We start from the raw sequence: 144,179 nt of genomic DNA, 5'->3' as shown, positions 1-144,179 counted from the left end.
GTCACAATCACTAGTAGTAATCAATAAATAACTTTACAACATAAAATTAGATGCCGTAGTCAGTGCAAGAGGGAAACAGGGAATTAAGTATTAATAGGAAGCAATTGGTTAAGGGACATAGATTTAGTATAGGTACAGCTTGCAAACCCATGCAAAATGTTCAGTCTACCCGTTTCTGTGCAGGCAGCATACTGTGTAATGGATTTTTTTCTTTCTTACAACCTCTTCTACAAACAGCAAAACAAAATCAAGACCTGCTCATTTGCAGCAAAAACACAATGTCAGTGTTCTATATTGTAGAGTTTGTTGTGTGCTATGCATTTCATTTAAACACCCCAGTCGCCTGGGAGAGAAACCAATAAAAAGTAGCTTTGTTTCCCCCACACAACTTTTTTTATTGTTGTCAATAAAATCCAGAGAAAGCACCTTCTCATTTAAATTGTGTGGTCTAGCATACGCAGTATAAAAGCTGCAGGATGCAACATTTTAGAAAGGAATTCTAATGATTTTTTTTTCTAGCAATGTGAATAATTTTTGGATACTAAATAATATGAATTTATTGTATTGTAAATAGTATGAATCTTCAGGAAGCTTATTTCTACAACAGACAAAAGCAAATATTTTTATCTGCTTTCAGTTGTATTGTGCATTCTGACACCTTATTATAAATTATAAGAAAAAGAAAATGAAACATGTTAAAGTTGTAATATTTATATACAGTGCGATATGTGAAAACAGCTAAAATAAGGCTAGCTCTCTAGCTAGTGAGTTTGCAACCAGCTATTCAGTTATTTTGTTATCCAGATCAAGCTCTATGAGAACCAGTGAAAGCCAAGCATGACAACTGGGTTTAGCCTGCCATATTCAAGGGGCACATTTTTATCCTTTCCAAAGCAGAAAAGGTCTGCTTTTTTGTCATTGGACATGGGAATTGTAATGGCAAACATCTGTGGAATATTTTTGCTAATTCCCCTCATCTCAAGGATATTTTCAGTCTGGGCATGTCAGCTAGCTAGAGGGCCTTAACTAGTCATATTAGCTCATCTCTGGTGTATGTGTATTGCCTCCCCTAGGGCTAGCTGACAGTATGACAGTACACAAAGCCTTGTGCATTTGTTGAAGTGCTGTTTAGTTGCTTGATTAGAGTCCTGTCTCTAAACAGTAGCAATAAATGACAAGAATAAGCAAGACTTTCTCAACTTAAACTTGCCCAGTTGATAACTTAATAGACGTGTACAGCAATCTGAAGCATTAACCATTTCACGCAGGCCACCTAGTGGCCAAGACCCTGGCATCCTGAGATTGCTCAATCAGACATTCAGTGCCCCTGCAACCAGGAGAAACGACAATCTCTGTGTTCTGGCTTTATTAGTAGATGATACACGACAACTACACCAATTATGTAGTTTCCAAGTGCCACAATTGTTGTGCAGTTTGTCCATATTACATTACATTACATTACATTACAGGCATTTGGCAGATACTCTTATCCAGAGCGACGTACAACAAAGTGTATAGCTTTATATAACAAGCGCTCCCCACCCAGTCTCATCTGCAACTAACATGATACATTAGAGCCTATCTGGGAGTTCATAAAAATATTCTTTCACCACCAAACATTGGTATTCCATCCTAGCAAGACGATAAAGCCAACAATAGCCCTAAGGTATGCCAATACAGCATGTACACAGCATTTACATTGCATCCATTTATACAGCTGGCCATATGCTGAAGCAGATTAAGTACCTTGCTCAAGGGAACAACGGCAGTGTCCTACCTGGGAAACAAACCTGTGACCTTTAAGTTACAAGGCCAACTCCTTAACCATTCTATTGCACTGCTGGCCCAGTGACTCGGCATGTTAATGTGCTTACCAGAGATAGAGTCTTGATCTCACGGTCTTGGTCTTGAGGCCAAGAACATGAAATAAAGCCTCCTTATGCATAGATATCCACTTGATTCGTGTAATGTAATCCACTTTGGTTATGTAATTAAATGTTTTACTTTACTTTCCAGATGAACATTTAATTGTGCTCTCGTAATCACCTTCCAACTATAATTATTTGTGTCAATGCTAATGGGGTGCATTAACACACTAAGATAATTATCTCGGTGAAATGTTTGTAAATAGTTAACAAATTATGTTCCCAAACAAAAGTAGAGTCTGATAAATAATACTGTAAAATATTACTTTTTGTCATGGTGCAGAAATAAAGGAATAAAAGTATAGTTTTTCAGTGCTTATGGGATCCATCATGACAGAAAACCATATCAAAAAATAATTAAGTATTCACAGTATATTTTTAATGTCAGCACATCAATTTATTTTATCCGCAGCTCTAGATGTTAGTTAATTAAATGTCACAGATTTTTTCATTAATGATGCAATTTGATTTTCAACAGTGTACTTATTTTGAAATAAAGAACATCAAATTCACTATATATATATATATATATATCCCAGGAAGGCTGTATTGCGAAGATAAGATAATTCAGCCAGCCACAAAGATTCAAATACATCACTTTCATAAAAGCTTGAATAAATCCAGGTCAATATGAACTATTGCAGCTTCAGAAATCCAAAATACATGTCCCGAGAGAACACATTGTGCAGTCAAACTCAGAGCACGTTCATTGATGAGGCCCAGATTTAAACCTAAACTCCCTGCAGAGCCCATTTCATGAGTTTTCCATTTTCAAATTTAGATTAATCTCTAATATTTTGATTGTTTCTCATAGACTGTGCCAATGGCTCTTTCTCGAGTAAGCATCCTAAGCATAGTTCAGCACAAATGGACCAGAACTCTGTATACTGTTTCAAGGGAGCATCTTTATATTACAGTACACACTTACATGTAAATTAATAAATAGTGTGAGATACACATTTAAAATAACTTTAATGTCTGCATAATCCTCTGATATGCCTACCCTTGTTAACCTATTCCGACTGTTATCCATTGTTTGACTGTATAAGACGTATGTAACTTGCACTAATAGTGTGAGCAGTAACACATTTACACAGTCTAGTTTTTTCTGTCCCTCAGTTTGCACCTATGCTACACTTAGGGTGTGGTAGCAGGCATATGTGTGGCCTTATCTCCATCTGCTCCCATCAAACGCAAAACATCCATTATTTGCTTTCTTCCCATGATCAATGCAGTGCATTGAGTTTACTTTCTACCACTGAGTTGATGCTATGACTCTGATAGCGCACTGCACCAAACGTAAGACAAAGCATCACTGTCTAGAATTGCAGACTATATTTAACAGGTGGCTGTACAATATACTGAATCACTGATGTCATCAATGTGATTACTCTATAAGCACGAGATGACAACAAGCACAGTTTTTATTTACAAGAAATAAAGGAGATATTTTGATATGGACTTTACCGGGACAGACTGAAAAGTGTACACAGATAGAGGCATGCTATGTTTTCCAAGTTAGAAGAGCATGCTACTATAAGCCATAGACCATGAAACTATGCTGAATCTTTCATTCTTGACCATCTATTTTTAATCATTCATTTCATGATCCTTTAAAAAAAAACAACAAAAAAAGAACATACTTGAATAATTTTTAAGTGAATTGAAATGCTATTGTATTATAAAACTATACATATTATGCTAATTATATATCACACTCAAAATATTACTTTCAATTAATCAGTTTATACCCTTTAATATATTATGAAATTACAATTACTGTATATTAAAAATTACTTCATTTAAAAAAAAACAAACACGTGCATTTATTCTTTGGGGTATACAGCTTGGAATGTGACAAGCTAAATTGTATGAAGCCCCTAAAAAGACAGTCGGAGAGCCATAGTATTAATAGTTTTTTTAATGATAGAACTGTATTCTGCCATAAACCTTGGCCCATAAAGATGATGTAGAAGGATATTAAAATGCAGTAGCTTAACCATTTTGCTTTGAACATCCTCTAGCAATATTTGGTCTCGTCTGTACTCTGTAGCTAATGTCATCGCTGCTTGCTGACAGTCGCTCAGGGTTTCTAATACTAGCAAGCTGGCCGATGACAGAGGAAATGCAGAAAAATACTATATAAATTTTTTTCTAACCCCCTACCAGGCTGGTTGTAGTAGATACAACCTCTGCGGCAGATAAGAAATATTACTACTTCATTGTGCTTCCTCAGTCATGGCTGATTTGTTCCATTTCCATTAGTGTTGGAAGGTTAGCTCAAGTTCCAGCCTTTGATACATCTATTATTGTTATTTGAAAGTTTAGTGCAGCCACACAGTCAGGTACTTAATCAAATATTGCCTTGGAGGCTGATGCTTTTGAATTTAGGCCATGCATACTCCTATAAACAGTCTGGTAGGTGCTTAGAAAAATAGTCAATCACTATAGACTGTTAATCATCCTGAATTAAAGATGCTAGCAAGCCAGCCAGTTACCTCGCTAGTGTACTTGTTAGCTATTGGGTTGTGTGCTTGGCATCAAAGATAGATAGCCAAGAAATAATCATTGGTGAATAAATGTGGTTGTTCACAAACATGCAAAACAGATTTAAAAGCTAAATTGCCTTTGCAGGGGTGTTACTATGAGCTAGCTGGTTAGAGGTTCACAGACATGCAAACCAGATTTAAATGTAGAATTATCTTTGCCGTGGCAATAGCATGATAGTCAGTTAATTAACAGGGTGACTAAACTCAGTTGCCGAATTTGCGGAATCTTAATAATAATTAGAAGAAGAATAAAAAGAAGAAGAAGATTTGCAGAGAATCAAAACAATAAAAAAAAAAAAAAAATGGAGGCATCAAAGCCCCTTCAGCACCAAAGTCAGGTGGGGATTACAGGAAACATGCATTCGCTAGTTTTAGTTTGTCTTGTTTGGGGACATTTCAGGATTTACAAGGTACTTGTGCTGGTCCTATTTCATGTTTGTAGAAAGAAGAGGAGCAAACCAGCCAAAATCTACTGGTTATCAACAATGATGTGACATCTCCATTTCAATAAATACAAAAAAAAAAACAAAAAAAAAAAAAAAACGCCTCTCTGAAACAGTCCATGTAAATTCCTCTTTAGCAAAGGCTAAAATGTTTTCAGACTGTTCCTCTGTCAGTTTTTATCCTGTTATCATATGGATGACCTGTGTCATTAAAGGTATTTTCCTACCATTTATACAGGAATTTATTAGGTAAACAAAATTAGCATTTAAAATAATTTATGTTGAAATATTTCATTTTCCTTAAACAATTTGTATTTGAGAATGCACATTGTTGTTAGTCATATATTTAAATGTGAATTGTTTTCATTAATTTTCATCCAGTTACAATTAATCATTCACACATAACTCGATTCACATAAGTTCATGAATGACTGTTGAACTTGAAAAGTGAGCTGTTGAAAAATGCAACTTATTTAATGTGAAATTAAGCATGCACACACACACACACACACACACACACACACACACACACAAACTCTCAAACATGCAGGCACACACACGCACACACACACAAAAGAGGATGACAAGACTGGTGAGAGTCAGACATTGACCCTGCCATTCCCTTGCTCCCTTAAGGCAGGTGGGAAAAGTGGAAAAGAAGCCATAACATGTTCCACTGCAATGTGGCCATTGTCGAGAGAAATTATCTCCTTTGCTCTGGTCACTATGACAACATGCCAAGCAATTGAGCAAAGTGTTCAACAGTGGCTGTTGGGGATAATCTTACACACAATGCAGTGTATGACTGCTCCTAGATTGTCCAGAACCCTGTGATACACTGTCAGGAACTGACTGCCCAATTGACATAGAGCAGGAATTACAAGAATGAAAAAGGTAAAGCAGAACCCTCTGTAGTCTGAGCCTCTGACTGTGACTTGAATTCCGGTCTCCAAAGACACTGTATGTCTCAGAAAAAGGTCGAGAAAATGTTTTAAATCATAAATTAGAAACCATTATTTTACCACAAAGTGGTTATTCTTCAGTTATAAATAAAACATTTAATAAATACTATACATATTCATACATACTACTTTCCTCATGAATTAGTATACCAAAAATGTCATTTCTGTGTGATGACTGAGTGCACTTTGTTTAATGTAAATTAATGTACATGATAGTGTAAAACATACTGGAACAAGGATGGTTTAAGGTGCAAATCAGTAGCGGGATATTTTGTTTAGTACACAAAGCAAGATACTTTTTAAAGCTTTGTTTTCACCCAAATCCACATTTAATTACTTCATATCTTACAATAATTAAATGCCAGTGTCTTAAGTCTGATTGTTCCAAGTACTGATAATGCAGGACTTTTTGAAAGATAACAGTTTACAAGCTATCCTTAAAAATCTCATTTTGAGTATGTCTGTCACTGCTCTGTTGAGAAAGATTTCATTATATGCAACCATGTCGTGTGGGGACTTCATTTCCCTGAAGGCATTTCATAGTTTCAGGCACAGCGACCATATGAAAAATGATTATTGTGGTTTTAAAAATGATGTTTTGGAAGCATTCCAGGCCATCTGTCACACCTGTTTTTTTTTTTTTTTTAGATTTTGTACATCACTCAAATTCTCATTTGCCGAAATCTTAGAACTGATGTGCACATTCACCTAAAATAAACTGAGTCACATATGTCACATGTGTGCACCTGCATATATAAACACACACTAGAGAAAATCATTTATGCACTGAAGGGTTGTGCACTTGCAAATGGAATATTGAACACACTGAAATGCTTTTGAATAGATTCACATATCTGCAAGTAGCATTTATGGATGGTATGGCTCACTTAGTATGGAAATATTCTTATGATGTTGCTCCACCCTCTACTTCTGTATTTGAAATGAGATTATATGAGCTGGGGCGGCTCGGTGGTGCAGTGGGTAGCACTGTTGCTTCACAGCAAGAAGGTCGTGGGTCTGAATCTCAGCCTGGGGCCTTTCTGAGTGGAGTTTGCATGTTCTCCCTGTGCCCGCGTGGGTTACCTCCGGGTGGGTTACCGAAACCGGGTACGGTTTCCTTCCACAGTCCAAAAACATGCAGATAGGCCAATGGGAGGCCCTAAATTGCCCATAGTCAATGTGAGTCAATGGTATGTGTGCCCTGCGATAGATTGGCAGCCTGTCCAGGGTGTATTCCTGCCTCTCGCCCAATGCACGCTCGGATAGGCTCCAGCACCCATCGCAACACTGCTCAGGATAAGCGGGTATAGATAAAGGATGGATGGATTATATGAGCTTGCATGAATTGTAATTACCTGAATTTTAGAAATAAATGTTCATACAGCTGTTATTACACAGAGTGATGACAAGGATTTTAACAATTTCACATGGGTTGTCCTGACATTTTTTTTTGTTGTTGTTGCCAACAAGATGCTTTCAAAATGTGAAAATTAGGTACAAGAGTGAAATGACAAAATTATCAATATAATAGAAAAAGGTATTATGCTCAATCAGCAGAAAGTGCTGCTGTGGTACATACCTTTTAACCATTGCACATTACTGCTTATCGTTCCACTGCGATCCTAACCACCCAAGCCAGGGCAGTCCTCACTGTCCTTATGCTCTAGCAAGTGAAACTAACCATAAAATCCAGCTCATTATTGTTATAGGGATGCAGTCATCCCAGATTGCAGGAATGAAATATGCCTCTGAAGAAGTGGATAGAACAGGAAGACTGGAATGCTTATTTTTCAGGGAATGCCTTTTGGTCTTATGAGTTCAACTGCCCCAAATTGATTTTTACAAATTTCATGAAACATTTCGTTTTAAAACAGCAGCACATTTTGCATTTATGTTTTTTTTTTATAAAATGAATTTTTGTAGTATCTCATAGTCCTCCTGCATGTATCATGGAAGATGGTGTCAATATCAAGAATGTAAATCAGACTTGTTTTGGAATAAAGGCAGGTGTGGACCCCAATACTACTTTTTTCACTTTGTTGATCTCAGTGACTAAAATTTTCATACTAGAGGTGATCAGAAGGGCCATCTGTATTTGTTGAGACAGAGAAATTATTTGTATTTGTATTCAGTATTGACATAGCTTTGTTAGAAAAAGCAAAAACTTCGCAATCCTCTTTTTTCCCAGTCATTGGGAGAGCCTGATAATGATTATTTTGCGGAAGATGAAAGCCACCCCATATGTTCTGAGTCTGACAGTGAGGAAGATTCAAAATTGGGCTGGGAGGATATAAATCCTGACATTGGTATGATGGGACAATTTACTGAAAAAAGATGGTTTGATGCATGAAGACAAGAAATGGATCCTTTTTTTGTTCGCCTACTACAGATGTCGTTGAGAGTCCTCCAGACATTATCGATACAAACCATGAGAAAGAATGGGGGGGGGGGGGGGGGGGAAACTACACAATTTTGTCTGGAAAACATACATCCTCCTGCAAAACAAGTATAGCATAATACAAGAAGTTAGCTCATGACTAAACGTCGAACAATACAATGCTAACATTAATGTTTGCTAGTCTCCTCCCGGTCAAACAAGCTAAAACAATCCGCTTATGTTATAGAATAGGTGATTTGACCCAACAAGAAAAGGTAACACAACAACTTAAACTGCCCTCCCCAATTAGTAAGGAGAGCTCTTTCTCGACGGTGACTGCGTGTGTCCAGTGAGCATGTACATTTCTGCATGCACATTTTCCACGTGTGTGCAAGAGTTATCTGCTTTGCTACCTAAAAAAAATGTTTGGAATGTTGCTCAGATTTAATATTGTTGCAGTTGTAGCAGGTAACATTAATACGGACTGCAGGAGGCCTTTGAATGTCTGCACTACCTTATTTTCATATAATAATAAGTCCTGAGAAAGGACCAAGTAAGCACACTCCTACTAGCCTAGGAGACAGTCAGGGCAGCCCCCATCAAAATATTTTCTTTTTTTTCAGACGAAATCGAAAATGGCCAAGTCCATAGAAATTCACTTCTCATACATACTATTGGAGCAGGAGTGCTTGTGTCTGTGAAATAATTGTGCTGTTGAGCGAGGTCAAGCTACAGTGACTCTGAACCAGTCCAAAATGCTATTTCAATCCTCAGATTGACTCATTATTCAATATTCTTGTTCCATCAGCCGTAACTGCACAGGGGATACCTTCTGCTGGAGTTTGGGATGTGTACAGTAGATTGCAAGCCATTAGCACTTATCATAGTGAGCCTGTCTGCTCCCCGGGAAGAACAGAATTTCCCCACATACAATTATATCTCCCGCCGCATGAAACAACAGTTTTAATGGGGTGTCGCAGAAAAATAACCTGACGTGGCTGCTTATCAGCGCACTGTGGATGGTGCGCCCCCTCTTCCACTCCCAGCTGTCCATCTGTCACTTCTGAACTCTCTGCGAATCATAGCTCAGGCTCAGCCACAGTAATCAGTAAATGTTCTCACTAAAATATCCTCCCACACAGGCCTCTGAAGGGACATTATTCCACTGCCTGCCACTCCCCTTCATTCAATGTATCCATTTATAAATGTCAGCCAAAAAAAAAAAAAAAAAATCAGTCCAATGTTTATTTATTTATTTATTTCATTGATCTGATATTCATAGGCCCTTATCTAAAATAGTCCCTATTGAAACAGAACGACAGTGTCTTTGTAACTGCCAGTCAGCAGTTTGAATGGTGCTGTTGTAGAACAAATCAGTATTTAGCCATGTACACTTGAACAAGTTAAGCAAAGAAAATGAAAATGGTCCTCCATACTTCCCTACATTATTTACAGAAAGAATACTAAGTAAATATAAAAGAAAAAGAATACTTAATTTACTGTTGTCTCTGTAACATTTTTACATTTTCCGTTTTTATGTTTTTAAATTAATGATTCCATTAATGAAAAATAATCCTACTAGTCTACATATTATTTGTAAAATTTTGTCCCCAAATTCTGGCTTTTGACATTTAAGTATTTTTATATTCTGTAAAATGAAAGAGAGGGGCAACCCTGATATTGCACTTGCTGGCGATAAAATGATAATTGATAAATAATCGTTTCAATATAGCAAAGGTAAGAGGCTCTGACAGCATATGTGGTCTAAAGAAATATATTATCCACCATGAAAGTCACACTAATGTGGTGAATTACAAAATATATTGATCATCATTTTTTTTTTCCATTCATAAACTTGGTTTCACATACGATGGCTGATGTGACACAAATAGGTAAATTGATGTTATGATGATGTTAACATCAATGGATTGATGTTTGGAACAAAATATGAGGGGACGTAACAAAGAAAATAACCAAGAAAATGTGATGGAAACGAAATGATGAATAATCCTAAGGTAGACAGTTCAACAAGGAAATGGAACCATCTGGCTGATGAATGTGAGAACGTTGGGAGTGTCAGCCTCACCCTAGCGATTATCAATCTATGATGAAACACACAAAGAAAAATGGCTCAATTAAATGAACAGAATTTCTCAGACTGTACTGTATATAATCACAATAACAATGTAATTTTGATTATGCACATGGATGTATATTTTTGAACATAAATTCTCAGTGGATCATCCATTATTCTGGGCTGCGATGTGTCACTGTGTCTTGAGGTCACATAAAAATGATTACGGAACTTCTTATTTTGTGTAGTTGTAAACGCACAAAGATAACATATGCTTAACATAATGCTTTGAAACACTAATCATGAACGTCATGAATGCATATATACATATATACGTGGGGGGCTGGATGCAAGATATTCTGGAACTCGCTCCACGACAGATTCCATCTGGAATGTATGGGGAAATCTCCGGCCCGTGGGCGAAATCATGCAAATGTGCCACGGCAGAAAGGGCAGATAATATGGGACTAAAAATAGGAAGTCACAGTCGTGCCCTGGGGTCATGGCAGTGGAGCTGGGTGGTGGACATCCGCTGCACAGGCGTTAGAGGATTTCCCCGACCCTTCTTCAATGCCAAAACTCCCAATGTCAAACTGATGACGAGCGACCACAATCCCTGACGGTTAGCGCAGTCTTCCCAAGCGCAGCGTATACGCTGTCCATGGCTAATTTCCCCTTACTGCTGTTATTTCATGTGTGGGACTGTTTCAGTTGCACAGCCTGTGCACTACACTTCCTGGAACTTTGAGATTTCTGTATTTACTATCGTATTAGGCAATTATGTCTCATACATTCACATCTTTGTACTTTGCTTCATGTGATTTTGTTTGTGCATACCTAAGGCTGTATTACCATATTATATCAGCTGTCCTAAGCAAGTAAATGCATTTCATTGACTACAATGTAAAAAAAAGCATGATTGATAAATTATTGAGTAAAATTTAATTAAAAAGCTACAAACAACCATTTAATGTCAAATTTCTTTTACATCTTCTTTTAATCCATTTTTCTCATTCCACTGCATTCCACCAGCTGATTTATTTAGCCATTATGCTGGAGTGCAAAGGCAGCTTGCAGGTCATAGTGCTACTGTAAGATGAGACCTTCTGATTGAACCCTTCCGTGCCTTGGTGATGCAATGGCCAGTCATGCACAGCCTTACAGTATTCCCAGCTGCATTTGGAACTGGCATGGTCAGGATTAGTTTCAGAACCATGGCTCGCATCACAGGACCAAGAACCATGCCTGTAAAGCAGTGCTTTAAATGGATATGCTGTTTGCTTTCTGATTATTTAATAGATTGGTAGGCTGTTTGTTTGCCTAAAAGCTTTTTTTTTCTTGTCTCTCCTTAAGGATATTGCATACTTCAGGCATCAAATAAAAAGGATTTGTTACCAAGTACTAAAAACTCCAGTTACTTATGGTCCCCTAAAATGGGGGACAAGATGTATGTTGTAATTCCTACAAAGATCACCCTTATATGGATGTAAATACCCTCAAATTAGAGGTAACAGACTGCACTTAAACCTATATTCATTCAAATCCAATTTCCTGAAGTACAGAGCCGAAACAAGACACATTGTGTCACTGTTCAAATACTTGCGGACTGCACTGTATACTAAAAAAAAAAATTTAAAAATGTGGTTTTGACTAGAATTTCTGATCCTATTTACTGATATATTTCCCATACATCTAAATGCAGATGTCACTTTAGTCACCGTTCCTATTGAAACACTAGCCAGTTGAGTTGTCTTTGTGACTGAAGTTCCTGCCATCCATGCCACAATAAGGAACCCTCTTTCATTTAGATTTTCTACTCATGCCATCTTGATCCAAAATTGAGGTCAACTGCTCAGCGACCTGCTAAGCATTTTCATACATGTCACAGAGTACAATAGGATGTTAATTGCTTAATTGTATCTTGCAGTACTCCGGTATAGAAGCATCTGCATTCGTTCTGTTTCTCCACTCATTTATTCAGATTTTTCCTTTACGTTGTCATCTGTCTACATATACTGTATACATATATATATATATATATATATGGTTTTGTTGAGAACGGTGACTGGCCTTCACAGAGCCCTGACCTCAGCCAAATCCAACACCTTTGGGATTAATTGGAAAGCCAGCTGCGAGCCAGGCCTAATCACCCAATCAGTCCCCACCCCCCTTCCCCCCCACCAAATGCTCTTCTGGCTGAATGGAAGCAAATCCCTGTAGCCATGCCCCAACATCAATAGACTGTGGTATATTTGTAACAACTCTAGCAACATCTAGCCAGTATATTAATTTGACAAACCAAGCAGTTATCATCCCTCTTTTAAAGACTACTCAGTATATAGCTGTCTAATAATATTTTCATAGTTTACATCACAGATCATATTATTATTTTTGGAACACCTACCTGTACAGTCCTGTTCCTATTCTATTTCCCCACCTAATTGATCTAATTCAGTAAAATGAAGGTGCTGTTTGAAGAGTTTACATCCTGTTTCCTAGGGGCATGTAGGCAAGTTCCAAGAAAGTTTTTTGTGCATGGCCTATATATGTGCAGGCTCCAGGCTCACCCAAGTCCTGCTCATGATTCGCAGTGAAGTGGTTAAAGCCTGGCCTCTACAATGACCTCACATATGCTCTACAGCTGTCATTTACAATTGTGCTTCTCCTACTCACATGTCTTTGTGCAATGAGAAATAAAGTAGGCCAGGAATTATTTCTCCCACCATTTTCAGAATCATGAATCATTTTTAATTTCCATCACTGCACCCTTTGCGTTTTTCTCCACCATATTAGCCCATATTTCCTGTGGTACAATAAGAAGCCAAATTATTGTAACAGCCAATTGTAAATGTATCTAAAATAATCCTAATTTTAGAATCTTTTATGTGCACAAGTGCTCTCTGTGCATACTGTATAATGCTGCCAAGTCAATGCTGTGTTACAATTTATCAATGCATTCCAGGACATCCTCTTAAAATATACAATTACTAAATGATTTTTTTTTTTTAACTAGCCAACATGAACAAATGTTTAAATTATGAATAATAAGTTTCATTTTCAACCTGGAATTATATTGAAGTGTTCACATTTAATTATGTCTTTGAAACATATCGCCCCTATTTGATATTTCAATTCATTATCATGATGCCATCATGCTATCATTAATACATGAGCAGCTAAATTTCATTGATTTAAAATGTAAATCATAGATAATTACCAAACATTTATTTCAGTTTGGATTGTGGTATCAGTAAGATGTCAGTCAAGTTCATACAACATGCTTTGATGATGAAAAGAGTGGCAAACACAAATGACTGCCATAAGCGATTTCTTCCTTCTCTGCTTGACTGATCTAATTAAATAATTGGCCTAAATGTGCGCAATTACAGTTCATCAGTATATGAACCACAACTTTCAATTAACCTAACCACGATCTTTGCTGTGGCATTTTCCAAATGCTGGAGATATACAATAATATATATCACAGCATCATATTGATACTAAAACCATACAGTATATTGTTTCTAATGTGACTACACCATACCAAAATCTGAATTCCTATCTACTAACTATCTCTCTGTCTCTCACCAAAGAACACTTGGTATGAATCCCTTTATGTAGGTGTCTCACTCAACTGCATTGTGACCTCCATTCAACCTACCATGTGATTTGTACTTCATTTTGATTGGTTGATTTAAGCAGTTTATTTACTAAAAGTATTTTTTTTTTACTTTGTTTATGTTTGAATCCATTAATCCATAATTGCAAAATTAATATTGTGCAAGAAAATAATAGCCAAATAAATACATGAAGACATAATGCATTATATAACAAAATCCTCAAAATACATAAATACAAGACAAAGCAAACCGCTACAGCAAATAGAGGACGGTTTACTGAAGCCGTTCACTTTTTACTGAACTTAAGTTGTGTGCATGCAGAACACAGGCCAGCTTTTAAATAATTTTTCTTGGGTCTGTGGTTTTTCTGAATTTGTACCTATATGTGCAGATCTGTGCATAATTCTTGCATCTTGGCTGTGCATGTTTATTTTGTATTTTTTTTTTTTAAGAGAAAAAAATGTATTTATATTGAATGCTGAAAGCCATTAATCTGCACAACTGAGAAGCAGTAGCTTGAAGGAAATAATTCAAGTTTAATGTGAAAAACCTGACTCAGCAACAGTTGGAGGGTGACAGAATAAACATGTCACAATTATGGGCCATGGGGATAAAAAAGACAAGTGCATCATGTTTCTTTAATTATAATAATAATAAAAAATTAACATTACATTTTATAATCATAGCTTTATAATCATCTACTATATTTTCGCATATCACTTTCACGTGTGTATGTGTGTGTGTGTGTATGTTTTCTGTGTGTATTTAAATGATACAATTATTATATCAATATAAACTATCAATTGAAAATGCATGTAACTAATGTAAAGAAGAAAAAAGAAAAGAATAGATATAGTGACTGACATTCTTTTGCTGGGAGATATTTCAGCCATATGGCACTGAGGTTCCTTACAGTTAAGTGAAGGATAATGGTTCATTTAATGAATGTGACACAGAGAGAAAATTACTTTGCCCATTTTCCCCTTTAATTGATTTAATCTACAACAGGCCTTTATTCATAGTGATAATATAGATAAAATAAATATGAAAAAGATACAGTAGATATTTTTACAATGAACCCAGCATTAAAATGTTCCTGTATTATTGTTGTTGTTGCTGTTGTTGTTGTTCTTGTTGCTGTTGCTGCTGATGCTGCTTCTGCACCATATATAAAAAACTTGGATGGGAAGCGATTGTACACATTAAAAATTTATATCACAAACTGATATAAAATTGAGTTTTGAGGCATTTGGTTTAATCTGACCAGATATTTTTGTACAATTCAGAATTCATCCTACTGCTGCCATCAGCAGTCACATGATCCACGAAGACAAGTGAACCACTTCCAGCTATGTATGTCCAAACCATAACACTCTCACCACATGCTGCACAAATGGGGGGTGGGGAGGGGATGGGGGGGTGGGGGGTGGGGGGGGGGGGGGGGGTGCTTTGGATCATGAGCAGTTCCTTTATTCCTTTGGTAGTGGTTAATACTCATCCCATCTGTCCAGAATACTTCCAGAACTCTGCAGCTTTTAAAAACGTAGTTTGTAGTAAACTCTAACCTGGCCTTTCTGTTCTTGAGGCTTGTCAGTGGTTTGCATCTTGTGATGATGCATTCTGCACTAACCTGTGACATCTATGCCTTGACAGTTGTGTTCTTGACAGTTGAAAAGGGTTTTTTCCAAGAAACAGCTGAACAGCCAATTGTCCAATTACTTTGGTTCCCCTAACATGGGGGGACTATGTACAAGAATGGCTGTAATTGTGCAAGAGATTCACAGCAAAAGGGTGTTGTTAGGCACACCATGAGTGCCTGCAACCCCTTTAGCTGTGACTAGATTCACAATATAGTATGCCCCTAAGTGCCTTATTGCTTTTATAAAATGGTGGTAATATCATTAACATTATAGCCAAATAAAAAAAGACACCAACGTTCATTACATGTCGTCATTTATTAATAAGAAATACACTAACTATTCTTCTGCCAAGAAATATAGTTCTACAACTTTACTGCATGGTTGCCAAGCAACACAACAGTGCAAGCATTTACTGCCTACACAAGTTAGCGCACATTTGCTGCCTACAACCATGTGTTCCAGTGGGACAGTGATTAGATTAGCTATCTAGCTAACTGTTTAATGGTAAATGTAGGGTATATGGCTGCAGATCACCTGATATTTTAATAAAGATCACTGCAATCAGCATAGCAAGCCAAAATACAGTTTGCCATCTCTCCAGCTAACCAACATCTATGTGGTTTCTCATCATGTCTAGAGCTTTGAATCTTGGAAAGTGGGGGAAATTTTGTCAACACAGCTGTACCCCTGAGCTGAATTTGTGAGTATCATCCTTGTAGGAACTACTGGGACTCTAGCAGTTGTAGAATAAGCATTTTACTATTGTTATTGCTAAATGTGCCATGGTAGATTGAATCAGGCCCTTGTTACAAGTCTATATGATGTTGGTTTTGAAATGATCTCCTCCCATAGTATTTAACATAAATGCACACTCCAGTAATAAAAGAACGGCATTTCAGATCAAAAACATCTTCTGATACTGTTATTTCCAAGCTCTGGCACTTGGAAATAATCTATGCAAAACGTCAACGCAGATGTTACTGACACAAGCTATGCAGCTCTGACTCAAATGATATTGCTGAACACCAGCCTGATGTCAAGGCTACAAAGAGGTCAACATTTGCCTCAGCTGGTTGCACATATCACTTTTAATTACCAGCCATTTCAAACAATCCTGCCTGATTACTCCACAGCTGTTTCATTCCAGGAAATGTACATACAGTCACTGTTGGTCACACAGATGATAATGGTAGTTTTAATGTTACCGTCAAATGATGAAAGAGAACATTTGAGGTGACGTTAAATATTACATTTTAAATACTTTTTGATTTATGTGAATATCCACATAATTTTGTGAGACGGGGGCTGAACAGTGTTGAGCAGCGTTAATCAGTTAATTATTTTCTCTGCCTTGTCTTCCAGAGAATAATCTAAATATGCAAATAATACTTTGTTTCGATCGTGTTATAGCCCTTTCTCTGTCCATAACAATAACAGACCTCATAATAATCAAGATATCATTCTCAAAACTCAGGGTCCTGATAAAATAAGTGATTCATTGGATTTCACCCATGTTCAGGCATATTTAATTAGACAATAAATAATATTTATTCAAAATGACATACCATGTATTTAAAATGTAAACCCTATAGAGGTCAGCTGATATTGATCATAGGCTATAAAACTACAACCAAGTTTAAATACCTTCTCTGGGGAAAAAAACACTGGTTTTGGTAGCAATATTTGATGTTATATTTTATTTGAGTGTTAAATTGACTGAAAATGTCAGAAAATTACATATATTTGTATTATAGCAAATAAATGATGTGAAGTTGACTCTTTTCTTCTTTAAGAGAGTGATTAAAAACAATCAGATCACAGAAGAGAAATATTATTAAAGCTATGCTATGACGTACAAAATTCTTATAATTCAGCCACATAAATCTAATTTAATAACATCTAATGGTAGTCAGAGGGAATTAAGTCAGTGGGAGTTTGTGTAAATAACATAAATATTTTGCAGTGTGTCCAGGAATTGAGTAACAAAATAACAAAAATGAAAATACAAGAAAATAATTGATAATTATTATTATTATTTTTTTAAGATCAGCTAACTGAAACTGTCTTTCTGGCTCTATCCTATTCACCATGTACGACTCCCAGACATAGTCAGCAGTGGCATATTCTGGATTTGATGCAGACCATTACTGCATAAAGAGCAGGTGTAGCTGCATATGCCATCTGGATGTCAAATTGCATACCTGTCTCAAAGTACCAGCCTCCCCAGGACAGATCTAAATATAAAATTTAATCCCAGTAATGGTTCCAGATTTGTTCAGAAATTCAGAATGGGAAATCAGCAACTGATTCAGAAGAATTGAGCGATCTCATATTTCCGCTTGACATAATTAAATGTAACATTAATTATAGCTATGGATAGCTGCTACTTTATGGGAAACGTGCTTCATCTGACCTGCATTTGTATTTGCTCCAGTGACCTTCGATGTGCACTGATTATATGTCGCTCTGGATAAAATCACCTGCCAAATAAAATGTAATGTAATCTAATGTAGCTTAATTAATTATATTGCCCTTTGCGTGCCATCCTATTTGATGCCCAGAACAGCTTTAGTTCATACAGTACTCTGCATTAGCAATGGCAAACTCCTTTTCTCTCTGCCATACACAATGTTGTTTCTGTACATGCCAAAGACATACTAATATTAATATTAATTGAAAAATGTAGTTAATAGGTGCTTCAATCTCCACCTGAGTCCTAATGAGGCAATGGAACCATACCAGCATGGTTTCAGTAAAATTTTCCCAGTCCACATCATTACATGTCCTACTGTATCAAATCCCAGATGAACAGTAGAAACCTCATTTGCATACACTCTCCTTACACTTTACAACCGCCTTTTGTACAAACTGACAGTTGCTAAGCAATTCAAAAGTGCTGACCCTTCTCAGTAAGTGATGTGTCGATGTTCATTGCAGACCTGGCCTTTATTGAGATCTGCTGGTATTGTCAGTCAGAGGTGCTCATAAATCATTTGCTTTAGATGTGCATCATGCAGTTGGTACTGGTCCAGTGCCAACTGCTTTCCCAGCAGATGTGCTCTCAGTGCAGTCCCCACTGAAGGTCCTCACAAAGTAAAAACACTCAATAGTGAACTGATTTGTTATTTAACAAGCCTTTTTAAAAATATTGCCACACAATCCAATCATCTTTAAAAAAATGTAGCAGGAATGCATAATTTCAGTAATGTGTGTGTGTGTGTGCGCGCATGTGTGTGCACATGCATGCGTGTGTGTGTGTGTGTGTGAAATTTACTAACATTATTTGCACACATTTTGTTCAGGTTTCTTATTCATGGACCGTTGTGCAAGGGCCATTTGGCTGAGCTAAATACCATAATCAATACTGGCCTTAATGTAAGGTTGAACTGGGGTCAAATTTAAGCATGTCAGTTCACTGGACCATCTAACATTGGGTTTGATCAAATATATAGAGCTGCACAGTAAGAGTCTCTCCAAATGAAAACCAATTGATCTGAAAATCAGAACAATAATGAAAATTCAGTGGTCTCCTCACTTGAAGGATGTTTTGTGTACATTTATGGTACAAAAGTGTCTGTGATATTTTTTTCACCCAGTTTATTTATTTATTTTGTCTAAATGTAGATTTCAGCAATTTAATTTAATGATTTGGCCCTCTCCACAGCTTTGCAGTTGAGAACTTGCTTCCTCAATTCACAGTTGATGCAATTATAACTCAGGTAATCAAATCCTACCCATCCAAATCCGCATTGATAAGGAACATTGGGTTCCTTCTCATGCCATTTTATGCACTATAATTAGAAAGTTGGAAAAAAATAAATCTTTTAACACCTCACATGAAAAAAGCTGACTTATTCAATATGAATTACTGTCAGTCCGAAAGGATAGGAGACATGTCAATACAAATCAGCAATAAATATAAATGCTAATATAATAACAATTGATTTAATGCAAACAGGCAAAAGAACCAAGAAAATGTCTGAAAGGTGTTAAATATAAGATGTGTTTACATGATAGAACTAGAAGAAAATAATATATTGCAGTCATATTAGAAAGATAAGATATAAAAACCGCCTTAGCATTAAATGTTAATTAAACTAATTAAGAACACCAATACCTGGGTTTTAAGATACATTATGATGTTTTAGCAAAACAAATCACTAAACAAACAAACAAACAAACAAACAAACAAATCAATAAATGTTGAAAGGCATCACCTTGTCTTAATCTCATAATGACCAGGTGGCATATGGTGTGTGGGGACAGGTGCTTGTACTCCAAATATTGCAGGTTGAAATCACAAGTGGGGTTATGTTGTTGCAGAGGATGTCACTTAATCTGAACTGCTTCAATGAATATCCAGTGATACACTTAGGAATAAATAAAATATAATAAGCACTTATTGATGCAAATTTCAGTGGAAAAAATCCTAAATTTGATTAATGTGTGTGTGTGTATGCGCATTTGCAAATGGTGAAGGTGTGTTCTGGCTTGGGCATGTATGGCTGCAACTGGAACTGGATCACTGGCCTTCATTGATGATATGACTACTGACAGGAGCAGCAGGATGAATTCTGAAGTGTACGGAAATATCTTATCTGCTCAGATCAAACCAAATGTCTCAAACCCCATTGGATGGCACTTCATCTTACAGGAGGACAATGCCTCTAAACATACTGCTACCACAGAAGTTTTCACGGCCAAAAAGTGAAATGTTCTTGACTGGCCAAGTCAATCACCTACCCATAATCCAACAGTGCATGTGTTTCACCTGCTGAAGACGCCCCTGAAGCAAACAGGAACTGAAGTTGGCTGCAATGCAGGTCTGGCAGAACATCACCAGGAAACATACACAATGTCTGGCGATTTCTAGGGGTTGCCAACTTTAGGTAGTCAATAAATGCAAAAGATTTGCAGCCAAGTACTAAATATGATGAACTCATCTCAGATTGTGTTAATTTTTACAATTATGTTTTCTCCTCAAAAATGAGGGGACTATGTAAAAAAGGGCTGTAATTCCTACACAGATCATCTGATATGAATGCGAATACCGTCAAATTACAGAGTACAGAGCCAAAACAAGAAAAATAATCTCATTTCTTTTCCACACGACTAATTCTTGCTACTCATTTCTGGGAGAACAAATAGAGAGTTTTCTCTCAAAAGAGCATCAATGAAATTGGACAATTTCTGTAGCCTTCCGTGCATGCTAGTACTCATTAATCTTTCTGAGTTCTGTTGTGCAAGCCCTGTGCCTCAGGCAACAAATGAAAACCTTCAGGCAATACATTACTGTTACTTAATATCACCTTTATTCACTTACTTGGCTAAATGCAATGTTTTCTTTAGCCAGATAGCTGTGTTGATTGTTTACTGTGTGTATTCTTTAATTGTACATCATATTTAGCCAGGAGCCTAAATTATGTGTATAATTTCAGTGAAATGTGACCCAGACCCTAGTTCCACTGAAACAAACATTCATACAGTACGTATCTAACATCACAGTTTCACTCTGTCCTTCAACTTGGATTCAGTATCCAACAAACTGTTGCAATCAATTTTTACTGGAAAATATGTAGAAAAGGTCAATACAGTTTATATAGCATTGCTAATTGTATCTGATAAAAAAAACACATTTTCGATGTACAAAAAAGGAAAGCTACTCACACATACAAAGCAATGTCTATAAGTCATTAATTAAAAATGGCAAAATCCTGGCCTTCCATTAAAAGTATTGATATAAAATATCAAAATTATGCCACGTTACAAGAAGCAATATTGCCTGTCTTAGCTCAAACAAATTAAACAACCTGTACTCAAAGCAATGCTACCCAATGTTTCCTAAATTGTTTCAATTGTTTTTGGTGCTTCATTTTGGAGCCGTCTGTACTAACGCCATACACTCAGTCAGTCGTCTCGTTAGCAAGGCAGCTAACGTTGAAGTCGGCCAAAACGCCGAAAGCGGAACTGTCTAAAGTGTAGATGTATTTTATTTGGATTTAAAAAAAAAAAAAAATTAGTTTCCCGCAAAGATTATACAGATACAAAAGCAATAGTCTTATTTCTAGTTAGCCAGCAAGCCAATCTAATGAGGTGGAGATTTGCTTGAATCCAAGGGGGGATTTAACCCGGGCCTGACACAAACGTACTACCCAGTGAGCTACAAAGTAGATGTCAGGGCCAGCGTTTTGTTATTTTAAATGTGTGCTCTTTTATATATGTCTATTATGTGTGTATATCCAATGTTTTCATTGGCTGATATGGGGAGACACATTCTTTGTAGACCTGAAGTATTTATGATGATGTAATTGGCAGGAAAAAGAAGAAGAAGAAAAAAATGTTCTATTGTGTGGATATGTGAAGTTGTTTGTGAATTCTGTCAGTTGAAATGGGGTCAGTAGGCACAGAAATGAATGTTTTAGGGGCTGAGAATCTGTGGTCATTGTGGTTATTTCTCTAGGGAGCCCTGAAAAGTGCCAAACTCTTCGTGCTGTATAGGTATGGTGCATCCTGCTCTCTACAGTACCTATACATACCTGCCATCCCAATGCCATCCCAACGATCCAACCATTATTTACAACTAAGAATGCAGACAGTAAGCAGTAAAGAGAATGAATAATAACCACTTTATGATGAATTGACCTAAATCATTACAGAATTGTATGTCACCTCAGTGCAGTGTACATGTTTAACAGATTAATGCATTGCACTGACTCTAATTAATCTACTGGACTGCTGTGAAGTGGAAAGGTTGTGACCAGAGAGTACATTAAAACAGTATTATTCAACTTTATCTCAAACTTCAGAGTAATGAGATTCCAATGAGTTATTTTGAGTACCACCTATAGCGTTAATATAATGATGGTGCTGGGAAATGCTGAAACACAAAATACAAGAATTGTGTTTATATAAATTTTGTCAAAAAAGTTCTTACTGCAAATCTGATGTACATTAATTTGTAATATACATGAAACAGTTTAAAAGTTTCATGAGCGGAGAAAAACATTCACCCGCTTTTATATTCTGAGTAATTTATAATGAATGACGTTTCATTACCATTGGCCAGGCAGAAAGAAAATGAGTGAGAAAAATGCTTTGCTTGGTTACTGCCATTAATCAACAAAATCTGCCACTAGTTAAAGGTCAGTTCAGTTATATTTCACTTTCTCTTTCTTCATTTGTTGTGGTGCATAAAATACCCTCATGATACATTGCACTTATTGCCATCCAATACCTTTGCATGCCATTCCCCAGGCAATATTCCATAATGATGCCTATATTCAGCTATTACGCATGTTATTTTGAAATATTTAATGCTGATTTTCATTTGCATAGCCTGTTTTAATTAGAGAAGCCCGAAACAACTCTTATTCTTCCTGGCTTGAAACAATTTGTTAATCTGATGCTGTAATGGTAGAGTATGAGGAAGAGCAGGAAGATAGAGCGACTGTTCCTTGTTGGTAATACATTTAAAAAGCTGTTAGCTGTGTAGACCTGATCGGTGTGAAAAATCCAAACCTCTAGGAGGCAGGTTGGAGGGCACCAATTGGCAGGTAATGACAACAGCCCCACGGTGACAAGCTGGAAATGAGGCTGGTCTAAACTCATTGTGTGGCTAATGGTGGATTGTGCAGTAAGTGGTTCTTGCCAATCAGTAACAGTAATGAAACCTGACTGTTTAAGAAAAAATAACTAAATACAATGGGATACATTTCTAGAAGGAAGAAACTAAGGGCCATATTTACTAAGGATTTGTGAGGCTTTTCATATTTATAGGTTTGCGGTGGTAAAATTTGGCATACCTAAAAAAAATCTGGCATACCTAGAATTTGTGTGTTTGGATTAATGTGTATGTATATTTATTTTAGAGTGTTCTGATTGTAGGCTGCAAAAATCTTTTTACAACACATGACTCCTTCATCTTTAGGAACAGTTGCCAGTTCAGTTGCCTCAGATTCTGGTTACGGTGATTCTGGGGATGTTTGGCTATTGGGTACGGAATGAAACAACTAGAAACATTATCACTGTTCTAAACTTTTTATTAATGAGATTTGTTAACATTTGAAGGTGACAGTACATATCCATTGCATCCATAAATTCTGACACCTATGCAAAAAAAAAGGCTTCCGCAGAGATTGAGCAGTATAACAATGCTTTCCTGCCATGTGCAAGATGCATCTTAAATACCAGCAGTGCATTTAAATCAATGTGCTGCAGCTGTACTAATTTACACAACTAGTCTTAGTAAATACCCAGTTAAATTGAAAACATGTGGCAATGCAGAATTTTGCGGCATGTTTAGTAAATATGGCCCTAAGTGTTTTATATAAAATTTCAGTAATACAGAGTATAAGACATCAATTAAATGAGGATTCAGCCTCCATCAATCACAAAATTGGATACGCTCAACTGTAATCCAGTTAAAAAAAACATATGTGGAACCAATCAGAGCATGCAATTCTCATCAGTGTGACCGAATGCACTGAAGAGGACTGTTATAGGTTTGTGTGCCGTGTTTCTGTGGTGTTCCACTGCCTTTCACATTCAACAGCCTGCATCTCCATTCCATATAGTTGATTTCAACAGGTCAAGCTTTGCCATCTATTCTTTATTGTTTTTGTTTTTTTTATCTGTGCAGGCTATGAAAAAAAATGCAGATCCTATGCAGATACTGGTGTATTAAAAACAATACCATTCAGCCTTACTGGTTTCTTCAGTCAAAACTTTTACTTTTTCATGTCATTCGTTTATGTAGCATTGCTATTTTTCTTTCCAGTCACTGGAAATCTCACAAGGAATTAATTTCATAAGTGCAATTCAGTGGCCAGTCTGAGATTAGGAAATTTGTACATATCTATACAATTAGCCTCAAGCCAAATTTTAGAAATTATCATCCGTCATGACCAGTCCTGCTGACTCAAGGGATGTCTGCAGCTATAGCTGCAGGCAGTGATTAAAGGTCATGCAGAGATATTGGACTCTGATAGTTTTGAGCCGTGTATCGCAACAATTTAAACCAAACTGACAGGGAAAATATGAGCTCGTAATACCTGAGGAAACTTATAATCTCCCTGAACCAAATCCCCGTAGATTCTCCTTAGCAGGATTCTCCCTGCCGTTTATCTCCATTAATGGATTCACACAGTGATGTAAGCCTGAGGTAAAACATGTAATGTTTAGAGGTATAAAAGTAGTTCCCACTTTTTAAAGGTAAAAAGGGGGAGATGAAATACAATGGACAACTGCATCTGTCTTCGAATAAGTAAAATTATTACTTTAGTTTAATACATATACAGTATCTTCTTTTATAAAGAATAGCCTGAGGTTTATTTCCATTAAAATTTTAAACTGTCTTTCTCAGTTTATTTATTATTTTATTATTTTATCTTTTTCAGAGTTTATTTTTGAAAAAAAGAATATCTTGTTGACATTTATGGTTGAGCACCCTCTTTCTCCCTTGAGATCAGAAAGCAGATCCCACATCTTGAGTTAATACAAAAAAGAAAACAACCATTCGATCCTCAAAAGGTGAGAGGCAATTTCATTAATCCCTATTCTGGTGTGTTGCTGTTATGACCTATTCACTTGGATGACTGGTGTACACACCAGGTCCTCAAAAGGCATAAACAATCCAGAACCTGGTTAGTTATTTCCACAAGGCCAAGCCTCACTTACAGATCACATTCCTGCAGAGTACAGTGGTCTGGGTTGTCACTGTGGAAAGAGAACAAGCTGCTTTTTTTGGTTTGGGGCAGGGGTGCCAAACTCAATCATATCGACGGCCATGGAGAGAATTATGAATCAAATCATTCAGACATGTTGCAGTATTGGAATGTGTTCAAATCACAGTTTATTGGGGGGCGTGGGGGAATGCAATCACGTTTGCGGCCACAATGGTTCCGCATCATGTGTGACTCAATAGATTTTTATCACAGAAGCGGTTCCATCCTGTAAGTTAACACATAGCAGCACAGCAACTCAAGTTTCACCAGCTACTACCAACGATTAACAGCACTGACACAAGGCTTCCTGTTCTTGTAGTGTACTATTACACTCAAATGGAAAAACAGTTGTATCTGACAAACCTATTAATATCACGTTTAATATAAATAAATATTGTGCTCTCTGGCGTAAATATTGTATTTATCTATATCTATAAATAGTGTTATCTAGCTAGGCAATCACCTAGCTAGTGATACAGTAGCTAGGTATGTAGCAATTGTGGTTTATATAAGTTAGCTAATGTGAACTAGCAAGATGGTGAAGACACATTACACTCATATTGAATAAATGTGGGATTTAATATTGATGCTAATCGATTGTTTTAAATTTACTGTGACTTGACATTCAGCAGTAACCTAAAAATGTGTCCATATTTTTTGCATACCATTGAGTATAAAAGTTGTATACAATACACAATGCAGTTGCTGAATCTTAATTCATATTTTGGCAGCTCAACCACTCCACTCTGCGACAGCAGGGCTACTTGCACCCCCTGCCATGCGGGTGAATGGTTCTCGCTCTCCCTACTGCGGAGCTTCTCTACCCTAGCTCCCCAGTGGTGGAACAAACTCCCTGTTCTCCACAAACCACTCCCTCATTGCCCACCTACCGCCGTGATCTGAAGACTCATCTCTTCAGACTTTTCCTGGACTAACTAACTATCACCACTCTGCGAAGCACTATCAATCTGGGATAATTTTTATCACTTAAATCCCCCTCTTTCATGCTACACTTGTGCCTCCTGTGCCACTCTCATGTTACATGTAGCTCCATCCAGCACTTCTGTTGTACTTTGTATAATTTTCTTCATGTTGTAGCTTTGTCATGCCTCCTAGTTTGACTTAGCATAGGTTAGGTCGGTGAGTAATGTTTATTGTGTGAACTGGACTTAATGTGTTCATGGCCATGAATAACCGAGTTACAAAATGAGTGGTGCACCTTGTCGGATCTGTGTTTTGTAGTTGTTCCTATGACCTTCGGTATGCACTTATTGTGCGTTGCTTTGGATACATTTGTCTGCCAAATAAATTTAATGTAATGGCTATTTTCATTTGCTATTTGAGCATAACTGTACACTACAAAAACTGGAATATTTACTTTGTGCCATTGTAGCAATTTTTAGTAGTTAAAGTGTTGCTTAGCTACTTTTTGTAAATGTCTGGGTTGGCAGCAGTTGAGAATGGTCTATTTGTTTTACATTGCTTAAAGCCAATGAGAGTAAGGGGGCATGGGGGGGAATAATATTTACGGGGATTGCAGAATTGCAGTTATACTAATCAGCAAATGCTACATAGTGTGACTGCATTGCAAATGAATATTGCCATGAACTTCATTACATCTCCCTGACCAAGTCTATAGTCAATAGAGCCAGTCCTAATGAATTGAAGGGCTGGCTAAATTTCGTCTCCAAATACCATGACGAAAACAGCTGGTATTTTGGTGGCTTATTCTAAATTATAGAGTTAATTCCAGAGCCTTATGTATTCTGTTCGTCCTTTAAATTTTGTCCTGTGTTATAAGCTCACTAATACAAACTCTGGCTTATTATGCACTATCCTTCAGTTTTCATCTAATGATAATTATTTTATTTGTTTTGAGCCTTTCTATTCTTCAATCGTGAAAGGAATTTGTCACTCTCATGAGAAATTAGAAAAGGGCAGACATTCTGTTACTATAGTTGCAGTGCACTAGTGCTGTGAAATTAATATGATTAATTTATTTCTTTTTTAAATTCTAAGGTGGAATTGATGTGACACCTATGTATAATTAGCACCTATGTCCAAATAGCAATCTTAATAATTGTACCCCATCTTGACCTATATTGACCTCATATTGATAATAATGTGATTCTGCATATCTAATATATTACATGTGACAGCTTAGTTCTCAATAGACTGCTAATTGTGACATGAACTACAGAGGCATGTATCAGATTCCTTAATTAATTTTTTGATCCCATGAGACCATATTGTAAATGAGTACTCTTATGAGAAGAAAGGTAGGACTCTTATTGTACATAATTGTCCGCAAATGTCTAAAATTATTATTATCTAATTCAAGAGGACAATTATGGGAATTTTTCAATATATGCATTTATGTGCTCATTTCTCGTGAAAGCCTCTCAGTTGACAGAGCCCTGCGTTTGCATTAAACAGTCTCCCACAGCCAAGTACTATGTGATATTTTGCTTCTGCCAAATGGCACATTTGGTGCTTCCCACCACAGTTGCTACCAAACGGCATTTGGGAAGGCAGCAGATATGAGTCTCGGACGGATTCCTCTATTACGTGCTTTTATGAGACAGATGGGGTTCTTCGGCATGCCGTTTCCCTGCTTTCCTCATTCCGTATCACTTTAGCATCCTGAGGCTAATCAGAAGAGGTGCAATGTGGATGTATCTATGCATTTTTAAAAAGAGGTTCTGTCTCTTGCTGATACTCAGGTGTTCAGATGGTAGACTGGTGGTAGGGAACAAAGTGGATTAGTTTGGGAACAAGAGTGCCTGTCCCTTGCTATTTGATTGTTTTTATATTTTATATGACTGCCATCATTTTTCCTGCTGCTTTCTACAGGGACTTGCATGCCATTTGTTGGTGAATAAATTGTAGAAACTTTACTGTAGAAACTCTTTCCTTGCTTGACACCAATGCATGACAACACATGACTTCTGTGTTGATCTGCTGTACTTGCTTATGATTCACAATTGCATGAAGTAATCTTTCCTGCCTCTTGCCCAATGCACGCTGGGATAGGCTCCAGCACCCGCAGTGACCCTGCCCAGGATAAGCGGGTATAGCTAATGGGTGGATGGATGGATAAAGTAATCTGTATTTACTCAGTATTACCAATATTTCCATTAAATAAAAATAATAAATAGTAATTAGTAATAAATAATAAAAATGCATTTTCACTGTAGAGCAGTATGTTAACCTCTACATAGCCACTCCACAGTGCTAACTGAGTCCTATATTGATTAAATATATACTTTTGAATGTGTATTCTTTTTGTATTTTGTAAAATTATTTTTGTCACCACTTATTTAAAAGGATATAGAAAAGCTGGTACATTAAAAATGTCCTACATTGGTTGATATGTTGTGTGGTAAGTTACCAGGCAATAATGAATATATCATTATTAACCTAGGAAATCAGACAAAAGTAAACATAAACAGAGAATGCAGAGAACAGAAAATTAAATGTTTCAGTTCTACATCCTTACATTTTTAATTAATTGAATTGTTTTGCAGTGCATCCTATCAAAAATAAAAGGGCTATTCAAGTAAGTATAATATATTGTCACCATACTTCCTGTGGAAAAGAATGATTGCACTGCAATGCCCCATTATTGGGCAATACATAGCCAAACTACACTACTGACACCAAAGCTGAGTATGTGAAGAGAGACTGTGGGCATAAAAGATCCAGCCGCTTCAGGAAGCCAATTTACAAGCTCCATCTGCCCCACACTGCAGGGTAGCTGCAAGTAAAACCAGCTGTTCATATCTATGGGCCATTTGAATAAAGAATTATTTGCAGCCTGGCTCTATTAGGATATTATCAAAAATGTATTGTAAGTTAATGGAAGAATGGTTCATTTTATTTGCATGCATTATGATTGTTTCTGAACTTATTTCTGAGTAAGTGTTGTCAACTTTACTACATATTTGTAAGATTGCTAATGGTAGGGATTAAAAAGCTATTAATGCATCCACCTGCTTTGTGGGATGAGACCTCAAAACATTTAAATTCCCAATAGATCATCATTCTTCACATAGCACATAGATTTCACCCAAGTTGTATTTCAACTGAATTATTTTCTTTTCAGGAAAACACAATTCACAAGTCACAAACATGTTTTACTATCCACAAACAAATATCTTTCAACTCGTGTCTTGTAAGTTGTCATTTAAATGAATGTGCACTGATTCGTACAAACGCATACATATTTATGAATATATATTTTCTCTTTCGCGCAAATACTCACACTTCGTATATGAAAACCAAAAATAGTAGGTTTCCAATTTCCGCGTGTATTTTTTGCAACAACACGTTCTTGAATGTAAAATGGGCTTGTGAAGTTTTAAATTGCCAGTTGTGGATCAAGATATATGTGCATTCAGTTTGCGAGTTTCCTTTTTATTTATTTATTTATTTTTCCAGAGACTTTTCTCTCATAGTTTGTGTGCTCCGATCTGCACACATATAGCAACCTCATCCACACACAGCTACCGATTCACATACACATAGCTGACTGTCTTATTCTTCTTCTGTGGTAGGGGTGGTGCTCAACCCAGGAGCCACACATTAAATTTTGGAGGAAATTGTGAGTCTGGATGGAGACTATTTTCAGTTTTCAGAAGCTTATGCCATACCACGTATTTGTATACGTTTGATGCGTGAATGAATAGTCAAGCTGAAAGTGAACTATCACTTCAGAAAATTGTTTTGGTAAAAAGCACAACGGTCTGGTCCATTGTCATTGCCATACTTGCACAAATGAATAAATACACTTTTCACTGGTTCAGTATTATCATTTAAACACTGACCAAAACAGCATACAAATTCAAAGAAACACACTGGACACTGTAACTCTGGAGCTTACTTCATTCCTCCTACTGATAAGTTGAATGACATTTGGCAAAATTAGAAGCATTCATCCAGCAGAGGTAGCTTTGATGACACCACTGTATAACAGATTTTTCTTTGAGAGAACACAGATAAAGAAGTCTCCTACATTTCACTTATCTTTCAAGTGACATTGTACGTGTGACTGCATGTGCCAGAGGAAAGAAAATTAGTTTTTTTAGAGGGGTCATATTTCTGCCGAAGCGTTAGCAGAAAGAGTGACAGCACTTCAGTGTCATTGTGCAGTCACCCTGTCTCCGCGGCAACCATTTTAAAGTTTTGGACCTGCTGTCTGGGACGTGTGATGCGAGACAGGCAAAGGGGTAGAGTCCCCTGGGAGGCCAAGCACATCGGCGGCCTCTGCCTCTACCAAGACAGGCAGAGCACCGAGGCACGCTCATAAGTAGAATAGTATATTTCAGTTCATCATCCACTGTGTCAGGGAAAAATTTCTGGCATGAAACACGTGACCTGTCTTTCACATGTTTAATTAGGAGGACTGGTTTCCTCAGCTGTTTTAAAGGGGGGGGAAGTAAAAGCCCTGAGAGGTTGTGGGATACCTCATCAGTAATGTTTCACAGTTAAAAATATGGTAAATGTTGTAAAGGTGCAGATCATTGCATAAACTAATTATTCTGATAGCATTAGAATGTCTGTCATTTAATAAAACAAGGTCAGCACTTTCTCCCTCTTTTTAAAGAATGCATAATAAGCTGCAGGGAGAAACAACCAACCAGACCTTTTTTTCCTTCAACCTCTTACAACCTCTGTGTGAGATGACTGGTTTATGGCTCCACATGGGACTCAGTTTTTCAGAGTATCCCTAACGTATGGAGTCATCACACAAAAGAAGGGTGGCAACTAAAGCGAAGGAATTAATCATCATCCTAGTTAAAATGCTTGGAGGACTAACATGAGCAGATCAACACAAGTTAGCTAATGTGTGAAGTACATTCAAAGTAGATTTTAAATAATAATAATAAAAATTGGCTCCCAACATACGGCTGTACATATCCATATGCAATCCTATTTTTTAATAATTAAAACATAATTCTACATTTCTAAATAATTAGGAATAATAATAATAATTAAACCACCCCAATTCAAATGCAGCAGCTCTCCTCAATTTTTGCATTTATTTGCTGTGAATTACAATTATCAGGTGTAAAACCGTGGTGTTGGCTTATTAGGGATTCGATGGAATTGCACCTCCTACCTGTCCAGTGGTGCTCTGTAGATGGTATTTCTATGGAAAAAATAAAGTTTTTTCTTCCTGTACTTAAATAAATGAAATGACCTCTTTGATGTTCCATATTTTCCAATACTTAATTTCTCCTTTGAATGGAACAAGATTATTATTTTTTAATCAATAAGGTGAACTTTAGAAGATCAGTTTTGGTAAACAGAAATATGAGACAAGAGCAAATGCGGACACAAGTCACAGCCAACCATGAGACAGTGCCAGGAGGCAAAACAGATTGTTGTTGTTGAGCCAACCCTGAAAGACTTTCATATAACCTCATTCTCATGTTTGTCAGTCAGGAGGCAAAATGCACTCCACTAATTACTGCTAGACAGGCAGTTCACCTGTTACAAGCTTAATTCACTCTCAACACACTGAACAAGCCCTCCTACCAAAACAAAATGGACTAAAAATGATTAGCAGTCATGATGCTAGCAACAATTGGCAAAAAAAAATAATACAAGATCGATATAAATAAGATGAATAGAAGAATACATAAATCAATAGATGCAGAGCCAGGATTCCACAAAATAGCATCTTGAACAGTGAGGATTTTTCACTTTTTTCCAGGCTTCTATCTGTGCTTTGATCCTCTTGCGAAGGGTTGTGCTGTATGACATGGTACCGGCTTTCAAAGACACACGGTGGCTTTTCACATGATAATGCTCCCAGAAGATGTTTTGTGTTATAAGGATAGTTTCCACTGGGGAGGTTTTATCTGAGAGTACATATCATCGCCTGCTGCTACCTCTCTGAATTCTGATGAAACACAGAGATGTATGCTATAAGGGCATACATGTTTTACAGATCAGTTCCAGCGCATTGCTCTGACATGTGCTTCTCCTTCCGCCATGCCAAAGGTGCAATGGAAAATCCATCTTCTGAAAACGTGAGGGAGAAGTGCAATGTAGATAGCTGGCCTGCATTCATTCGCATCGATCTGAGTTGTATTGAGCATTATCCACAGAATAGCCAGGAGGGACCTGACTAAAGGAATTAAATATATTGCTCTGCTTCACTGACTGCGGTGATAAAGGAACATATCGGCATGACCTGATATCCTGCTGCAAAGATGGAATCTACACTGCCTCATCATTTACTTTAATATAAACCAGAGGGGTGCAACAGCATGGGAGGAAATGTAAGCTTACTTCTACGAGTCTCTACTGTGTGACATCGTTGTTATTTCCTCATTCTTGGCAGTGCACAAAATAACACAGATTAACAATCTCATTCCAGGAGGCAGAAGATTTCTCAAGGTACATATTGGCTCATTTTTCAGAAACACATCAAGGCGACGCCTGCATTTCCTGGTTATGTGTTAGCACTCGATCGTGATTAAATATTTTGCAGACAATCATACCTCTGCAGGAGGTGTTGTAGGCAAGGTCATTAGAAATATCATTACATCAGGGGGAAAAAATCTTGATTAACAAGCTATGGGGAATATCCCACGACATCACATACTGTTTTCATGCATATCTGCAGACGGAAACCAAGGCAAGCCTTGAGTAGTGCATCGCTTCCGTCGTGGGTGGATAGGGGTGGTGCCGCTGCTGACCAATCAACAACGGATGCCTTCTCTGGGGTTCATTTTGCCAGCCCTGAGCTCAGCGGGCTGCATTTCCAAGGAGAACTATCCCAGGAAACTCAATCAGTTTCCCTGACAGTGAAAGGCTGCTGAACACAGAAAGCACCTGAGAGGCCATGTGATTTATTGCTGCATTCTGCCAAAGCCGACTCACTCCTTTAATTAGAAAGTACTGAGGAGGCGACTGAATGCGCCAGGAACCCTTAAATCTCCAGCCATTGCCGATGTGCACTGCAGCTTTCCGGCCACCTAACCTTACAACAGTGGAGATATAATGGCATAGATTCCTAAGGCACAACCACCAGGCCCATCCTCCCCTTTTTTAATCTCACCTCCCATGTCGTGTATCCATGGGAATCAAGTGAAATATATACAGATCAATTCAAGGGAAACATGAATTAATTCCAGGCAACCTATATATATATATATATATATATATATATATATATATATATATATATATATATATATATATATATATATATATATATATATATATATATATATAAATTTAAAAAGGTAATGAGCTGTATGTTATGGCTAATATGGAAACAGCATTCATTCCCTGGTAGATATTTTACATCTTTCCTCCAAAAAGAATATGTTCCCTGGGTTTTAATTCGCTGGGTGAAATGGAGGTGAAGAGATGAATGCAGCCTTTTTGAGTGGGGTCTTGGATAATTTTCAGGGCCATACTGCAAAACCGACTAGAATAAATATTGAGTCTGAGCCAGTTATCATTTGTGCTGTCCCTGTCTTCTGAATATCCTCGGTCCTCAGCAATAAAATTACCAATCCAGATGACAATGCATAGAGTTAAGTATGCAATGGTCTCAGTGTTATGTGACCATGGTCACAGTGTTATGTTACTTTGATGGCTTGGCCACGATTGACTCTGCTTCCTAAAGTGAATCCTAATTTTTTTTTTTCTTGCTGACATTAAGAGCAAGATTATTGTCAGTGCAATACGCCCTGTCAAGCATCTCACCTACTGGTGGTGTCATATGAAGTTATCACAATTGATAGCTCAGCTTGATTTGATGACTTCTGTGTAATATCATGCAATGAAGTCCAAATGACAAGCCATGATAAAAATGCAGTGGATTGGTAGAGCCTTATGAGTTCAGAAAATTACCTCTGGAAAACACATAATTCTACTCTGAGGAAAAGCAAGAGAACATGGAGATCACAGAATAAACATCAGCAGGATCAGTCAAAAGATATGAAATTAGAAAACAATTGAGGTCCATATTATGTTTAAATGAACATGTATGTGATGTATCAGTGGACCGTTAATGTGGTACAAATTGGTGTGTTCAAAATGGCAAACACATCAATTTTATATAATACCGTGTTTTGTTTCTCTAAACTAGTTAAATATTGTCAATGGGTTTTGCTCTTGAAACCACGGTCTCTTAATCCACACAAATTTGGGAAATGTTTAAAAAAGGTATAAGAGCTGGTTACACATGAAACACTGACCTAAACTTGTGCTCCACAATTCAATATGTTTACTATCACCTACGAAACAGGTACACTTCCACATGACAGGAACATTCCACATCAGTGCTTTTTGGAAGAGTTGGAGGTTTGGCAAATTTGTGGATGCCTGCTTTGAGCCTTGAAATCCCACGCCCCCCTGGTCCTGTAGAGCTATCCATTGCGATCCATTACATTTAACCATGTTTACCCATGCAGAGCATAAACTTTTATCTGGTACTCACTGCAAATCTGCCTTCTGTCGCACAACACCAAGTGTGAAAAAAAGCTCTTCAGTACTCCAGGCCAGTGAGTCTTTTTTCAGTTGTGCCATAAATAATATCAGATTTGTCAGAAGGTAATAGCAGATGTAAGTTTAAATATTTAGAAAAAAAGTTCCAATAAATAGTTTGTCAATAAAGAAGAGAGATGATTAATAAAAGAGTAGCAGATGTGCATTCATAGCCTGGCTTTTGTTTTACTGAGCGCTGCAAACAAAGCGCTCATTTGGCCCAAAAATATGCCACTAACTTGCAGTATTAATAGCTTAGATTTACATCTGATAATTCACATGCTTGTGAACTGTAAAACACGATCAGAATTCAATTCTAGTTCTTTGATTAATGACATTGCATCTCTGATATTCTGAAACTTTCATGTTTAAAGGATACATCCATCCATCCATTATCTTATTCATGATCAAGGTCACAGGGGATGGGGGACTGGAATCTATCCCAGCATGCACTGGGCAAGAGATACACCCTGGACAGATTGCCAAGCTTTTTCAAAGAATTTGAATCACACAAACCATTCACTCACACACATACCTACGGGCAATTTAGACTCTACAGTTAGCATAACCTGCATGTCTTTGGACTGTAGAAGAGAGAGAGAGAGACCTGTGAAAAACAGTTGCTTAGAGGCTGGAAGAGTAAAGTGTGAAAAAAAAATTGACACTAATCTGGACTTCCTGCCACAAATTTCCCTTTTACCCTCAGAGTAAATATGCTTAGTTATGGCATATAGTGAGTAATCTTCCAGCCATGTTGTTTAAGAGATTTACATATCCTGTGTACAGTGTGCCATGCCTAAGGACAAAGAGGAAGCTCCCATTTGAACATTCTCACTTATTTATAATTTCCTCTTGCTTTTGCCACACTTAAATATGAAACAGTAGTACAACATGGACTATCTGTGCTTCATATCTTATGCTAAAGGTATATGATGGCAAAGGAACCCAACTACAGTATATCAAATAAACTAACACGTATATCTAACACCGTTAGAGTTTAATTAACTCTGAGCATTTTACTGTGTACCCAGTACTCAGAGGACTATAAAAGCAAGCACCACCAACAGCTTTACCTTAAATTAATCCTTGGACATTTTTGACGTGAGGAGGAAGGAAGCGGCTTCTTCAAGCCTTCAGTTAACAGTAGTTTTAGGCTGCGTTTGTCTTGTAGTCATGAGTAAAATTCTCTGTGACCAAGTAAAAATGCCCCATACTGCTGTCTGAGGCTTGACAACTTGGCAAAATGTTTGCATATGGTTATCATTGGTGTTATGGCCAATCTAAAATCCCAATAACCTGCACCAGGCCAACAAAGCCAGGGGACCGCTGGGGACAGCTGGTTGGCTTTGTGTGGATTTAGCAGCTGCCAAACAGACAGCATTAGCGCATTAAGGAAACTGATATGGCGCATTTCACGACAGCTTCGATAAAGCGAGCGCTGACATGCGCATGGGGAACAGGAGGTTTAGTGACTCATTTTCTTCCCTCCACAGTTTGGCACCATGGTGTTTTTTTTTTTGGGGGGGGGGGGGGGGGAAGAGAAGCGATGCTCCTGCAGTGATGGTAGTGTGGGAGGGGGCATCCTCATACCCTAATGGTCTCTCAGCCGAGGATCCGGGAGCGAACAAACACCTGGAAATGGCGACCACCGCTGAGTAAAGAAATAAAAGTATGCTAAAAGGATGGGCTGTGTAATTTTCACTGGTACATTAATGCAATATTTTCATGCAAACACCATAGGCCAATTTTGGTTTTATTCATTTATGTAGTATCAGTATTATGAGGTATATTACTCATGCATTTTTGTAATGGATATGTCATGCGAATACTGCACTTTGTGAAAGATAGGTATAATATACGTAATATTATAATATGGCATATACTGTATTCATTACTATTACGTTTTTGTACAAGATATGTCACATAGATATGTGTGCAAATAAAAATATTTGACATTTAATCATGGACTGTCTGACTAAATGGAATTATGCTTATGTAAGTAATTCATTAAATTACTGTGAGATATCCTGTAGCAGTTATTAAAAGCTTTATAAGAGAAACACCTGATTACTGAAATGAAAGCCATGTCTGCTGAAGTTCACAAGCAAAGAATCTGATAGCTAATGAGCCACAAAGGTAGAGGATGTGGAACCTGGATACACAAATTCAAGAATGCTACGTGATGTAAGAGTTTGAAATGAAGTATACATGCAAGGTTCATCAACAGAACAAGGGTAGTTTAATTTTGCCCTAAAATGACACATGGTCATTGACACTGGTCTGTATTCAGTACAAAATTAGCTCACAATTAAATGTTTATGTTAATTGTACAGTTCAGCAGTTAAACTTCAAAATAAGGCAAACTGTCATTTTATGTAGATGCTTAAGCATTTTTCCAAACTGTTCAAAGCATTGTTGTTCCCAAAGTTTTGTTAAAGAAATAATGATGGGACAGAAGGCAATTAGAAGGTGTAATAGTACGTGAGAGTGCTCTCACATAATTCCGTGGAGTAATTAAACAATTTATATAACACATTACTAGGTGAACTGCCACCTCTACAGTAATTAGCACATCTAAGTATATATATTAATTATGATGACTGGGTTCTTTTTCTTGAGTATCTTTATAACACCACATACGCGCACACACGCACACACACCCACACACACACACACACACACACGCTGTATAAAATAGAATTGACATCACTTTCATCACTTTATTGTGTGAGAAATTCATTTTTCATAACATACCATCTTCAAAATGCATCATTTGTGCTTACTGATATTGATTTTTCAGTTTTACAGTACTGCAGGATTATTTTTCATACAAATAAGACCATGTAAAGCATCAAGTAATGGTAAGGGTCATATGTGCACAATCGATTTTTACGCCTGCATTTGTCTCGTTTTTATGTGATTACATAGTTACATATCTCAATAATTGCTTTGCAAAATAAGGCACTTAAACTCCACAATTCCAATTTAATGCCCCCACTTTTGCAGCTGAATAATTCTCTGAACAATCAACAGACACAGAGATTACTTCAATTGAGGGCACTCTTTATAATGAGTACAACAATGGCAAAGGTGTTCCACTAGGATTTCACACCTGCAGAGACGCTGGAGATACTGGAGGTCTAATTGAAACCCTGTGTGAGGTGAGTGGAAGGAACACACACACTCACACACAAACACGCACACACACTTGCACACACACACTGCCGGGGGTCTTTAATAAACGATAGATTAAAAAGTTAAATATTCTCATCTTGTTTGGAAATAAGAGCTGTTTGATTGTATTCAGCTTCAGAGAGCAAAGAAGAAAGACATTTTAAAAACTGTATCTCCACAGGCTGTTATGCAACAAGCTGAATCATGCAGCATGCCACCTAAATGAATGTTCATAAGGGCTAAGGGGCGGAGGAGGAGGGTCCTGTGCTAGAGTACAACTGCTATGGAAGGTCTGTGTGTGAGAGAGCGAGATAGAGTGCGCATTTGTGATAGAGCGATCAAGATTGTGAGTCTGGTTGAGAGAAGAATTGATGATATTTAATGCTAAATAAAAGTCAAGTATTAGTACAGTCCTCAAGGAAATCAGAGTGACTATCCTACAGGATCAAGCACAGGCACAAGCAAAAGGCACTTCATTCTTCACAATACTGCATGGTTGTTTTTAAGGCTGTGTGCTCAAAGGCTACTCCTTCCCCTTAATGACACACAGTTATTGTACTGGCTAAAAGCTATGCTCTCTCTTCCAATGTGCTCCTGTACCTTGACATTTTGCTGATCTTCTGACGTCTTAGCTGGAAAAGAGCAGTGAAACTCCTCTCCAGACACATAGATCATATAAGAGCTCTCCAAAAGGCCTGTTCTATACTGTTTTAGAAGCAGTACTTAAAAAAAAAAAATAGCTTGGTACCTCAGCTTGTCTTGTGCATACTCAGAAGATGTTTGAAAGATCACCTGATGAAAAACAGGTGAAGATAACAAGTTTGCTTTCTTCTAACAAAATGTTACAGAGATATGCGAAATTTTACACACTTGATTCATAACAAAAGACAAATGCAAATGTGTGTGTGCGTGTGCGTGTACGTGCATGTGCATGCGTGCACACGTGCACATGTGCGTGCGTGTGTGTGTGTGTGTACGTGTTTCCTGGGGCATGGGGGGATGCTCCCTGGCAGTCTCTGTCAGTGCTACTCACAGGTGAGACAGAAGTGCACTATATCACAATCTTGTGGCAGGGGCCAGGATTGTGCCAGTCTGAAAAGTGTCCAACCAGTGACAGTTGTTTCCAGCTCTCTGTCAGCACAAACAGCAGCCCACAGTAACATCAGGAGACACTCCGCCTACAGTCTCCCTGCTAATTAGTACAGTAATTGAAAATGTGCTTCCTAAGTGGTTGTTAAATGTGAGCTGTTAAAAAATCCCTTTCAGCTCATTAGATATGCTGCATTTCTGTTTGGATTTTTATTTATTTAATTATTTTTGTGCCTGTTTGTTTATGGTGGTGAGGAAATCAATAGGAATTGTTCTATATTAAAGTCCAGCAAGCGAAAGTGGAACACTTTGTGAGAAACTATAAATCATTCTCCAGCTCCGGATTTGTGCTTTGTTGGGCTTTTTTTTCTCCATCTCACAACCTGGGACTCACTCCGATGAATAAGTATCCTCAGAGAGAAGAGCTGATAAAAACAGGCAAAATGAAAGCGATAAAAAAAGGAAGAGAGAGAGAAAGAAAGAGCGAGAGAGGCACCTGAATGGCCGCATGGTCTCTGCGGCACCAAAGATATTTCCCTACACCTTAGCACAATTCAGTTAGTTCACAGGAACTCAGAGAACAAGCAGAAAACAATAGAAAAGTCTCTCAAGTAGGATTATGGTCTGTGTGCTTTCTCCTTCTCCATGAGGTGGCAACATTAGCAGTGTTGTTGTATAGTTCATGTCTAGGACCTACATAACTATTCTCTCTTGCTCCCCTTGCTCTCTTGCAACCCCTCAAAGACTGTAGATGGTTGCTGGAGGACGGTGGGAGTGGCTGTGACAGTTGGTGGTAATCACAAATAAATAAACGACTAAAGTTCTACATCTGGCATCTGTTTTCCTTGACAGGTTTACGTTTGAAAAGTTTGTTTTTGTCGTTCTAAGGGTGCAGCCACTAACTCATGCAGCGTGCGGCCTGTCTGTGAAGGAGTGATTGGCACCACAAAACACGCCGGCAGAGCGAGCTGTCTGCGCGCATCAGCCACGAAATCGTCAGATGAAACCGAGCCGTATGTCGACAGCAGCGCCTCCCCCCCCCCCCCCCCCTTCCGCCAGCGCACGCGGGGTGGCCGGTCTGCGGGAAGCAGTCTCCGTCCTAAGCAATGCCCACGGAACCGAACCCCTGCCTCTTAAAGCGGGGTTAGAACTGGAGCCGCTGTGCTAATGAGAAACGCCGTCCCCGGGTGGGCCTGCCCCGTGTCATTACCGCGGTCGTTCTCCACCTGAATTATAGGTGAGGCCCGCGCCGCTGCTTTACGGTCAGCCGAGCTGCCCTCCCGTCACAGCTAGCGGGGTGGAATGCGTCCTCGGCCCTGTAATGAAGCCATTAAAAATGCTTGGCTGCAGCCAGATGGGATGTCATTGAGGAGGGGAAGAGTGCAGGCTGCAGCTGAGACCCCTGCGCTAAAGCCAATTTAAAGGCTGCTCTGCCACCATTCCTTTTTTTAATATTTATTTATTTATCTGAGAGCAATCACAGCAGGAATGGGAATGGAACATAAAAAATAAAGAAAGGAAAACAATAATAATAATAAATACGGAACGGCGAGTTTCCGGCAACGCTCGCTCTCTCCCCTTTTTCCTCATTAACTGGATCATAAGGGAGAACGGAGCGCAGTCGTTATCAGGGCGTGCTTTATATGGCACGCGGCCCATACATACTACCATAAAAATGTCTGCAGGAACGCGCGTAGGCAAGAGAAGCATCCATTTTGTGTATGATATGATACGCATGTGCATTGGCTGAAGCAAGTATTGCGGTGTGTCAGTTGCATTTTGTTTTTATTATTATTTATGGTATCGGCTCAGCGGACACATGGCAGTTAAATTACCAGTAACCTATTTACGGCTGCAGGTTTATTACAGCAATTGAAGCTGAAATTGCAATTGAATTGATTTGCTTCATCATCCCCGTTGGTTTCCAAACCCATAACCCTGGTCTGGAGTCCAGCGTTCTATGGTAAAGCACCATAACCTACATACTGCTTAGTCTGTGTAAATCTTTTATACACAGATGTACTGCATTTTACTAGCGTCCTCATATTACGTAGAGGTCATTTACAGCAGCTTGACGTCGTATTTCATCTTTAAAATTCCCCAGCACGCGTTGAGTCACACAGAATTAGACGTTATGTAGACAGTGTGTTTAACCAATGCAGGGGACGACTTGCAAACATGAGCAAACCAACTGATGAGGTCTCAGTTGACCTTTTGGCCAGTTTAACCAGAATAAACAATTGTCAAGAGACCACTGGGGAAATTGATTCAGGCCAGCTCAAGGGTAAACGCCTGCTGAGGGAGGGTAGGTAAATAAACACTGGGAAAGAAATTAAATGCACCTAGCCCTTGATAACTTACCCCATGACAATCTGTGGCTTTGGGCAACTCTTGCTTACAGACTTGGCTCCCTATTCACAATTTTGAACAGTGAGTATGATGGCAACTGCATTTTAAAATGATCCATACCTGAAGATGATGACCATTGGCAAAAAAACAACAAATCTTGTGTCCTGAAAAAAATAAGATAATGTAATATAGACAAATGGAGATAACGTTTTTTTAAAAAGAAAAGAAAAAGAAAAGCACAAGGAAGAAGGGCACACAGACTACTGAGAGGTGTTTTTTTACAGTGTCAGAGAGGTGTTTCAACAGTGAGAAGGCTGATTATGACAACCCAATACAACTGCTTCTAGCACTGATGATAAATACATGCATTCAGTAGATGTCAAACAATAAATTAAAATGTGTATTTACGCTATGATATTGAGTCACTCTTATTGTTCCTTAATTATGCTAATCAGAACATTTCTGGACCCAGACATGCAAATTATCAAGAGGGAGGTGTAATAATCTGAATGCTAGTATTTACATAGACCAATTTCAGAGTCCTCCACTCCCCATCTTTATCTACATATAGATACGTATTTATCTTATGACCAGCCATGTCCGACATGCTTAGAAACTTGTCTTCATAACAAGGTGTAACCTATCCTCAGGCCGCAAGTATAATTAGAGAGAGAGGTCAATTCATAAATCTATTCTAGTATTTAGATGACCAAAATAATAACAAATAAACAAAAGAAATAATCAGATATAAATATATCAATTCATGTTTGAGAGAAGAAATTAGGAATATATTTTAAAATATCTGAAAGAGGGCAAATAAATCTATCCAGACTGATTAGGCTTTAATGTATCCCAAGGGTGAAAGTGAGCTATGGAATTTTATCACTATATGCATTTACTCAATGTACCATGAACATATGACAGAGTCATAAGGACAGGTCAAACTGAGCTCCTCCCAAATTTAACACCATTAACCTCCTGGGTAGTGTTCCTCTTTTGTTCCATTGCTCCTTTTTCATGACAGTGTGGCTTATTCATTGTGACTGCACAATTTCCAGGTGTGAAACCAAGCACTAAGTCTTTTTTAGTGTATAAAAATCCATTTGTTTAGCTCAGTGGAATGGTGTCTAATGTGAAAAAGACCTCATAGATTGTATTACCACGGCATTAAACAATGCTAAATATACAAATTACATTCCCCTTGCCTGTTGGCTTAACTTTTTTGTCCAAAATGTAACAATGATGTGTCATTCAGGTTAACATAATTAGCATTATTAGCTGACTAGCGAACAAGGATAAAAGACAGCAATGCAAAGTCATGATAACCGCAGGTATGAACCACGCACACATACACACACACACACACACACACACACACACACACATGCTCTGATTCTTTCACAGTATATGAAGTGTTGAAATTGCCAGGAGAATACAAAGCAAGCACATTATTTACAGTACAAGGCTGCAGTAGAGGCAATACTATTACCAACAGAGAGACAATACTATTACCCGAAGCCCTTTGAGGTCAAGCTGTAAAACAATTTTTATGTCATATATACAGTGCTGTCGAGACGTAAGTGCCCCCCTCTAATTACTTGGCTCTTTTTGAATCAAAAGGATGGTGGATCATCACTTAAGTCTATATTTTATAGATAAAAGGTAATGTGGTACACACTATATACATGAACAGATATACAAATCTCATCTCATACTCAGACACATAGACAAAAGCATACTTAAACGTACAATTGCACACCCTTTTCTGTATTGACGTGTTGCATCTTGAGCGCCCTTATTGGGATTTCAAAGACCAATAATTGATGCTGAGACCCGTCTGCTGACTTGAACATCTTTTATTCGAGTGGTGTAACCCCCACCCATTTCCACGGCCATTCTCGGGTTAAAGGAAATTGCAATTGATTGCGGGCAGGTCATTCTGTGATTTATTCACACGTGTCAGTGATGAGAGATGAAATCTCTGGGAATATCAATGAGAGACAGATGTCACTACAGCTGAGGAGAAGGGACCGTCAGTACCCAGCATCTGTTATGCTGAGGTGTGTTTGAGAATTAGAACACAACAACACCTACCTTCAGTTATTCAATACAGGCCTTCAAGGAGTGGTGGTGAGTGGTGCAGCTCAAAGTGTTTTTATCTTCAAATAATATTGTCCCCAACTGTTTAGCATCTCTGATAGATTAAATAGATTGTGATTGTAGATTGCATTATAGTTTTCTTGTCATTGTATTTGGTTTATACCATGACTATAGTACCTACCAAAAATAAATAAATCAATTTTCAAATAAACATAAATAAATATAGATATAATTGTTCATTCAGAAAATTGTTTGCTCTTTAAAATATGCATGTAGTGTCCCCAACGATATAGACAGGTGGGGCTTGGATTTATTCATTCAGTAATTTGATTTGCCCACACTATCGATTCATGGTTGGGATGGTATTCATTCATTTGTGTGTTAATGCACACTTATGCCTTTGAAATCTGTCATCACTGAAACGTGTGGTGTACACTTTATAAAGTGCTCAGATGAAACCTTTTTGAGGCATTTAACTAAAAATTAAATGTTCAAAGCACAATATGAGTATGACAGTTCAATAAATAATGATATTTGGCATTGATACTATTCCATTTGAAAACATTTCAAATGACTCACAATATGTCTAGTGTATAAATATGATTATAAGGCTAGAGGCATCTGGACATGCATGGTGATAGCCAAGGTGAAGGTCTTGTTTCTGTTTTGGCAAGCACAATGTTGTGACAACATTGTTTTTGGTCAATACATCAAAAAAGCTATCTTAAAATATCAATTGAAGAATGGAGCACAATCCTGGAACTTGATGCCTTTTAAGCATGCTTTCAGGAAGTGCACAGGCAGCAGTATAGCAGGCAGTTGGCAGACCAACCACACCATATTCATGTAGATTCAATAACTACAAGATGCATCTACTATGACTCACCCTAACTTACATTCGAATGTCCAGCCCATTCCTAGCCTAGGTACATATGTAAGGTATACCATGATGAAATCAACTTTTCAATGTCATTTATATCAGTATCAGTCATTTGTCCATAGTTGCAGTATTACCAATGGCTGGCATTCCCACATGCAAATCTCTGGATGAATATGATGAACCTGGATATTTTCATTTACAGGCCATTATCTGTCTCTATACAGAAGTTTTCTTTCTACCACTTTCCAACAGCGTCTCACATTTGCCTTAATCCAAGAATCATTTTCATTTTATTTTTTAAAAATGTTTTATTTGTTGAATTCCTGGCTTCCACTAATTTGATTGTGAACATTCACTGACTGACCATGTTGGTCACCAAACTATACCCTGAGCTGACCAGAGGAGGATGGACTCCCCCCCACCCCCACCACCCTTGAGCCTGGTTCCTTCTGAGGTTTCTTCCCATCTGCCACAGGGAGTTTTTCCTTGCCACTGTTGCCTTAGGCTTGCTCCTGTGGGGGTTTAGGTCAGGGTTGTCTATGAAGCGTATTGTGACAAGTGTTTGTGAAATGTGCTATGTAAATAAATTTGGATTGATTGATTGATACTGGAAAATATTTCCCAGTACATTGTGACAGCCATACCCAGGAATACAATGCTGATGCAGAGGTAGGCTGCAAATTATAATGCATATACCAATGCTGCATAAATGAATGCAGACCTAATTGTACTCGTCTAGGTGAACTAAAATCTTTGATAAATGAAAATGAACTTTATGGGAAAGTATTAACATTTCATTGCATTAAAATATCACCAGCTGTTACAAATCTAAAACAGCTTGTAAATTTGTTTTATTATTGCAGGAATCATGGTTCGGACTTTGCATGGTTATTAACCTTCAGGCAGATCATTTACCAAATCCATCTCTCGAGTAATACAACCGGACATTTCACAGCAGGATACATTCAGGACACTGAATTCCAATTCGACTTTGTAGTATAATCTCTAGTGGGAGTGGGGTACCTTTTTAGATTTTAAAAATTATTTTTGATAACAATATTTTTTTTCTGATGTTGCTGAGATATTACGATCCAGCCTGAATTTGCACTTAGCAATAATCACAATTTATTATTAAATGAAGGTCATGCATAACATTTGGCATTCGATTAGTCTCATACTGTATTTGGAAAAATTTGTATTATTCTTTTGAATGAAAATATACATAACAAACAGCAAAAGCATAAGGCAAGAAAATAACATGACATAACATGAGGTTGGCTCTTCTTAAAGGTAAGCTGGTCAGTGTCTACTGACTATTTAATATTTTGCTAAGACCTAACAACCTTATGTTATTTTCTTGGTGAGCAATTGTGTTGAATTGGTAGAGGTTTTGTCAATACTTAGTTCAGTAATCAAGGTTCTGAAATGAAACTTTTTGCTTCCACCTTTTACAGGCAAGTAGCCACAGTTCTGTACTATTTTTTTAACCATTTTTCTGATTTGAAATTAATAGTTTCAAATGTCTTTTAAATATTTTTGTTAGACAAAGAAAATGCACTATAGTTTATGTCATGTCACAGTTTGATTCAAACATTCATAAATAGACTCCAGCATTCAAAGATAGCTGTACACAGACACACATTGGTGTACATGAAAAGGGAAACTAAAAAAACACCAACTATCCCCAGTCAGAGACGTGCATTACAACCAGTCTGTTCTTAAAAAACAGCATCAGGCTAATTGGCTGACCACATTCTACATTAAAGTAGGTCTGTGTTTTTTATTTCCCAGGTTTCACAAAATAACATGCGACCCAAGGGACCCACAGCACATGCTTTGTGTATATCAGCAAACTAGCCCTGCAAGAAAGCAGCAATGCTGCTGATTGCAGCTTCAGCTAATTCTGCAGATGTTATGACAACGAGTCCCAGCAGAATGGGTAGGCTGATCCAAGATGTGGAGGGGGACTCAGAAATCATGCTTTACATGCTTTACCTTTCAGCGACTTGCTTAGCATTGCAAAATGGACCGAGCTAATTAATTATTTCTGTTAATTTCCTTTCCAAACAAACCAGCCTAATTATGTAAAAGAGTGCAATTATGCAAATGAGTACTGGACACTGTCAAAGCAGAATCAAATTTATCATTTCATTTATTATTTATTATTTTTTTATTTTAATTTATTTAAATCCATCAGATCAGGAATCACTTTTCCAAGGAAACCTGGCCCAAAAGTCTAACAAAGGGGCATAGACTCTCGCTTCTTATGACAAATGCATTTATTTTTTTATGGCTGGTGCAATCATTGTGTTGTTGTTGAGACTGAATACAGGCCTGAGACTTTGGATTTGAAACATGTTGCCAAATAGTTTGAGTGCACTGTGACATTATGGATAGTTGGTGTGAACTTTGGAGTTTGGCAGTGTGAATTTACTTTGGCAGCAATTGAAAACCCATATTTAACATACACTTCCATCACTGGTTACACTGCCTTTGTGTGTCTGCATCAGTGTTGTTTGCTTCGAGTTTCTTATGTTTCTCCAATTTTGTACTGTTACTTAATAAAAAATGTAAAAATCTGTATCCCCATTTTAACCTCACCAATGCAGTGAAGTAGATTTCAATTTTGAATTTTCAGGTAAAAATGGAAAAACTCACATAGAAAGCATTCACAAATCACACCTATTCACCTATTAATGAATTAATCATTTTCAGTTGCATGGTACATTGCAAGCAAACATATCACTTTTTTCATATCACTTGTGAAAACAGATATTCTGTAAAATGTGTATAATAATAAGACCTTATATAACTGCACAGAGAGTGACTTTCTGCCACACTAGTGTGTGAGGCATATCTATAAAATATGAATCATGAATTCCCTAATTTGTCCCTATCACTTTCAGTACAGTTCTCCATCCAGGGAAGCATTTCTCTGTTCATAGAAAACTTCAAATTCTTTGGTCTATACATCTTTATACGAAGGTAAATAAGAATAAATAGATAACCCCTGGTGGTCGTAAGTGAGTCCCTAGTGGCCACAGGATGACATTACAAACCCTTTCCATAATTTTCAACAGAAGGCTGTCAATTGCTGGTCTTAGCAGCCATGAGCTGAGATTAAGTGATGCTTCTGGATTTCATGTGATGGTAATGCTTGCTCGGATTGGTCTCTAAATTTGTATGTATGTATTTTCTGTTGGTTACAAAGGCCCTGCTGAAGACCCATTGGGTCGAAATGCCTCGATTATTCCTTTACAATATGCTAATGGCTTCTTTCACATAACAGTGCCATAGGCAATGGGTAAGTAAGCTCTATCATTCATATTTTTCTCACTTTTTCAAGATTCTTATTTGTATGCTTTGGATTTTTATATTTAATTTTTTTTTGCTTCTGGTTCAAAGAGCATTTGTTTTGACCCACTGAATGTCCTTATGATAATTATGCTTGACCTGTTTTTGATTGCTTTTCATTAAAAAATGTTAACATACATAGGGACCCTCCACCAGGATCTGAACGTTTAACTTTATTTTGTGTAATACTGCAGCATTGCTGTACCTGTGTACACCCTAGATTAAGTCATTTGCTATGTATCAGATAGTGGTTTACAATAAAACATGAAAATACAAATATAGGTTTATGGTTTCCATGAACATTACATAGATTTCATGCAAAGTGCACAAAGGTGACACTGTCACAGGATGAAACCATACAAAAATCATCTGATACACCCCCAGCCCCCGAATGCCTGTGATTACTGTAGATGACAACAATACATGTGTGTGTATGGGTGTGTACGGGAGAGTGTGTGCGTGCACATATGTGTGTGTGTGTGTGTGCATACATGTTTATGTGTGTTATTGTGTGCGTGTGCATACATGCGAGTGTGTTTGTGTGTGCATGTGTGTGCCTTTTGCATTTGTGTGAGTGTGTGTGTGTGTCTGTGTGTCCCTGTTTGTATTTCTGTTAAAGAGTATTTATGTGAGGCCATCTCAGGAATCTCATTTATAGTCTATCTAAGAGCTGTCTGAGTCACAGAGATGAGGGGGCTATTGCAAATCAAAGCACAAAAAGAGCCAATTGAGACCAGGTGTGGCTTCATGGATGTTCCATTATGCTGACAATATTGCTTTTTGAATTCAAAATATTGTCAGAGCATTCCTTCATAAACCAGCCATGAATGATTACTGCTGTAATATCTGATTTATACTATTTGGCCGAGGCACAGACTGAAATGATGTTCCTTTTTACTATTTATTTATTTATTTATTTATTTTTATTTTTATTTATTTATTTATTGAAAACTGCTGCAGTAGCTCTAAACCCCTTCAGGGCTGCCTGAATCATTGTGCCTCATTTTTAAACATTTTTTGTTAGTGGTTTAGTAAAATGCCTACTTTGTTGTGAGGAGTGGCTTTCAGAAGCCATTTTTATTTTCTTGAGGAGAACAAAAAGGCCTTGAGACCAAGATATATCCATGCGGACTCCTTCTCCATAAAATAAAATAAAAATCCTGCAAGGTGAAATACAAAGTCATTTTACAAGCATCGTCAACTGAATGTCTGCAGTACCACCGCTTTTGGGCTGTTTCTCTCTCTGCAAGCCCGCATTTTCACTTTACCAAATATAAATATTAATTAAAAGGAGCATCCATATTCCGAACTACTGGTGCATTTTCAAAGCTACAAAATTTCATCATGACAGTCAGTACTACAATATCCGTGGATCTTAAGATATGATTCAAGTGTTGAATTCAATGGTACAAAACCGATCATTATTGACTGTATTTTCCATATCACACATACCAATGATATATACTTATATATCTTCAAGCAGAGCATTCCAGTGTGTCTGTTCATTTATTTTTTGTTCAAGCTTCTTGGAGTAACGGGCTTCATCAACATCACATGTTTGTGACCATGATGTGACATACAGCACAGAGACAGACAGTAATATGTGTAGAGACCATGCTCTGCTGGTTTGGAGGGCATTTCAATTTGCAGCAAACTCAGGAGTACCTTTATTTACGGTGTCTCCCTTGAGTCACCATCTATCGGTCGTTTGCAATCTTTCACACAGACAGTTGCTTGTACAATTTTCTGCTACTGTTGGCTGCAAAACTAATGGGAGCACAGATGCCCAAGATGATCAAAGAAGAATTTAGAGCAAAGCCCTTGATATTGATAAGGGGGTCTGTAGCAAAGCTGTTTAGTAAATTGAATTAATCCAGGGTGTGATACATCACCATGCATCATGATGATCTGAGACAGGAGAACTCGGTACCACAGACATTAATCCAGGTCAGATTTCTTCAGATAAACACATTTGCCTGATTCACGTGGATAACAGACATGACCTCTGGACAGCATAACCATCTTGGCTCATTTTTCATCCATCTAATATGGAGGCAAACTTTATCTGTTTGGTACTTTATCTGTTTCAAGAAATTGAAATGGTAAAAACAATAAATACAGCTACGACTGAACTGATATATGAGGCAGCCATAAAATGTAAACACACCCTTTTCTAATACAAACACAATTTATTTTTTAATTTTGGTCATTGATGAACATTCCAAAGTGTGTCTGTGGGATATAATATATTATTATATGTTATATATAATTTTAAAGTTCCTGAAGTGACATAGGGTCCTATTTTAACAGTCAAGGCATAACTGTCAAATGTTAGCGGTAGCCGTAAAATTATGTTGCTTCCATAATTTTGTGACACCAGGCTTTACCACAACTATGATGCAGCTGTATAAGAGGCTGATTCAATAGGAATAGGTTAACTGTGGGTGTGATAGGGGTGTGATTGTATCACGGCCAAAGAAGCATGTTATGAGAGTCTCCATTACAAACCTCTCTACAAACCATTACTCATGACATCAGAAACAAAAGGTGAGACTGAATTATTTTAATTTTCATATTCATTTCCCCCTCAAACAAAATATATATTTCCATTTTATGCCAGTGCTTCTTTCTTTGTTTCTTTGTTGAATATCACTATTTAAAATGAGCAACAACGAAACAATTCCCCAAGTTTCATTCATTTCAGACATGCACTTGATAAGATTAATGTGCACTCACTAGAGAAAAACTCTGCAGCAAACCAGCCTCGGCTCTCGAATGCATTTATTAAAATCCATTCATACACAGCTTTTGCATTTTTTTGCATCTGATTATACTGTACAGCTAGATACATATACTGAAGCAATCCAGGTTAAGTACCTTGCTCAATGATACAACGGCACTGTAATAGCTGGAACTTGGACCTAGGTTACAAGCCCAATTCCTTAACCACCATACTACACTGCTGCTGCTATGTCATGTCGCAGCAGCAACACGCCCCAAAGAATGCACTGACTTTCTGAGGCCTGTACTGTAAGGAACCACCCGAACAGTCCAAACAAATTTTTAACATTCTCTGAGTTTTCTCAATAATTGACCTACCCCTGCCAAACACACAAACAAACGAAAGTTGTCAGCATGTTGTGGGCTCAATGTATGGAGCAGCCACGGTTTTATCGCTAGACACTGTCCCCTAACAGCCACTCTCTAAGTGCCGCCTGTAAATGTGCCCCCCTGTAGTGCCTTCTCATATGGCGTCCTATTATGAATTCAGTTCTATCATCCTATTGTGACAGTTAAAAAATGAACATACAGTAACAAGAATGAGTGCACGTTCGCACATTTTACAAATGTGTGTCTTACACTATTCGATGGGTGTAAAGCTCCCACATGTCTCTCACGTGTCTCTCGTTCAACTAGCTTACATTGATTAACTCCATACAGCTGCAATGCCTAAACAGCTGACATTGGCTGGCATAACTGAACACAGCTTGCATATAAAATAGTTGAATTTAAATAAGCAAAATATTTTTTGTATCTGTGTAATGCGTAAATGCTTTCATATATACGGCGCATTCATAATTCCATCAAACTAGTACAATGCACCAACATTTGAGTTTGATCTTGTTGGTTTTAAACACAAATACATTCTTTCCCACCAAACTTGCACATCATCAAATGTTTCTATTCTCAAACTGCATATTGCAGCGCCCAACCCATGTTGATGCAAATGTGTTTACTGCAGACCACAAAATAAGCAAACCTGGTACAGGAGATAAATACTCCATTTGCTGAAGACAAAACGAACAACTCCACTTGTGCCCAGGTGCATTTGCACATACATTGTCATGGAAACAGGACCCATAATCTTATATGCATCTTATAAGATGATATATCATGAAGACATGGACCAGGGCTGACCATGTCATGTGCTACACAAGTAAAATGTTATTAGTCAAACAGTTAATCAGTTTTTTTTTTTTTAGTTATCAAACATTTCTATTCATTTTCTATTCATTATATTTTTGGGGTTTATTATTATTATTATTATTATTATTATTATTATTATTATTTTGATTGTGTATTGCCACCAAGTGTCAGATAAGCCCTTGAAATCGGTTGTGTTTTTATGTAGATCCCTATGGAGTTATTATTATTATTTGTTTATTCAGAATGATAAAAGAAGGCAACAGAAGAGAGAGACAATGGAGAAGATAGTGTTCCAGTACCTTGGTACACAATAATAATCATTTGTTTATTTGAATCTTTTTTTATTTAGTATGGCCGTTGGCATAACTTTCTAGCTGCCTGCTGACTGTGGATATTTTTTTTTCCTTTTTTTAATAATAAAGTACCATCACAGGGGTATTGATGAGTGGAAGCAGACTATGCTGAACTTAATTTGTGTCTGAATGCCTTTTTCCCTTTGCACAGAAGGTACATTTGTCTGTGGTCAGCACAAAAGTGTAAATTTGATCATCTTGACTGACTTGAGCAGAGTGCAAACTGCCTAGGAAAGAATAAGTTGCACAATATGTCTTGTCAATCATTTAACTCATCTTAAATCGTGAAGTCGATATTGGCGCACAGCCAGATGATCAGTCCTCATCATGTTTCATTCATAACTGACAGATTTCCAGTCTACACCAGGAAAATTTGAATCGAATGTCGGCAGCACCTTGTATGCTATTGAACACCTTTACCACCATTTGACACTTTTGGCATTTGTGATATTGCATTTGGGTGGGAGGTTTCATACAAATTCCTCTATTTAAGGCCTGGGGGAGATCTTGTTGCCCTTCTCATTACATGTTCTCGGGCCTTTAAACCTTATCCAGTTGATATATTTAAAACTGGACACACAATTTCAAGTGTGCTCTAAGGCATTGTATAGTTCTATGGCAACCTCTCTGAATTAGACTCATGTCTCATACTTTTGGCTACGCTCCAAAATTCCTGAACAAGCTGAATCTACTATGATACTGAGGTCTTTTTGGTTTTTTTAACCATGCTTTGTCCTTACGTAACATTTTAATGCCTTGTATTCTTATTGCCAATGAATGTACAGAATTTAGCATTTGGTAAATGTTACAATCAAATTTTCAGGATCCTTCTCATTTTGCATGAGCTAGGCCTCACCAACCTGAAATTGGTCGATGGCATACCTTCTGTCTCAGTAAGATATATAAGTACACTGACTCAAATACAGGACAGATGAGTTGGACATATCTCTATGTTCACATCATGGGAATGAACAAAATTCAGTGGGCTATACACTCTGGGCTGTTCAAAAGAATGGATTGCACCCCACCCCACTGACTGACCAGTACATAGTGATGAGTATGATGGCCAAAATGAAGCCAATTAATGTACTCCTGAAGTCATTGCATATGGATTTTTCCCTGTCTCCTTTATTTTACATTGGCTATGGATTCGCATCTTGCTGCATCATTGTGCTACCGCTGGAACAGATGTAGAAATTTGTCATTTCCTGTTTTTTTTTCTTTTTTTCTTTTTGGAATGTATCGTACTTTAATTATGAGCTCACAGCACTGCATATCACCCCCCCCCCCCCCCCCCCCCCCCCACCACCACCAACACCAGGCAGTGTTGTTGCCACCATTGCGATACAGATGTGCTTTTGAAGCCAAGTTGTCTTCATCTTGGCATACTGTGTGATCTCAATCCGCCCGTGAGGTTACACAATGCAATGTAGTGCATTGAGGGTTACAGTTTTGGCTGAGATAGCTGGCAGAATGCACTTTAGAGGAGAGTGCGTGTTGCCTACGCTCTCACAAATTGATAGGATCTTGCAGTGAAAAAATAGAACCATTAATGCAAATGGCCATTGAAACTAGCACAAAAAGGAAACTAATCAGATTTAAAATAAAAACCGATACAATTTGGCAGTTCTCATAGATTCTTAAACGTGGTTGTCTGTTTTTCATGTTCAAATTCATTCTTGCGTGCTTTTTAATTCTCCTCTTACCGTCTGAAATTAGCCAGGAAGCCTCCGCACAGAATGCAACAAAAATAAATGAGTAAATCTGATCATATTTCAAAATGCTACATGCTGTGAATCTTCCCGCATTTCATTATTGTGAAACAGCAGAAAATTACTTTCATGTTGAGGATGTCGGGCTAGCACTGACTGGTTTGGCTGCATGAATTCCATACATTACAGCTAAACATAAAACTACACATCTGCGATGGCTAGGTCTTTCAAAATCAATTATAATTTTATCCTGGAATAAGAGCAGTCAATCGGTGTCACTGGATTTGATTAGTTTCCATCTGTAACCAGTGAGAAATACTAAATTACTAAAATAAAAAAAAATAAAAAATAAAGAAAGAAAATTATGTGACACATTTGGGAGCGCTCCACTGACACCCATCACACTGATGAAAGTAATTTACTCGGGTTGGGTACTGTGTGTTGTGGGCACTACATACCACACTACCAGCCCAGCAGACACTGGTAGCTTGGTACAAAAAGGGCACGACCTGGAATATCTCATTGGGATTCTAATACCGAACCTGTCGACAAACTTGTAAGAAAAAATAATTGTGCTGAGATTGCTTTTGACTGTGAATAATTTCTGATCCCATTAAAATGTGATCAGTACAATCGTAAAGCATTGCAAATGCAATATAATTGCAGGATGGAAAAGACCACCAACTTGTCTCCATTTATTTTTTTGTATTGTGCTCATGCTTGGACATGTTATAAGTGCCAGTTTTTTTTTTCTGTGTAATTTTGTATTATGTTTTTAAAAATAATTTTCTTACATATTTGTCTTGTAATTACAGTACATGGCTTTTTTGCAACATGTTAGGTGCCGACATTTTAAGTGACAATTCCACTTGACATATTTGTCATTACTAAGTAAAATCTGATTCATTTTTTATTCAATCATTGTTACTCTTTGTCTAAAATTATTATTTATAGTGACTCCATAATGCAGTTTGTTGAAAAATTAAGCAGTGGTCACCAAAAAGAAGAGACATTAATTTTGATATGAATTTTTCATCCAAGTGACAGGCAACAACTTAAAAATTGGTGAGATGACCACTGCATTGGCACAGTTTTTTTTTTTTTTTTTTTCTAGGTCAAATATTTATATAATTATTAGCATATGAAGCACTGCACAGGGCACTGTTTGCTTGATGACTCATCAAGTGATGTATGACGTGCTGACCAAATTTTTGCAGATCACAGCTTTTGCTCATTCTGACTTCCTGCTTGCTACATCTGTTTGCCATGCCCTTTGGGAATACAGCTGAGTCTTGTCCTACATGTCCCACAATGGCAAATAAAAACAATAAATTCAACTACGTCATGCTTCTTCCAAGTGGAATGTTCCATGATTACTGATCTGTGTTTTAATACATACATGCAGCCGGTGTGGAGATTTATAATGTATATTTATTATTTCTTATTGTACAGATGTTAAGTATGCCAATCAGAACTAAAAGGGAGATGTCACAGTGCACTGATACAGGACTAGTTTTCCATTTTGGAAGGACAGATGAGGCACGGATGGGGGGAAGTTTGAGAGTGGGGTGGGAGGGTGGGTGAGTGATTCAGAGTACTCTTCCTGCTGTCCAGGTTATCCTGCATTCCCTGTCAGATTCCACTGTTAGAGGCCCTTCAGATCTGTACGATAACATTTTAAAAGGACAAGCATGTGTCGACCTTAGCAATTATCACCCTGACAGAAAGTTAATCGCAGGATTCCTAGTCACCAGATCTGGAAATCTTGATAGCTGCTGTATTGCTTTTTTTAATCCTTATCCATGAACCATATCAGTCTTTCTCATGTCATACCACATAAGTTTCAGCCATGGAGAAAGAGCTTATATTCCCAGCAAACGACTCATCGATTGAAGCCAATTCACTTTCTCTTCCATGCCATTGGATCCTGTTCTGATCAGAAATAAAATAGACCCTGTAAATTGTCATTTACTGACTAATTTATTTCACTTTTCTAAGATAGATTAAGAAAAATTCCCAGTGAAGACAGCTGCTGTGTTCAAAGTAATGCAGAGCTCATAACGGAAATACACATGCATGTTGCAGTTTTTCCACCCCCATTCAAACCAGCTGAGAACTGCCCAAGAAATAATATCATGCTCAACAAACATGGAAAATCACGGATTTATTCATTTGTCCAGGGTCCAAATCAAGTCAAATTTATTGATAGAGCCCATTTAACCAAGAATTTGTAACAATACAACATACCACAATGTGAACCCCTGCAAAGAAAGTCAATGGTAACATCAGAAGAGAAAAACTCCCTGAATAGCATATAAGAAGAAGCCTCAGGATGAACCAAACCTCATTGGGCCAGCCAGGTTCATAGAGACATGACATGCTCATTTCAATTTCCAATGTCTGAGCAGTTCAGGACAGGTCATGTGAAGGATATGGAGGTGGTGATCCTGCGGTGGTGGGATGGAGTGGAGGATTGGGAGGGGGGAGGAGGGGCGAGCAGCTGGCTCAGGAGTGACATGAAATCTGCAGAACACATTGATATGTCCAAAGAGATGCACTGTGTGTACACCAAGGCACTAGCTCAAGGTGCGGAGTCAAAAAAGAATAGGAACATGATACAATGCTCCAAAATTAAAGTTTTAATCCAACAATAGTTTTAATGTTTGGCAAAATACCAAGCCTTTGCACATGCCTTTCATTCACACACTCATACCTAAGAGAAATTTAGAGTCCCCAATTAGCCTAATGAGCCTGCATGTTTTTGGACTCTGGGTGGAAACTGGGGTACCCAGAGGTAACCCATGTGGACACAAGGACTGATACAGTACTGTGTCTGATTTCATGTTTGGAAGGTTATTCCATAGCACAACAGCTCTGTAAGGAAAGGCTTTATCAACTGTTAGGTTTTTTGAAACTCCCAAGAAAACTACAGTAGATAATCTGCAAAAGAGAAAATTTCATTAAAAATTTTAAGGATTCAGTGATTATATGTAAATCCCTTCACTGGCTGCAAAGCTATGCTATGCTTAAGCATAGACGTTACGAACAAACATAGTGAAGACTCCAGAAAAGCCCATCATGGCATAATCATAATCTTTGTGAAACTGTTGAAGTAGTTTCACATTATCTTCCAGTGAGGCAGGGATTACAAACTACAATCCTGGAAGATGGAGTGTCTGTTGGTTTTTGATGTGTTTCAAACCTTAAACTAATTGCATAATTTAAGCGCAGAATTAAATGAATCACTCACATGTTCCAAAGCACAATTTGACTGTTCATTAAAAGTGACCCATTAAAAATGGCAGAAACTGTGGCCTTTCACGACAGTAGTATCTTACAATAAGGTAACCTACTAGATGATGAATTCAGATATGGCTGAAGTACACATCACAAACTAAGTGATAATTTAGTGATATTAAGCCTGTCTGAAGATAATATATGTACATATATGCATAACCGTAAGAAATAAAATGCATCCATCTATTCGGATATCTTCCCCTTAATTCTGAAATCCCCTTGTGTTTTATAGGCAGGCATCTATCACTAAGCATTTGGACCTCCCTCCAGTATCTCCTCATTTCCTTTGGTCAGCATCTTTCTATGTACAAATCAATAATGGTAATTCACAAATATATTATTCATTAAAATGTCTTACACTGTCTGATATTTGCGGTTGAGTGGAAAGCACCTTGCTAGGGGCTCAGGAGCTGCAACATCCCACATGGGTTATGATCCTTTATCTTGAACTCTCACCACCATTACTCTCTGCTCTGTTCAGCAGAGGAGTGAAGCATGCTATTCATCTTGTGCCTATTCCCAAAGCTGCCTACATAATACATTTAAAGAAATTCTATTCATTGATCCTCCACACAATTATTATGATGGGCCCAATCTCCAATGAACATTCAAGGGGTCGAGACAGTGTCTTGCACTAATAAAGATATGTTGACTTCATAACAGAAAATGATCTATTCCTCCGGAACTTATGAATTCTACATTTTTTCCCCAAATACCTGAGGGAAACATAATTGTGTCTTTCTGAAACAAATAACACAGGCCAAATAGTTATATGCATAATTCATCTTCATTCACTGTGCTGTGCTTCAGATTAGAGGGCGTCCATCTGCCTGTTGGTGAGACAGCATTAGCCAAACTCACTGGAATGGCAGTGCTCTCATTCGGTTTTGAGGATGAACAAAATAAATAAATGAATAACCATCCCAAGAAAGATCTAGCTAAAACAGAGCACTTCTGTTGTGCAATTTATCTATTCTGTATCCTTTTTGGTTGTCCGTCTAAAATACAGTTCACATAAAAATCTATAAACATGTGTTTCCATGCAGTGCTTGTGATTCAGTTTGGCCCTAATAATCATGTTTAAGAGCTGCATATCCTTTTATAACTCAGCAGGCTCTCTAAATCCATGAATGCGCAATTAGGAAGAGTGGCAAGCTCATTTTTCTTCTCAAGAGTAAATACAATCACCAAATTAAATTTAGGGAGAACTGCAAGGAGGCGGCAACTTATGTCATCATGTGACACCGACTGAAGTGCCTATAGCTTTGCTCTTTAGCTGGGAACATGCTGCTTGTTTGCAATCTCACGTGCGAGGCTCTATATTCGATTATAATAGTGCCGTCAGTCGATTGAAGAATTACTTTCGGAAGTTGTTTCTCTTGTGGCGCACCAAATTGCCTGTTGTTGATGTGAAGCTAATTTTTCACTTTGCCTTGGGCCCATGAGAGGTAGTCTGGAGAGGGATGTGAGTGAGGAGTAGCATGCCTATAAAATGGCTCCCTTTAGCAGGCCACAGCGAATAAATGTGTACTGTACCCATCCGAGTTAGAAGAAATTAGATTTGTGAGTAGAGAATTATTTTTACAGTGCTTGCACTGATTAAATAATGCATGCATATGTATCTGGTGTAAGTGAGAATGTGCTATGATAAAACGCATTAAACTATTGTGCCCATATTAAATTAACTCATTGTAACTATGGCAGGAAAGAGTTAAAGTTTGGTTACAATACTACTGTACATTGAGGTGCTTCTGTGTATGAGCAATTACCATCCCCGTCCTCAGTATATTAGTTAAATGTAATTATGGTCAGAGTCATACTCTTTCACACAGCTGGAGTGTCCCAATTTCAGTGTTTAATTAAAGAAGCAAAACCATGGATGCAGACATCTGACAGAATCTAACTAGAATATATCGATCTTCTTTTGAAGGTATGAGACATTCAATATTAGTTTATTTGGGCAATAATTAAAAATAAAAAAATAAGAATATGTACCAATTACTTAAATTTGTTCAATTTAACATTAGTTTGTTGCATTGGATCTTGGCCAGCAAAGGTAACTATAGGCTGGAAGGGTCTGGAAACATTTGTTTAGCTGTTTGCACAAATTAAGTGGATTACTAAATGTGGTCTGTTGTATGAACATAGGGATATATATGATTGCAGTTGAAGAGGTCATGTTCACTCAACTTACAGATTATTCTCAGGTGACAGATCATGTAAAGGTCAAGAGCTGTCATATATTGGCAACAAACAAACTGAGAGGGATTGGAGTACAGTAGGTATGAGGTAGCATTAGGCTTACCTGAGTTTATAAATAACACAAGATGTTCCATTTTCATCAGAGGTCTCCTGACATTCCGTAAATACTTTTCCAATAGATGGAGGAATTATGCAATTCAGTGAGGGTAATAGACCTAGTTCTCCTTTACACTTGCTTTGACCTGCAGTGTTGTTCTCGTACATCCTGGCCTATTTAAACAAATGCAATTTTACAGCCTAGACTTGTATTAAACCAATCTCCATTTTACCAAGAGGTAACAGGAAATGTGAAAGACAAGGATTTTCAATCTTGAAGAGCAATCAACTCCTCATAGCATGTTATATCATATATCAATGTGAAATACTTTGTGGTCAGGGAATATCATATTATCCTATTAAATTGAGAAAATAGATTTGCCCATCATTTCAGCTGCAAATCCATCCATCCACCCATTATCTATACCCGCTTATCCTGAGCAGGGTCGCAGGGGGTGCTGGAACCTATCCCAGCGTGCATTGGGCGAGAGGCAGGAATACACCCTGGACAGGCCGCCAGTCTATCACAGGGCATACACACCATTCACTCACACAGTCATACCTATGGGCAATTTAGGGTCTCCAATCGGCCTACCTGCATGTCTTTGGACTGTGGGAGAAAACCGAAGTACCTGGAGGAAACCCACGCGGAACATTCAAACTCCACATGAAAAGGCCCCAAGCCGAGATTCAAACCAACGACCTTTGTGCTGTGAGGCGACAGTGCTACCCACTGCACCACCGTGCCACCCTCAGCTGCAAATCATTTGTTTAAATCAATCAAGTTGCTATTTTTGTTTGAATTCATGTTTGCTGCACGGTCATTCCCTTCTTCTACAGGTCAAGTCCAGCAACAGCAGCCAGCTAGGTGGCCAGCTGCCAGGAATTGCCATTAAACAAGATACCGTTCATTTGTCAGCTTAACAAGTTAAAATAAAATTTAAATTTAAATTATGTTTGCACTGTGTCTATAATTATTAAATAGCAGTTGTGCTTGATGCATGCATATATAGGTTCTGCATACCTACAGACCCCACATGCAAAACATTATGTGGTCCTTTGAGCAGTTGCAGGCATTTAGCCTGCAAAGTATATTCTAACAAAACCAGACCCCTGAGGTTTCCCTCACAGGTGCGTTGACATGTAATTAATTCAGAATTGCTAGCCAATGCTTCATGTAAGATATATGTATCAGCATTAAAATATTCACTGGACCTCCAAAAACAAATGTGCTGAAAGAGATATGTGCTTTATGTTATGCTAAATAAAGAAAACCAGGAAAACAAGCACAAAAAACACACATATTTAAATTCATTCAGTAAATTTGTCATTGAGAGACCTATTCCATATTTCCCTGATGTACAATCATATTGTTGGGAGAAGAGTGGCTATGTCAAGTGTAGTTCAGAAAATGACAATGAAACTATCATTCTGAGCATGACCTTTTCACCATGAAATTGAAGAGAAGAGCTCTTGGTGATGACCTACAGTATTTATCTACAGAAAAAGACTTAAAAACAGGCAGTAAGTGAATGTGCACGTGACACGAATGGGCCCTTTCAACTATATTAAACAAGAATATAATCAATTGGTTCATAGCTTCACTATCATCTTGCTTGTAATATTGTACTGCAGCAAAATAATTATTTATTTTGTAAATGAAATTTTTTCCATCAGCCAAAGTATGTTTTTTTTTTTTTTTTTTTTTTTTTTTTGCATAGTGCCATTTACAACAAAGTGACCACATAGATCTTTGGAAGGAACTTTTTTCAGATGCCTTAAAAAAAAAAAAAAAACCTAACAGAAACAGATTCGATCAAATTCCTTATTAATGAGTAGTTGAAACCAAAATAACATAGGAGGTAACATACACACACACACACACAGATTTTTAACACCCCAGTCATTTAATTTTATTCTTTGAAATATGGTCCAAACATAAATAAATAATGACTAAATGATTACACTGCATGGGAATAGGAAACATCAGTAGATATTAAGATTTTACATAGACTGGTTATTAGTTATTGGTTATTAGCTTTCAAAAAGCTTTTTTGCCTGCAGAGGGTCGAATTTGATGCCATTTGATGCCTTTGGGCTGTGGCTCAGCATGAACTTAAGCTGCTAAACCCTGCAAATCCAGTAAATCATATGTTAAATTATGGAGTAAGGCTGGCACTCAAGAGCTTTACACTCTTGGATCCTGGTGAATGGGTTCCTAGCAGCCCCAGTTCTAGACTGCTCTGATTGGCGGCAGTCACAGATTTTGGGGAGAAACTTTTTATTCAGGGCACAGTGTGTGCTATGCAGTTTACAGGCTTTTTTCATTTTTGTGTATGCTACAGTGTGTATTAATTACAGTGTGGTCCAGAAGTGTTTGGACAATGACATGATTTTTGTTGTTTTGGCTTTGTACTCCAGCACACTGGATTCCAAATGAATCCGTGAATATGAGCCTGTCACCATGATATATTTACATCCATGTTAGATCCATTGCATAGTGATGTTTTTTTTTTTAAATCTCAAGATCATTAACTCAATCTTTTCCCTTTAATTTTATACACATGCCCAGTTATGTGCATGTGGTCAGGAGGTTAATATCAAACTGATGTTTTTTGGTCTATTTTTCTTTAACATTTTCCCCACCACCTCCACCCCCCTTTGGTGAGTATTGGTAATGATGAGCTACAGTATAGTTACTCATCTACATCACACATCTGCAACTATATCGTACCCCCGTTATGAATTACTATACAGAATGTAAATGCATGCAGTGTTTTCTGGTAAACAAAGGTATCACATTGAGTATCCTCTTGGAAGGTAACAAATTTCCAGCCATTTTCAACCTTCAAAAGGATAAATGATAACATGAAACCAAAGAACACAACTTCATATTACTATTACATAATAACAAAGGTCAATTCCAAGTATTTTTGTGGCAGTTTCACCCCCAAGTTTTTCACAGTGACAGCATAGCAGCAGAAATCAGCCCAAATAAGCAGGAAGCTCTCTTGTTGCTCAAAATATAATAAAGTAACAATATTTCTCTATAATGCTACCCTCTACTGTCAAAAGGATAACAAGAACTATAAAACTTCATATTACTGGTAAATAATAATAAAATTCTGTATTTCCCAGTACTTATCAAAGACTAAATCATGGCTGAATGTATGCAAGATGATGGCACAGTGGAATGGTTGTCCATAAAAGGGACTGGATATACATCACTGTCCATCATCAGAAGCTACTACGCTGAACTTCAGGACAGTTTTCAGTAAGAAAATGAAGCAGCAAGCACTTTATAAACCAAGGAAAAGACTAAAAAGGATTTTTGTATCTTTTATCCTTGTATGTTATTGAGCATTTTTATGACTGGCTAAGCCTCCTGAGCAGAGAAAGAGTAGGAAATAATTCTGAATTAATACCATAAAAGACTGAAGTACAACCGTACCATGTTGCGTAAACTTTGACACAACATTACACAATATTTGAAACAAATATGAAGAACAACAAAAACATAACACTATCTGTAACATTGTATTTACCTTAAAGAGCACATTCACAGTGTACCCAGACCAAACCCAATTTAACTCATTTTTGAATCGTTTAGATACTGTAGTCAAAGCAAACCTTTGGGTAAAGGCCATTACTAAAAAGATTTTTTCTTTTTTTTTGGCCTGTGACCTTCTGAAATGAGACCTCCAATGTACTCTCACTTCTGGAAATGCAAATCCCAAGCACAGGTGCGTCCATTCATCCTGAAAGATCATCTTCAGCCGCCATGCTGTCCTCAACTGACAAAAGACAAGCAAACCTCTCTCTGGCTGGATCTTGTAGTATTGGGGGCTTGTGTTTGAGCAGAATGGCAGAAGAGGCTGTTAGCTTGAACAATAGCAAAAACCTCTGCTTTGAAAGCTCAACTCTGTCTATGCTGAAGGGGGTAATTGGGGAGGGGTTACAGTTTGACTCTTTCCAGAGAAATTCCTACTAACCCCTTCTCCTGTGATTACAAGTTTTAAAGAATCCTATCATTTGAATTAGTTAATTTTACATTGTTTCCAGGTCTCCTACTGGCATACTCCAAAATAATTAAGACATAATCACGTGGTATTCCTGCTTTGTGTTTTACCCATTCTCACACACCAGAAACTGGATTTCATTCACTTTTTATTTCTAGTGTACATCTGCAGCCGAGGATATATAATAGTTCATTGGAAGCTCGCTGAAACTCATTCACATCTACCAAGGATAGATCTAATAATCTAATCTTAAGAAATAATTGTTCATCATATCTATAGTTCATTAATGTATTGCATGAGAAAAAAGAAACACACCTTCAAACAACCTTTCTGTTTGATTATTGCCAAATTTAATTAGATATATCTTGCTCATGCATATTATTAATAACCTTGATGTTTGTTTTCTCTTAATTATCTGTTGTATTTTCCCCTGATAGATATCAGTCTACATAGGTTTGCTGAATATTAATTCCATTTTCATTGTAGTTTTTTCTTGATGGATCCAAATGTATTTCTATATTCCATATAATCTATTGTTGCATTCTTGTTATTGTAATTTCAGTTATAATGTCAAACATGACATTTTGAACTGTGTGTAGTGGGATAATATACCATTCTTCAAGAATACAAGGTGTATTTGTCTATTCTTATTCAAGTGGTCTTTCATGTTCAGAGGAATTTGTTGATAGTGATTATAAATAGCATTATGTCCCAAGGATCACGTGTGAAAGTTGAACAGTATTTTACAGGCACAAAATTAGCACAGCTGTGCATACACCAACCTTAACCGTTGACCTCTGAGCACAAATTCTTAAAGTAGCAGAAATGTTATGTTAACCCAATTGCAAAACATAAAAATACAGTAGCAATAAATCAGGAATAGCAGAAGGAATAGGAGGGCAAAGGCAAAAATCTATTTAAAATTGTATTCTTTTGATCAGTTGTAGCCGTTGTCCTACCTAGACACATCAGACTTCTGAGCTCCCAGTGTGGCACCATCTCTATTCTATTTAATTTACTCCAAACTAACTGAAAATGAAATTGTTTGGCCATCGTAAATTTGGTGCCCTGTGATATTACCCAGTAATGATTATTTAAGGTCAATTCATTAATAGCAGATGCATATATGCATTTAGATAAATGTATCAGGCACATTTCCATGCAAATCAGCATTCTTCTTATTGGAGTTTCATTGCGTTCAGAGTTTCGGGGGGTTTATGTTGACGCTTCTCAGATTAATTCATATTTATTGAGCAACAATGAGCTGTCAAGAAGACTGAAAAAGAAAAAGCACAAATATATGCCTGATGGCAGATTTTCATTGGTGTTAGCCGGAAAACATTTTCCATCAACATTATGTAAATGTTCATCATACAGAATGCCCTCTACTTGAGTACATTATTTGGCAGCGCAGTCTTCTGTACCACCAAATACCGCTTTGGAAAGTTAAAAAAAAAAAAAAAAAATTAAGACAATCCTACCAATTTCTTCCTGTTTGTGCACCTTGGAATCACCAAGCATGCCTCTTGAGTCACCACCAAGGAGCCCCTCAGCCAACAACCCTGGTGTTTATGCATTGCACACCAAGTGCCTTTCACAGCTATGTGATGTCCAAAGGTTAGTCAGACACACCAATTACAAATAAATGCAAGTGTCATACTGTTTCTTCCACATCTGCTTACAAATCTGTTTAAAAGTAAAAAAATAAAATAAAAATAAAACAACATATTCCATGCACATTCTTGTGTTTTTGTAGGTTCTGAAGTTACAGGGGAGTCCAAATGCAAAAAGAAGGAGAACCCAACACACAGCTATTCCATGCTTCCATTTATTTAACTGTATGTACAATGTTTAGACAATCAGTTGAAGACCTGAGGGCTGAGACGTTGTGTATATAGATCAATAGATGAGGGCATTGAAGAGTCTGCAGGGTTTTCCTTCCTTTTTACATACTAAATCTGTTTACTCGCCAAACTGTGTCTGTGATTGACTGTGTCTGTGATTGCTTTGGTAATCAATCTTATAGAGATTGATTTACTAGACAACAAAGTAATACATAAATGATGTACCAGAAGCTTAATAAAAAAAACACCATAGCCTAGATGAGGACCAATCACACACATTTCCGTGCACTTCGTAAACAGTTTATTGACTCAGCAAGGTCAAACAGGGTCAGCAACCTTTTCAGGATTTGAAAATCATTGGCCATGTTAGGAAAATAACTTTGACCTACATTCCATAGTGTTCCAAACATCCAAATCTCATCCCAGTGCTGAGTCAAATATTTATTGGTTTGATATCAGATCCACATTCCTTGAGAATTATGCTCACGTAGACAACAGTGCTATTTTCCATCGAGGCTATATTTGCGCAACACTCTGATTTACGTTTTATTTTAACATTTTGTTACATAAAGTTTATTAGGCCTAATTAACTATTTGAAATGTCTCTGGGTTAAACGTATGGATATTTATGGTTGCGCTTTCAACATATACATTTACTATTTCTACTATGCATACTAGTTTTTATTAAAAAACGCGAACTTTTCTGTAAATCGACATCCATTGGACATTTGGTAAATCCCTTTAAAAAATAATCTCCACCATACCATAGCGGCAATGTCGGCATGTGGAACAACATCACGTTCCAGTGGACAATCCGGACAGCAGTCATTATTTTAACAGCACTGCGGAGCGACTCGCTTTGCCAAGTCCGCTCGCAAGGCGTAAAATGTGTTATCCAGAAAGAGTTAAAAAATATTTCCTGGCAAGAACCATGTGCTGCCCGATCCCCGGAAGCGTTTATTCTCTTTCCTCACTATTATAAATTATAGGCTCCAGAGGAGAATTATTTCCCCCCTTTCTCCTTTGCAGAGGTTGTACGCGTGCTTCTAGGACAACCGCTGCATTACTACTTGTCTTCGCTCAGTGGGCACGGCGCAATTCAGTTAATGTTAATCTCCTCACATTATATTGTACTATCACTGTTTGAGGTGAAATCAAAGATTATTGAGATTATAGAGTTATGCAAATACGCGTTACCTTATTTCAAAACAAGCGTAGGCTCTACTGCAATTAATCACGGTGCACATTCTGAAACAAGTAAAAACTATAACACTTCGAAAAAATCGATTAAAATCCTGCGTCTCAGATACCTTCATACACAGCATTAAAACTCATAAATGACAATTACTGTCTCCAATGAGCAGGCTCGCCATTTGTCTGTGCACCTTACAGACCAATGACAGCAGTATGTGGGCGTGTGTGCAAAGGTGAAGTGATTTTTGAGTTGAGTAAATGACTGCAGTAAGAAACGCACGGGGACTGAGTCCTTTTCATTGGGGTTATACGAGCTATGGAAGAAGCTCGCTGCATCAACAATTTTGCCTCCATCATGAGGATTCTAAAAGTATGAAATTGAACACGAGCTGCGTCTCCCTAACTGTCACAGACAATGGAACTAGCTCTATGCAGCAGTAACAAGCAACTCCGGGGAAATAACCACAAAGAAAATAAGACTACCTGCGGAACAACATTAGTTAGCTACGAAGAGGTGCCTGTAACTATGCGTGGCTTCAGAGCAACACCGCTTTCAGTGGGATTTAAATTAACGAAAGCTTGAGGAAAATAACCTACTACGTATGTATATATTTCGTGAAACTACCTTGGGATTCGGTTAATGTAGGGCTGTAAACGACGTAGCTATAGGTGTTTGAACATTGACATTGCAACGCAGCACACTTGCGACCAGACAAAAAGAAGAAGAAAATAAGAAATTCAAGGACCGTTAATACCTTCATTCTGCAAGAAAGCCCAAAGAATCGCTGCTATGGATTGCATATAGTAACACTCGGAAAATATACATTTTTTATTTTTTTATTTCTTGAGTAACGCTACTGTGCTGAAACTCCAGAATCCCGTCAGTGCAATTCAGCCAGCTGCCCGTGTCTCTATCCATGGTCCTGAAACGAGTACCCTCACCAAGGGTATACAAATTGCTATCCATAGTCCGGATGAAAGGATTTTCTCGCCTTTTTTGAATAATTGTGGTTAGCCTACGCTTTGGAATCTGAATTACGCATCAGAAGAATTGCTCACCTTGGAGGTGCGGTATCCAAAACGGAATTAATCTCAGTGCATATTGCTGTGGCTATAACTCATCTATTCTTACAACACCGGCAAAATGTACCGATTTAACGCTCTTGGGATCTATTTGTGGGAAACTATAGTATTTTTCAGGTAAGTATGTTTTGTGTCTGTATTTGTGTAATGTGAAATTTTGTTGTCAGGGTTATTTGCGGGTTGTCTTGAAATTCACGTCAGGTTTGCATGCATCGGCATGTGTCTGGTTAAACATTATAGGGAAATTTAATGTAGGCAACTCATGCGTGTCTGGGTACGGATTTAAGCACATTTGTGTGTTCATTTGTACAATAATTTAATGTTAGTACTTATGTGCACAAAGAATGCAATTAAATACATGAAGTCACCAACTGCATTGGCGATCTAAGTAGCGTTTTTCAGCACAAACAGCGAGTACTAGTGGTCACTGCATGGTAAACATTTTCGTAGGAAAATATTTTGATCAACAGGCTTTGTCGGAATACAAACTGACAGGAAATATAAGTGCTGCAGTGATTTGTCATATAAAGTTTGTTTTTAAAAGCAAGGATAATGAGTTTTACAACGCAAACAATTTGCTGTAGTACTGCTGCATACCGTGAGTGTTGGTGTAGAAGGAGGCACAGTTGCAATATCTGTGTGTGTGCGTGTGTGTATGTGTGTGTGTGTGTGTGTGTGTGTGTGAGAGAGAGAGAGAGAGAGAGAGAGAGAGAGAGAGAGTGTGTGTGTGTGGTACTGCATCAAGAGCCAAGGCCCATGTATTGTACTTTCTATACGTGGTGCCACTTGCATTGTTCGTCGCTTAGTGCATGCAGTATGTGTGCAATGTATGCAGTATATGTGTGATATGACAGCTTTATAGTGTCTGGAACAGAACGTCCGTGATATGCATTGATTATTATTCTAATGCATTTGAAATATATATCTATAGCCGTCCTGTTTTTGGATGAGTTAAATTAATTTAATTGCCTGGCAGCTACCCTGAATATCAGGAATTTATAATCAAAGCAATACTAATAGTAAGTGCAATGTGACTGCTGTTGTTGGTGATGCCAAAATGTGTTGAGTGAAATTGCACTTTTGAAAAAATACAAACATAACAAAGGCTTTTAAGCAGTGATTGCTGCTTTCTTTGTATTGCATCTCACAGTAATTATTTTGCATTCTGGGCACACGGCTTAGTTAATGAACTTGAATCAGGATATTGCACAGTCCCAGACCTCAGTGCTGAACTCTGCAATTCCTCTTAATTGATATCTTCTCCCCAGTCTCAACCTAGACTGGGACCTCATTTCAAATGCTGATTTATAACCGAACATTGATTACTCTGCAAATGCCAGTACAGCTGATGAATACAAATTGTTTACAAATAAAACTTCATCGTAAAACTGGCCTTTTAAATCTGTGTTTATTTAAGATGCTCCCCCCTTTGTCATAAAAATGGCATCTTACAGATCTGTTATTCGATGCTTAAATGTGTATCTGGGCAAAGTGTTGACTGAGCTGTTGTATTTAACATAGCGCAACATTGGTTATGGGTGTCCCCACTTTAACTGGGGTAGGCTTTGTTATTCCTTTCAACGCAATGGTGATGTCATTTCTACACTGACTGTATGGCGAGATGCAAGCTATATTTGCAGTTTGTCTGGAATAATTTAAATCGTTATTGTAATAATTTCAATTTTAAATCTATCTGCTGAAATTAAGTTCTGTTTCACCCGTTTTTTGATGAAAAAACAAACAAATATATGAGATACAAGGTTAATAATTTGCAAATGTAGAAATTGTCTGAAAAGGATGATGTCGTATGCGACTGTTGTCAAACAGTCAAAATCTGTTTTGGCGAGGGTTATACTACCTTTCTTACAACCCAATAAATGTTTATTATTTTCACAGTTTGTTGAGCGCTGAACTGGAAAAAGAAATGGCTCTCCATCTTTAGTCAGCTTTATTCATTCAAATAATTTACCAGACCACTGTCTCATTTCCAGCATGATGTATTTACACAGTATTAGTAAAAATCTTAGCTGACCTTGAATTGGCCTTGAGGATGTGATTGCATGGCACACAATCTATCATCCAGCTAGTGTTCACCTAAATTATATGAGTGCCTTCATTTCAATTTCGAAAACAGCACAAAAATTTAATTGCTACCTCTAAGCAGTGACATTTTAATTTATATGTTGAATTGTGTTCAAAAAATTATCTTTTTAGACAAAGAAAGGTTGTTACTCTAAAAATATTGTTAATTCTAAAGGATTCACAAGCTGAATCTCAGTATGAGAAAGCAGATATGAGTTAACCTCAAATTGTGAGCATTGCCATTCTTTAAATGTTATGATAAAAGACATGTGAACAAGCCATTGGCCATCATTCCAACAGCCAGTCATTGTTTTAGGCATTGCATTTCCAGAAGTATGATCATAAATTTGTGATCAATACAGATTGAGATAAAAAAAATAAAAAAACATAAGTAAAATAAATGTCTATTACAAGTGATCCCTCCTTCCATGTGTGTCATGAATGCTATTCAATAAGTGAATTCAGTTTTTTGCACTGATGCAATATGCCCAGTTAAAATACTGATTGTACTGGAGGTTAAACATACATGACTCGCTACTGTATCTCCTTTGCAAAATGTCCAATATTGGGTTTTGGCACAGCCTTAAATTTAAATTTGGGTTGTATGTTTGAAACTTAAAGCTGTTTCATGATATATAGGAGATTTAACTGCTCTGGCCCAAGCTTTTGCAAAGCCATTGATAAGGCTATGAAAATTCCAATGAATTTTTAAATGTATTTAGCAGAGACAGTGTTTAATCATATCGGACATGTGTAAAACTTGACTGCAGTCTACAGAAGTAAAATGGTCAAACGTTATCTCTTTCATGAATGGCACAAAAGGTGATTATCATATTAAGATTCCGTGGAAGCTCTGAGAACATAATGAGGTACATTTAAGGGTAATGATTATAGGTGGAGGCTAACAAATGCAGGTCTTTGGATAGTTTGCATATTAATTGCGGGCTGGATAGAAGCTTGCTGTGTTCCTGCTGTGTCAGCAGCGGCATTGAGACCCCTCACTCTTCATGAATCTCATTGATAAACGATTTGTCTGACTTTGATCATGGGTCCTTTCAGGGCAGAGCCTGAAATCCAAATGAGGCATGGTGCCTCAGGTAAACAATGCTAGTCTTTATCATTCCATACATATTTATTTATTTATTTATTTATTTACTTACTTACTTACTTACTTACTTACTTACTTACTTACTTACTTACTCACTTACTTACTTATCATCTATCTATCTATCTATCTATCTATCTATCTATTCATTAATTTATTAATTCATTCATTCCTTTGGAGGGGTGGGGGGTGGGGGGAATGTGAGTTTTTTTTTTAAAACTCTAAACATAATGCATTGTTTTGAAAATATAATTTTGCATTAACAAGGAATCAATTAAATGCATCATAAATACCATTGTACATTTATGTGTACAATGGACAATGTTGCTGTTCTGCCTTACATCCTTTCATCTTCATTTAGAGATAGTTTACATTTTATTTGCTCTTAAAGTATGTCCTTCTGAAGACAGTGATTGTAAAAGCACATAGTTTTTGTAACTTCATTAGACCATAGGTACACTTTTTGTACAATCATGGCCCTTGGTAGTTCTAAGTAATTGAGACATGCAAAATAATTATATAAGCCAAAATGCGACTACCTCCCTACAACCAAAGAGTTGCAGTAATCACCATCCAACAGACAAGATGCTGTAAACCTAAATGCATAATAATCTATAAACCACTTATTCTTTTCCATAGTACACTGACTAGCAAATGTAATGTAGGCCTTGGGTTGAACTATTTCAATGTGTTTTTCACATCAGTTTTTGATGAAAAAAAATGTATATATATATATATTGTTTGAGAATTTGAGCTGAGTCTTCAAGGTTCTTCTTGTACTATCAAAGGGAAATATATTTTTATTTAGTAAAAAAAAAGGCTACATTTGATTACCACGACCTTTTTCTCTATAGAGAATAGATTTTTAGACCCGCTGGTCTTTTTGTTATTATTTTTTTATGATTAGGCCCACTGGTCATATTATATTATGTTTAGGTCTATAACATCTATTGTATTTCATGTTAGTAGGCCTTGACAGATTTGCTGCTTTTTACCAGGATATCTGTATTGAATGTATAGCCTATGCAATCAATATGTCAATTTCAGAAATGAACAATTTTTTCGGTTTTATTTGGTCTTGTTTTACACAGTCATTATGTGCACGATGATGGTGATTTGCCTGTGAGGCTCACAGTCGCAGAAATGATGAGCAGTGCAATGTTGCAGTTACTTTTCCAAAGATTTAGACCCAACACCTACGCTACACTGTCACATATGCCACACTGTCACATACACTACACTCGCCTCTGCAGGTATTGTCACTACAGAGGCAATACCTGCAGAGACGGGTTGCTCACTGGCAGCTCATTAATCATAAGCATAAACATCTGTTGTGAACTAAATTTAGAAATTAGGCACTTCCTTTTCATGTTGTTGCCATAATTGGGGTTGCAGGATGCTTATGGTTCATAGTCCAGAAAGAGAGGGGAATGTTAAAGGCCATAAACAGGTTAGGGGAAGTGGGGTTCATAGTCAGGTATGTGTGGTCTTCCAATGTTCTTCAAATTCCCCATTTTTAAAACCCCTCATGTTGTCCCACCCTCAGTCTAGAAACAATAGCTGGATGGAACCCTCTCTTCATAAATTCAGCACAGCTATACTGCTTAAAATGAGTAAATGTGTCTTGAAGTTGAAATTATCTCACATTTACTATGCAAGGGGCTCAAAATACTAGGGATTTTGAGCCCCATGAAAAGAGATCACATTGGGTGCCACCACCCCAGGAAATTTGATATTCAAATATTTTTTTTCCTTTGGAATCATCTTAACTCCAATAACCCCCCCCCCCCCCCCACCCATACCACATGAAGTTTATTTGTGGTCATCTTGTAAAAAAATGTGAAATATTTATGAAAGTGAACAGTTGTGATAAATATCTAAAATTTGGAACATTGTTATGCATGTTGCATACATATAGACATTCTGTATATCGCACACATGACTGTATAATGTGTTTCACTTGTTCCAGACCTCCAGTGGTTCATAAACAACTTAGTCATAGTCTGAGTGAGCAACTATTAAAATTATGAAAAAAGAGTGCTGCAATGGTGGTACTGCAATGGCCATTTCGTGGTCTTATTCAGATGTGGGTTACATTACATTTTGCAATGATGATCAATCAGTCAGCAGTTACAGTAAGCTACATCCTACTACCCTGACATTGGTGGCAAATAACTAGTTTAAGCACAATGACACTTTGGTTGTTTCTGGGGTGTCTACTCAGCCACAGGAGCACCGGAGACAACAGAAGCCTCAAATCACAAACAAAGGTGCAGTACAGTTTGACTGTATGTAAAATATAATAGCCATGACCCCCAAACTGCAGGTGTCCCATAGAAAAGTTATTTACAGAGTGCTAGTGTGAGTCCTGCTGCCTCCGGGGGTCCGGGTGTCCTTTGGTCTGTTCAGCATGGGCAGTGCCCTCACTGTTAGGCTGACCCAAGCATGGCCCTAACAATATGGCAGCAATAAGAGGCAGGGCCATTCCTAATTTATGTCAGATTTCCTGTCTACTCAGCATTCTGCGGTATGTTTGTCGGTATCAGGGATATTGTAAAATGAATGGGATTGTATTCCATACAAACTGGGCCATGCATCTCATGGGAAAAGCGAATAGGGACAGCTTTGCATGTTCCACAGTGGATGTCTGACCACAGCCCTGTGATGTATTATTCATTATGCATGGTATTTTGATAGTGCTGTGGTTAACACTTATGTGTGATTTTTGATGTCACAGTTTGAAGAGCGTGCATGAGTTGATGCAGTTCAATGACAGACTAAAATAAAAATGGCATACCCTGGGATGTCCTCAGAGCAAAATGCTATTAATAACGAGTTATGACAGAACACTGGTTATTTATTATACTGAATGAAGGTCAGAGCCTCACTCCCTTGTGTATTCATGCCAGTAATGTTGTGAAATGGACTTAACCGAGGGCCTTTTGAACCTAAAACAAACTGATGGACTTAATCGGATTCTAAGCAGCTCATCTCCGGATTACCACACACCAAACACACATTAACTGTGAGGTGCTTTAATTAGAGATGTTTGCTATCTGGAAATGGTTTTCTTTTTGTTATAACCAGTGCAGGTCATATTATTGCTTCAGTGTTCAAATATTTGTCTCCCCCTTTCCTCTCTTTTCTCTGTCATCCCTCCTTCCCTCCACCACACACACACACTCTCTTTCTCTCTCTCTCTCTCTTTAACTCATTTTTTCTCTCTATCTGTTTCTCTCTCTCTCTCTCTCTGCCCTGACTCACTGTCTTGTCCTTTCTCTTTTGTTTCTCTCTCCATCCTGTTCTTTCTGTCCGTCTGTCTGTCCGTCTGTCTCTCTTCCTGCAGCCTGGCAGCATCAAAGGAAGCAGCAGCTCGAAAAGCCACCACTCCGATGCCCCCCTCGGAGTTCCTGGACAAACTCATGGGAAAAGTGTCAGGTTACGATGCAAGAATCAGACCAAATTTTAAAGGTAGGATTAGCCACAAAGACACCATTGGATAACGCAGGAATGTCGCCAGACATTGGACCCTGAGGGCTATAGATACCTTAAGAGCAAAATGTGCTAAAAGGTCCAAATTCTGATTGTGTTTTTAATGATTACACTGAAAAATTATAATACATATCTAAATGAAATATTGGACAATGCAAAATAATGAATAATAATTTTTGGGATGACAGCCAAATTTGTTTGTGGATATTTGGCATATACTGGCATATATTTGGCATATACATTTGTGATATACTGGCATCTAACAAGTGTCTTAAATGTGTATGTTGTTGTGCGTACTGAAAAGACTGTTGTTATTGTTTGTTGCTTATTGTATTCATTTCAGTGGTGTTTCTAAACAATACAGTGAATAATTAATTGAGAGCACTTGTATGGCTGCTTCCAGACTGGCGACATTCCTGTACATAGCCCTGAACAATGTTTCAATATCCTGAATGTATGTCTTGTGGACATAGCAGTTGAAATATGTGATCTTATAGCCAGCTGTATGACTACTATGATACCTCAGTACACACACTGCAAAAGACACATCAGGGGTATCCTTATAGTGAATGGAGTGTAACACAGTCCAAACCCCCCCCCCCCCCAACAAAAAAATGTAATTCCTCATAATGGCAACCCTCCAAGATAATGAAATGTTTTTTTTTAACCTTCAAACTGAATTTTAACAGGACTGCACAATTAACCAATAACTGCAAATTTAATTTTTGTAGTTTCAGTATTAATTTGTTATGCAGGTATACCCAAAATTCAGGATCATCCTGAACAAACACACCACACCACAACTTTGGTTGCAGTGGGGCCATTCAAACCTAACATCACTCAGTCACTGATGACTCAGCTAGTATTTTTTTAGTAGACAAAAAAGCTTATCTGTGAGAGATGGTATTACTGCACTATGCTATTTAAACAGCTCCTTAATTGTGTAAATAACCCTACTATTTATCTTAAACAAGTGGCTTTTCCTGTTCACTTATTTTCACCCCTTGAGAGACATGTCATTTCTTCAGTTTCAATAGAATACAATTAAATTTTATTTGTACGGTGCTTTTTACTGATGGCATTGTCACTAGGACATTTTACAAAGGAAACAAAACTACTATAACCATTCTACTCATACTATAACTGATGCAAGTACACTCCCATAGAAAAAAATCCACCCTCTCTCAATTGATTTTATATAATGAATGATATGATGTAAACAAAAATGGCACACATCCAAATATTTAAAACATTATTTACTGAAATGTAAATAATGGAAAACAAGAAAGTTGCACAATGAATGATAAAATAAAATTTTTAAAAAACTGTTAGCGTCCATAATCCGTGCACAGTTCTGAAACTGAGGCTGCTGTCTCTTTCAAACACTGCAAGTGATGATTTATTTTTCCAGCTGAGAACATGAGGATATATTCATGAAATTGGAAGTCTGACAGTCCCTATTTTATTTTCTTATCAGACACTGGATACACTCATACGGTGAAACAGTCGCTGCGCTCGAGCACTCAAGCAGCGTCTGTCAGAAACTTTACTATTCTGGAGGGTTGCTCTCAATAAAAACCAGCTAATGTGATAAGAGGTTTTCACCTCCTCCAAGACCACAGGCAGTTCATCTCCTCAAATTAGTGCAGGTCCTGTTAATGTGGTGGTTTCTGCAACAGTGATAAAAGGAGGAGGACTAAAAAAAAAGAAAGAAAAAAAAAATCAAAGAATTGCCTGAAGCTACGAATGTGCCAGCATGGGTAGAATTTACACTGATCATCACTGAGTCTCGCTGTGGGAATTCTTTACAATTCACTTAGCAGGATTTTGTCCTGGAAAAAAAAAAAAAAAAAAAACCGGAACGGAAGTGGCACATTGGTGTACTGGAGACAGCCCATGTAGCGGTTCACCATTATGGAGCTCTGATCCATGTTCAAATTACAGCCAGGCTTGCCTCTGTTGATGGTTAGAGTACATGGCACGTGTGCTTAAATGTTGCATATACTTTTTGATCAACGCTGCATCGACAAATGTTCTGGGCATTTGTAGGGTAAGCCAGCCTGCACACCCCGCAACCCCTGCCTCCCTCCCTCCCTCCCTCCTTCCCTTGCTCACCATAATGTTATCCCTCTTACCGTTGGGGTGTCTTGGCAGATAGGTCGGAATAACAGGGGGTGAGGCAAATTGGGATTTCTTCACCTCGCAGTCAAAGACATTGGACAAAAGGGAGCTTCCCCCATTAGCGGGCCGGGCTAGGTGGGGTTTCGGGCCCTGGGCCGGAGTGATGAATGGCTGAGACCCAGCTGCGCCTCGGCTCTCCTCTTTAACCTTGTCCCTCCGCATCCGTCACGGCGACACACAGCAGGACCGACAGCCACGAGGTCGAACAGGCTCCCCCTACCCTACCCCCACCAAAAAAAACCTCGCTACCGTGGCTTACTGGTTCGGGTGGCCTTGCCTCTCACCAGCCAAAGCCCCTTTAAAAAGCTGTCATGACACGTTACAGTGATGATCAGTGTAAGGCTTTTAAAAGAGTATGACTTAAGTCACCTTGCCTCTGAATGGGTTTTTTGAAGACGAATGTTCATTCGTAAATATACAGTCTGCTGCAGTATATTTACCGTATTGCTTTTCTTTTTGGATGTTCTGAATGTTAGTTACTCCTCTGCTTCTCTTCCTCATTCATGTGTTAACCTATAGAGATGAAAAATGATACGCTGGTGGAACTTGACATTTATTTGGTGTGATCAGCACATGATTAATGGGACGCTAATGGGATTAAAGGGAGTGTTCTAATTAATGGGAGTGCTGTGTTCTCATACAAATGGCAATGGGAAAGAGTAAAAAGAAACACAGTCATAATCTTGCTAGCTTGGGGATGACTGAAGGCAAAACAACTGCTATCTCTAATAAAAATAAACTCCACACTTATGAACTCCACTCTTATCTGAAGACAAACCATAGATGGAGATACAGCAATGACTCAAAACTGAACTCCAAAGAGTGCCTTGGATCAATTTGCCAGAGCAGGTCTACTTAACAGGCTTTTATATAGTTATATAGTTATCTTTCATATAGTTTATTGAAACACAGTAGTTTGGTTTTTCCAGCAGTTTATGTTAGCAAGAAATACATTATAATGTTGGATAGATTGTCTTTGTAACCTTACTGGCAATGTCTCAAAACTTACTGGCAAAAAATGTCTCAAAAAATGTTGTTCTAAATCTTTTCCCCCTAAGGTCTACATTTCCTTACTGGAACTTACCTCTGCTAACTTGCTGTCACTAAATGGGCAGTTTTATTTTGTCTTTTGTCTGGAATTAACATAAATAAGCATCTATTCTGAGTAACAAACTACATTCAGTCAATGCAGCACAAATGGAGATTATGTAGAATATGTACCATGCCAATGTCCCACAATCTGCCCAACATCTCATAGAACCCAAGGGCTGCAACACGTTTCCATAACTCAAAAACAGAGAACCAAGAACACATTGGTTCCTCGGCCTTGAGATTCAGGGATAGGGCCGAGACTGCACTCTGCATAGTCAACATAAAAACAAACTGTATGACTCAGCTTAGCTTTGATGAATCTGCCCTCTTGGAGCAATGTGATGTCATTTATGGTCTCCTTTGTCACATCCCACTAACAGTCACATGGTCAAGTGGCAAATAACAGTGGCTGGGCCCACATTTCTGGCACAAAAAACAAGAACACAATGAAAAATCAAATCAATGTGTAATGCTTAGTCAGGCTTCTTAGAAGCATACGTCTATGTGTGTGGGTGTCACAAATTATGAATTACAGTCTATTCAGGGCTCTCTAAATTACTCTGAAACTCTTTAAAATATGAGGGAAGCTAAAGCGCTTTTCCTGCAAGTAAAGGGTACTAAATGTTGGGTATTGTAAGTATGGGCATGATGTGTCCATCTGTAGGACTCCAAGTGGCAGATTGGGTCAATGTTTCCCTGCAAGGGAAAGGTCTTACCTTCATTTGAGAAACATTTGAATATTCTGAATATTTCATTTGGAGGTGAAGCGTATTGAAAAAACTAGCCACTTGTTTTGTCAGTTGGTCCTGTCTTCCTGCTCCCTGTGTGTAGCTACTGTATGGAGACACATTATAAAAACTTCCATGTGCTTGAGAGAATAAGCTACATGTTTACCTGTTGCATCATGGGTTACACTGCGGTATTGTGAGTGAAAAAAGAAATTTGAATAACATTTGAGAGTCAGTGCAGAATCTAGGGTGGTGGGTTAACAATCAGTGGACTGCAATTCCAAATTCCGTGTGGGGTACTGCTACTGTACCCTTGAATAAGGTTCTCAGCCAAAGGTGTTTTTCTGCTTATGTCCAGCTGTTTAAATGAATGCAGGCCTTCATCCTGATTAAGGATGCAAAGAGAATGAAGTATTAATTGGATTATGAAGGTTGATGATGATGGTATTTAAAAAAACCTGAATTCTGAGTGCCTTACTATTTTTAAATCATCACAAAGGAAACTATGCTGGTCCACTGTTTTACATTTCTTTTATAAATGATGAATTGTACGATTAACTGTACCATGCATCTTGTAGCTGAGTTGGCTTTTGGTTTCTTGTTTACCCTCTTTGGATAATAGGTCTTTCTAAAATAGCTGACAAAAGCTTTGAAAACTGTGTTGAAGAAATTAAGCGTAAACCAGTTTTAAGACTATTGCCTTGTTGATTACTGTACTTACCGTAAGCAAAGTATTCGACTGAGTATGGGTTCAAAACATGGAAAATAAAATATAGAGGTAAAATTGCTTTAGGTAGATTTGGTCTGACTTAAGTCACATATTGCAGTTCAAGGGCATGTAAAATGGTTAAAATAAATTGAAATAACGCTTTCTATGTAAATATGAATCTTAAGATTTTTTAATTGTGCGTTTTTAATAAATGTAAATTTATCTACACACACATACGCAAACACATCCAGCTGTAGATGTGCTACATACTACTGTATGTATATATGTCTGACGATTCTAGCCACCTTATACTCCAACCTTAACTTAATATCTGTTATTAATTTCTTGAACACATCAGTTCATTAAATTCTGGGTAACCTGTAATGCAGTCAGTTTGACAAAATTGGTCATTTTGACCATTCATAAAGCATTAGATTAGCATATGTATGGGCTCAATAACTGTACAGTACACAGTATGCTGTAGCAGGAAATAAAATAAAATAGTTATAAATAATGTGGTCGGGTGAACGTTCTTGTAATGCCTGGTGCACACTACAGGACTTTGGCCCTAGCTGATCCTAACTGATATTGAAAATGGTAGACCCCATACTCCAAAGAGAGAATTTACAGAATTTTTGTCTTTCAGTCGTCAGAATGCACCCACTCGACAATTTGCCCAAGACGGCGCATCATACGCTTAGCGTTTATGATCATGATCAATATGAGTCTCGACTTTGGGATCTTGCAGAAACTTATGTGATCCAATGAAACATCAGAGTATAACAAACATAGACAGATGGACAGTCAGGCATGAGTTTATGTGCTTCAATGCTCCTAGAAGGAGCTAGGAGCGGGGAGCTAGGAGGCTCTTCTCGCTTTCTTTCCATGCATCCTCCGATGGGTGGAGCTAGGCACTAGGATAGAACACAAGAAAAGGAAGCAAGGAGGTAAAAATAAGCAATTGGAGTGCATTCCTTGTTTCTGTTGATGTGAGTTCCACTTCCCAGTCAGCTCAGCTCTCATTGGATAGGCTACAGTAGATTCCTGCTGGAAATTCCATCGCTGTTCCCCTCACACTGCAGGTTTTCAAAAAATTGATGATTGATGCAGTATTTACAAGCGTAACTTGGCGGGATGGCATACCTGCCATCCCAATTCAAAATCAGGGTGACCTGGGCCACTTGGGAGGGTTAAGATTCTGTAAACACCCCACAGTGCAGGATAACCTGGGCAGAAATGAGTTCAGATCAGCCTCAAATATGGAATCCCCCCCTTGATTGTTAGGGGGAGTGAATCAGGCCAAAATCAGCTCGATTGTCCTGTGCTGTGCACCAGGCATTAGATTGGAACATAAATCTTTAGTTGTTATTCATTTGGAAATTATGTTGGAAAAGCATAGCAAAACATAAACCGTTGGATCCCGAACACCACTGATCGTCCCTTCATGCAGTTTATTGTTCTTGCCCTTTGGAAATTAATATGTACAAAGAGTAATTTTGGGCATTGTATTAACTGAAAAATGATAAACATTGAACTGATTTGAAAGAATGGTATGCTAATGAAGATAAATATATAAACTATAAACTATAAAGTGCTTATAAACGCAGAATAAATCAAGCATTATGCAATTATTCTTTATGAATTATACGTTCAGTAATTTAGAGAGCCCTTATCCAATTGAAGTTGAAAATGTGAATACAACATTGTTTGATGGGATATCATTTGTGCACTGTAATGTTGTCACCACATGGAGCCCATGGAATGAAAATCCATGTGAAGGATTTAGAACAATCCAAGTCCTGTACCTACATAAATAATATAATGATTGTATTATGTGTTTTTGGCCAAATAACACAACATTTTGTTATTGTTGTTGAATATAGATCCTCAAAAATGGATTCTTCCAGATCATTGCATCACATCACATGTTCAATTTCTAATAGCTAAGCTATTTTTAAGATTTTTAATTTAAATAAAGTAAAACTATGATTATATATACAGTATGTTCATGCAGGGTTACACAGGTAGCAACATGTACCATTACATATTTTGAAAATATTTTATTTGAAAATATGATAAAGGGAAAAGAAGTGCTAAGATTGTCAAAATCTATTAGAACTGAAGGTTACACAAAATAATGAAATACCATAGTCTTCTGCTGAGAGTCTTGAGCATATTAGTCCTATTTTATCTCTTTAATTATATTACCTCATGCACGGTGATTGTGCGAACCATTTACCATTCCCTTTGTATGCACAGTGACTAAATAAAATATTTTTTCATAAATCTCTACCGCCAAATTGGAATATGCATTATCTAAATTTCCTGAAGTATGGAAATTCTCCACCTTCCTGTTCAAACGCCATGGGAAATGGTTATAAGGGCATGCCGCTGTCTGCCAGCTCTCAAGCTGAAAGACGAAAAAGGAGAAATGCCGGGCGAACGATGCCAGGCAGATTTAAGTGAAGCCAGTTTGACATGTAGTGTTTGCATTCCTCTTCCCCCCTCTCTGTGATAAACTGCATTTCTGAGCGCATTCCGCTAACCCGCCTTTGCCTCCCGCGACGGAGTATGCATTGCAACCCCATCCCCCCCTCCCCCTTTTTTTCATTTCTGTGCATTGCCTCCTCTCCTGCCCGCTCTGGCGTTTTTGACAAAAAAAAAAAGACAAAGTGCATCCCCCTTCCTTGCCGCTCCTGCCTCTCGTATGTTGGCCCTGATCTTCCCTGCCACACACTTAGAAATGCTTACAAGTGTTGGCGGGTGTAGTATTAAATAACCTAGCCATGCTTCTGTATGCTTTATTTTTCTCTTTGGTTTCCTCAATGGGAAACACCACCTGAATTCTTGCTGTTAGAATATGATGTGTTTAATGATGATCTTCTTTTTATTAGACCCACAAGGCACCAAATCGGAAGCTTCACACAAGAAAGGTACTTTTTTATTCATCCCGGCATATGAGGGTGCAGCAGGAGGCAATCTGAGCAGGGCCCTTTCTAACAAATGTGTATACAATGTATATACAGTATAAGACTGCAAGATGTTAACTGTGCAAGCCAATGTGTTTCTAATACAGAAGTGATGTCAAGTGCCTGAAAAAAAACAGTAATATAGGAGATGGCAACATTTTTTCTAGCATCAGCATTTTAATTTTACTGAGATGTGAATGTGCAAAGAAATTTTAGAATACTTCTCATTATCGTGGCCATAAGTCATAGAGTTAATTTTGTGCTGCTAAGCCTTCTTTCAACCTTAGACGAAACAGTAGAAGTGTATCTCTCGCTGATGTGTTGAAAAAGTGCAGTTTGAGCATAACTTTTAACCTTGTTCATAAATTTTGCTGAAATTTAATTTAGTAATGAAAATCCTGGCATCTGCTCCCAGACTGACATTTGCGTGTTGAGACAGAGAGGTTCACTGAGCAAGCAATCTCATTACAAAAATCAATCGAGTAAACAGTAGTGATGAAGACAACACCAGCGAATTTCTCTGAAAGCTGTTTAAATCAATGCATATAGATATGATTCCATGAACATGTGATTTCCCCCATAAAAAGAGAGAGTACGAAATAGGGTTATTCGTTCGAAGTGGAGTTAATATTGCTACGTTTTTGTGCCAAAATGTATGTTTCCAAAATGAAGCGGCCCGAACAACCAGCACACAATGAACTTGGCATTTATTCTGTGCAAGAGTCTGCCAGGCAGAGCAATGATTAATTCCAGTGTGACAGCCTTTCAGGTGATGTCATGTACTGCTGATTGCTCACCATAAGGTCCAGAACCAAAAATAAAGTGCAGCAGGTCCTTTTCCCCTTCAGGGCAATATTTAAGGTAAAAATGTAGAACTTTCTCTAGTTTTGCATTACCTCCCTAGAATCTTATTTAAAGGCAATGCCTTGCAAAAATGAACCATATAAATAGCAATACTGGTGCTTATGCATCTTTGTTCCAAAATTCCAAAGGTACAGAGTGATGAAATAGGAAGAGGCATTATGTAGCAGAATATTGTTTACCCTAGAATCAGATAGAGAAAGATGTTCATATCGATTAAATAAAATGGTGGAAATGAATGGGAAAGTACAGAGTAATTTGCAAGATGCTAAATAATGTTTAATTTGTTCTGCTGCGGTTTGGTCTGATACATATGAGTCATTTGTTAATGGGCCATTATCGCTTGTGTCAAATAACCTGTGAGGTTTTTTAACATGAACTCCTGAATTCAAGATGGAAAGAAATCAAGATGCGTTCTCGGAGTAATACATTTCTTGTTCTCCGTCCTTTTTTTCTTAAGGGCATATTGACTGATTTGAAGTCTGGCTTGGTCAGTTTGAAGCAGTATGTGAACACTCTAACAGCAATTCCATCACATCAGGATGCTAAAGCAAACCGAGCCCATCAAAAGGGCATGACTGTGATCGTTTGCCATTTCACTCAAAAATACGTGCAGTAAAAAAGAAAATGCATTTAGATTCATTTCAGGCAAAGCAGTTAAAAATAACCTCACACCTAATCAATCCCTCATGAATCATTCTATACAGAACAGTGTCGCAGATAGAAACATCCGCTCATAGTTTATTTTACTGGTAATCAATGAAAACACCAAATACCACAGGTATCTAAAAAACAGGTATCTATGTTCTTCATAATACCAGGATGTTGTGCAGAGAATTATGTACCAATAGTATATATTTTCAAAACATTGCAAAGAACAATTGAAAAAATGCAACCTGTAGCCAATCTAATTCTGGCATGCAGAAATTAACAGTTTGCAAATGAATACAATTTAAATGAATCTTCCTGGTCTGAAAAAAACAACCTCAGTTAATTTGAAATTGCATCAGGATGCAAAGCACTTGCACGTTAACAGTTTTAAAATGATCAAATATGCAAAATATTAGCAGTCATGATCTTAAAATGAGACATACAATTCAGAGAAAAAAAACAGAAGACACTTTGTGATTATTTGTCAAAGCTTCATCCAAAGCTATCTTATTGACTGTCCATAGAGGCTTGGGTTTGACACTGATGAAGTGACTTACAGCACTATACACATCACAATAGCATACACTTATAACACACAGTGAGCCGACTAAAGCTTAATCACTAATGGGACCAAATGAGCCATTGTACAGTGAAAAATGTTTTTATTAATACACACTGCTGGGAAGTGCTCACAAGAGAGTTTAAAAAATGAGACATGTCACTAGTCTGACAGAACAAAAGCCAGACCTGGACTCAGAGCTTTGTCAAATAATGATTACTTTTTTATATGTACTGTATAAAATTAAATAATGAAAAATTGTTTGTTTTTAAATGTCAAAGTAGTTTTCACAAATTACAGTATAATATCTTTTAAGATTTGAGAACACATTTTGTGACATTCAAGACCGCCTACACCATTTTTAACTTATTACTGATGAAGATTTTTTTTTTAAACAGGTGCGTTCTAACTATTCAGATAAGGAAAGCCTTGTTTCTTTCAAGCTGATATCATCAATAGCCTTCAGATGCATACAATTTAAGAACCCCAGAAGGCAACTGTAAAAAATGGCATTCCTTTAAAACAGTGTTTAAAAACACTTTCTTTTTTAATATACTAAACAAATACCAATATCAAAAGTAAATTTGCTTTAAGACAGGTGCTTGTTTGAAGTACATAAAGCTTGCATTTTGTACAAATTGTATTCATTCAAACATGATTTGTGATTAGAATGGCTTCCTAAATTGTACTGCCCGTGGCCCATTGCAGTACTCGCACAGTTCCAGAACAGGACTGCTCACTAAAGCTTTGTTATTCTTCTGATTTATATGTCTATTTTTTTATTCATTAGTGTGTTATTCTCAATCATAACCGTAGTTCCTGCCCCACTGTTATTCACACTAGCACACACATCCTTCAAAACGTGTAGAACCACCAGCCCGTTAGCCGCAGTTCACAAGCTATCCTGAATGGTTATTGCCTAGGAGGGAGGTACACTGGCTGTGTTGCAATCCAGTTATTCTCTCAACCCACAACAATGTAATTTGGTGTAATCCCTTTGAGACCCACATACAGTATATCTTCATTGCCATCTTCAGTGTAGGTACAATCCATTAATGTGGCAAGTGAGGTGCACTCCTCTGTGATCATCATGTGCCAAATAATTACTTCTGTCAAGTGTTGTGACCATTAACCACTTTGTCATGTCTATAAATGAAGCCAGACTGATAGATGCAAGTGATATAGTTAGCTATAGGGCCTAGTAGTTGGCATTTATTTTTATTGTGGATAAAATGTGTGTGTATATGCACATGTGAGGGAACACACTTTGTAAAGGATTTATAGTTACAAAATAAATAAAATTAGAAAGGGGAAAATGTCCAATGCATTCACTTTATGGTTCTGTGATTCAGAGCAAGAGCATAACATATGTGCCTGCCATAGAAATTAAATTCGGTTCAGTGGTGCACATGCCCTGTCTCCACATCTTGTTATTGGAGAGGCTGTTTGTCAACATGTTCTCTACAATTGTAACTTCATTCCACAGTGCTCAACTGAGTAATCTTTATCCACTTGATATAATTTGGCAATTTATATATAATATAGTGTATGTAATATTAAAATTGAAAAGAGGTAGCTGATGATGTTAGCTACCATTATTCATGGAGATGTTTGAGTCATATTACTCACTGTATGCTATAGGTTAGTGGCTATAGACTGTAATAAAAAAAAGACATGAATAAAATAAACATCCTGCAAAATTACACTAAATTACTGGCAGCATGGTAGCCAGTACATTACTGTATATTTATAATACATTTGCTGTAATCCAGATTTACAGAAGACATGACAAGAATTACAAAAAGAACAGCAGAATGTGTTTATAAATATATTACAGAAAGTTATTGGTTGCAGTTTTCAGCCATTTAATTTACATGTTACATGTCCTCTACTGCTTCCTAAATTTACATAATTTCATAATTTAATAAATTCATATTTATACCATGTAAAATTGATAAATTGATAGTAACTTGAAGGCATACATTGCTAATATGTTTAAAATTAATCAGTCCTGGGCATTAATTATTAGTTTACATTTGGGGACATGATTAAGAGGAGGAATTTAGTTGAGTAATGTTTTTGTTCTTTTGAGGCTTCATAAAATTCTAATCAAGAGAAAAGTGAAAGAAACAATGCTCATTTCACTTCCACATTCCTGATCTTTCAGGCCAGAAATTAACCTTGGGCATTACCAACTCAAGGCATGGTACTTTGTCGAGTGACATTCATATTAAGGAGGGTTGGAAACCCAGGTTATGTTTGCATTCCTATAGCACAGCAGTCAAATGCTTTTTGGAACGTGATGTTAAGGATCCAACTTTGTGCCTGAATAGACTGCATGGACTTTCTCTAGTCTAGCACTTTTGAATTTAATTTCCTTCAGTGTTTCCCCCATATTCCTTTGGCAATACTTTATTTGTCTTGTGGTTTTCTGGAAAAAAATAATGGCATCACTCGGAGGACTAAAAATGTGCAATATATTGTGTATGCAATACCAAATTGACTTTATACAAGCACTTATATTTGCTTAATGTTTATGAATATTATGCCTTTATGAAGAATATTCCCTTAACCCAGAGTGTTCATTTCAAGCCAGAGATCCTTGGCAGGTGTCTGAACTGTTTCACATTTAGAAAAGGCAAGAGCACAGCACGTAGGCTGTCTGTCATCTCCAGCGTACTTGCATATTCTCAAGAAAGAATTCAAGAAATTATAGAGCATATGCAATTCAAAAACCATGCGTGATTCAAAAGTTGACATATGGACCCAATAGAATTTGAGTGGTATATACAGTAGCAGCAAGTAATGAAGCAAATTAACCTCAGTTATTTTGCAGATGAATTCAAGTTTAATTTTCCTTGTCTAAACTGAAGCATCCCTACTCGTAAAATACACAAAATGTTTAAAAAATGGACCAGAGTGCAAGAAGTAAATTCAGTTTCAAATTGCTGTTCCGTTTATTTGTGTGGCAGGCCTGGGGCAACTTGCTAACAGACAGTGATGGCCTTGGTTGACCTCTGTGGCCAGGCGGCTTACATCCTAGAAGTCTATAAAATCAGTAAAGTTTGAAGATCAAAATGCCATTGTGTTTAAAACATGGCTGAATAACAGAGTGTATAGATGCTAGCTAATTATAGGCACAGTTATGTACACTATTTAATGCCTATGGTTTCCATTCCTAGTTCTGGAGAGTCTTGAGAGTTTTTTAAATGCCTCTAAAAACTGTTAAAATGCACAGACATTTACAATTAATCAATTAATTCTGTAGTGCGAACAAATGCTTTATTAGAGCTTGAGGCTCACACAGTGCATTTTAGAAAGATGTTACACCCTTGATGCTGTAGATGAGAGAAATTTGAAAGATTCAAATGACAGAAAAAGAACTCTGGCAAATCCAGATATAAGAATGTTGTCCTTAAATATGTCCAGTGGAAAACAAACTACAGCTTTATCCTGTTGCAGCTATTCATCATATTTTGTTGCAACATTACAAAGTGCACAAGGTGTACATGTGTATCATTAATTCCCATTAGCTACTGGGCATTCTTGTAGCTAATGGCACTTAATGATACTCATATTCATTAGATGGCCACTGGATCTTGTATGCTAACTAATTGGATCACTGGCTGGTAAACAAATGTTAGATAAATTGATTGTGTGCGAGTACCTAATGAGATAGGCACCAAGCAGACGGCCAGTTGGTAAGCTATAGTTTAATCGCTCTCAGATGAAGGCTATTGTTCAGTAATGTGTTTTATTGACAGTATTGATAAAATCTGTAAGATTTGCGTCTTTTTAATTCATATTGTGAACTTTGCAAGATATCTCATATAACATTACCTTTATATATCAGTTGTAAATGAAGGGGAAATGTATTGAAATCAATTAAAAATACAGCTTTGGAAGATAATTGTCAAACAGCACTGTTGCACACATACCAGTAAATATCCCATGTAAAATGTTCCTGCATCATATGTTGCCTACAGTACGTGCCAGCCAGTATCTTAACAGTTGATAAATGTCACTGTGGAGGTGGCAGTCTAATATTTTCCTTGTATAATGTTAGGGAACTCAACTTGTAACTCAAAGGTTTTGTGTTTGATTGCATGCTGAGGCAATGCTGTTGTACCCTTGAGCCAGGTACTTAACCTGAATTTCTTCTGTAAAATATCCAGCTGCCTAAAAGGATTGTATGTAAAGAAAATTTAATCTGTTAAAAGTTGTTCTGTATAAGCCTGTCTGCTGAATGCCAAAAGGTAATGGAACATTTATGGGCATGAAGTACAAAACCTGGAGAGCTAGCTAACCTGGGGTCTTTAGCTCCAATTTGTGAAAGCTTGATATTACAGAACATTTAGCCAAATGTATAACAATGGAAGGATGTGTGAAAATATCCAGTATATACAATGCATAGAGTGACTGCGTTTTTTTAAAGGCCTGGTGCATCCCTTTGTCTTGGCAGTTGAGAAAGTTACGATCAGCCAAATAGTTCACTGAAGCTCTTTACATCACAGTAATGATTTTAGCATATGTATACATTTGTTGCGCATACAAACTACAATGTTGACTGAAAAAACTAAAAGAATAAATGCTACTTTTTTTTCTGCAGCTAGCACCATTTCCCATGTTTGTTCTAACCTACAGTATATATATATTTTTGAATTCAGTCTTAAATTGAAAAGAGCATTTTACATATACTTGCAACACACCATAAAGTTTATACTTGCTGAAATTACCACCAAATACGAAAACAAAATAAATAAATAGATTTAAAATAATAAGAACAAATTAGCAACAAATGAAAAACATTAAATAAATAAATATTTTGAAGAATAGTAATAGTAAGAATAATAAGAAGAAGAAATATACTATTTGCCCATTTTTTAAAGAATGATGGAAACTAATGTTTCCATCAGAGTACCTTAGACTACTTTAGTTTACCAGCAATGTACTTCATCCTTTATCCACAAGGAACATCATATTTTAAAGATTGACACATTAATTAGATTTTTTTTCCACATTTCATAGGAGGTTAGAGACCTCTTTGAGCTCAGGCCACTTGAGAGCTGATATAAGTCACTTTGAGATTGAAAGACTGAACAATATCCAGTGATGTGCACTGATGATTATTATTTTCTAAGCTGCATCGATTGTACCGCATAACAGTGGTAAAGGATAACATATTCCCATTGTCTCAATAGAACTGAGAACGTTTGTTGTTTGTTCATATCTTTGACTATTTTTTGTCATGCTTAGCGTCAATCTTTTTCCTTTTATTATTCCTCTTTGCAAAATGCACCTTGATAGCTAATCCAGTGTAATCAAGCCCCGGTCACCTCTTCTCAATTCCCTATTCCATGCCATGGCCCTGGTATCGATTTACGTCTTTCTCCAGCCACACTCCTCCAAGGCTGTCATGTCACCCTATCAGTCACAGCTAGCCCGAGGGGAGGGAAAGGAGCCTGGTAATTTAGCAGTCTGCCATTACTTATAGGCGCGTGGAACAGCCGGCTCGGTGTCTCTCGCTGCGGCCGCCTGACAGCCCGCTCGGCTGCTCAAACTAGCCTCGCCTTCGCACTCACACCACTCCTGTATTTTAATGCCTTTTCACCACATATTGAGATGCATTCTTACCATGCGGATACTGCAATTGCTTTGATCTAGCCTCTGAAAGTTGTTCGGCGGTTCCCTCTGTCTGAGGTCTGTAAAATATGTGAGAAACCTTTTCTTTGAGGAAGGAAGAAATAGTTCTGTGTGTAGAACCCGAGGTAATGGTGCTTTCTCACAGCCTGATCATTTGATGCTTGTTTTCATAAGGAATCTCTGTTTTCATATGTCTTGTCAGGCCTTGTCAGATATGTGGATGATTTAAAAAAAAAATCAGATTACCTTATATAGAGCAAATTCAATTAAAATACAGATCCGTGAAGACTATTTGACTCTTGACAGATCTATATTTTAATTTAATTTGAATATATGACAGTTGATAAAATATAAGTAGAGGCACTGTGGGCATCACTGAGCTAAAAACATCACTTCTGCGTATAACTAAAACTATGCTGCCACATTCTTCTCCCTTGTGGCCTCCGCATCGCATGCAGGTATATGGCTGTTATGTAGCAGATCTCTAATTGGGGAGCCACATGCAAAGAATTAGTTGCTTTTGTTTGTCCTTGTTTACTCAGTGGTTACCCCGTTACTGTCTCTCCTGCTGTGAGTGTCTCGTGGACAGCGCTCTTTGAGCATCTCGGCTATAAACCCTTCTCTCGGGTCCGTGCATAATTAGTGACCCGGTGCATTCATGACTGAAATCGGAGGACTCGGAGCAATGACACGACTGCCCGCTTTCTCGGTAATGAAGCGTAACGTCGTATTTGTTATTGAGTGTATGAAGATTGTGCGTCCTACAGTGGGCTGCGATGTACTCGAATGCTCCGTGCCAACAAGAGAATTATACCCGTGCGCAGCAATGTTGTACAAGCTTACACTGCTGCCCTCTTTTCAGCTTCAGTAATCCCTAAGAAAGCAAACAGTTCTGTCGACCTTTGAAGATCAAAGCTGTCTGGGGTTTCTCTTTTCTCTATTTGTTCTGATGCAGTGTTTAGACACGGTATAATTTGCAGAGTTAATCTCATATCCATTAATAAATATGTACTTATACAAATCTTTGTCTAGATATGACACTTAGCTTATAAATAAGCATATGCATTTATATTAAAAATAGAATTTACCAAAAATTCAACTATAAATAACTTGGTCGGTAATAGCTGGAGAGGGAAGTGCACAATTATTGCGTGCAATTTAATATGCTAAGTTCCATGGGAGAAAATGTGCTCACGTCATAGAAATAAAAATCCAATTAAAGAGTTTTGCATTTGGCAACAAATATCATGTTTCATCATTTAGAATATTGTTGCTTTAAAACCATGAATAACAAAGCAGAATAACGTTGTGTCTGTCATTTGAAGGTTACCGTGACTACGTTGCACTCATTCATCTAACCCGTTCCCCTGTGCCATCCTGAACCAAACTGTGATTAAATTGCTTGGGAAAGCTACAGGAAATTGGAAAAAGCAAAGAAATATGTCAGAAGTTTTTCTTGGTGATCGCTTTTGCTTATAGATCTATTACCCAGTTTTTAGCCAGGGGGACAGATTGAGAGAAAGAGAGTGTCATGCTTATGGGTAATAAAGAACACCAGTTAATGAATTTGTATACATATTTACATATAGCAGTTCAAAAATATGGTCGCTGGGCTGCGCTCCAATATTAATCATTTATGAATGTATTCCTTTGTCAAGAATTCCCATGCTGAAAAAACATAAACAAAAACAAATGTGTTGGTTGTTTCACGATATTCTGAATACTACATAAAAATGAATTAGGAATAACATAAATTGCTTGTTGTCATTTTAACTGTGTCCTAGTGAATTTGTTTCAAATGGCTGAGTCATGTTTTGAAAAAGCACCTTGTGAAATTGTGTCATGAGCATGTTGCAAGGGTTTTTATGTGCTGCATTGTACATCAAATAATTTATACAGACCCAGACATTACATGAATTTGACGTTTTATTGATCAGAAGAGTGAACAAAGAAGTAAAACAAATTATATGCAGATGGCAATATATGAACAAATATAAACTGACAAACTATTTACAGAACACATAATCGCACAGAAGAGAAAACAATTCATTGGTTTTAGCAAAATCAAAATAGCATCGATGTTAACAGTAGTTTATGAAGGTTAATGTGCATAAGTTAAGATTGGATAGCATTGGAAGGAAATCCGTCTCACATTTGTAGGCACTGGGCCTGAAGAATGGCCAGCCTATTGCGGCATTTATATCTACAGTCTTGACAGAGAAAGCTTTGGCTCACTTTTCTGTCCAGCTTGGAGGTATAAAATTAATCTAACCCTCCCTGAGCATTTGTGGTATATATATATATATATATAAGCACAATAAAAAGGAGTTATGGCTTTGACTTCAACTTATAGGTAAAAATATAAATATTTAATGTTTTGGAGTCATTGTGGTTGTGCTGAAGGCAGCTGCATTGTGAATGTATTCAATATAATTTAATTTCTGATTTATTTAACAGAATCCCCTTGCTTCCCTCTCATCTCCCTCAGGGTACATTGAGCTTTGCTTAGTGATAAATCAGTTTCTTCATCACATTAAAATGGGTGAAAACATTAAGATGCAACAATCTGAAATATTGTATATCGAACTCTAAACTCAAACAGAGTCAAAACAATAAAGATGAGGTTACTGTGAAATACTAAACTGACTTCAGCAATATTGATTATTTAGCATGGCTTTATTTAAAAGGGAAAATATAAATTAGAAATTCCTCTTATGCTTCAATAATACTAAATTACACTTAGACATTGCACATCACTAATCTATATTAAACATAGTTTCATAAAACTTGAGCAAAACATAAACGGTAGGTAGCAAATCTATTTAGACAACAAATTATCAGCGTTACAGCATGGAAATGTTCTTCTTTATACTACACATCAATGTTTGAGGACAGTGTACTAAATTATTTGCACTTAATTGATATTGGCTGCATCGTGGCTTTGATTCAAATCAAAAGGACATAAAGGCCACTGACAAGCTACTTGAGGACAAATAAGTGTGCTATAATAAGTCCACATATAATTGTGGACTTGGCTATTTGAGACAACAGTGTCATATACTGTACATAGTCTCCGATGCTTCCTCTTTGTTACTTAATTTTATTATGATCTTAATTTTAACATTGAAAATGCTCAGAATTCCCTCCCATTCCATTCTTGAAGTGCCAGATGGATGAAAGTGCATTATCAGCAGTAATAAATCATGACCAACATCTATTAGCACTTAGTCTTATCAGAGCAGTGGTACAGCACAGAAATTAAGTTTTGAGAGGAAGAGGAGCAAGCTGCAAACGGCCCTGTTTTCATGGCTTTGTTTGCCCGGCACATAGATTTGTGTGGCATAAACATATACGACCTGCGTGGTGAGTCGCCCTGCTATGACAGCTAATGGGCGCGGCGTCTTAGTTTTGCTTCTTTATTAATTTTTCTCCTCACGCTCTGCTCCTCCTTGCGAGGACATAAAGAGAATTGCAGTGGCTGGGAGGACATTTGATTTCTCTGCCCGTGCGTCACACTCTGCATGGCAAGCCAGAAAAAAAAAGAAGGAAAAATGAAAAATGATTACATTCACTTACTTGTCTTCCTCCGAACGGAGCGATGTTACCTTTGCCGTCCAGAATCCCGAATAGCAATGCACAAAATCCCATTTGTTCAGGGGAAATATCAATAAAAAGTCTGTTTGCTTTGGTGTTTTTTTCCCTATGGTACTAATCCCTCTGTAATCGTTATTTGAACTGCATGAGTATGCGTACATATAAATTACACCTGTTTCAAATGTAAATATGTTTGATGAGATTAAAATGAATATTTTGATTGGGATTATTGGGATTTATTTTTTGCAATAGAAATTAATAGGAAATCTAACTAGTTAGTGAGCGCTGAATTCATCTGACACTGAATTTTGTACCTACAATTTCCATGTTGCCACCAAAACATGTTCACAGGACTGAGAAAGAGAACGCAGGGCTATGTGTCGATTCCCATAGATCTGCTTAAAAGGTCAGCTGTGATCTCTGCTACAGCCTGTCATGATTAACATACTGGTTGCCCTTATTATCCGAAGTGCTGTAAAATAGGGTATGCACAATGTAGAGCACCGGTTCTCAAGTTGAATCCTGGGGGACCCCAGTGCATGCTGGTTTTCATTCCAATTACATACAGTATACACCCCCAGAATTTTAACAAGCTGTTCATTTTTTAAAATTGCACTTTTCATGTTTTGGTAGATTACCTACTCTCTTAAGCCACATTATGTTAGAAATAGCTAGCATTGCCACAAATGAATTAAAGTCCCAAGTTCGCATTATGCTATATTGAAAATGGTTGCATAAAGAAAAGCAAAATAGTTAATGAAATAACTGATAAAATTAAAGACTAATGTGAATCAGCAAGGTCTTGCACCTAATTGTATAAAGTGTGGACACATGGCCACCAAAACTAATCATTTGGTACATACTGAAGAATTCAAAGACAAAGCAAATGATAACACATCAGACCTGCTTTGTGTTAACAACTTTATTGGAAAAAAAATGTAAAAAACATAGATACATGTTCATCAATCTTAATTGAGCAACAGATTGGTTGGAACAAAAACCAGCATACAAAGAGGTCCCCTTGGACCAAATTTGAGCGGCTCTGATCTGAATTACCCAGAAAGATATGAAATCTGCTATGGCATTCCAGGTGTTTTAATGAAGCCATTCCACAAAATATATGACAGGTCTATTTAGAAGTGTGCTTATTATTTTTCTCAATAGATTTGGTGGACTTTGAGATATCACTAATGTCCAATGGAGCAATGGGAAAAATATTTAATGATTTACCTTTGTCAATTTTAGATGTTAAACTTGGTATTTGTGCTGATCTATATGTATGAACATTGAGTATTAAGCATTCATTTTGAGTGACACTTGTCCTCCTGTGTCTGACTATAATTAAACAACAAAAATGCACAACACAATTGGAGTTTCTTGTGTCAGTTTTGCCTTTGAAAGAATGGGTATCCACCATGATGAATTTTCCCTATGGGTGGCTTTTCTAACTAAATTCAAAATGAGTGTTGGTCTCAAAGTAATCACTTATTCCTTCTTATTACAAAGTAATTTAGGATCCACAACTAGAGAGCCATCCTGCTGCATAAATGTTTAATCTAACCTTGAGAAATCCGTCTGAAAAATACCATGAGTATCTCAAGTGTAGCACTGGAGAACATTTGTATAAACAATAGCCAGCCATTCAATGTAATTTTACACAAAGTTAAATAATTGATGTTAAAAATATGTTTTAAGTTCTTTGACTTATTTTAACACAGTGCAGGTTTGGTTTGTTGCCATTTTTTTTTGGCCTTTGAACTCATCTTCCATAAAATGGTTTTGTTTCAGCGATCACAGTAAAATGTTCAGTGTTAAATCAAGTCTTACAGAGTACAAATGGTCCTTACTGGACTCATATGTACTCTTTTAGAGCTGAGTTAACACTGGACACTTTACTGCGCAGGTGTAGGCCTACGCATTCTGCTGTTACAGCACCACTAATTTCACCTGTCGGTATATCATTTTCTCGGTTTAAAATCCCCATTATAAAGGAATCATGTGCCTTATAGATCATTATATAAGCTATAATGTATAGTGAGTGACAGGGTGACGTGACCCTAATGCAAAGCAGAGGGAGCTTAATCTCTCTGAAGGGTGGTTTTGAAGTGAATGACGAACTTGATGTACATTATCCTGTTTATACAAAGGTACTTGCCAAAAGAAACATTTTTTAGCTTCCACTGCAAAATAGTACCAGCAGACAGCAATGGATTCTAGCGATCACAAACAAGCCAGCTCAATGTTTTTAATTTGTGTAATTCACACTGTTTGCAAAAATGTAATCAAGTATTTACATTTATTGTGAAGTGCATTGTGTTTAAGGAGGTATTTTTGGATGTAGATGGCCAGGTTTGGGATGTCTGCTGTTCCCATAACATGATCAGCTTTTTCTATTTTCTTTTACTTCTTTCCAGGCTTTTTTTTCCCAATTTGACTGTAGTGTTTAATTTCAACACCTGGGAACGTATTCTGACTGGGCTACTTGAATACATAAAGTGAAGATGGATATAATCTGCTGTGAAACTTGCAGTCGTAATAAAACAGCCATCATACAAGACACAGTGATTTCTCATTGTTTAATCAGAATGGAGTATCCATCAAATTTGTGGTGTAAAGAAAATGAAAGGATGCCTCGATCTGAATAAAAGTTGTTTGAGGTGCATATAGGAAATTCATTCTTCATGGTGTGTGGCCTTTAAAAAAGAGAATCATCATACAATAGGTGTCTATTTAAGAACAATGAAAATTTCTGAAGTTGCAATTAAGGTTTGAAGAAAAACTAGCAAATTTAGTATGTCCCCAAGATGAGTTCGTATTTCTGTTAGAATAAATAATGGCACTGTTTTTATAATCAATTTAAGATTTCTCATTTTTTGTGTCTTTTTACAGGTCCCCCTGTAAATGTAACCTGCAACATATTTATTAACAGTTTTGGGTCCATTGCTGAAACGACAATGGTGAGTGAAACTACATTTCAAACCTATCTGACACAGCACAGTCATGAAATTAATTTTTTCCCCCCTCCAGTTATGATTGATATTTTTAAGTGAAACATTTTGGGTTTCAAAAGTTTCATCCATCATTCTGCTAAAACAAGTGTGTTGTAATCATTCATTGTTATATAAGAATACAAGAACTGTGAAGTTTTTCCATTAAAGTGCTGATTAATTTGTCTGGCAGTGAAAGTGCATATTGAGAGCACAGTTATGGAGACACAAATGTTGGTAAGAATTGGGAAATATAGCACTGACACATGCCCATTGTAGTCCATTTGAAGTGCTATTGCAGTGTATCTGTATTAGTCATGCGGGGATTTGGAATTTCCCCCCAAGCTTTTAGGCCTGTTTCTGAGTCCTCTGAGCCTTCCCTTCAATTTCAGCCGGCTAGAGAATATCCGCTCAACTGGATAGAAATGCCCATATTCAATATGGGAAATTGCTGAACCAAGAAATAGCTAATAGCTGGATTGACAAATCACAGGGTTGCCTAAACAGTGCATCTTGAAGAGTAGGCAGTACTTCAGAAAATAAATAAACATGGTGTTCCTCTGAACAGAGATTACCATCAAACCATTTCCACAGGCAGTCAATTTAGGTCTGTTTCAGCTTGAAATTGAGCACAGAACAAATTTATTTTATGGCTTTATTGCTGGAATGGGATGAATACTGCATAGCACAACCCGACCTGGTCAGTGGCACATCTCCCCATTCAAAAATCCTCAACAAATTATTTTTTGGTTTCATCTCAGTGACCAGATTTTGTTGTTGCAGTGCCCAATATTGGGCAGTGCCATCCACCAAGGTACGACTTGGCAAGGCGGTATGCCCCATACCTATACAGCACCGTGAGTTTGGCGCTTTCCAGGGTTTCTTACAGAAATAACCACAATGACCACAGACTCACAGACAGAATTTGTGAACAACCTCGCACATCGAAACAGTAAAGCCCTAAACTGGGGTTATTTTGGATTTTTCTCATTCTTCTTCTTTTTTCCTGTTGATTACATCATAAATGACATCAATAAACCGACATTAGACCAGGGGATCCCCTCAGACCTGCAGTTGACCCAGGGGGATCCCCCTTAAAACCAATGTTAGATCAGGGAGTCACAGTCATGCTGATTCATTACAAACTACCAGCAACTTCCATCAATTACTCAGAACAAACATTACGTTGTTCGGTTGGGACCACAAACCAGATAATTGTTCAAACCCATGGTGTAGTCATTTTATTAATTTTTCGATGTAACAGCTGAATTGTACTGTAGATTATTTCCACTACAAATGAATTTGACTCTTTCATGTGACAGATACATTTTGAATGACCACCTTCTCTTTAGATGGTAAGATGAAAAAACACTGGACCAAGTTACTAGACATAATTTAGGAAACATTGGCTACCATTGCTTTGAAATGGCGCTTGTTTAATTTGTGTGAGCCAAGATACAATATTGTATTAAAATGTTGTTTATTGTAGCATGACCTTATCAATACTTTCAATGGCAGGCCTAGATTTAGCCAGTTTTAAATAAAGAGTTATAGACAAGGCTTTTTATGTCACTTGACATTTGTTTTACGTTGAAAATATGTTTTTGCTGAGATCTGAATATTCATGTGCCTGACATGGGATGGTCCATTCAGGGGAGATGTTATTAGCACAGATAAGTTGACAATAGGGGATGCAGGAATGTGAGACTTACTGTCGATCTTCTCTGGTCCCCTTTATATGGCTTGTGCAGATCAGTTCTCTTTTGCTTTCATATTAATGGAAATGGTGCTTAATGCTCCATTCTCAGAAGATGTAAAAGGGCACCGGAAATTGCTGACACCTCATAATCAATATATCCCAGATGCTCAGCATAACATTTTTATAATGGCCCACAAGCTCCTTTTCCAATTAAGCCATTTCTGTCTGTGAAATATAATACATATCCGTAAGGAACATTTATTAATACACGGGTTATACAAAATGCACTCGGTCGTATTGTAATACGCTTTACGTCTTAATTTGTGGTAGGGCAGATGTGCCTCTGCAGTTCATCTCTAGAGTAATTTTTTATTAAACCATTGTAATAGTATTTTAGTGTCCTATGTAAATGCATTCAAGGATTTGTTTGTGCAAGATGAAGCTTTTTGAAGAATTCCCATGGTGTTGCTGCCAATAAGCTAATAGACATCACTGCTAAAGCTTCTGGTTCTATTGGCATTTTTCCCTCTCGAGATGATCCAGAGGTATGTAGATTTACAAATAATACATGATTTTCTACATTAAATCATTCAATGGGCAGCTCCTTCAGGTTCAGCGAAGAACCGTGTCTTGCCGAATGATCAAAACTACTTTAGGCAGATGATGATGTCATATAGAATGATGTCATATTTTTAAAAAAAGCAAGATTAGCCTATCTCGGTGTTTGCCTTCTCGTGAGTCACATGACGGCCCTAATGAAATTGTCTCAAGCGGCGTTTGGGGGTGTTAAGCGAATGGAGGCGAAGCGGTGGAGCCATTCAAGCCGGGCCTCCGTGCTGCACGTCAGCAGAGCTGTCCTAAAACCGCTGCGGCCCGCAGAACCGCCTCATGCAGAACTAATGCCACATTTTCCACTCCTTTTCCCTGCTACAACCAGTGGAATTGATCCGAGGTGCTCACGCTCTCGTCAACAGCGAAAACAAGCGGAGAGGCAGGGCATGCCGGGGAGAGAAAATCGGGGGGGTTGTGGAGGGGGGGTTGGTTCGGGGATGGCATCGATAAATCTGTAGTGTTTATAGCACTGCTGAGAACAATGTTTCATGCAGGGATCCGGAGGGATCTGCTTACTATCGGGACCCGCAGTCCCCGTGGCCTTCTGCCGTTCCTAATTGTTTACCCTGCTTTAAAGGGACGAGTCTCAGGGGAGCGTCGAGAGGCTGTTCAATTAGCTGCCTGGGTCTTTCATTTTCCTGAGCGGGCTTGAGTGCATCAATCCCCAATTCTGCCATTTGTCACCGGAGTTAGCTGCAGCTGAGTCATGGGAACAGCAAAACTTTTTAAAAATCTGTCGCAGGCTGGGAGTTAGTTTGGCCTTGGGCTTGAATGACATTATGAGCCATTGTTATAAATCCATCTCCTCAGCCCAGAAAATCATGGAAAGAAATATGAGGGCTTTTTATTTATTTATTTCTGCAGCTGCTGAAAACATGAGACGTCTACAATACCAAATTCTAATAATATATACAGAGTTGCTAGTCTAATAGTGATAAATTTCTCTGCATTTGCACATAGACTGTAGAAGGGAAATAGCACACAGCATGTCTATGAATGTATATATGCATTATAATAATAATGATAATAATAATAATAATAATTATTATTATTATTAGTATTATTAATAATATTATTATGATTATCAATATAATTGTAACTGTTATAATTGTTCTTACTGTATTTATTTGCATAGTACAATCCCCTTTGTGTCTGATATTTGACATGCTTCTCATTCATTCACAGTTGACTTTCTAATTGTATCATGGATAATTGCACATTTTATTTTAGTTGAGAGCGTGCAGCTGGTCCCATTTCAGAATTACTTGTTTGCCATGACAACATGGTTTGAAAAGCATCCCCCCCTTGCCTGTTTTACAAAGCATTTCACATTGGATAATTGCATGATTCAGTCCACTTGTTCTCCAAATGAACCGTGCTCGCGAGTTTTGTGTCTTTCCTTCACTTTATTTTTTGCCTTCAAAGCAGAATGTATTTTTAAAAATCTGGTTTTGAGAACATAATGTGTGTGCTGGTGTATAATATCACGTCTGACAAAGCCGAGGTATTGCAAGTCCACTGTACAGCGTAGTATATACACAGTGTAGTATATTTACGAAGGGAGTGCAGGCTGACTGTATTGCTCAAGGGCACGACTGCAGTGTCCCTTTTGCTCCAGATGCACTGCAGGCCAGTTGAGGAATGGATGATGGATGACAGAAAGATATTTAAAATGCAAACAGCATATTCCTAATTTTGACATCGTATAGATATATCAGTCAATTGCTGTATGGTTAATGCGAACACAGTCTTAAAAAAGGAGTGTTTTATTGTCAATGATTAAAAATTTTGTTCATCAGCGTGGTATACATAATGTATTGCATTGCAACACCATTTAGAGTCACACTACGGTTTTCTCCACTACTACTGCATTTCTCCAGTTCCATAAACATATTATTACAGCTTTCAGTGCATAATGCAAGCAAGGATACTATAATAGCATAATAACACAGGGGAGTCTACAAGCTGTAATCTCTGTGAAAAATTGCCGTGAGTGTCCCATAAATAGTAAATTACCACATACTCTAAATTACAACCATGCAACACATTAGTGTGTAATTTTAATATGCCACTCTCAACAGTTCATGAATTAATCTCGTACTGCTGTGTATTTGCGATAAACAGCTCATCTTCAGATAACCTCCAGAGAAAGTCCAGGTAATGATATGGCTGATTGCTGTTGCAAAGGTCACGTGCTCCATTTTCATTCCTCCCTTCTGCAAGTCGCTTTATAACGGTTTAATAACCTTTGCTAATAGGTGGCGTTGTTTCTACACAGGCATGAGGAATGCATAGTAAGGCATAAATGCATGCTAAAGTGTTAACCTTATAAGTGATCTCTTTGCATAGCCATCCAGGTGGTGCCCTAGTTGGACAAACAGAATTCCATTATATTATTCATTTTCTGAGCAAGCACCATTATTTATGACATGGATAGCAGTCTTCACATTATGGGTCATTTTTACATAGCTGGAGTTTTTAACAAAATAGATTCAGGTTAAGAGCCTTGGTCAGTTTTTATCAGATGTGCAATATGAAATCTTCAGCCTCTTGGTTCCATCCCTAGGAACAGACAGAAACTGTTTCCAATTTAGAGCCGAGAGTTAATTTCATATTCATTATATGTAATTTAAGCAATATATATTTTAATTTAATTTTACAGTTGATAGGAAGATTATCAACCAGGATAAATAAGAAAATAACAGGCATGCCACTGGAGATGGAGCATATATGTGTACATTTTAATGTTTACAATAGGAACTATGCATGTTAAATTTCACAGGTATTACGTGTATTTGGTAAACTGCACCTCAAATGCCAATCAGCTAAGAAAAATTTGGTAGCACTAAAATATTAGTTATTATTTTTCATCCTGTGTTAATACAGAAATAATTAAGGGAGCACAGGATGCAGAGATCTGTGCGAGACTTCCTGTGGACTTCCAGCCCCCTTTTTATGGCTTCTTTAGATCTTTTGCTTTCATATTAATGGAAATATGGCTTAACCCTCCATTCTCTGACAATGTGAAAGGGCAGTTTGGCATCTTAAAGGTTATATATATAGACATTTGAACTAGTACAGTAATTTTCCATGTTTTCTAATATTAGTAGTTTGAAGGTTATAGTTTGAAGGTCTCAGACTTCTCGTTCACAGAAATGTTTCTGGAAAGTGCTGACACCTCATAATCAATATACAGTATCCCAGATGCTCACCATAACATTTTTATGATGGCCCACAGGCTCCTGTCCTAATTAAACATTTTATGTCTATGAAATATAAATGTATATCCATGAGGAACAATAAATAATGCACTGGTTATAGAAAATGCATTGAAATACACAAGTCTTAATTTGTGGTACGACAGATGTGGCTCCGCAGCTCACCTCTAGAGTAATTTATTATTAAACCATTTTAATAGTATTTAGTCGGTGTCCTGTGTTGATACATTAGAGGTATCAGATGAACCCAAAACATTTCCCTTCAAATGCCAATCAGCTAAGAAAGATTCAGTAGCAGTAAAATATCTGTTATTTTTCATCCTGTGTTAGCTAACACAGATATAAATAAGTATTTATTTGACAAATAAAGCATGATCCTCCACTTGAGATCTGAAAATTTGGTTGGTGCTATACAAACAATTATAAATCATATTCTTCAGGGGAAAAAAAGAAAACATAGCATCAGTTTTGTCCTCAGAAATCTTTTCAGGTAATGGAAGATTCCAGTGACATTAGGTGTTTGTTTCACTCAATCTGTGGCAGCAGTGAATCTTACCTGGACATAATGCTGTTATCTTCTGGGCAATCAATGCAATTCTAACGGTATCACTGCGTCTTAATCTTGTTGTCGTTGTTGCTGACAGTGTGAAATCATGGATGGCCCTTCTGTCCAGTGTTGGGCATGATCCTTATTCTCACTTCAGTTGATTTTTTTTTTTTGCCATTGATTTTGCCTTGTCTCTCTTATAGGACTACAGAGTGAACATATTCCTGAGACAGCAATGGAATGATCCTCGACTGGCCTACAGTGAGTACCCTGATGACTCCTTGGACCTGGACCCTTCTATGTTAGATTCCATTTGGAAACCCGATCTGTTCTTCGCCAATGAAAAGGGAGCCAATTTCCATGGTGTTACCACGGATAACAAGTTGCTGCGGATTGCTAAAAACGGGAACGTCCTGTACAGTATAAGGTGAGGGGCCCCCTGGTGGATCTGCAATGTCATACCAGCTGTGTTTTGCCTTAGCTGATCTCCTGAGAGAATGGCAGGAATAATGGAAACGATAAGTGAAAAGTAAAGATGTATTTGTTTGATCTCAGAAAGCACATTATAAAAACAGACGCAGCGTATTTGAATTTGTGGAAGAATTCAAAAAGGTTTTTTTTACTCGTATGCTGCAGGGGCATAAGGATGTGGATTCATATTTTTGGATTTGACTGTGCTGCAATATTAAATTAATAAATAAACATATGTGCAACAATACGTATGTCAAAGTAGACATCTTTACTGACACCTATAATTTACTCTATATTACACTCACCCAAAATCCCACCTTCATGCTATCTAAGAATTTTGGAATCAGTCAGAGGTGGAAGGCTCAGGGGTTACAGTCCTGCCAGGTGTTTATTCTACCTCAGCCAGCTGATTTCACTGATTATTTCTACCTCCTGGCAGATTGGAACAAAATGTGGGGGACTTTCTAAACCTGAATTTTTCACCTCTGGATTCAGTGCACACTAGCCGCCAAAAAGGAAATAAAAAAGTAGAGGTTTCTTTTCGTTTTTATTTGATACCATCACAAAAACCTTGTAGATCCAGCTACAGTATCCTGCCTGATATGAAATTGCTCATAAATAACACTTTTATCTCACCGTGGCTGAGCAATGCTATCAGAACCAGCACACTTAAATCTTTCCCCAGAATGCTGAAAGGAATGTTTGTCAGTTGCTGAAAGTAAATTATGGTGTAGAAGGTTCCATTAAAGTCATAGTATTCAACAGTATTGTGTGCAACACTCAACATTGCTAACATTTTTCTCCCATCGCCTTTGTAGAACATTTTGAAAAGCCCATCTAATGTTCATTCTTTGACCTGAAGGGATTTTCATAGTGTCTAAATTCACACATTTAGATATGGCATTATCATCACCTACTTACATACTTGTAGAATTTCATGACAGCCACTGAAAGCAGTTTATTATGAAAGCCACGGCTTCAAAAGAGTCCACTAATCCTGAGCTTCTACAACCCCAGATCCAATCAAACAGTTTAAATGAGCAAAATGAAGCTCTCACAGCCCATTGCCTTTGTGCGCCCAAAATGTGGAGAGTGTTTTAATTTGTAAGAGTTGTTGCTATAAATAGGAAATGTGGCATGTGGCAAACAGACACAGTGTCATTTATGTAGCTTTATGAATGGGGTGAATGCTAAATATTGTTTTGTAAATGCCAGCAGGTGGTAATCTGTAGTATTTAGTGAAAAACTCATGGCTTATGAGTGTAGGTGCATTATTATTATTATTATTATTATGATTATTATTATTATAGTATTGTATTATTGTAGTATTTTGGTTTATTTGTGTGATGACTATGTCAATGTATAGTCTCATGTGACATTAATCTTTATTAATAATATTCCATGGTGTTGCTATACTGAAATAAATATAAAAACCTTGAAAAATTGCATTTTTAGGTGGTGCAAATGGATATTTGAGCAAAGTTCAATGTTTAACTGACTGGTCATTGAATCAATGGTTTTTCATAATAGCACACCACAAAATAATTTCTCTTTGTCATTGCTGAAACGGTGTCCACATAATACACTTTCACCTCATTGACATCTGAGATAAATGCACTGAATTTGAAACGATTGTGTATTCGCACCATGCAACCAGTGTAATAATACATTTTGTGTGGATTCTGATAGACCCATAATCGTTTAACCTGTAACTGACTCTTAAACTTGTTTTTCTCAGAATAACATTGATTCTGGCCTGCCCTATGGACCTGAAGAATTTCCCCATGGACGTGCAGACCTGCATTATGCAGCTGGAGAGCTGTGAGTATTCCATTATCCTTAAAGCTGGAAGGAGCATATTTATTTTGTGGCAATGAGATGGATGTGGAGCTGGTCTAGAATGAGATGATGTAGAGGGTAATAATATAAGTGCGCCTTCAAGCAGATGCATCAGTCAATCCAGGGCCCCCGCTCCCCAGCCTCCTCCCACCCTCTGCCTCTTTTAGAATTTTGCATTAAATTTGCGGTCCTCTGCAAGTCTTCACCTCACCCCTATCTATGGAAATGGCGGAAGCTTCCACAGCAGTCGGCTGTTCATTCTAAAGTCAGGTGGCTTTCAGAGCAACTCAAGTAGAGGCGGGATCGGCAGAATGGCATATTCAGGCGTGCGTCTCGCATCTCCAGTCACGGCGTTATGACAGACGGGAAGAATATCGCCGCACACATCCTCCAAAAAATGAAAATGTCAAACGTGGTTAAAGCAGTATTCTCAGTCCAAATCTCACTATGTTGTTTGTGGTGTAATGTATTACCTAAATTTGGCATGCTTTATATTTTCTTTAAAATATTTTCCTGTTCACTTCTGTTTGTTTTGTTTTTTTGTCTGACTGGCCGCTGTTGTTTCTTTGTAGTCGGCTACACCATGAACGACCTAATATTCGAGTGGGATGAGAAGGGAGCAGTGCAGGTGGCTGATGATCTGACTTTACCTCAGTTTATACTGAAAGAAGAGAAGGACTTGCGGTACTGCACCAAGCACTACAACACAGGTCTGTTGCTTTCAGAAGACCGACTCTTTTCCTTTAAACAACAGTTTCCTAGAAGAAAGCCCTGTTTTTATTAGAAATGCATATTATATTTTATCATAAAATGTAGAACATTGTTTGAGAACATTATATTGTAAGCGTTATATTTGTTTTTGTGCAGAAGCATATCGAACATAAACGTAAATGTGTTGGAATATAAATGAATTTATGGTTTAAACACTGAAAAAAAATCATAACTATGTTTCCTTTTATTCTTTATGAGCTCATCAATTCAGCTAAAGAACCATCTGTCCAGCTGACTTTGCCAGTCTGGATTTGTTACAGTTCAGATAAAATGAAAACAGCACTGGAGGCCATTTTAAAATCTATAGTAGAACTGGAGTGAGGAACAAAAGAATCTGGATTTATTGTGATTATCTGGGAACAATTATATGCTGCCTAGTGCTAGGGGAAATAATATTGTTAAATTATATTTTCAATTAACTGCTGCCTTAGATTAATGTTTTTTCGTAAATATTAATATGAATTCATATGAACATGAAAGTACAGTAGTGTGGCAATTTAAGCATTTAAAAGCTAAAATACTGGATTAGGAAGTAAGGGATTGATTACAGTGCCTTTTACATGTAATATATCAAAATAGATGTAGATAAAAATGAATTACCATATATTTTTAACAGCTTTAGAACAGCCAATAGCCAATATTTCATAATGCAGACATGGATATTTTGACCTTTTGTAGTGGACTTGGTAAATGCTTTGTGGTGTTTTCCAAGAATTGTAGCCATAATACAAAAAGCAATAACCCAACAAATAGATCAGGGAATAAATTCGTGAAACAGTGCTGCACTTGTTATTTCACCTATAAATGCTGTTGTTGTGAGATGGGACCATGCCTCCCAGGGACGAAATTAACATTCAGAGTAATGCTACCATGGCTGTGTTGAACATTAACTCTAAAAGCTACAGAAATGATTTAATGAAATTCAAAACAGAACGCATTCTTGAATATCTCGGTTGTGAGAGTGTGCTAATTGAATATCTACAAACTGATGTTATAGTACATCCAAGCAGGCCACAGTCAGCTCCAGTGAAAGCGCAGAGAGCATCGTATTACCAGAGTGAGCAACAGAATATATTTTTTTTTTTCCCTCGCTACTGAAATTTGTACGCTACTGTTCCGCTTCCAGCTATGACAGGCTTACAGATGCTGTCTAGCGTGGCGATGTAGCATGTAGCGCGGTTCGCAGGTAGCAACCTGGCTCGGTCTGCGCCGCGGTCATGTGATCAGCGAGCGCAGAATGGTGCAGTCTGTTGCCCTGGCCGCTCGGTCGGATGGGCTGGGCTGTCTTTGGGTTAGTGAGCATCGGCGAGGTCTCCCCTGGGCGGGGGGGGGGGGGGGGTTCTCCTCCTCGCGGTTCGCTCCGCAGAGCTATCCCTCGTCAGCGGCCACACTGCACTGCGCGCGCCGCTTCGCGATCAAGCCCTCCGTGACCGTCCAAGTGTCATTTTTTCTAAAGCGTATTAACGGCAGTCTATCGATCCAGTGAGCTGAAGAGAACGCTTCTTGGCTCTGCGGTCCCTCTACGCTCCGCAGCCTCTGTTATCCGTTTTAATTCTCCTCCCCTCCTTCCCTTCGGAGTGGCTCAGACGCTGAACGTGACATCGATTACTGTGCTGCTGGTGCAATGCAGTTTCACGCTCGTGCAACATTAGTTTGAGTGGTAAACTTCTTCAGTTTTTCCAGTAAGAAAATAGATAGCTAAATAAATAAATAAATCACAAGTTCTCTCCCAACATGTTAAAAGCCTCCAAGTGCATTGCGGCTATAAATCAATCATGAATAAAACAGCTTGTTTTCTTCCAAAACAATGCTTTGTGGTTAAATTTAATCGAATTGAAAGTCGTGGCAGAGACAGCTGTCTTGAATAGATATAAGCTGATTAAATGGATGAAACGGCGTTTAGCACAGTGAAACATTGTTCATCTCAGAGCATTAGCATAACAACAAAAAAACTCATTTTGGTCCTTTTATGTTAGCATCGCATGCAAAAAGCTTTTTAGAAAGATAGATGATATTAGAATGATATAACTAAAAAAAGAGGAATGCAATTCAATTCAAAATTTAAATAATAACAATAAAAACATGTGCATATTGTGTGTCTTGACTCAGATGTTCCTGATGTCATTTCTTACTATTCCAACTGGCCTAACATGGATAGTTTACATGAGGATTAATGTAATGGATTCGGATACAGTGCATGCCAGATTAAGTGAGATAACCATCTGCTTAGAATATTGCCATTCTTTGCAAGGTTGAGACACCAAGGACTTTTTTTTTCTTTTTTTCTGGTCTCCGGTGGAAGAAAGAAAATGTCAGGAGACTGTCCAAGCACAAGCCAGTCAAATGGAAAATGAGTTTTCATGGAAAGTGAATTTGGCTTTATTGTCTGAGCTTATACAAGCACAGAGTGAACTAATACAGGGAATTTTACAATACATTCTATGACTACACACACACACACACACATGCGTGCACCGAGCCGGGAAAAAGCTTTATATTCACTTTCAACAATAGTTGAATGCTATTGTCATTCAAAGAATAAATGAAAAAGAAAATCTTTGTGGCCTCTACACATTTCTCTCTTGTCCTACTCAGACCAACGCTTCCTCTTCTGTATTGCCAGGGAAGTTCACCTGCATTGAAGCCCGGTTCCACCTGGAGAGGCAGATGGGATACTACCTGATCCAGATGTACATCCCCAGCCTTCTGATCGTCATCCTGTCCTGGGTGTCCTTCTGGATCAACATGGACGCCGCTCCAGCACGAGTGGGACTGGGCATCACCACTGTGCTGACCATGACCACTCAGAGCTCAGGCTCCAGAGCCTCACTGCCTAAGGTGAGAGAGATGTGTGTGTGTGTGTGTGTCTGTGTGTCTGTGTGTGTGTGCTTAATTACATCATCGGAAAGCATCCCTACATTTTATTCGCTGATATGAAGGGTGATTTGCGTGCTCTGAAAAATGGACAAGTGAACCATGATTCCTGTGCAGTTCAGCTGTCGCAGTAATGATCACACACTACAGCTCAGACTAGGTATACCCCCACTGTCCTCTGTGGCTAAGAGGCCTTGCAGTGGGGGGTCAAGGAGCGAGAGCGAGAGGTCAAATAGTACGCCATTTACTTGCATTGGTCCTTGAGCTTCCCTTAATCCACAGATTCCAAAGGACAGATCTGTTGTATCAAATGTAATCAAATCTTGCTTTTATCCTATCTGCTTGATCCCATACAGAGGCATGGTTTGGGGCTAGCAAATTCGCTAAAGGTATAGATTAAAGTATTATAGGTGTTTTAATATTTTATTTTAATTTCTTTTTTTTTTTGGAGGGGAGTGGGGGGGGAGGGGGGGGTTGAGGGTGAGAAATATAAGTACTTACAGAAGTGCTGGAGGTAATCAAAGAAATTCCGAACCTCTCATGTCGGCCTGGCCTTGGGAAATAAGCACCAGGGAAGAGATGTCGGGCCAGCCCTCTCTCCAGAGCTGTCTCAGGCCAGCGAATTTCATCATTTAAATGATGTCTTCTGAACCGTGTTTTGTGTAACGCCACCTAAATTGCCTTCCGCAGCCGTAGTGGTCACTGACCTGTCAAATGAAGTGAGCCTCAGCCAAAGAGAAGAGTCGGCCCAGTTCCACACAGAAGGACTGCTCTGTCTGTGAATGAATGGCTTTTCTTGACACAACAATGACACTAAATTCATTTGTGATGGTTCAGTACTACTTCTGTCACAACTAACACAATGCAAACAGAATGAAGTTATGACAAACTTTATTTACACTTTAAATTCTTTATCCCTCTACCCCCCACATAGGACATGTTGTGCTTCCGTTCTGAATTTCAGCTATGGCCATCTCCTCCACAGATATGTTTTCTTAATTATAGGGTCAAATTAAAGCCATGATACTAATACTAATTAAAATTCATAACCAATATAAATACACGTAGTCTAATATTCCATCATTGGTCACAATATTCAACAATTCTGAATAAGACATCACATAAACATTCTATTCGAAATACCTTGAATATTCTGTGACATAAAAATACATTTGTCACTTTTAGCCATGTAATTCATCAGAACCCTGAACTCCCTTAATTGTGTACATGTCCACAGCTGATTTTCACAAATGTCAGGTTTGCAAACCTGGAAGCATTATAAAAGTGCATCTCTCTACCACCAATCATACACTTTCAATGCCTATTCCTAATTATTAAAATCCTGTAACATTTGATGAAGATAATTTGTGTTATCACAATGCATTATGTTAAACTACATTATTCTTGTGATACAAACCTGCAGTTTCAGTGGCATTCTTCTGTTGTTCAAGATGTGCTGAATCTTCTGTTGTCCAAGGTTTACCTGGAAACTGTCGTTTTTAAAACAGTGATGAAAAAATAGCATAATGCCGAGGAAACATGCCAGAACATTGGCCTATCTGTACATATAGTGTAGGACATCTCCAGAGACAGGCACTTGTCCAAACTACAGTTTACGTTGAAGATCTGTAACTCATGTACACGGCATCAGTTATGCAATATATTCTGTATGCATGAATACTTTCTTTGTCCTGCTGTACTGCATTTGCTTGGCTAGAGGTTTGGTCTTAACATTTAGGTGAGCCAGCAGTTCTTACACAGGGAGATGTGATGACATCAAAAGAATGCATCACACCAATACACATAAAAAAAGATATGTAAATAATATTGAACTGACATACTATCAGTCATTTTTAAAAAAGCAAGTAAAAGAATTTAAGGAGGTATTACTATTTTTCTAAATGTAATGTCATATGCTAAAGACAAAGGACATTACCCTCATCCTTAGAATAAGTAATTGTCCCTTAGGTTTATTACATTCACATTCACACAAGTTATGGTGCATTCATAAATGCTTAATAATCATTGGTCCTCATATGATAGACAATTTAAAATACACAATTAATTGTAAGTTTACATTCATAAATATTGAGGAATTAATTTTTTATTAGAAGGATTCCAGGGTCAGACTATGGGAAAAAGGTATAAATGGATACAATGTACAATTCTGAGATGGTGTGTCCATGAGAGATGGGGTTTGTCCCTTAGAATCAATGTAAATTGTAATCTTGCACGGCATTTCTTTGGAAACCCTGGCTGCTTTACGATATATAATACTGTCTCTTATTTATTAATACTGGGAAAAAATCTATAATGTAATTTTAAGGAAGTGTAGTGCTATTGTTAATGTTTCACTAAGCATTAATTATTTTAGCATAGTCTAATGTGTTTCCAATAATTGGGGTTTTCCCCCATGAGTATTATAAATAAAGTCATTGCTCATTTTTTATTGTCAAAGGTGGATGCTGTATCTTATTTGATTAAATGTCCTATTTCTTTTGGTGTAGCAGGCCTTGCCTTGGACCTAGTTTCAATGTTTTTGAATTGGTGTCTGCTCTGTCACAGGTCTCCTATGTGAAAGCCATTGACATCTGGATGGCGGTGTGCCTGCTCTTTGTGTTCTCTGCGCTGCTGGAGTATGCCGCCGTCAATTTCATCGCCCGGCAACACAAGGAGCTGCTGCGCTTCCGGAGGAGGAGACGACACCTCAAGGTGAACGGCACCCCTCCCACTCCCAGCATGCTTCGGGACCTTTCTGCATGGCTACATTCTGGGTGCTGAGCAATCATCTGTGCCATGACCCCACATTACCTCATTTTAATTAGTGAGAACAACTACATTTGTGTGGGAATCCTTAATAGGAGGGCCTGTAGTCATTTACAAAATGAAACTGAATGACTAAATTATGGATGAAATGAAATACATTTCCGAATCTATTTAAAGTTCTCTATAACTGCTGGGTGATACCACCATTGTGTTGTTTTGAATCTCTTTTCCCACTCTGCAATATACCTTCTGGATTGGTACACAACTATGATAATCATGCTGACGCTGGCAAATAGCAGGCTGTGTAGGTGGTACCTATATCTCTCTCTTCTCCCTGTCGCTAGGCCGAAAGCAATCATTCATATATCACCAAAGAAAATGCTTTTGCCGTTGCACGTTCAGCGAAAGTTGATGTGTTGATCGTCGATTGAGCTGGTAATCAAAAATAATCATGGTGTGACAACAGTGGAGTACGCGCTGATATAGATTATTGCCGTGACTGAAAGAGCTTCAGACTGTGTCGGTCACAGCCCATATATATACATATATGTATATATATATATATACATATATATATATATATATATATATATATAACGATATTTGTGTTCAAGAGCAGTGTAGGAAGAGTGGGTGCAATGCTTTTTTAAAACCTGTCTAGAGTCCATACTACAGAGTACTTTGTATGGACCCCTCGTATAAATTCCATTTCCACGTATGTCCATCATCAATATTGCATTTAGCTTTCTATTGTTTGAGCTATATCACCAGTGTACAAGTCTACAGGCCTTACATTAGTCAGTATATGGCCATGACAACAGCATATTGCTTTCAAAACGTTACGAAGGTTGTATATTTTATGTATGTCCTGTGCCACTGTTTTCTATTATCATGAATTGGCTTGGGTAAAGTTACTCAGTGTGACCATGCATCTACATTATTGTAAAAATAAGACCATGAGAAAATGTAAATATTACAGCTAGTGATAATATAATGCATGTAAACAAACCTTGTAAGTAGTCAAGACAACGCTCATGCACAAGACAAACATGATGTCAATTTTCCATTCCAGTATGTTTGCTCTCATTTTAACCAAATCTAACCAACAAAGACCATTGAATGACATAAACTTCAGATAGAGAAAAAATTGACTTACATAGATGGATTGAAAAATAAATTAAAACACATTTGGACAGTGTGAGACTTCAATTCACTTCAGTAAAATATATGACATACCAAATAATTGTTCTCACGCTAATTGCATATTGCAATAATTATATTCATGGCAGCTTGCAACTGTGGTTAGAGTACTAAAATTGAAGTTGCTTTGACGTATATCGCTCTTGAGCAATTTCTACACTGTTACAGTGAAAACACTGAGATGTAAATAGTAGTAGTAATAATATATAATTATTATAATTACACTGGAATAAAGGAGATTGTTGATTTTGGCACATATAAACAGATTTATTTGCATGTATTTGCACAGGATAAAGGTAAGACATAGTATGTACATTATTAATCTCAGCATTCTACTTATGTCGCCAAGTAAAAAATAACCACTGAGCTTTCAAGCTCATGAAAATACCAGTGTCAAAAACAGACTGGTTCTTTTTTTTCTCAGAGGCACAATATGATGTGTAAACGGCTTCTCAGCACTTCATAATCATTGCAATAAGTTCTTGTTTTGAATTCATTGTAGTCCCTTGTGATCATTCTTTTTTGTATTGATTATTTCTTTCTGTATATTATACAAAATACTTTTTTTCTGAGATGGGTCTACAAGCAATTTTTGAGAACCTGCTTTTTAATATATATTTTCCTTCTTGATATGCTTTACCTCTTTTTCTCCCATACCCGTTAAAAGAATAATATCATTTAAAGGAACGTTATCAGCCAAAATGGTTTTTTATCGGTTTGCTGGGCGTCATTTTTATGGAACTGCTACCATTCCATTTGATATACCTATTATCCTCTCTGCAGCGCACTATTGGTTTATTGCAAACATTTACATAATTTGTTTTGCTTTTTCTATAATTTAAACTTCATTATTTAAATAATCAGTATAGTGTTTGATCAAGCCATTTTGTAGAATGTTTGCATTCATATTCATAGTCTAGAATGCAGTCTAATCTCATTAGCTTTTTCTGCCATTTTTTAGCATGCAAATATATTATGCGTATAACTGAAAAGAGGATAAGCCTCCTGTGTGCATTATCTACAACAGTGACATCCAGGAGTTAAAAAGTCAATATCAGGAACACAAAGACCCAACCTTTTTGATGCTATAGTGTGACAAATATGTCTTAACTTAGAAAACTTCCTCACAGGAAGGTATTGGCATGGACAGCCAATGACTGCCAGTGTAGCGAAAGAAGGGCCTGTCTTCTCTCAGCTTGGGCTGTGTAGTGTAATATAAAGCAGGCTTCTGTTGTATGCACAGTGAACAAGCTGCCACAATATCAGGAAAACTTTGACTAAATGTCGACTGCTCAATCAAACATCAATCATCAACGTAACTGCAATGCGACAAGACTTACTCGCTCATTCAAAGCAGTATGTTCTCCCAGAATTCCCCGTTTCAAAGTTGCGGTGTTTCTCTCTGTTCCCGAGCTGCAGCCAACGCTCTTAAATGCACGTTGAAATATTCATAGCATGCGATTTACAAGTTGTTTGCTGAGCTTCTTTCAATCAAAACACCTGTCAAGTGGCATATTTCAGCAGCTGCCTTTGCCAACGTTTTCTTGCCGACCCCAGACCTTTAGCTTTTTACAGTTTTGTTCAGCGGATATTGCACAAGCTGTCAGATGTTCAATTTGTTTCTCTTGAGGTAGCCTGCGAAGCTACATGCTCCCCAGAGATACTCAGATCACAGCAAAGCATGTCCTGAAATCTGTTGTTTATGCCAACAAGCTTATTTGCAGAACTGTGTGCCTTCGCCAAACGGTTCAGCTCAATGTATTTAATCAATCATGTTTGCCCTCCCCCATGAGATTATAAATTCAAAGCCATTTTATTGAATAAGATATAAACCTGCCAGGCTTTAGGAGATGTGGCACCCATGTGGATTGGGTGGAATATGACATATAAGGCCAGTGCTGTCCTGCAGAGCAGAAACCAACACAAACATTGTATAAGCTCCCTGTCATGTGTCTCACTGTGCTGATTTGACTCTCCTGGACTGTATTTACCTTATTTTAAACTCTAAAAAAAAAAAAAAATTAATCCCAACTCCCATTCTTGCAATCCTCAAATTCCTCTAGTTGCCTGTAATGGGTGAAGGTTTATTAGTCTACAATCCCTAGGCTCCAGGTCAATGCAGAAATGCTGACAAGCAAATGCTTATCCTAATGGCGGCATACACCCACAGCTTAAGGGACAGAGCAGCGGTACTAAATCCAACTGTCAGTTATAAATAACCATGGTACACATTCAGTATCACTCTCAAAAGTTTCTTGAGATTGCAGTTAACACCCAGTGGAATGATGTAGTTAAGTATTAGGCTGTAATTATTAAAATGATTAAAATGATGATTACTTCCTAAACCCCCGCACCCCCTTGAGAACTGGGTTTTTTTAGAAGGAAACCTGAAACATGATCTGAATCCAGTATGCCAATGACTGTGGTCTGTGCATAAAATGATATTTGCAAAAACAAAATAATTGAAAATGCATTGCATATGGATTCAGCTGAGTTTTACTAACAACGTTTATATTTTGCATGTTATGTGTGTTTCTGAAGAAATTCAGTTTAAGCAGTTTAATTAAGGGTAGTACAACAGTGTCTAACAGTGTAGATTACCACTCTGGTTGTCCAGTTCAATCACCTTTATTTCACTCTGCTGGCTGAATGATATGTGCATATACATATTTAAAGAAGCATGCAGATGGCCTTTAAAATTCAACATTATTATTTGCCATTTTCTAGATCCCAGCACCAGCATTTCATCAGTTCTTAATCAGCAACCTTTGGAAGTTGTCTCTCGGAACTGCATTGACATTACCATTTAAGCACATCCAGAATAAATCCCTTCCTTCCCTACACTCCTTCCTCCCCTAATTAAATTGGTGGTGGGGGGGGGGGGGGGGGGGGGTCCCAGAGGACAACTACACAATTTTTAGTTACCTCCTTGGCAACTGACCTTTTCAAAATGAACGGCTTCGGCCACTGCTGATAGCCAGCTTGGAAAAAAGGTACAGAAAAACACATTAGAACTCCTAGAAGCTATCGTTCAACTGACTGCTGTGGATATTGACACACGTATCCCGCTATTATTAAAGCACATTAGTCTTTTTTTTTTTTTTTTGCCTGACTTCCCTCAAAAGAGAGATTGGTCTCAAGCAAAAGAATAGTGCCTCTAGCTCTCTCTATTGGTCAGTGTTAAGAAATGCAGGCTTCCAATCAATTGGTTAAACAGGATGGTGTGGAAGAGGACCAAACACAAGCAGTTAACATTAATTAAATATTGCAGAAATTAACATTTATATTGGCAAAATGAAAGCTTTTAATCTTCCCTATGTGAAAATCGTAATAAAATGGACTGCAGAATAAAAATGTTACACTTGAATAATTGCATGAATTAAACAGCATTGAACTAAATAAATTTCGGTGGGGAAAAAAATCTATTCATGACTTCTTGCCCATGTGCAGAATGAAATAAATAAGTGGTAATATAATGAGAGAATCAACAGGGAAATGTGTTATTGTGGAAAATGCAGTAAATATACAGGAGATATACTGAGGATGTGAACACATCCTCAGATCCCCCTGGAAATGAGACAGCCATCATCTCAGAATAACAATGACGTGTTTCAAAATAGTGTGCTCTGTATTTGGCAGGTTCTATTTATGTCCCATCTAGAAAGGTTTAGACAGGACACAAATGAGGAAACCTAGTTGATCTTGATCAGGAATGCAGCTGTTTTTTTTTTTTTTTTTTTTTTTTGTGTGTGTGTGTTTGTTTTTTTTTGTTTTTTTTTTTTGTCTGCTTCTCGATATCCTTTGTTGTCAGAATATTTGCTTCTAGATATCCTTTTTTTTCTTTTGCAACATTTTGCAACAGAAATCCAGGGACATATTAGTGACTAGGTAAAATCACATGACCTCTTGGCTCCATTTTCTGTTGAACAGTGTTGAACAATGACAAGAGCTCATTAGAGAAAGGCCCTTGATTGATTAATCAGCTCATTAGAGAATACTGCTACTTCAGGGTAGACTTTCACAAGACTTTTCTTTTTTTCCCCTTGAAGTCATAATCTGGGTTGTCACACTGTGTAAGAGGCACTAATGATTACAAGGAAGGATGACTGGGGTTGAGGGAACAGAAATGTTTTACAGTAGCAGAATGCTATGTTGATTCCTCAGCAAATCTATCTGCTCAATATCAATATATTTTTGTTATTGTTTTTGATATTAGGGTTTATTATAAATTACATAACTTGTATGTTCAAACACTATTGCTATACGCTAGATATACTGCAAGAACTGAATCAGGTTAAGTTCCTTATTCAAGGATATAACTGTGTATATTTGAGTAGCTTAGATGACCTCAGTCTCATAAACACACTGTAAAATATTCACTGTTAAATCAAATCTTACAGTGTAAAAATTTGGTCCCTATGGGACTAGTGTAGAATTAACTCATTTTACTCAGCACTATTCTACACTAAGCTAGGCCTCATTCAAACATATTTTCAATGTGGGGCCAATATCTTGAATTCAGCAGCCTCCTCTAACAGTTTTTGTTATGTGTGTTTAGTAGAAAACAATGAAAAAAAGAGACCAAAAATACAAAAAAAACTCAAGGCTATCACACACATGAGTGTCTAAGGTACAACACACTCTCTCTTTCTCAATACAACTCCCTAAACCCAGAAAAATGGCCTCGGGAAAAGAATACTTATGAAATATGGCAGATTAGAAGACATTGATTTTTCTAATTTACTCTGCATGCCCATTGCCACAGCACACTTATCACTGTCATTGGTTTCACATTAGAAAAAAAATAAATAAAAACAGTTTAATATTTCATATCCTGTTGAGTCTTGGTACGTGCTTCGGGGAGGAAGGAATGCATTAGGAAAATAAATATATTTGCTGGGCATATTGTTCTATGTAACACAAGACAAAGCCATATTTCATGTCAAAATTATAATGGTAATAACCGAAGATGTGTTATGACAGAGAGGATGAAACAGGTATGGCACCCAGCAAACAGAATTATGCTTTTCGTCAGTTTCTATACATGGGGCGCCAGACGGCTTGCATGACCAACGTGTTTTGAGAATTTAAGGGAGAGGCACGAAACTATTTCTCATTACGGAGCCTTTTAATCTTTCCCATTAATCAAATCCGCGCAGTAAAAGATATAAATGCATCAATCACGAGCGAAAACGTGATGGATGAAAGAGCCAAGAGGTCTGGGGGAACAGCGTTCGACGCTGCCTCTCTCAGACTTGCAAATGGAAGAGTGATCTGCATTCTGATGGCCGGCGGCGAATTGCTTTCTGCGAGCCGCTTGAAGGGCACGGCTCGATTCCTCCGCCGTTCTCCTGCTATTTTTCTCCCGCACACAATACAGAGCGGGAGTCGTGACTTCCGCAGTGCATTAATGGGTGAGTTCTTAATTAGGAGGGGTGTGGGGGGGGGGGGGGGGTGATGAATCGGGTCTGGATGATGCGGGGGTAATTCGAGGAGAAGGCGAACGGCACCTTTGTCCCTCTTTGCCGAGCCTCGTCACGTCTCAGGCCGGGAGCATTAATCATTCGGTGGGGGAATAAAGTGGAGCATCCGTAATAGGGTACAAATGGCGATTCGGTCCCTCTGAAGGACAGGCGAAGGTCAGAGTCTCCCCTAATCAGATCTACGTACAATCTACGCAGACATAGGGAGGAGGGGAACCCTGGTTTCCCTGCTCTATTTTTGCGTGTTCTCGTACTCAACCTCACTACCCCCACCACCACCCCTGCACATTAACGGTTATAAATGGGGAGGCATAAAGACAAGGACGGAAAGAGGACAGGGAATCTAAAAATGGCTGTTTGTTGCTAAAGGAGGTAGCTCTTAATTTAGTAAATGTCAGCTCCCTCCTTTTTTTTCTTTCTCCTATCTCAGAAATGTGATGTGAGTTTAAAGAGCAGAGGTCCGGATCGTGTGTGGAGGAGCGCCCAATGCAGCAACCATAAAAAACCTTTATGTCCAGAAATATTATTCTATGCAGAAATGCAATTAACTTTATGTCATTTGGGTTATGATATAGATACATGTTCAGCGAACAATCGTATAAAATGTTGAAGCTCAAAACATTTGTTAATGGAAAGAATGAAAGTGCAAAGGAGAAAAATAACTGTCCATCTATTGAACAAAACTAATCTTATGCTTGTTTCAGCTGACAAATATTTTCTGGTAAACGCTTCCAATCCATTCACTTCTACTTTGCCAGACACAATTAATGTAGCTTTTGGTTTTGATTAAGGTTCTTACCTCAAACATGAGACGATTAATCAATCCTACCTGTTTGCATGGCTTTTTTTCATCTTATTTTAATCACAGTATTGATGTGGATAGTCTGATCAGGCCAATTAGCTGGTATAATGTTCTAAGAACAAACCTCTAATGCTACAGGATGTTGTTTCTTTGCATACTGAAACTTAGCCTAGCCCCTACAGCAAATTTACTCAATTACAGTCCTGGCAGATTGGTTTCCAGCAGGTTCTTCAATTCACTTTGATGCACTCCTGCTATGAGAACTTGGGAGAGAGAGCAAATACATTCAATAAATGAGTGGTATCAGGTGTTTAAGTGCCTGGCTGAAATGAAAGCTTGAAGTCTGTGTAGCCCTTCAGGACTAGGATGTACGAGAGGGATGGCGGTGCTGCATTTATGGCCTAGCGTGAGCCCCGCTCTTCACTGCGCGCGGCTCTTAAATGTGTGTGAAGGAGCGAGGAGCCGGGAGGTGTTAAATAGATAATGGCTTCTCGATCCCTGACAGATTGAATATTGCGCTGTGTTGCAGGAGGACGAGGCTGGGGAGGGCCGTTTCAGCTTCGCCGCCTATGGCATGGGCCCAGCTTGCCTGCAGGCCAAGGATGGCATGGCCATCAAGGGCAACAACAACAACGCCCCCGCCTCCGCCAACCCGGCGGAGAAGACCGTGGAGGAGATGCGCAAGCTCTTCATCGGCCGCGCCAAGAGAATCGACACGGTTTCCCGCGTGGCCTTCCCCCTCGTCTTCCTCATTTTCAATATTTTCTACTGGATCATATACAAGATAATACGCAGCGAAGACGTGCATAAGCAGTAAACACTGAAGAGAGGAAAACACAGCCTGTCCGCCTCCCCCCCCTCGACCCGCCCACCTCGCCGTCTGTCCCCTCCCCTCCTGCTCCGCCTTCGTCCACGCTCATTTGCTTTCCAGTGGCAATTCCTTGGCAGAGGTATTTATCAATATTTATCGTGGGGTTTTACTTTTTCTTCTTCTTTTCCTCCCCTTTTTTTCCTGAATAATCCGGACTTGTGCAATAGCAATGCAGTAAAATGCATGAAATATGAATGTGGCAATATATTTACAAAAGAAAATTTTAAAAAAGTAAATATTAGACTTACAAAACACTGAAGAACTTCTAACCTGGTGGGAGAAAAAAATGTATCTGAAGTGAAGGAGATGCTCTTCCAAGACAAACCCTGCTTTACAAGAATAAAAAGGGCAAAACCTACAGCACTGTAATATAGTACATATAAAGTATTTCTTCAAGGCAAGTCTATTGGAAATAGAGGATTTTTAAAGATTCTGAGGCAGGTTGGCGCTTCCAACAATAAAGTGATGCAAAAGACGACTGGTCGCGTGTCATATATATATATATATATATAAATTTGCTTCAATATGTGTATCATGAGCACTTGTCAATGCTTTCCCCCAATCCCCGGCCAAAACTGCAAAGATTTTGTGGGTTTGGGTGGATGAGATCAGTAACAAGATGGAGCCTTGATGAATGTTGATCAAACATACTGTTCATTATAGCAGTTGTCTATGTACGTGTTTGGCCATTCTTACTTTTATTTATTGCTGTGCCAAGTTACATCGTGTGTGTGTGCGTGTGTGTGTGTGTGTGTGGGTGGGTGTGTGTGTGCGCGAGTGTATGTGTGTGTTGAAACACTCTACATTTGCAGTCCATCCTTGTTTTGATTTATGCATTCATCTGAAGTAACATTGCTAAGCAGTATTTAAGGATCATTTCCCGCTTCTTACGAAGTATTAAAAAGAGGAAGCAAGAATATTTCTCCTAATTAAATTCCAAAATATATTTACAAAATATACTAGCTATTTTCACTCATAACTGTAGTTTAGTACCTTTTAATGCTTGTTCACCTCTTATAACATTCTGTATCTGAGAGCCTAGGTCATGATTTGCAATCTCCAAAATGGTAACTCACTGAAAAACAAAAAAATAATAATTGTTGTCCATTTCTGTATCTATTTGTATAACATAAATGTACCTCATCCGCTCATTGTGATGATCAGTATATAGGCTTACATGCACAAATGTACAATCCCTTATGAAAAAGAAATCTTGTGTTGACATGTATGATGTGTAAGTTGTGTATATAAAGAAATGGTTTAACACAAAAAATAAAACATAGTATCAATGTAATATATTTTGAACATAAAAAGTGTATCCAGAATAGAACAGACCACTTAACATGCATAGATATAAAATACTTCATTAATTCATGTTGGAAAATGGTGCAGTGGTCAATAATAATAATAATAATTGTGAAAAAAAAAATTCTGTTTTAAGTCACATTAAAAATACTTAACACATTTGATGTTTATGTTAAACAGGAGGCTTGTCAAAAAAGCTATAGACAAAACCCTGCAAAGACAACTCTTTCATACAATTAAGGCTGTGTCTGGTTAGATGGTAACCTCCTGACAATTTCAGAATTGGCCCCAAATGCAAAATGCACTTTTTTCTGAATGGGGCCGCTTGGAAAAAGAAGCAAAATTCCATATAGTATCTGTCTTGAGACCTTTTTTTTTACAGCCAGAGGACACAAACCATTGCATTTCTTTTTTCATAAGGGATTACTATGCAATTACTGATATATATATATATATATAAATATGCAATTATTTTCTGTGTCTGTGAATCTGTTCCATTTCACTTACATTGCATACAATAAATACACTAGTATTTAGTAACTATTGGTCTGAAGAACATTAATGATGATCATATCCAGATACAGAATGGTTTATACAAAGTTGTGTGCTTCATGTTGATTTTCCGTAAAAGATTGAGGAGTAAACCCTCTGATTAAATATGTGTGCCACCACTGGCCTTTCGTTTCACGATCGGAACACAATAGCTTTTCCCAACACTATTTTGTAAGTGTATTCTCTTAAATCCTCTGATCATTGATGAGACAAATTTTACTTATGTTTATCTATGCATGGCAAATTTATGCAATATTATATTTCCAATTTTTTGGCTATTTTGTTTATAAGCTTACATTTTTGGCCTTTTTACATTGCAATGCACTCTGCATAAATCTCATTATACCAGAGAGTATACAGTTTATACAATACCACCATAGTTCAGTACTATAAAATGTTGTCCTTACTTGTTTTCAGTCAGTTCAGTCTCATTGTAATCGTTTAAACATGATTTTATACAGTTGTCATGTGCAGGGACCTACCATTTGCCAAATTCTGTTTTGAAGTGGTTGTTTTCACCTGGCTTATTTGTAAAACCAAAGAATTATTTTCACTAAGTTGTTATCATTGTCTTCCTAGCTTGATATTGCAAGATAGAATAGGAAAATGCTACACTTGTAAGACAAATATAAATATTTTTCTTTACCGATTCTGTTTGCTTTCATTTTGTATATTTTTATCAATATTTATGTCTTCCATGTTTCACATAAATATAACTGAGCCTTGGTCTCTCCTGTTGTTCTAAAACAATCTATTTATCTTAACTGAATTTTTCTGAAATATATATTTTTCTTTCTTCTTCACCTTATCTGCCAGCATCTCTTGCAATGTGTCACCATCTGAAAGACAATACCTGTGATGTTTTAGTTGAAACCTAGCTAGAAAAAGAACATCTATTGTAAGTAACACTATGGTTGTACAATTTGGGTAAAACTATCGATATGTGCATTCAATAACTGTTCCACAAGAAAGTAAAACATTTTGTGGGTAATTTATTGCTGCACCAAAACTCAAATTGCCATTTGACACTGTTGCAGTGTTGCTCTGTTAGATGGATTATTCACATTTGCACTGTCATGTGACCATGAAAAAAGCACAGTTTGTGCCTAACATTGTGTTCAATATTCAGAAAATTTTGCATTTCACTCCAACCAATCCATTTATTCATTCCAGAACAGTGGTGGATTGTTCCCATGCACTGACCTATTATAAAAGCATACATATCAATAGTATTTTTCTAGTCAAATGTCTCCCCTGAACACTTAAGTAGCAGTTCAGCAGCTGAAACAATGGAAATGAAAGTGTTTGTGTGTGTGTGTGTGTGTGTGTGTGTTAGTGTGTGTGTGGGCATGTATTACTATCTTTGTGATAGCCAAATGTCCCCACAAAGATAGGAAGATAAGGAAAATTACACAAGGTGGGGACCTTTTGCTGGTCCCCACAAGTTCAAGAGGCTGTTTTAGGGTTAGGATTTAGGATTAGGGCTAGGATTACAATTAGGTTAAGGTTAGGGTTAAGGTTAGGCATGTAGTGGTTGAGGTTAGGGTTAGGGGTAGAGGTTACAGAATGAATGTAATTCAATGGGAAGTCCTCACAAGTATAGCAATACGAACATATGTGTGTGTGTTGGGGTGGACAGTGATATTCATGCTGCACGTGTGTATCCAGCACACCTGCATATATTCATGCAGACACACAAAGGTAACTACTAATTCTCTATGCCTCTGACCTGTGTCAGTTAACAGTTATTAGTCTTAATGCCTGACATATTCTGTGAAGCATTCTAGAACTTATCTAAACATGCATACACAAACACACACACACACACACACACACACAAACCACAAAGATAGTTTTTGCTTATCACTAAACTATAGATCTACTGTCACACTGCAAACAAGTATTGAGCTATTCAGACTGAGTAAATTAAGACAGAATGACCCAATTTAAGACAAATAATCACTATTTTCATGGGAAGAAAGATTTTGCAATATAAAATGTGGACTCCATACACATTATCATGTGAAAGCAAAAGAGATTAACTCACGCTCATTTAAAGTTAATATTATTTCCTCTTTATGTGCCAGGTTTTGTTTGACAGTTTCTCTGGTGTTCATTTCCTCATGATATCATTACAGATGCAGCTCTACTATGGGGGTAAACATGTTTCTAATTACAAATTAATATACTTCAGTACCCTCCACTACATATCTGGTCTTTGAACTAAAGCTGAATAAGATAAAAAGTGATGAAGCATTCATTACTGAATTAAATTCTGTTGAAAAGTTTTTTTTTTTTTTTTTTTGCACAACTTGGTATGGCCTTAATTTTCTTGTTTTTTTTTTCTTTGTTTTTTTTTTTGCTTATATTGTGTGGCACAGAGTGCAGATGTTAATTTGCAAATCACCGTAATCCAAGTGTGCACTTTGGAGCTGGCAAAGTTACGCAAGTCCTCTTTGTTTTATCTTTTCAATTTATAAATTTGAAAAACACTGTATATTTTGCATGGATAGAATATTAACGTTGGCAGATATTTTTTGGCTTGTACAAAAATGTGAGCAATTTGAAGAAAAAAGGAATGTAAAATTTCTGCTGTATCTGTATATAACTAAACATTGAATTATGTCATAATGCTAATTCTAATTACAATTAAAGGTTTTCTGAAAAAACACTTGTTTCTGAACATTGTGAAGGTTGCTTGGAGTTGGACTATAATTATTATCTTATTTTATTTGTTTTGCTGGTCAATTCAAAGAGCTTTGTGTAATCATAATACACTTAAATTCCACAAAAAAATCACAGTTCTATATTGTATTTACTCAAAGAATAACTAGTGAAAGCCCATGAGCAAAACATTTTCTTCTGAATTGTATGGTTATATGTACGAATCACTGTAATTGTATGACTTATGATGCATATGTTATAAAAATAATGTATATATTGTACACACACACCAATGGCCTTTTCATTGAAGAGAGCCCACATTTTCCAATATATGATGTATTTTTGTTTAATTTTATTTTTGCTAATTCAGATGCATACATAATCCTTTGTAATGTGTTTATATAAGTGTTTAGTCTGAAGAAAATATTATATTCCGCTTAATTGATGCTGTCATAATATTAATGAATAGTCCTAACAACAGAGCATACTCTTGTTGTTGTTTTCTGTTCTTGTATTTCCTACATAATAACTGTGTAAACATCCATAGAAACACATACACACACACACACACACACACACACACCAAGTAACTAGTAAACATTTAGTATGTTAAATGTAGCAGTTATGGTGGCAACTATGAAGAAACACACATGTGTACACAAACAATCACACACTTGCACACACACACACACACACGTTCCTAAAAATGCAGGGCCATAATGGAATAACATGTAAATGTGTGCGCAAGTAATCTAAAACTATACACAATATGACCCTGTAAAAATAGCTGGTTATAACATTACCTAAGCTTTTACCAATATTGCAAGATTTTAGAATTCCTTACACTGTTCAATTAGGAGATACCTGTACATTTCTACATTTCACATGTGAAAACCAAAAAATAAATAAAGGCAGTATGGCAACCATAACACAGGGTTCAATGCCAATATTGCAACATTGGGCACTGGTATGAGAGTGATGCATATAATACAACTACGGAAGACAATGTGAAATGAAAATTGGGTATCTATTTTCCTTTTACAAAAAATGGCATAAGAAACTTGTAATTGTAGTTAAGGAAGGCTGGAGCAGAATGAATACGTGTTTCAGTATGTCTTTTTAGCATTTGATGAATATTTCAGTTTTCTTCTTGTGTGTGCCATGAGACTGTGAAATGTAATATCTATTTTAAAATATAACATGTAAACACAGCACTGTTTTACACATTAAGAATCATGTTTTGTAACATACACAAACAACACCAAAAGGAGAAAATATCCAGTAGTCAACCAATACCAGGAAACTAAAATGACTTATATCAAACTGCCTTGAATATTTTCCGCATCCCTTTCATATTAATTAGTGGGGGTCAGCCGCTCAGTAAGGTTGCTAAAAATGAAATACAACTTGAAGGCAACCAGCCTAAAAAACATGACAATGTTCCATCTTTCCAAGTATAGCTGCATACATTAAATTGATGAATGTCACAGTTATTTTGGTCATTTAGGCCCCATTTGAATCTGCACTGCACTAAACCTTGTCTGACATAACCAGACACGTGGACTGCTTGTTTTGTGATGCAGGTGCTAGAAACATCATATATGTTTGCTGTACTTTGCTTAACGTTTTTCTCTTAGTTGACAACAGTTATCGTGCAGTTAGACCGAATAGAGGCCTCAGTCAGGGCAATTACACCAAAGGGTGACATTTCAGCCCGGTGACCTAGGCACTCCAACTGGCACAATTAAGCATACTAAAGTGCTCTCTGCTCTCATCCTTTCTTCTGAAAAGCCTTTGGCTAGCCAGAAGCAGTGGGATCTTCTCTGCTTGACATGACAATGTAAATCCCTTCAGTTACAGAGCTCTCCTAAATTTGGCACGCAAATTATGATTTAGGCTTGCGTACTTCAAAGGACTGGCTCAGTCTATTTACCCCCCACTCCATCGGCCCCACAGCATGCTGCACTGGGACTACAAGTACATTACAGCTGACATCTAAAATCCACCTCAGGGGAGAACCCAGCCAAACATGAAGGCTTTGACAGAGTTTTTTTTTCTTCACTCAGTGAATGAAATATGAATATTTGCTTCACTGGCTAAACCCGGGCTGCCCGATGAGTTTGCGTGACAAGCCAAATCCGCCAAGAACCACCCCCTCTGCAAACAAAGAAGAAAATAATTCTCACTTCAACGGCAAATATTCAATGTCAATTGAGAAAAAGAAACAAGTGTGTATGAATCAAAACACTCTGCCTTACTCAGGATCCCAGAGGGACAATGACAGCCTGTGCGACAAATCCAGCCAATGTGTTCCAGGGTCTTGGGTGGAGGGCCTGGGGCGTGGGGATGGGTCTTCCAGCTGGGGAGCCGTATGCTCAGAGGGCTATTGCCAACTGTAGCTGGACATCTCGGGTCCACATGGGCCACAGGGTGCAGACTGAAAAATGTAATGAAATATATAACCCCAAGAGCTGAGGCGGCATACTAATACTAATACATACTAATACTTGTGCACAGCCACCTGCTGGCTGCCTCTGTCCTTGATGACATTCTGAGAACATTAGCATTTACTCTCCAGCATATTTTGTGGGCTGTGGCAATGAATCAAGAAAATACATTTTATGCCAGCATAATTCATGAAAAGATAATTAACACAAAAATAAATCTGTCATTAAAATTTAATTTAACTCTAAGGAGGCTGTTTTCTCTCTAATGAAGGTAATTAGGGAAAGTCATCATATGTCATACGTCACTGCACATTTGTTAGGAGGAATTTTATACAGTATATGAATGGAAGTGACCTGATGAGTTTCTACAACATCAAGCCATCTTGTCTTGATGCCTGGATCATAGGAATCTGGTAGGGTGTTTTAACAGTGTAGCCAGAGGTGAATGGGAAAAGACAGGGTCAAGATTAGGGGAGGGCAAGGAGAGCTCTATCCGTTTTGGGATGTCACACCAATTTCTGCTTTTCGTTATTCATTAGCTGAATCAATCATGTCTAATCAGACATTTAGCAGATTTTATTGAAAAGTTGATGAAAAGCTGCTGTCTGCCTTTGTGTTCCTATATAGAGCTCTAATCTACAAGTGAACCAGCATTGGTTTTTTAGAGCTAATCGGCTTACTGAGCCAGGGCAATTTGTGGAAACAAAAACCTGCACATACTGTACACTGGCCCTCCAGGAATAGAATTAGTCACCCCTGCTATAGCCTCATGCTGCATTTGTGGTGAAGTGGAAAATTATAGAAATCAGAAATAATGTCAATTTATGATTCGTTAAACATTCACTACATTAAATGAATTATCAGACAAATAAGTGATTCATTGATGGAATATGTTATACTGCTAATTTTAGTTATGGACACACTTACTGTAGGCCTGTGATTGGTTTTACAAGTTGTAGAAGTGTCTCAGTAATCTGTGACCCAGAGCCATCTCTGCCCTCCCTCTGTGATATGAGCCAGTTGCTCAGGGTATGAAAGAGAGTTGTGATATTTTGTCTGAGCACACACTTCCTGCTTGACTGCCTTATGACATACACCATGGTGTTTCGGGTCTCATGAAATATAACGTTTTTTATTATTTTTGATCATAGTTTGATTAAACTATCTTTCCAAGAAGTCTGAGTCTGACTCTGGATAAGTTTGCACCTGAAGTCTTAGGCTTTACCGAGGTCTTTAAACTGATAAGGATGAGTGAGAGGAGATTCAGGTAAGGCTCGTCTGTCTAAATTATTTGCTTTAAACTGTGACCAAGTCACAGAGAGCTCGGCATTGGCTCTAGGGTTTACAGAGAGCTTGGTATTAGCTCTGGGATTTCTATGGTCTGTAGAATCATTTTGATTTGATTCTGGCTGGAACTGAATATAGCTATCAAACTCAAGCTGCATTCCTGAGTGGGCACTTGAACTGATCATTCAAGGAAGGGAAATGCAGTATGTATTGCTGGCAATTTGTCTGGTCACCTTTCTAAACAAATAAACCTCTCTTGATTTGAATTGGTGTAGTCATTTTAAAGTAAGAGAGTGAATTTAAAATTCAATTCATATTGGTTGTATATGAGCCACTTGCTTGATTGCTACTGCTTGCTACAAAGGGAGTTGTTGGGAGAACAAAGGGAAATATCCTGAAAAGTAATATGACAAAAAATAAGTTAGTAGCACTATTGTTGCAAGATTGGTGCATGAGACTAAAAAGCTAGAAGTTGAAATGCAAATGCTAAAGGTTGGGTTCAAGCCAATGTGGAGTGTAAATGGCTGACTGAAGAAGTAAGTAATAAAGAAAAAAGGGAGAAAGTATAGTGACATGCATGCACAATAGATTGTTGATGCCTTTAGCACCATACATTGTAGCATTATGTTGTGATTTGCATGAAAAGCAACAGAAAAGGTCAATGGGAATTCTGCAGGGAGATGATAAGTCCTTTGGATATACTTAGGTTTTGCAAAAAACATGGTGACTACTTAGACAGTATAGACAATGTATGCTCAATTAATCCTGATGTTGTGCTGAACTTGGCAATGAACACCATGAATGTAACTATGAGAGATAAGAAGCAGACAACCTTGCCCACTATCAGTGACTGGAGCAATCCCTTTCTTGGGGAAACAAGCCGATAGAGCTGCCCAAGAACAAAAAAGCAAAAGAACAGAGCGTTCAGTCTAAGGTGAAATTGCTTGCAGCACATACTCAAACATTCCCGGGACAGAAGGGAGGTTTTAAATCCAAGTATCAGGGGAAAGGGAGAAGAGGTAATGGCCCATCCCCACAGACAGACCTGTACCATATTTGTGGACAGTTAGGTCATTGAGCCAAAGGTTGCCTAGTTAAGAAGTTCAGAATTTTCAACCAAGACTACAGGCTCCCCCTGCTGTTGCTGATCACCCTGATCCTCAGAGTGGAAAGAACTGACTGATGCCCTACAAGGCCAGGAATAGGGGTTTTCTGGCCCCAGTAAACACAGGAAATGCAGATTTACATCTGTATCTTAAGCTCAGCTGAAGAGGCCAGATTGATATTTTTCTGGAAGTTACAAAATTTTGGGTGGGTCTTAATAAAAGTAGGTAACATTTTCGGTGTGGACATTTTGTCTAAATTAGAAGCTAAAGTGTCATTGTCAGTGAATGAATTGAAAATTAATAATGTTGACCCCATACCCATTGTTCCAATAAAGACAAAGAGAAAATAAATTTGCCTTGTAATTGTGGAATATTTTGAAAAGAATTGAAGACAAAACTTGATGTTGGAAGTTGTCCAATAACCCTTGTCTGAATTTCAGGCCTTATTACAAACCAGTGAGACAATGAAGGGGCATGGAAACTGCAGCAAATATTGATTGTGCAGACATAAGCCATCAGTAATTTTACTGTACTGTGATATTAAAATTGCTAAATTTTAATGTCACATAAAATCAGTTACAACACTTGAAAATAGTATGCTGCATTTTGTGAGCTTCTTAAGCCTAGATAATAATATAAGTAGTAGTGCTCTTATGGAAAATAATATAAATCCATGGTTGTGCTTTATTGCGCAAGTGGGAGTTATTTTAAAGATATTAAAACCTGAATTGTGATCTGTTATGGGACTGTTCAATAATTGAGAGTATATTCCAGATGTTCATGATTCTAGCCTCTCAATGAAATACTGAAGGGAAAAGAATCCTTTGCAGCTCTGGCTTCTTCCCCAGCACAAAAACACCCTGATTCAACCAAGCCTTGCCATCTTTGGACACAAACTGATACAATACTGTGTAGGCACAAGTACAAAGTGATGGGCAGATGGGAAAAGTGGGATACTCATCTTCATTAATGCCAATAAGCGTGAAGTCAAATTGTTTGACTGATCTTGATTGCACTAGATGGGCAATTCAACAGACTGAACAGATTGTGGGGTATAACACAGTGATGCTGCACACCACACATCTATTGTCTCACACTACCACTCAGACCATGTCCAGAGACAAGCAGAGTGGGATCCATACTTTTGGCATGAAATGTCATTGTGTCATCAGATAACCAAGTGAACCCTGCCACGGTACTGGATCAAGATCAATGCCATGATTGCTAGGAAAGCATCATACTGGAGAAAGGACAATGGGTGTCAGCAGAACCACTGGATGGCACTGTGACACTGTTCATTATGAGAACGACTGCCGCCAGACTGGATGGCAGTCGTAAGGGGGAGAAGGAAGACGGATTCACAGCGATGAAAGAAGTGTACATGGAAGGTGGGTCTGCGCACAGGTGGCTGAACTTCGTGCTTCATACACCATACAAATTGCACAAGAATCAGAGACCCCAGCAGTTGCTCTGAGAGAAACTACCTTGTTGTGGGGAAGGTCAGATATTTTAGAGCCATATGCCAGAGCTGGGTGTGTCATTAGCCAACAACTTGTGTCTGTAATGTATCAACTCTGGAAAGTTCACGCTTTTTACTACCTACTACCACCATGCTGGACGGCGTCAGACGTATCCAACATTACAGCATCGATTTCTGCACCAGCAACAACCTAATTTCATAAAGATTATGAAAAACCATATACTGCAAAACTATTTTCTTGAAATAAAGAACACAACTGAATCAATCGCAATGTTCGTATTTCTAAATTATAGTGGTTTTGTTATACAGGCGAAAGGCACTAAAATGCATATAGACAAAACACAAAATGGAAAGAGCAGTTAAAGAAATACAAAGTGAAATATTTTTTTAAAACATTTCTTTGGTCATAAAAAATTCTGAAAATCTCTCCCTCCCTTCTCCATGGAGTGCACTTTTACATAGCCTGTATACAAGCTATTTTTGTCAGATTTGAACTGGCCTAATCAGAGCCTCAGTGGATAATTTTCAGAATAATGCATATCAGTTTTGCAAGTTCCCAACAGTAGCTGACAGAAGTCAATTAACGGTCCATTTTTTTTTACAGTTCTCCTAATAAGTCCAACATCTGGCATATTGCCAATGTTATCGCTATTTTTTTTTTTTTTTTTTGTTAACAGCTATTTATTGATCTTCCAAGAACAATCAAATAAAATAAAAACAAGACCAGGTCAAACCTAGTATATGGCTGGACCGGCCGACCAATGGTGTGACGTCATAACTCGGCCGACCAATGGTATAACTTCATCACTCACTCAGTCAGTCACAGACATTCGTGTTTGTAGGGCTGGCCCTGCTGTTGCGGTCCAGCCAAAAAACTAAAAAGGGACAGATTTACAATGAATAAGCAACAAAATGTTTTTTTTGAATTTTTTGAAAGAGCTTGCCCCTGGTCATACCAAGTGGCATCATCTATCTCAGGTCAAGCACTTTCCTGTTTGTGCTAAAATTGATAATGGTGTCGATACAAAGTTATCCTTTTGTGTTAACAAAGTCTTAAGCCCTGACAGGTTTTCCAGGTTCAAGAATCCATGACAACCTGGCCAGTCCGATGAGGTGAACCTGTTTGAGATGAGGGATACGCCTGTCTGACCACATGACAATGAAGGGAATCAACAGCAAGAGCATCGGAGTGATGTGCTAGTAACTTATCCTTAGCAATACAAGAGCCAGTCTAAGTTTAGGGTTTAGAGTTAAACTGGACAGAAGTAGATGACTACACCGAAGCTGGTGGGAAGTAGAAAACTACAATCAAGACACAAGTATAACCATACCAAAAATAATGTTAACTGATGATTAGTTAATCATTTAATTACTAGACAATTAAGCGATTAGTTTTATGTTATGTTTAGTTTATATATGTATATGTTTAAGTTATAGAAACACATTCACTTACTGTAGTAGGCCTGATTGGTTTTGTGTCTCAGTAACGTGACCGCTGCCCTCCCTCCATGTGATATGACTCTATACTATACAAAAGAGAGTTGTGATCCTTTGTCTGGGCACACTTTCTGCTGGACTGCCTTCTGACAGACTGCATGGTGTTTCAGGTCTCACAAAGTAGTAGTTTGTCTTCCTGTCTAATGAGAGTTCAATATTTTATTTAAACTCAATGTTATCTTACCATGAGGTCCCCAAGACACACTCTGGATCAGTTTGCACCATTTGTTTTTTGCAAAAAGGTGTGTATACAAAAGATGTTACATAATTACATTATTGTATAATTCCAGTGCTGCAAGGCAACTGAAATGAGGGGCTCTGTCTGACAATGCATACAAATGTCAAAAAACAGGTCATAAACAGGTTGAACATACCCAATCCTACACTACATTTACTTACTAGATGAAGTTTAAACAAATTTTGATCAAATCCCAGCAGTTTTAGAATATTATAGACAAAAACTAAAATTTACTAAAAAGAAAGTGAAAATTATTTAAACAAATTTAACAGGTTTTTTATTTATTCTCTCCATTCATGTGCATATACTCGTGTATTTTTCCATTTGCTTTCATATTTATTTACAGATTTGCTTGTTGCTTCATTTTTATGCAGCACCTATGTAACCCTTAAAACATGTACCAGCACAGAAAACAAAACTGAGAACATTACAGCATTTTGTATTTGTCACCCAACACAGAGATAACATGCCATTGTGCAGTATGGACTTGTCAATATACTCTGGAATTAATTAAACGAACACCTCCCAATTCTTTCTAAATTACGGGTGGGGCATTTTAGGATTTTCTCGACATGATTACTGCTGATTTGACCAGTTTACTCGAGTACTTTTAAAAACTTGAGCCAAAAGCGCTTTCTACAGTGACAAAAGGACTTGAATACTTGTTTTGAAACATTACCAGGAACGGCTCTAATAAAAAAACTAATCACACCAAACTTTGAAATTTGACCAGGACTGAGGCACATTCTGTAGTGATGCATCTCCTACACTAGCGTACCCGTCATTATGCTGAGGATTGGTCGGCCTTTGCACTTAGTCCAGAGCGGAGTCTAAATCTCGGGTCCCAGAGAGCTGCATGGTCTGCTGGTTTTCCGCACTACTCAGTACTTCAATTAAAACAGCTGATTACAGACAACTCGCATCACCAGGTTTCTTGGACCAGAATTGGTAGCCGATTTGAAGATTAAAAGGAAAGCCAGCAGACCCTGCAGCTCTCCGGTACCAAGGCTGCAGACCTGCACCAGAGAGAAGACTGCCCCCTCATGGCCCGACACCACCACTTGCAATCACCGAGGCAAATGATACAGGCATTTAGTGTTAGACGCACTACTACTCAGAGACCTTCATGTGAAAATTTGAGGGAATCATGCAAAATTACTCCATATCCTGTTGTAAGCACTACCGGACACAGCAGACAAGTTGAGCAAGCATACACTGGGTGACAGAAGCAGGCAAAGTCTGCAGATGGGGGTTTAGGGGCACATTTGAATCAGTGAAATGGATAATTGCCATTTGTCCAAAGGAATCACAAAGCATCGTCCAGTACTGCCAAGGCTAAAACACAGCAGACAAGAGGGACAACCTTTGTGTATTCTATTCAAATGAAAGCAATTTTCTGTGGAATTCAAAAAACCTTTGTGGAATAAGTTCAAAAAAATTTAGCGATAAAGCAAATCTACACTTTATTTTTACATCTTTCATGACTGGAATGAGATAAATAGAAGGCACAACAATTTGCTTTTACAAAACAGAACACATCTCTCTCCAGAGGATCGCCATGTTGAAACCAGACTACAAAACAAATGAAGTGGTTTAAAAATAGTATGTATTAAAAGTTTTGTTCTCTCAATAGCTCAAAGTTGTTAAAAATACTGCATGTCGTACGTGATGAAATATAAAGGAAGCAATGGGGAGTGGGGGGTGTAAAAGGATTCGATGCAGCAACCATTCAGACACAGACATGATTGAACTTTGCAGTAATTTCAACAAACCGTGTTTGTATTTAACTTCTGAAAAGACGGTGGTAGCAATACACAGGATTGCCCAAGAAGTAAAAACGTTCCTTTAAGAAACAGGGAGAGAACGCCGAAGCCAGTCTCTGGATTTTTTTTCTTTTTTTTTTTTCTCTTCAATTCGTGTAGCTCTGTCATTTTTTTGTCTGTTACAAATAAGTTCAGAACTAAGAAAGATGAGGAAAATAAATGTCCAGGATCACATTCCGATACCCCAAAGCTGAAAACAAACGCTGAGAGAAGAGGAGATGTAAGCCACCTCTGTTGCTAGGTGACAGGGATCAGTAGTGGTTAGTGTGTGTGTTGGCTGTGTGTGTGTGTGTGTGAGTGTGTCTGTGAGGGGGCCAGTGGGGGGGGGGGGTGGGGGGGCTGTGGGGGATGGGGGATTCACTGGCGCTGACCCGTGTAGCGCCCCTCGTTGGGTCCGGTGCCACGTCCGGCACCAAAGCTGGGCTTCTGGGCCATGCCTCCGCGGGTGGGGGCGCCCCTGGGGCCCCCTATTCTGTCGCGGGGTCCCCCGGGGCCCCTCGGGCGGATGTCTCTGCGGTCTCCTTCCCGGGCTGACCGGGTCTTCTTCTCCTCCACGTTCAGGCGCACGTCACCGCGGAACTTGATGGGCTGGGATTGAAACGAGATTCGGCAACGGAAGTTACGACACAACTTGTCACTTTGGGAAAGCTAAACCAGGCATCACAGAGCAGATTTAGTTTGGATTTGGCTGCTACAGGACTTCCAATTGCTGCACGCGGCCCAAAACATCCGTTTAGACGTTCGAGACGGTGATTGCCTGCAACTAACCAGATGGCCTAAGCAAATAAAACAACCCAAATTCAATCCACTGCAGAAATTCGGCGAACAGGCTACACATTCTTGCACATACACAAAAATAAAATTTTAAAAAAGGACAAGAAAACACACCCTGTTGTTTAGGATCTTCTGCACAGGTTCAGAATCGTCGAATACCACAAAGCCGAAGTTGGGCAGCTTGCCCCCGCTGTTGATCCGCAGCTCCAGTACTGTGCCGTACTCTGCGCGAAAGAGAAAAACGTCACATTTAATCAATTATTTTCATTCCTAAAATGACACAAAAAATGTTTAAATTAGGGATCCAAAATGGATGACCTACGTTCAAAGAACTCCTTGAGCTCGGCCTTGTCCACGTCGTGGGGCACGTTTCCCACAAACACCTGGTGGCTGTCGGGATACCGGACGACGCGGCGCACCTCGGAGTCTCCCTGCTCGCCTTCCCGAACTGCAAGGAGAGGAGCCGTCACTCACACGCCAAATACCGCTCGGGACACAATTCACCTACGTGCCAAATCTACACCTTCGGTCATAGGGCAAGGGGAAAAGATTAAGATCCGAGAAATATTTCATTCGTATAGCTAGATTTTTGCAACAGGCTTTACAAAATATGGAGAATATGTTTAGCAAAAATATCATAAAAAGGTTGTCAGCTATGTACAAAAGCATGCGATTTCAGGTGCATACTCGGGCTAGTGCCAATTAACCACAATTCTCCTCATTTCAATTTGAGATACCGGGGGGGGGGGATTGTCAACTGACGCCTTGCAGCAATCCAGACAGACCCTGATATCCTGTTCTGAGTGTCTGACATAATTGGCTGATAATAAGTAGAGAATGACAGGACAAAGTGCAGTACGGCATTTCCATAAAGTGGGTTATTATGCAGCAGGCGTGCGGAGCGATAAGACCGTACCTCCAGGTCTGGGTCCTCTGTGCGCTGGTGGAGGTCCTGGCCTCTGCTCCCGCGTCCTCTGGTCTCTCTGAGGCCTCTGTGCCGCCGTCTGAGCTTCGGCCTTCACTTCCACCCGGGGCTACGAGAGGAAGGCACCGCACACTCACTAAGCCGCCTCACGCTCACCAAGCCTGACAGGCCGCACGCCACCTCACGCTCACCGAGCCTGACAGGCCGCACGCCACCTCACACTCACCAAGCCTGACAGGCCGCATGCCACCTCACACTCACCAAGCCTGACAGGCCGCACGCCACCTCACACTCACCAAGCCTGACAGGCCGCATGCCACCTCACACTCACCAAGCCTGACAGGCCGCATGCCACCTCACACTCACTGAGCCTGACACGCCGCACACCACCGGCCTCTGAGGGCTAGGCTACGCAAACGCTGCACCGTGCAATGGAGCACGGGTGCTCAGCTCAAACTGCCAGAATCACAGAACCGTCCCAACTGCAGATTAGATTACGGCAGACACCCTAGGAGTGCATGCTGGATAATTGCATTCTCCGTATTATTGCGCCGCAGGCTACTGAACCGGTTTTAGGGCCACAGGACATTAGTTACTCCCTGTTAAGTGAATTTTCTGGTTAAGCGCGCAATACCACAATGGCCCATGGGCATGATCATACACAGTCAGGAACAGAACAGAAATATCTACAAAGAAATGAAACATTCAACTGGACATAGCATAGCAATACAGAAACCGCAGCATTTCCCCTACATAGAGGCAGCAGTAGCACAGAACCACGGCTGAATCAGCTGCCACTGCTAGACTTTTTTTGGGCAACGTGGTCCACTGGCTCAAAATAACTTTGTTGAAACAAAAAAAAAAAAAAAGGAAAGCTGTGCATATAATTTGTGTGAGTGGTTACTCAAGTTCACTTTCACTTTTAGGTTAGCTTGTACGATGCAACTTTTCTGGCGTTGTCTGCCGTTTCAGGGACCGTTATGAGAGTCTTGTGGAGCTGTGCGCTTCCCCAACTCATATGTACTGACAGGTAAACACATACAAGCGGTGGATAGCAGGGTTTATGGTACATGTGAACGAGATACTAGCACGAACACTGGCAAATCGCCCAAGGAGCAAATCAGCTGCAGCAAAGTTCCAAGAATCAGCTATGCGTGCACGCAACATTTAATAGCACCGTAAACCTGAGAATCTTTGCAAAGCCCACGCTACACTCACTGTTGAAATTAAAATAAAATGAAATCCTAAGCGAGACGTTGTCCTGAGCGTACCTGCACGGCTGGAGCTTTCACGACGTGGGGGGGGATACCGGAGGCAGGGACCACTCCACCGGGAGGAAGATTCTTACTGGTGACGGAGGCCCAGGAGAAAGGCTGCAGCACAGGAAGCACACATTACCAACTCAGTCTAGTCGCCTTCTCGCCATACGGGTCTCCTTTCATCAGCCTTTTCCATCTTTTAACTTTTTTTTTTTTTCTCACAGACCGCGCCTTAGTGTATTCTACAAAGATCCTTTCCCCAAAAGCCCTCTTCACTGACCACCCGTTTTCACTTCAGACCGCTTGCTTCTGTTTACTGATGGGTTCATCTGTATTTGTATTCCAATTTCAGTCAACCACATCCATCATTTATACTACTAATTTCTAAAATGAATTGTGCCTTATATAGACAGGATATTTGACTTCATAGATTTTTACATTATAATAAGGGTATTGTAAATTCTTTGCTTATTGCAAATGCTTTACCAAACAATAACCAATTATCATGCAAAGTATAGCATTCTTTGCTTCCATAGTATTTGATTTAGTAATTAATGTCACATATTCCAAGTTAATAAGCCTGCAAGCCTGCTAATCTATGACCCAACATACCTCGGCTAAAAGCACGTTCAAAACTGATTTTTAGAAAAAAAACAGCATCTACTGCTTTCTAAAAATGTGCTACTGCTGAAATGGGACTCCACGGCAGACAGCAGTCATGCTATTAGCGGGGGTGGGGGAAGGGGGAGCGTACCCTGTTCTCCTCAGGCACGGCAGGTGCAGGGTCGGCGGGTGTGGGAGAGGGGGGGCTCTTCTGCTCGGCCGGCTCCTCGGCGGGGACCTCCGGCTCGATTTCGGGGTCCTGTTTCAGCTCGGGCGCGGCTGGCTCGGGTTCCGGCTCGGGCTCCTGCGTGGGCTCCGGCTCGGGGCTGAGGGCCGGCTCCTCCAGGGGTTCCTCCAGCTCGGCGCTGAAACGGCACACCGCGCGGCTAATAATAGCGCCGCCGTCTCCCGCAAAAAGAAACACGCGCCCGCGCCGTTCCGCGCTACCGTTTCCCGCCTCGAGCCGCGAGGGATGAAATCCAATTTGCCCGTGTGCCGCCATTACCTGCTGACGCGGGCCCATTACGCCGCTACACGGCCAGTAATCCAATCGCGCTTCCCTGCTGGAGAGCGTCTGTGGCATGGTTCAATTTACAGAATATGACCACGCTGCGCGGCACGTTCACAGCTACAGCGGTAGCATCCTGAGACTGCCAAGCAGAGGCCAATAAAACAGGCGGCGGGGAAAACATTAAATCAGCAGGGCTCCTAATAAAGGAAGCAGGAACAGAAAATGTCCTTACCACGGCGTCTGTTCATAAAATGCAGCCGACTCCTCCTGCGCCACTTCTGGTGTGTTGACCCTCTCTTCCAGCTCCTCAACCTCACCTTCAGACTCTAAATTACACAACATTTGGCGTAATGAGAAAATGTTCCATTTGTTAGAAGCCAAAGCAGACATATGCAAAAAAACATTTGCATTCTCTATAACACAATGTTCGTTGGAGAGTCAGTACTTACGTCAGACCACTCTGAATCTTCTTTTTAGGTTTTACCAGTACACATTCAAAGACAACTGCAATAAGGCAGGTGGATATCAAATTCCAATGCCAACGTTCAGCTAATCAAGGTTCTCCTCACCCTCAGGGGGTTCAGAATCCGAGTCCCCAAACACTTCATCTTGATAGCGGAATATGTCATTGTGCACGTAGAACTTGTTTGCCACGGTGCCCTGTAGTGGAAGAGCATGACGTGAAATACTTGCCAACAGAGAACATCTTAATAAATGAGGCTGTAAATGCATGCTCTAATAATAGAATACGAATTTAAATATGTAAGGACCAGTTCCCCCCCCCCCCCACCATCAGGGTAAAATAAAATCACCTTCAAAATTTCAAACACCTACAAAACATTAATGAAGGGTCCAGGTTCCTTACCTCAGGTGCCAGAACAAAGGTCTGCATGAATTTCCTCATAGGCTGCATGTTATTGGACAGCTCCCCCATCACCTGCACAACCACGCCCTCGCTCAGCGTGGCGTGGGCATCCACGTGGCGGATCTTGGTGTGGCAGTCCCGAAAGCTCAGCGCCATCACCTTTTTGTGGATTTCCTAGAAATGGAAATTGAAAAGGTTGTCATAGCGCCAAGGCCCTGCAGCACAGAACTTTATAAGGAGCCAGACACCACAATTAAAGCACATCACAGCTCATATTGGTTTCACTTTAGCAACGGTCTTCAGAGCTCTTGCTCCATGTGCTGGCACTATCAATGTAGGTCTAGTTTGTGTCATTCGGGATAAATTATAAATCCCCTTGGGACTTGGGTTGAGTAATGGGCCGAATTTCAGAAGGTATGACATTCACCTCAATTAGCAAAAGGCCTTGTTAATTAATTGGGTACTTACAGTCTGCCCATAGACTGCTTCGGCTGGCTTGCCAGTGCTGTCCAAGCCCCCGTGGACATAGGATGAGTTCTTACCATAAAACCTGTGAAAATTGAGGTTAAAAAGGTCAGCATGAGCATTTTCCCCTCTTCATAAATCTTACTACAAGAAAACTAAAGACAGTGTAACAACTACATATTCTTCATTCAGGAATAAAATGAATAAACAATCATCTAAAAGGACAATTTACACACAAGACCACAAAATAATGAGGCTGAAACAAGGTGACATTAGAAAACAGAACTCACCCAAGAGACATTAGCCCTGTTTAAGTCATAAAATAGGCTAATATTCACAGCTCTCAGAATAGATTTTAAAAAATGCTTCTCATGCAGTAGGCATACCTCCGCTATTCGCACCAAACTACTTCAACATTTCAAACTTATTATAAATTGCATACTGCTAGTTGGGGCTTGTGTATACAAGTTGTGCAAGATTTACCTGTGAAGATAATCAGGTGCCTGGTTCAGAAGAGTGTAATACTGTCGAACAAACTCTCGCCCGACAAGCTGGGCACTTGGCTTCTCCATCACCATTTCTTTGGTCAACGTGTTTGTATCTAAAAAGCGGACAAAACAAGCTGCTCATTACAACTCTGCAAGTGGGACACACGGCCAGATGCAGTGCACAAGTCATTTTTATCAGGGCAGGACACAACAAACCATGGCCAAGGTTTACTCTCATTTCATTGCTCTGGTGTGCTTCCTGGTGTGACAAACACTGACCTGTAGCCAAATACTCAAGACTACAGTAAACTGCCAGAAAATACACCAGCCCATATACTAATGGAACCATACACCCGTGAATTAATGCACATCTCCGCCCGCTAATCTTGCTGACAAGTGAGGACGCAGGGGCGTAAAACTTCATGAAGGCATGTTCAGTTTTAACAGTCTCTTTTACCCTGAAAGCTATTCAATGACATGATCAAGCTATACATTAACCAGGACAATCGAATAGATTTAACTTAAACATATATCAGTTAGTCAGCCTCTCCCTCGTTTGTAGTGCAATAACCGCGACAAAACTATATTTTCTTGTTGAATAATGTATTTTAAAAATTCACATAGATCAATTAAAGTTCTGCTAAAACCACTTAAATTACGTTAGCTAGGCGCATGCAAGACGGCAAATGCGCAACATGTTAGCTATATTTTATCAGCTCAACGTGGAGTGCTGCTCCAAGCGCATGGCCGCGTTCTATCGATAAAAGCATTAGCTCGTGGGCTAGCAAAGTAAGATAAAATGGTAGCCAGTAAGCTAGCTAGCAAAATTTGCTAGCTCATGGAAGCGGGCTCGCCCATTTCCGCATTGCAAAATGGATACGCACAGCACATGTGGGGGTGTAACGTTATAATAGCAGTTTAGCTAGCAGGCTAGCAATACAGGCACATGCTCTCCAAAAATCACATTTGCCTCACGGGAAAGCTATCGTCAAATTTCATAGGTGGGACATCCTTTCTAGATTTACATATTTATTTCCAGAGTACTTGTAGTAAAGACTGTTCTAGAATGTTCCTCGGCTTACTTGTATAACAGCATATGTCAAACATATGTGCTAGCTATAGGTTACAACGTTAGCTGGCGCTCTAGTACCAATCAATCAACATCGTGAAAAATACTCAGACCACAAGTTAGCTAACATGCAAACTAACGTTACCTAGTAATTACCCCAGTAACATATCTCGCAACCAATAGGGTGGTGAGTTCAGTTCGTTATCTAGAACGGGTTTCTCCGTTATATAAAATGACTTGAAGCCACCCAATGTAAATTAGATAGCTAGAAATACTAGAAATACTGCTTTGTCAGCAAGCAATATACCCCTGCCACTCTCCGAATCCATGTAGGCCGGTTAACAATTTAGCTGACACTGGCTAACAGTAACTAGCTAGCAAATCATTTAGCTAGCTACCTTGTCCTTTGGTAATTAGCACAGCCTAGTTCGCAAAGTAGACAACGAACTAAACAGCCAGCTAGCTAGTCAAACAAACGCAAAAAATCTACAACTCACTAACTAACGCTAGCCAAATAGAAATATAGATTATACCCTTAACACAAACGGCGTAATTTAACTGCCAAGAAGGTGGCTAGTACTGGTCAGCTGGCGAGCTTTATTAGCCTGCTAGCTAAAATAAATATGTGCTACATAGCTTTATTAGCCAGTCAGCTAAAGAAGTAGCCGCATTTTCTCATCAGCTAAAAACGTTAAATCAAATACATAAAGTTATGAATTCAGTAGTCTGAACGCAACTTACCTGGTGGTAAATATATTTTTGATAAATATTTATTTTTGATGTTACGGAGTGGTTCCTATATCACCTCGACCCCTGCGAAGCGTTCAGACGACTCCGATGGCCTTACAACGTGCTCAACCGGCTTCTCTCACTGCTGGCTAAGGAACAACCTAATAGAATGTTTCAACATTTTTAGCAGACCAATAAAGTAACAGTATCGAGAATTTACCACCAATCAAACGTAGGCTGTATTGCTAAACGTTCTCTGTAGCCAATTGTTATTGATGACGTACTCGAAAAGCGTCAACCAATTGGAGAGAAGTTAGCAAGTTTGGTTAATCCAAGATTAGCCCATGACGAGAAATGTGAGTTTATTTCGCATCAAAAAATGGTTATTGATACAAAAAACAAAATGATGCTGCTAGAGCGATCTATTTAAAATGAAATTCCTTTGTTTAATTTTTTAGAAGTGTATTCCTTTTGCATATCTTATTTGGGTTGTCAATTGTATTCTTCGTGGTATTGGAACTAATTACGTTACAACAATAGAATGAGTTGGGTGCTAAAGTATAGTACGGATAGTCGCAGTTATTTTCTAATGAAATGTAAAATGAAAGTACCTATGAACGGCGTTTCAAGAAGTTTAGAAATGTTAATATTGACAGTTAATCTATAATTTGCATAATACTCGAGAATGGTAAAATACTGAATGTTTTAAACATGCGAGCTGCATACTTCAAAACAAGGTTAATTATATACCTGTGACAATCACTGATTAACTGTTAACAGTCAAATATCCTCTTTAGATGTTATTTCAGAATAAAACTAATTCAATTTCCACATTTAGGCATCTCAACATCATGATACATAATTTCAAACATTTTTCTAGTGTAAGTCATTGATAGGTAAAAAGAAAGTGATTCTCATTTAATTTTTGAATTATACGTTTAGTGTTAGGCCTACTTCACATTCTACTTTTGCAGATTCCATTATCAAAATGAACATACAGGCTTCTATTAATACAGTTTGATGTGTACTGTATGGAACCATTTTCATTATCATGGCATTAGCTTTCATAAAGTTATCTCAGACTATCACAGTATTGTTAATTGACTTTGCCCTTTTTGCCTTCTCTCCCAAATATAGTAAGAAGAGTGAAGACAATTACTAGTCCTGTCTGGCAATCATAATATGCAAACAGGAATTGGGCAACTTAGGCCATGATACTGGCCAAAGTGAGTTACAGGGCTAGCTGGATCTACCTGATTGAGAATTCACCCATCTACCTACGGCCGCAACCAATCCCAAAGTGGAAAGATGCCAAATATGATTCACTTTACATGGTGAATGAATGAAAGCTGTGTACAGAGTACTGGGATGGGGCACACCCAGGGGCCTTCTGTAGATCTGTCGCCCTCTAGTGTTAATAAACCAGTAGATGCAGCAGAAGCTGTGCTCACATTGGTTCAGCCTATGAACATTATCCAGTTAACCCCACACAGCTGCATATTTACCGCCTTGAGGACCGAATAGTACATATGAGAGTAAATTCATTCAATGGAGCAAGATAATATAAATAATTGATGACCATATGTAGTTCATTGTGTGTCAGCTTTAGTGTGGAATGTTTGCCATTTTAGCATTGGAGACCCTCTCTGATTTAATTATTAATGTAAGATTCTATATAACAAAACTGTAAGCTCAGGAGATTGCAATATATCAAACACTGCATAACTTCAACCACCAGCTGACAATTCAGAGTTTGGTGCAATAATATCTTTAAATGAGTCAAGATGAACCTATATTAAATACTATTCAGTCGAAGAAGGCAAGAAGGCTGTTTCTTTACATCTTGTATAGTGAAAACTCCAGTGTAGTACTGCAAGTCTACAGTACCAAGTAATTTATACTTCCTACATTATATTACTGATTGTTCTTTATATTGCTTTTGACTCGCATATTATACTGCTTTCTACTGCTATTCCATGCGTCTATTACTTGGTGTACCCCATTAATAGTATAGTCTTCAACACCAACATAAGATTGGGTTATAACACCTCATATATTTAATGTTACATAGGTTGTGGTTTTTGAAGAACTGCAGGGTCTGTTTGTTTTTATATTCAGATTTTATCTGAACAGTTAAAACAGTTTATTACACCGCTTAACTCACCTGCTTACTTGTGGCTAAATTAGTTGCTGATTTTAAGGTGAAAACTAAATCCAGAAGGTGACTCTGCAGCACAAAAGTTGTTCAATGCAAAATTCAAAGTAATTTGAATGTCATTTTTAAGTCATTTGTATGCCATTTTGCCAACGGGGCATTGGATACGCATCCCTTTATTTTACATGATTAAGGTATAATGCTACCAGCAGACTGATGGTTCATTCAGAGACATATTTATATGTCCAACGACATGTGCAAGTAAAAAAAAAACTAAAAAAAAAACCTGCAGCTAAAGTTAATGCATATATTTTTCCTGCTGATCACATTTTGCCAGTTTCTTTCACTGTTTGTTTCACATGTATGTTAGCCAGATTCACAGATCCTTTAGCAAAGATAATGGATTGATATGACTGATATGACATTGACTGTTACACTGGCACATAATGTATCATTTTATTTTATTATTTTATTTGTTATATATTGTCCATTACTAATAGCACTAAAAAAGACAAATATATATACATTCTGGTTTATTTATGAACAGAAATATGCCGTTTTCACTCTTAGTTTATACATGTAAAAATATGCAATAACATGCAACACTGTCTACTCCAAACATGTCACTTTGACTGT

At 38.1% G+C, this 144,179-nt stretch overlaps 2 protein-coding genes and 1 long non-coding RNA gene across 4 annotated transcripts; 2 read left to right on the top strand and 1 right to left on the bottom strand.

Moving 5' to 3' along the window:
- Window positions 1–66,636: 66,636 nt before the first annotated feature.
- Window positions 66,637–123,829, top strand: glra1 (glycine receptor, alpha 1). Of its 2 annotated transcripts, XM_035407448.1 has the most exons (10): window positions 66,637–67,612; window positions 74,029–74,153; window positions 81,779–81,817; window positions 96,051–96,118; window positions 102,428–102,651; window positions 104,434–104,516; window positions 105,107–105,244; window positions 107,929–108,143; window positions 110,745–110,891; window positions 118,960–123,829. In XM_035407448.1, exons 1-10 carry the CDS (start codon window positions 67,557–67,559, stop codon window positions 119,245–119,247), a joined length of 1,383 nt encoding a protein of 460 aa, XP_035263339.1. In that variant the 5' UTR covers window positions 66,637–67,556; the 3' UTR covers window positions 119,248–123,829. The 2 variants fall into 2 exon arrangements, with proteins under 2 accessions (XP_035263339.1, XP_035263340.1); XM_035407449.1 differs by lacking the exon at window positions 81,779–81,817 and having other exon boundaries at window positions 66,639–67,612.
- An 8,308-nt stretch (window positions 123,830–132,137) lies between these two features.
- Window positions 132,138–141,556, bottom strand: g3bp1 (GTPase activating protein (SH3 domain) binding protein 1). The gene is made up of 12 exons (XM_035410850.1): window positions 141,401–141,556; window positions 139,586–139,703; window positions 139,106–139,187; window positions 138,638–138,811; window positions 138,342–138,432; window positions 138,005–138,098; window positions 137,413–137,626; window positions 136,671–136,772; window positions 135,391–135,508; window positions 134,797–134,922; window positions 134,589–134,698; window positions 132,138–134,288 (listed from the first exon to the last, which is right to left on the bottom strand). The coding sequence occupies exons 2-12, from the start codon at window positions 139,678–139,680 to the stop codon at window positions 134,058–134,060; spliced, it is 1,437 nt and encodes a 478-aa protein (XP_035266741.1). The 5' UTR covers window positions 139,681–139,703; window positions 141,401–141,556; the 3' UTR covers window positions 132,138–134,057.
- Window positions 141,557–141,690: 134 nt separating this feature from the next.
- Window positions 141,691–142,822, top strand: LOC118223845. Its single transcript, XR_004764509.1, has 2 exons — window positions 141,691–141,744; window positions 142,526–142,822. It is a non-coding gene; the product is annotated as an uncharacterized LOC118223845 (long non-coding RNA).
- The last annotated feature ends 1,357 nt before the right edge of the window (window positions 142,823–144,179 follow it).

This window comes from Anguilla anguilla, chromosome 3 (genome assembly GCF_013347855.1).
Source record: "Anguilla anguilla isolate fAngAng1 chromosome 3, fAngAng1.pri, whole genome shotgun sequence".
Lineage (NCBI taxonomy): Eukaryota > Metazoa > Chordata > Actinopteri > Anguilliformes > Anguillidae > Anguilla > Anguilla anguilla.
This window is presented reverse-complemented; position numbering and strand designations above follow the sequence as displayed.

Excerpts from the sequence above, each read along its gene's own strand:
- glra1 (XM_035407448.1), top strand. The coding sequence starts at position 67,557 with ATGTACCGATTTAACGCTCTTGGGATCTATTTGTGGGAAACTATAGTA. Across the intron at positions 67,613-74,028 it reads GAAACTATAGTATTTTTCAG|CCTGGCAGCATCAAAGGAAG; the intron begins GTAAGTATGTTT and ends CTCTTCCTGCAG. Across the intron at positions 110,892-118,959 it reads GGAGGAGACGACACCTCAAG|GAGGACGAGGCTGGGGAGGG; the intron begins GTGAACGGCACC and ends GCTGTGTTGCAG.
- g3bp1 (XM_035410850.1), bottom strand. The coding sequence starts at position 139,680 with ATGGTGATGGAGAAGCCAAGTGCCCAGCTTGTCGGGCGAGAGTTTGTT. Across the intron at positions 139,188-139,585 it reads GCACCTGATTATCTTCACAG|GTTTTATGGTAAGAACTCAT; the intron begins GTAAATCTTGCA and ends CAATTTTCACAG. Across the intron at positions 137,627-138,004 it reads TTTTATGAACAGACGCCGTG|CGCCGAGCTGGAGGAACCCC; the intron begins GTAAGGACATTT and ends GTGCCGTTTCAG.